This window comes from Talpa europaea (assembly GCF_964194135.1).
Source record: "Talpa europaea genome assembly, chromosome: 14".
In the NCBI taxonomy this organism is placed as follows: Eukaryota; Metazoa; Chordata; class Mammalia; order Eulipotyphla; family Talpidae; genus Talpa; species Talpa europaea.
Genome location: NC_140082.1, coordinates 90361278 through 90496690, shown reverse-complemented (window position 1 = coordinate 90496690; position 135413 = coordinate 90361278). Strand labels below are relative to the sequence as shown.

The following is a 135413-nucleotide window of genomic DNA, read 5'->3' as shown; positions in this document are numbered from 1 at the left end:
GGGAGGGTGAGAGAATTCACCAGAGCCAGAGCGGGGAGCAGAGCAGGCAGAAGGACCCAAGCACACTGCTGAGGGGAGCAGCAGCGGCAGGAGAGGTCTGCGTGCCATGTGGGACCCTCCTCCGGTGGCCGGGGAGCAGCCGGGGATCGAACCGGCACCACAGAGGCCGCAGGCAGCTTCGCAACCCAGTGCTCAACCGCTGCACCACCGGGGAGGCCCCACATATATTTTTCATAGATGGTCAAGACACGAGTTGGTATACATTATACACCAGTGGGAACAGAGTATCATCAATATTCTTATGAGAATTTGAAAAACCTACTTGAGGGCCTCCCTGGTGGCGCAAGGGGATAAACACCGCACTATGAAGCAATCCGAAGCCTCTGCAGCAAGAGTTCGATCCTTGGCCCTCCAGGGAGCAACCCACATGGTGCAGCAGACCTCTCCTGTCTTACCGGCTGCTCCCCTCAGCAGTGTATTTCAGTTAGTCTGCCTGTTCTGTTCCCCACTCTGTCTAGTGAATCCTCTTACCCCTCACATCTCTGGCCTGTGCCCCAGCTCTTGTATACATAAATAAATAAATCTTAAAAAAAGAAAAAAGAAAAAAAAAACCTACTTGGGAAAAGTGAGTAAATAGCCTGCGGTAGACAGTTCCTATGGGGGAGTGGGGAGTAGAAAGGCTAGAAAGGCCTAAAGGTGACGTTCTCACAGGCTGAGAACACGCTGTGCAAGGTCTTAAACACCAGGTTACGGAATCTACTTGTAACTAACAGAGCACCCAAAATTTTTGGCGCAAAAGACAATCTGAAATAGTATTCGAGGAAAGTGAACCTGGCATGAATGTGTAGATGAAAGTGGGGAGGGATTAAGGAAAAGGAGCAGAGGCTAGACCTAATGGGAGCCACTGTAGTGGTGGTGAATGTGAGAAAAGAAAGGAGGCCAACAGTATCAGACTGAAGCAGGCTTTATTTAATGGATGCCTGTGAGGTGCACTCTCGGCTGCCGCAGAGTGAGAATCATGCCCGCAGACTGGAAAATGGGTCTTTATAGTGTTAGATTACTGTAGGGAATTTTTGGCGAGTGAGTGAGGGGTCTTCACTGTGGGAGGGGGTCTGCTGAAATTCTTTACTGCTGTCAGCTTATCTCCGGTGCCTCAGGTGCTGGGCAGTGAGGGTTTTACGAGTGGCCTGGGTGTGCTCTCCTCAGTAATAAAATTCTGTACTAGGGTGGTGACTCGAGAGAGTGGAAAGGAAGAGATGCAATGGAGTCACGTTAGGCAGACAGGATTTAGTAAGCAGCTATGGGAGTAAAGGGAGAAATGCAGATTGGTAGAAAACCTGCCCAGAAAATTAAAAAATCACTTCCCCAAAGAGGAAATGCAAATGGCCAATAGGCATATGAAAAAAAAGCTCAACATCACTAATTATCAGGGAAAAGCAAATCAAAACCACAATGAGATAGCACTTGACACCAGTGAGAATGGTCCACATTAAATAAAAGCAGAAACAAAAGCTGGCCAGGATGTGGCGATAAAGGAGCCCTCTTCTTACAGGGCTGGTGGCAAGGCAAACCCAGGTCCAGCCACTAGGGAAAGCCTGCGGAGGACCCTCACCACACTAAAAATGGCACTACCATATGACCCAGAGATTCCACTCCCAGGAATCTACCCAAAGGTCACAAAAACACCGATTTGAAAGGAAACCTACACTCCTATGTTTACTGCATCACTATTTGCAATAGCTAAATTATGGAAACAATCAAAATGCCCCAAAATAGGCCTCCCTCGTGGCGCAGGCATTAAAACAGCGCTATCAACCTGTTTCCAGCTACTACCACACAAGTTCGATCCCCAGTCGGCCAGGGAGCTGACCCACATGGCACAGATCTCTCCTGTCGTCCCGTTGCTCCCCCTCAGCAGTGTATTTCAGTAGATCTGCCTGTTCTGCTCCCCACTCTGGTGAATCCTCTCACCCCCTGCACCTCTGGCTTACACTCCAGTTCTTGTATGCATAAATAAATCTTTAATATATATATATATATATATGATTAGATTAAGAACTTCATCTCTCACTGAACTAGTTAAAACCTCCATGTCAGGGCCACCTCTGGTTTTACCAATGATTGCCCAGCACTTAGCACAGATAATTAACCCCTAATAGACAGCCAATCAAAATGAGTTGAACAAAGGAATTGTCGAAGCCCTGCAATGGGCCAGCCCTCCACCGTGGTCAATCTGATCCTCACTCCAATAATCCTCTGAGGGGCGGTGTTATTAGCCCCAATTTAGATGAAGAACTTTTGGGGTTCGGAGACTAAGGACTCTGCCCCAGGTCAGCTAAAGGCTGATGCCAGGAATGAGGAAGCCCACATAGAAAAAAACAAGATGGCCCTGACACCAGGACCCTTGACAAACAGGGGAAAAACAACCCTGCTCTATGAAAAACACCTTTGTTCTGCCTAAACCTGTTTCCCCCCTGCCAACCCAGTTTTCCAGCCTAACCTCTCCTCACCCTATAAAAGGACATCTCTCCCCACAATGGGCGCGGCTTCAAAGGTGACCCCCACCTTGGGTCCGTGAGGTTTGCCTGCGGCACAATAAATTTTCCCTTCCGAAATGCAAATCAAAACTACAATGAGATACCCTCTCACACCAGTGACAATGGCACATATTAAAAAAACAAGCAACAACAAATGTTGGTGAGGTTGTGGAGAAAAAGGAACTCTCCTGCACTGCTGGTGGGAGTGCACACCCAGGCAACCACTATGGAGAGCTGTGTGATATCTTGACCTATTAAACATAGAGGTTCCATATGATCCAGCAATTCCACTCCTAGGTATTTACCCAAAGGACACAGAAACATCAATTCCAAAGAACACCTGCACCCCTATGTTTATAGCAGCACTATTTACAATAGCTAAGCTTTGGAAACAGCCCAAATGCCCAAAAATAGATGACTGGATCAAGAAGATGTGGTCCATATACACCATGGAATATTACTCAGCATTCAAAAAAGATAAACACATGCAGTTTGCAGCATCATGGATGGCGCTGGAAGGGATCATGCTCAGCGAACTAAGCCAGAAAGTAAAGGAAGGGCCTCCCAGGTGGCGCAGCGGTTGAGTGCTGGGTTGCGAAGCTGCCCGCAGCCTCTGCAGCGCCGGTTTGATCCCCGGCTTGCTCCCGGGCCGCCTGCGAGGTTCCCACATGGCGCGTAGACCTCTCCTGCCACCGGCTGCTCCCCTCAGCAGTGTCCTTCGGTCCTTCTGCCTGCTCTGCTTCCCGCTCTGGCTCCGGTGAATTCTCTCACCCTCCCGCGCTTCTGACTGTACCCAGTGCTTGCATAAATAAATAAAAATGAATCTTAACAAAAAAAAAAAAAAAGGAAAAATACGGGATGGTCTCACACATATCAGGAATTTAGAAAACGACTAATACAAAGTAAAAATCAATATCAACAACCAACTATAAACCAGAGACACACCACGGGGTGGGGGGAGGAAAGGGAAGGGAAGAGGAAGGACTAGGGTCAAAATAAGGGGGGGTGCAATTGTATGCGGAATATAACCAAAATGATAATGCATACATTGTGCAGAAATGAAAAATGATGTAAGAATTATATAAAATAAAATATTAATTTAAAAATTGAATATAAAAAATTTTTTCCTTTCTTTGAGAAATTTAGCCTGGCTCTCCTTTTCTTTACCGCGCCGAACCTTTCAGTCAGGAGGCCAGAAAGAGCTGAACTCGGAGCCTGACCCCAGACGCCAAGGTTCTGCCTCCTTCCCAACCCCCCGCCGCCGTCAGGGCCTGGGGGGCGGAGGACAGGGAACCCGCGGGCCCAGCGCAAGGAGCCCGGTGCAGGGGGATGAGCCGAGCCCGACTTCCGCCTGTCTCGGCGGGCACAGGCGCTCGGAGGCGGGCGCGCGGCAGCTCCCGGCAGCTCCCCTGCGCTCAAGGAGGCACCAGCCGGGCGAGACAAGCAGGTGGAGCGGGGCTCGGGGGGGCCCCTGGACGGGAGGCGCTGACCGGTTGGAGGGGCGGCCCGGGCAGCCCCCCGAGAGGAGGGCGGCGCGCAGCCGGGGGGCGCGGGGGAGCGCCGGCCCCGGGAGACACCAGAGCGCCCCTGCGGCCGGGAGCCCCGGTCCTCTCACGCCCGCCCCGGGGCAGGTCCCGCGGCGCCGTCCCCTCGGACTCACCGCAGCCGCCGCCGCCGACTTCCAAAACTCCCGCGCAGACGAACGCCAGCGCACTTCCGGCGCTCACGCCGCACGTCCCGCCCCCGCACTTCCGGCGCCCCTCCCGCCGCAGGCCACGCCCCCGCCGCCCACTTCCGCCGGCGGCGCCTCGGGCGGGACGCGAGCCCCATTGAGCATGCGCGGGCTGTGCAGCGATGGGTGTGTGTGTGTGTGTGTGTGTCTCTTGCAAATGCAGTGTCTGGGCCTCCCTGGTGGAGCAAGAGGTTGAGTCTCAGCGCCATGAAACTCTCACCAGCCACTGCGGCCTGAGTTCTAGCCCCGCCAGGGAGCTACCCACACGGCGCAGCAGACCTCTCCTCTCTCCCCGCTGCCCCCTCAACAGTGTATTTCAGTACGTCCGCCTGTTCTGCTCCCCACTCTCTCTGGTGAATCCTCTCACCCTTCCCTCATATGTTTCCTTCCTTTGTTCGTGGGACTATTTCAGACGTGTCCATCACCCCCTCTATTTCCGGCAGACGACTTCCAGGTCCCCTAAGCACCCCCACACCCCACACCCGCCACACAGGAACTTGGTGGGGGACACACTTTACTCAGGGAACCCAAGCACCCTGCTCATGAGCCGCCAGCATCGCATCAGAACAACATCAGTCAACACTGACTGAGCATTTGCCTTCACGACTGTGGGGCACTTGCAGTCCACTTCACAGCACCAAGCCCGGAGCTGAGCACCACCACATCCCCACTTAACAGGGACCCGATTCTGGGGTGGGTAGGCGAGGAGCTGGGGTGCCCCAAGCTGCTCCTGTCGCTGGCCTTTCTGGCTGGAAGGCGGCGGGTTTACCCTGCCCAGCTCCTCCTTAATCAGCTCCCATCTCCACTGGTATCCCTCAGTGGGTGACAGGCCTGGGTTCCCTCCAGTTAGCTGGCACAGCTTAGGGGGAGGGAGAGGAAGCTGTAGTCCCAGGACTGTACTGCCTCCCAAACGAAGGGCAAATCAGCAAAAACTTGATGAGAAAAGAAAAAAGAAACATAGATAATTAAAAATGAAACAAACTCTCCCTCTGGATCTTGCATGTCCCACCCTGGGGGGCTTTGTCAGACCCTGTGGGGAGGTGGAGAGCAGGCAGCAGAGGGAAAGGGCCCCAGAGGCCCCCCCTCTTGCTTCCACATGGCTGAGCAGGACCTTGAGCCAGCAGCAGCCCCACACAAAGGAGGGCTTTGAGGCGGCCCAGTCAGGCCCTGCTGAGCCCCTTTCCCCTGTGCTTGCCTGCCCCAACCTGGGCCTCCCTGTGAGCCTGACTTAACAGGGGAACTGTGAGCAGTTCCTTGTGACATGGTAATCCAGACCTGCTGACTGACACGCCCCCCCAACAGAGGCAACATCTGGGTCCTCAGGACTCGGGCACCAGGTGGCCCCAAGGAGGAGCTGCTGACCTGGGGGTAAGTCAGTATCAGGGCTCAGCCTGACCAGGAAGTCCAGGACTGGGGTGAGGAGTCCGGGGTGGGGAGACCACAACCCAGACTGCCCCTAAAACAGAAACCAACAGGCCATACTCCAGGGTGAGGGGGACCAACCTGGTGGTGGGTTTAGCAGATGAAAACAAGATGCCCAGGTCAGTGTGATTTTCAGGTGAACAGCAAGTATAAGTATACCCCAAATATTGAAGGGGACATACTTACACATCAAAGAGATTTTCTGGTGATCTGACACTCACCTGTAAATGAGTATTTGGTATTTTATCTGAACCTTAGGAGGCAGGGAACAGCCTTCACGTGGAGGGAGGGGGGTATGTTTTCCTTGTGTATACTTCGTAAGTCAGCTATATTATAGCCCATAATTAGCTTGGCTATATTTAGAAAAGTGTTACTGCACTGACTCTGCCTATTTCTGAGATGGAAGATCTTATCTTGATGGCTTGCGTAACTGGCTGGGGTGTCTGCCTGGTCTCCTGGCTGAGCTCCTGAGGCGGTTCCATTCCTGTTGCAGCAAAATCTGAAGTGAGAGCACAGACTTCAGACTGCTTGTCCTCTGCCCACGTATTTGGAAGTTCTCCTCCAGAGAGAGGGCTTGGGTGGGTTCCTGCTGGAGCAGTACAGCTCCCAGGACTTCCCTGCCTCTGGAGTTGTGGCATGAGAGAGGCGGACATGGAGAGCCTTCAGATCCTCCAAGTGTCCCAGTGCAAGTTGGGGTGATGGTCAGAATGATGCTGTGAAAGGGGAGATAACTGCCTTAGAGCAACACCTAGTGTCTGGTCTTCATTACAACTCTGGGCGGTGTCATTATTACCCCCAAGTTGCAGATGAGGAAACAGGCTCAGAAAGGCCCATTAACTTGCTGACGGTCACAGAGCAGTAAATGACAAAGCCAGATTCAAACCCAGTGTCTCTGACCCTAAGGGGTTTTCACCCTTCACCCACCATCCCAGTGAGTTTGCCTGGAGATGTCTTGGCTCCAAGTATCAAAGGTAGATGGTCTCAAGTTCCACCTGTGCCAACAGGTGACAGAATCGACCAATAGGAACCTGGTCAGAGGCACCTTGAAGGCACTTGGGGATGCTTTGAGGCAGAAAACAAAAAATCTGGAAACAGGAGCATTACCTCCCAAAATCCTCAGTGGGCGAGCAGGTGTAGTCCATGGGTGATGGCTGGGATTTGTTTGGGTGGCCAAGTCCTGCTTATGTTTAGGTTACTGAATGAAATCGTCATAATTACAGCAGGCAGGACTCAGGTTAAAACACAAAACTTGCAGCTGGAAAGAGGCTGATTGCAATCCAGGTCCAATTTCTGCCACCCAGGACTTCCTCCCGCTGAGGAGAGGTGAAGTCAGAACCTGGGCATGAATCCTAATCCCTGACTAGTTTCTGACCGTGTGACCTTGGACAAGTCACTTATTCTCCAGGGTCTGTTTCTTGCTCGGTTAAATGGTAATAATCATGCCAGTCCCAGCTTGAGAGAATGGATTTGAATATGCTTAGTGCACCCCAAAGCACAGTGCATGCACCCAGCATGATGAGAGGTCGCCATGCCTCCTGAGGTCAGGGTCACCCTCTGGGGTGGGAGGTTTCTGAGGTCCCTCTTTGGGTGGAGGAGGGTCCGGACCAGAGGAGGGACCCAAAGATCCTGTGGCTGAGAAAGAAGGCCAACTCAAGGGTTTTCCTGGCTGGGTCGACTCATCTGGAAGAACTGAGGTAAGAGGTACAGCTGACCCTTGACAACACTGGGATTAGGGCCGTGATCCCCACACGATGGAAAATTTGAGTATAACATTTGACTTCCCCCAAACGAAGAAGCTGCTGTTGACCCAAGCCTTACTGAAAATGAAAGCGGTCGATGAACACACATTTTTTCTGCTTTATGTACTATATGCTATATTCTTACACTAAGTAGAGGAAAAGTGTTAATTAGAAAATTCTAAGGAGGGCCTCCCTGGTGGCACAGGGGTTAAGTCTCAGCACTGTGAAGCTGTCCGCAGCAACTGCAGCATGGGTTCGATCCCTGGCCAGGGAGGTGACTTACATGGCACAGCAGACCTCTCCTGACTCCCTGCTGCTCCCCTCAGCAGTGTATTTCAGAAGATCTGCCTGTTCTGCTCCCCACTCTGTCTCTGGTGAATCCTCTCGCCCTTGCACCTCTGGCCTACACCCCAGGTCTTGCATGCAAAAATAAATAAATCTTTAAAAAAAATCCTAAGGAGGAACAAGACATTTACATATTTATGGAAAAAAGTCTGCAGTTCAAATCTGTTGTTCAAGGGTCAACTGTATTTGTGTTTGTGTTTGCCCTCAAAGGAGTTTCACAAGGGGGAGCATCTGTGGTCATCTGGGGGGCTACTTCAAAGTGTGGTTTTCTGGACGCCAGCCCAGACTTCCTGGGTAAGAATCACAGGTGCTGGGGCCCAGGCACCTGCATTTCTACCAAGTGTGACTGAGGCCCTGGTTCTGAGACCATCACAGAACCGTGCCTGTGACCTCAGCACGGCCAACCTCCTCTCCCAGGGAGCCCACCTGCAGAAACTGGGGTGGAGGACACAGGCCCTTCCTCTGCCAGGGACTCCAGGTCTTCCAGAGCAGCATGTCAGAGGAGGTGGGTACCCCTACACCTTGGGGCTCCTCTTTGCCCTCCCCTCCTTCCCTCAATCCCTCCCTGCTTCCCCAACATCTGGTCTGCTCAGGGGTACCAGGCATACGGGCACTCACCCCACAACCTCCCTGCAGTCCCCATCCAAAGGGAGGGGCAAAGGCACTGACCTAGGATGTGAGCAGCCCTTGCAGCTGTCAGCCCCCCACTAATGGGGCCTGCTCCTGCTTTGTCCTAACTCCCTAGGCGGGCACGTACCGCATGGTCTCTGAAGAGGAACAGGCGCTCCGAGCCCAGCTGGACCGGCTTACCACCAAGGACCACGGGCCTGTCTTTGGCCCATGCAGCCAGCTGCCCCCCCACACCTTGCAGAAGGTGAGGTGGCCCTGGGTGCTGGGAGGGGCACTCTGGGGAGGCAACAAGTTTGGAATGTGACCGGTGCTACCGTAGAAGTCAGGGCCCTGGCAGCAACAGGTCAGCCTGATCCGAACCACAGCACCCACAGTGAGCCCTGGCAGCAGTGCCCGAGCCTAGGGCCCCTGGACCAGGCTCATCCTGGATTTGTAGGTTCGAGGCACCAATTTGCCCAGCTACTGCCCTCTGGACAGGCAAGAGGCCTGAGTCCTGGGATCACACCTACCTCCAGCGGGACTGGCTTTCCCTCCTGGGCCTGGCCTTCTGTGCCTGTGGAGGACGCTGCTGGAGCTGCCCAGACAGGACCAGACTGCCCTGGGGGGTTAGGGGGAGACCGGGCTGCTTCTGCTTCCTCTCTGCTTCCCTGAGCACCTCCAGGGAATGGTGCCGATAGCCGCCCCCCCCCCAAGGGCCGACTCCCCCTCTTGTGTGGAGGAGAGTTGGCTGGCAAGTGCTGCGGTCCTCTAGGGCCAGCGCTGCGGGGAGGGCGGGGGAGGCAGGCTGCCCCCTGCCGGCCATCTTTGGTTTTGCAAAGATGGGAATGAAGCCCGAGGGGCAGAGCTGGGCTTTGAGAAGTCCAGGCTGAGTCCAGTTCCAATCGTCTGCTCAGGTGGCCTCAGGCAAGGCTAGCTTGCCTCCGTGAACCCCAGGGCGCGCCTTTGAGAGAAGGGGATAAGCTTGCTCTCCCTACTGTGGGAGGTTGTGCAAGGATTTAAACATACAGTGCATTGAAAGCTTGGCGTGAAGGGCGCCAGTAAGTGCAGGCTGGGACTGCTGGAAACGTTTAATCTGGGGGTTTCTCCAGCGAACGAGCCCAGGAGGAACAGCTTGGCCTCATTTTCTCCAAACAGAACTGGTAGCCGAGGGCGGGGGCAGGTGCTGCCGAAGGCCGTGCGCTGTCCGTGGGTCCGGCCCCGGGGGGAGACTCCTGTGGGCTCCTTTTGCGCTTTGCTCCAGGCCAAGGACGAGCTGAATGAACGGGAGGAGAGCCGGGAGGAGGCTGTGCGAGAGCTGCGGGAGCTGGTGCGGGAGCAGGCGGCCTCGGGGCAGGCGCTGGCCCTGGCGGTGGCCGAGAGGGCGCAGGGATGGGACAGCGCCTTCTTTCTGCGCTTCATCCGTGCGCGCAAGTTCCACGTGGAGCGCGCCTACGACTTGCTGCAGGGTGAGACGGTGGGGCCGGGGTGGCAACCGGGAGGGGTGGCCCTAAGCTGGGGTGGTCCTTCCCCAGAGGAGACCCGCCCCTCCACTTGGCAGCCGTTCCCTCCCTGGCCAGCCAAGCCCTCTGAGCCTCCTTATCCTACCTGTAAACGGGGGTGAGTGTGAAGTGATCCCCCCAGGATCCTGGCCAGCTCCGACTGGAAATGCAAGCGTGAGTGAGCGGCAGAGGCCTCTAGGTCTGGCTCCTCTCCCCCCCTTCCAGGCCTTGGAACTCACTGGGTAGGATGGAGTCACCCAAATTGGGTGCCCAAGGAGGGAGGAGTCCCCCTCCCCCAGCTCAGCGGGACCCCCTTGGCTCATGCTCCCCATCCCCCTCTGGGCCTGGCAGCTGCAGGGCTGGGCACCTGTTCAGGACAGGTCAGGATGGGCTTGTGGGTGGCACAGCTCCGCTGGGATCATAAAGCGCCTCTGCACCCTACTTGGGGCTTGAATTTTGTCTGCGGGTCTCCCTCCACCCCACGCTGTGTCCACCTGTGGCTCTGCCCGTGGGAGAGAGAAATACAAGTCACATCTGGCCTCAGATATCAGATCACACGTCACGTTTGTATAGTTTACAAGCTGGTCAGGCCCAGAATCTGCCTTATCACCAACGGTCTGGCCCAGGCCGATAGCGCCCTTCAGCCTATTTTTTGGAGAAGAAAAATGAGGCTCAGAAAGGTTGAACACACCCTCCACCCCCCGCCTCCCCCGACACACAGGATGTCGGAGGAGCCAGGCAGGGGCCAGGTCTCTGGGCACCCCCCCCCCGGACGGGATGCCTCCCTAAGGGGGTTCTCTGCCCCCCTCCACCAGGCTATGTGAGCTTCCGGCTGCAGTACCCCGAGCTCTTTGACAGCCTGTCCCTGGAGGCCGTCCGCCGCACTGTGGAGGCTGGCTTCCCTGGGGTCCTCTCCAGCCGGGACAGGTATGGCCGGGTGGTCTTGCTCTTCAACATCGAGGACTGGGACTGCGAGGAGGTCACCTTCGACGAGGTCAGCGGGGACTCCCAGGCTCCCTCCCAGCTCCTGGGCTGTGTCCCCTCCCTGACCTTGCCCTCTCTGGGGCCCTGACTCCTGGCTCCCTGGGAGGTGTGGTGTGGCCAGTAGCCGCCAGGCAGGAGGAGAATGGCTCGGATGTGCCAACTTCAAAATCCAGCAGCCTGCGAGCGGGGCTACTGCCCCCTCCAGCCCCCCCACACCATACCCCGCCCAGTGAGATGACCGCTGTGGGCCAGCAGCTGGGTCGGCCCTGCCAAACGCCGATAGCTGGCAGCCACACAGAGGATAGGGGCTCCCGGACCATGGGCTGGGGGAGAGTCCAGAAAGCACGGTTTCCGAGCATTTGGCAGCCTGAGATCTCTGCATTTATAGCCATGCGATTTCTCTTGTTAGGCCCTTGAGAGAGCTGCCCTGGGTGGGGAGTTAGGGTTTGTCTTGGGAGCATGTCACTGGGCCTTAAAAAGAAAAAAGGGGGCCTCTCTGGTGGTGCAGGCAGTTGAGCGTCACACTGTGAAGCTGTCCGCAGCCTCTGCAGCGTGGGTTCGATCCCAGCCGGCCAGGGAGCTACCCACATGGCGTGGCAGACCTCTCCTGTCTCCCTGCTTCTCCCCTCAGCAGTGTATTTCATCCGTCTGCCTGTTCTGCTCCCTGCTCGGTCTCTGGTGTATCCTCTCACCCTCCCGCGCATCTGGCCTGTACCCTGGTTCTTGGATAAATAAATCTTTAAAGAAAAAAGGGACACATTCATCTTAAACAGATCCTGACACCATGTATTTTGAAGTCCATCTTTTCCCACAATAACTTGAGATGCCCCCGTGATCATAGCCTCTATTTTCATATGCACTCGGGTCTACTTCTGAACTTTCTATTCTTTTCTATCAGTTTCTGTCTGTTTGGGCCCCAGTATCACTGTTTTCATCATAACTTGTATAGCTCACTTAACATCTGTTGGGGATAGCTTTTCTCAGGGTCTTTCTGGCTTTTCTTGCGTATTTCCCCTATGAACTTTAAGTTAATGAGCTCCAGGAGAAACATCACATTTCTGCTGTTACAGGAGCATATGGACAAACACTTGGGCATCCAGCCATGGACATGGGGCTCCAGGTTATTTTCTGGGGTTCACACACTCACAGAGGTGGACCGTCCCAGCTCGAGCCTGGGACAGATCTCCTTCAGAAAGGATAGCCCAGTTTTTGCTCCCCGGCAGGCTGGGCTTTTAGAGCCAGTCCATTCTGCACCCCAGATCCTGCAGGCCTATTGCTTTATCCTGGAGAAGCTACTGGAGAACGAGGAGACGCAGATCAACGGCTTCTGCATCGTTGAGAACTTCAAGGGCTTCACTGTGCAGCAGGCTGCTGGGCTGCGGCCTTCCGACCTCAGGAAGATGGTGAACATGCTCCAGGTGTGCCCGGGCCTGTCCCGCAGGGCCTTTTGCAGGCTGGAGGGGGTCTGTGGCCCGTGTGGCGGTGCCAGCAGGGCTTTAGAGGTCGACCGCACGCACCATGAATAGCCCTGACTGGCGCAACCCCCACCCCAACTGTCTGCAGTTCCGATCCCGGGTGGAGCCAAGGCTCCCCAGTCACTAGGGGGGCTGTCCTCAGGGCAACCTGTGATGAGAGGAGTGTGTGCTGGTGCCGGGGGTCAAGGCGGTGGGCGGGTGAGTGGGCCCTAGGTCTATGAGGTCTTTGGGGTGCTCTCTCTCTCGCAGGACTCCTTCCCAGCCCGGTTCAAAGCCGTCCACTTCATCCACCAGCCGTGGTACTTCACCACCACCTTCAGCGTGGTCAGGCCCTTCCTCAAGGGCAAGCTGCTCCAGCGGGTGCGCCAGCCCGTGGGGGCGGGGGGTGGAGGTCTGCTGGGGGGCAGGGCACAGGCCACAGCACAAGAGGGGTGGGGCCCCCCAAGATGCTGTCCCACAGCCCGGGCAGACGTGGCACCCTGTGCCCCTGTCCCGCCGACCCTCCACGCTTCTCCCCCAGCCCTGACACCGCCCTCAGCTGCGTGTCCTCTGCTCCCTGCAGGTCTTCGTCCACGGCGACGACCTCTCCGGCTTCTTCCAGGATATTGACAAGGACATCCTGCCCGCCGACTTCGGGGGCACACTGCCCAAGTACGACGGCAAGCTTGTCGCCGAGTGGCTCTTCGGCCCTCGGGCCCAGGAGGACACAGCCTTCTGAGCGCGGCCGCTGGCAGCCTCTGCAGCAGTCAGCGCCGGCCGTCCTGACCCCAGGGCTGGGGAAAGTGCTCCCTGGAGGGCTTGGGTCCCAGGAAGCTGGGGCGAACTAGATGCCAAGTTAGGGGACGTTACAATAGCGGGAGTTCCCCGGAACCAGCGGAGCTGGGAGCAGCGACATCCTATCGCCTCTGCAGCTTGAGGGCAGTGCCTTGGGTGGGCTGAATTTCGAAGAGTCTGGCGGCATCTCTGGTGGTTCCTTTGTACCGGAGTTTTGCTCTCAGGGTCTGTGGACACAGGCAGGAGAGCTGGTTTAACCCCCCCTCCCCTCCCCAACAACCAATAAAAAGATTATGAGCGAGGACTGCGCACTAATCATCCTGCCCCTGGAGCCGTTCAACAGCTGCCGGCAAGAGGGGATTTTCCACTCAACTCGGGGGAAGCACCCACTTTGGGGTGGCCTGGTCCCCTCGCAGACACAAGCACCCATATATGTGCATAGATTTCTTACATCTGTTCTTGCATTTCTGGGACTTGCCAGCTCATCACCCAAGACATTTCCTTCTTTATAATGTTCAGTCGACAGTCCAGGCTCGTGATCAGTGTTTACCCTGGACTAGCGAGCCGGAAGGAGAATAATAGCAATTTATGGTGGGTGGAAGGGTGGGGGCGGGGGGACGCTGGCTGGATTTCCCCTAAACCCTTCAGACCCTTGTAAAAACTGAGGCACCATGTATCCAAATCAAATCTCAGATGGAATTCCAGCCTTTAAAAAAGGGGTCTCACCAGCATGAGCAGGAGGGACCTCCAAGAACATCAGCCGCTAAGGGTGTAATCACCTCAAGTTGTCAACACAGCTGTGCCCCCAATCCGAGGCAGGCAGTGGTGGCTCCCTCCTGGATGGCTGCCTCCTTCCCTGGCCCTCCTTGTGGGCTGGGGTCTGATTTGTGGGGTCTCTAATTTAAGCATGAGATCAGGGGACGAGGAAAGCAGCAGGCAAATGCCCTCCAGGAGGTCCCCGGGGCAGCTTTTGTTTTCTTTCAAGCCCAAATGGGGTGCTGGGGTCCCCCTTAAAGCCAGCAGTGCAAGGCCTCACTTAGGCAGGGGGTCTGCCAGGAAGCCCATGGTCTTGGTGAGGCCCAAGGCCCAGGGTGTGGACCCAGCAAGTGGGTGCCGACGGCGGGCTGACAGCGCCCCCTGCTGGTCTCACCGCGGCACTGCCTGCCAGCACAGGGACCAGCTCGCCAGATGACCCCCAAGGTGCCGCCCTTGGGAAGACCTCACAAAGTCCCAGCAGCCTATGCGCTCCGATCCTGCAGTGCTACTACCCCACATTAATGAGAGGAAGGGGGACGACAAAACGTCGAAGCCACCAAATGCGGACACTTCCTTTCTGGGGGTGTCTGGGACCAGGCAGGGATTCCGCCTCATACCAGTGATTTGAACAGGAATGTTGGGCTCACTTGCCCCAGGGGAGCTTGGCCCCTTAGCAGATGCAGTCAGTTGGCCAAGGTGCAGGCAAAGGCCGGGCTCTCAGCAGGGAAAGGGCCACCAGCCTGGGGGGGACACGTTCCTACTAGCAGGACTAGCAGGAAGGGGCCTGCTGATGAAAGATAAAATGACAAATACGGGGGCCCTCCTGGGACAGTGAGGGATTGGGGGCCACAGCATCGCCTCAGGGAAGCTGAATTGTGCACTGGCCGGTGCCAGGTGACCGCGTGGCAGGCTGCTTGACTCCCGGGTCTGAAAGCTCTTGTGAGTTGGTTTTCGTGGATCAGCAAAGACTATTATGATTTTTTACTTTTCAAAAGGACAGATTACTAGGAAAAGGAGAAGGGGAAAAAAGAGAGGCGGCTGCATAGTCACACTGCTGGTCTGGCCACTTTGGGCGTGGGGCTGGGCCTGTGGGAGGAGGCTGGCTCACCTGCGAGGCACACCTGCACTCCGACATCTGATATCGGTCCTGTGATGGTCCGTCCTTCATACCCTCCCCCCCATCCCCTGCTGTTGCCCAGTCGGGGGAGGCAGCTCTGAGTGCAAAGCTGCCCCGTGGCCCTCTCCTGGCTGGACCCAACCCTGACCCCCAGGGACCCTCCGCTTGGATTCAGGCAGGTCCAAAGTAGAAGCAAACACCACCGCCGCTCAGCTAGTTCAGGTGACCTTGACTCAGGGAAGCCAGCGTTGTCAGAGAAGCATCTAGATCACGGTGGCCACGTAGCTGCGTCCCACCGGCCCGCGTCCACGAGCTTCGCTTACAGAGCAAAGGGGCTAAATGCCGGCGTCTTGCTTAGCCCAGGCCTCGGCTCTCTGGCCTGGGGACTACGGGCTGGTCAGCTCCCTGGTGAGGCTGGTCGTTCTTTGGTGGTGGTGGCAAGTTTGGGTGGAGATCAGTTGTGATGAGAACTTGGTGCTGAGCCCCTTACCTTCAAGCTCACGCTCTGGGGAAGACAGAGCGACTCCTCCCGAGAAAACCCCCTCACCCAAGGACACACAGCCATGCCACATTTTAAAATCTTTATTTTTTTAAGTAAAGAAATTCCATTGAATCAAAGATAACAAAATTACAGTTTTTGTTGAAATGATCTTTGCTTACCACCACTCAGAATCAAAATAGAACCAAAAGTAAGATGAGAACATAAAATGGTCAAGGACACAGTTGTTTAGTGTAATTTCTTAATAAAGGTAAATATCCTCATATTTAGAAAAAATTGCATTGCTAGTTGCAAATCTTAAACACCTCGGTGCTGGAGGGTCCTGTATTTCCCCCAAACCCGGCAGCACAGAGGTTTTCAGGACACAAACTCAAAAATACATTATTTCCAGGGCAGCATTTTAAGTTTCAGAAAATCTAAATAAAACACAGAAAATCAAACAAAACAAACGAAAATTAGGAATGTGAAAGTGATGGTTCTCAAAAATCAATCTGGAAGCAGATCTGCCAACAGAAGAATGTGGTTGACTGGAGGATAGCCAAGAAAAGGGGGGCCCGCGGGCCCCCGCCCGCCCGCCCCTGGGTGTGCTAAGGCAGCCGCAGCGGCGGAAGTCAGAGCTCAGGTACAGTGAAGGTCTTCCTGAGGCAGTGGGAGGGGCCGGATCATCCAGACCTGGTGCGGAGGTGCCCGGAGGCCACGTGGGCTTGTGCTTTAGGTAACTGACCTAAAGCCCCCAAGAGAAACCCACTCCTCCACCCAAGGGTTTGGTCCGCCCACGGGAACAGCCAGGGAGGGGCGCGGCTGGCAGCACTGGCATCAGGGGGTCAGCAGCCACTCCGGGCGACTGCTGGCTGCTCCGTGTGGGTGTCTGGAAGGAGAATGCCCATCGAGTGAAAGGTATTTCTGTAGGTGCTATCAGGGGACTGTCCCCCACTTATGGCAATAGCAGATTTCTTGGCTAGTGGGAACCAGAAGCGGGCAGAGGCAGGGGATCGAGTTCACTACTGATTGACAGGAGTCCTGTTAAAAGTCTTAATCCACCGGTTAGACATTAACGTCAGCTTACTCGTTAGCGGAACGTGAAAGCTTGAACCAGGTACATGCTAGGAAAAACAGTCCAGAAAACAGGGAGGGGGGTGACTCTTCCAAAGGGGTCAGCTGCCTACTGGCCGGGGGTCTGAGAGTGGCCAGCCTACTGGCCAGAGGTCTCAGCAGCTGCTTCTAAAAGCCGCGGCAGCGTCCGAAGCAGGGACAGCAGCTGGCCCGGCAGCCAGAAGCGGCTCTTGGGTTGGGTGGGATTCCAGGTCTCACTGCCAGCAGGGGCCAGGCACCCTCCCGTCAGTTTCAGATACAGTTTAGCAAAAGCAATCCTAGTTGACTAGGAGAGGGGACTTCACTCTGCTCTGCTCAGGGATAAGGCAGGGAGGAGAAAAGCTTTCCTTCAATTGCCAGGTCTTGAAATGTGCGTAGGGGCTGGAAGAGCCTCTGGTTTTGCTGTGGTTTGGCTTCAAAATCCCACAGCAGAATCATTCAAATTCCAATGCCACAATACCGTTGTCACACCAGGGAATATTCTAGAGGCAAGTTAAGGCTTTCTGGACAAAGGAAACAATTCGGGATGACAGTGTGAGAGGAGGCTGCAGTGAACGTTTCCCAAATTCCCCTGTCCCGCCTCAAGCTCCGAGGCCCAGGTTCTCTGAACTCGGTGGTGGTTAAATGATCTTGAGCTCCAGGAAGAGAAAAGCCTCTCACATCTCGCCAGCTGCCTGTCTGGCAAAGACAAACAGGCACACAACGCAGTGTTTGCCGGAGCTGGCGAGAGGGATGGAAGCCGCTGAGCTACAAAGCGGGCTCTCATTGGGATGCCGGGCAGAGGAGCCAGCTCAGCTGTGATGGGACCAGGCTTCCAGAAGCAACGAAGGGGTGCCCTGGGATGTCAATGCTGGGTCTGAGCCCGACTGGGCACATCCGTTTCCACGGGCCAGGGCTGCGGAAGCCAAGAGGGGAGGCCCAGGCAGAGGATGTGGAAAGAGATGAGGAGGACTAAGAGATGTGGCCGCCGCCTAAGGTGACCGGGACTCACGGACTCTGGGGCGCACGCACACCGGGTGGAGAAGGGAGCACCCTGCTCTCTCTGGCCCAGGGTGCCCTGGGGCGAGGCTGGAAGAACACGAGGCTCCTCCCTTCTGCTCTGCAGAGTGGGGCTGACCGCAGGGAGAGCAGCGGCTTTTCCCAAGTCAGCTGTACTCCCTCCTACCTCAGTGCAGCAAGGACTCGCTCTCCAAGTTGGCTAATCCTGACTTGACCTTGATGGGGATCAGCTTCCCAGGAGGCAGCCAGACCCCCGGGGCGGGGGCGAGGGGCAGGGGGGGTGTAGGGGTGGGGGGGGCCCGCAGGTGCTTCCTTCCTAGATTTGGAAGGTGTTATTCCTGCAACAGGTTGTGGAGGGCTGTGCGATTTACACCCTTAATCTGATTTTTAAAACTTTTCTCCTTCCATCGGGTCCAAAGGCTCTTTGAGAATCCTGCCTTGTTCTTGCCCACACAAGACCTTCCCAGAGGCGCGCTCGCGGGCGGCAGAAAGGCCGCGGGAACCGGAGGAAGGAAAGAGCTGCCGCACAGGTTCTTAAGCAGGTTTGCAAATTCAGAGCCTCTGTGCTTCCATTCAGGGACAAACAAGTGGTTTCTTGTGAGGCACCCAGTCCCGCTGCCACTGCCGAGCCCGAGAGCTGCGGCGGGAACAAAGGGCTCCAGTGCGTGTCCTGAGAGCCAAGCCGCGGAAGTGCCCTTCGGAGCTGCGGGACGAGCGTTCAGCTGGACCCGGGCCACGGCCTGGGGCGATTCCCGGTGTGTGGTGACAGAGGCTGTGGCCCAGCCCCCGCCCCCCATGGGGCCACCAGGACTGCCTCCTGGCCCAAGCACCAAGGATTTCTGGGGTCCCTGCAACATGTGCTGACAACTTGGCGGTCCTGTCTCCTCCCCAGTGGAGCTGGTACCTGGTCCCCACTCTGTCCCAATAGGTCAAGGGATGTGACCTCAGGCAAAGAAAAGGAGAAGGAGGCTCTCCGCTCCCCGGGATGGAGGCCCAGCCCTTAAGCTATTGCTTCAGTTCCCTAAAGTCACAGTCTTGCCAAGCGAAGGCAGTAGCAGGAAATCTGACCGTGAATCTTCTAGATCAGGGCCAAGGCCGGGTGGAGGGGAAGTAACAGAGGAGAGGGGAGTAGCTTCCAGGTTGGGGGGCAGATGATAAAGTGCCGATGTGTGCTGGAACAGGGGCAGGAAGCGCAGGGGAGAACCACCGGGAACCCCAAGGGACTGCGGCAGTGCTGCGCGCAAAGCCGAGACGGCGGAAATCCCGACCATCAGGCAACGGCTGTCTGGGATGTCTCTAGTGGGGATGACCTGGGGATTGTCAGAAAACAGCATCTGGGGGCTACAGACAGTTCGGGGTCACCTGGACCAAGGCCCAAGCCACGTCCACCCTCGGCACCCAGGCCCGGGTGGCTGCCCGCCCCTCAAACATGCGCACAGGCCCCCGAGTTCTGCGACTGCTGTCCTGGGCCAAGGAGATGATGCAGGGACTTTTTTTAAAAGTATTCAGGCAATTTCACTCATAGCTCTGTCTCGCTCCAGAGAACCACGCTGATGCTTCCAAGTGCAGGGTGTTTAGAGACTCAAGTACCACAGGATGGGAGGAAGGAGTACTTGAAACCTCGAGTGACATTTTTGTTGGAGAAGACACACTCTGGAAAGATCTATCCGACAGACTACAAACAGAGGCTATTTAAAAAAAAAATCTGGTTTCAAAATAACCCCCTTCTGGGGTTGGAAAGATCATTCTCTAACTTTTGAATTATTTGGTATCAAAAGCCAGAGTTAGAGAGACCTGGGTTAAAAAAATAAAATGACCATTGAGTGCTTTGAAAAACAGACAAACAAGCAACAAACAAACGCTTCTTCCTATGAAACGAGGGGCCATGAAATAAGGAAAAAAGGCAAACGACAGCGTGGGCTTCCGTGTGGACAGGAGAGCCCGCCCGGCCCCCCAGGGATGTTCTCTCAAACCTCAGGACACTGAGTTTGTCATTGAACGTCAGGACTGGTGGTGCTCTCGGCTGGCGACCTGCTGCGGCCCCCCCTTATGGGAGAAGACACGAAGTTCAAGGGGACGTTTCCAGGGTCACATGGCCAACGGGGGGGGGGGGCAGAGTCTGACGCAGCCCAGCTCCTTGCACCCTACCCAGGCCCCTTCCCAGACCTCACCCTGTGGTCACCCTGGGGTGGCCTCACTGCTCAGGTGGCTCCCGGAGGCTGAGACACCTCTGGCCACGCATTTCAACACGGGAGGCCGCCGTGCTTCGAGGGAAGGCCCCGCAGGGCGGCGTTTCCCTGCACTGGCCCTGTGATGAGAATCACCTGGGGCACTTGTCAAAAATTAAAATCCCCAGGCTCCCTCCCAACCGCGGGGCCAGCTTCTCTAAGGGGAGACACCTGGGAGGCTGAATTTTTAACTAGCGCCCCAGGTAACTCTCATCACGGGCAAAGTGGGGGAAACTTCGAGCTTCGCGAGGGTGGAACACTCGGGCGGGAGGCGCAGGTCCTCAGGCTCCCAGCTGGGCGGCCTCGTGAGCAGGGGCTGGGCCCACGTCAGGGCTCAAAACCATCACCACGGGGAACATACATCCTCACTGTCTCGGAGAAGCCTTTTGATTGGCAGAGCAAAACGGCTGTTCAGACATTTTTAATAGGGAAACTAGATGTGATTGGCTTAAAAGCAATCAGACGCTGAGACTGGACAGGGCGGGTGAGACCCCGAGGCCTGTCACCTTGGCTAACAAGGCAATGGAGAAAACCAATAACTAAGCACAAAAATAGCCCGGAGTTCCTGGGGACGGCTGCCTATTCTGAGACAGGTGTCCCGGGGCCACCGGTGGTTTGAGGTCCGAGCCAAGTCACTAAGGGAGACAGGACCTGAAACGGCCGGGGGGAGCGGTTCTGGGGTGCCGCTGGGGCGCACCAGAGTCCGGCCTCACTCCGCGTCCGCCTCCACCTGCTCGGTGTCGGAGCACTGCCACTTGTTGCGCTCCCACTGGCAAATGGCGTTGGCGTACTCCACCACCAGCTTGTCCATCCACGTCAGGGGCTCGGGGAACAGCACGGAGCCCTCGAAGAAGCCCAGGTGGCCCCCGTGCAGTGGCAGCACGAACATGACGTTCTCCCGTTTCTCTGCAGGGGCAAAGCAGCGGATGAGTCCCCGTCCCTGCTCAGCGTCAGCGTCGGGTGGAGGTGGGAGAGTGAGTCAGCCTGTTTGCTCTGCCTGGTCCACTGGAGTGGGAGGGACGGTGAGGGGGACAGGCGAGACAGTGCCATCTAGCAGGTCAGGACAGCGGCCTGGCCCTGGCACCAGCCTTAAGAAACACTGGGATCTCTGGGACGTGCCTGCAGAGGAGACTCACCCAGTCTTTAGAGACCCCACCCCCAAGACTTCCCTGGCGTCACCCAGAACGACTGAAGCAGAATTCTTCAAGTGTGTATGAGACGGGGTGCCCAGGCGTGGGGTCCCCAACTGCTTTGATTGCACAGACAAGTGGCTCCCACCTCTGTGTACCCCATCACCTGGGACGTCGCCTTAGAATGCAGACTCTGATTTGACGGGCGAGGGTACGAGGGTCTGCATTTCGGACAATGCTAGTGCTTTGGGGGAGGCCAGATGTGGAGCAGGTTCGCAGCAATAATCTCTCCTTTATGGAGGACCAGGTGGACTCAGGGGTGCCCTGCTTTTTCCCTAAGGCATGTTAAAGGCTAGATCGTGACCTGAAGCTGCAAGTCGTGTGAAAGGATGCCCGGGCTCTCGGCACACGTGAAACGGTGCGCTGATGGTGGCTGACCTGGAGCCTGACACTGCGAACCCACGTTTGGGTCAGGCCCAAGGTGGGGTGGGGAGGAAAGGACATCAGTGAAGGTGTGTGCAGCAGGAGGGGCAGCCAGGTAGGCCAGATACCTGAGGAGACCTGTCTTCCCCAGGAATGACTGTCCCGGCTCCCGGGGGGTGGCTCCGGGCCTCTAGGGCTCTTCCCTGTATTCGTGCCTCTGGCTCTGCGGAGCCCTTTTCTTGGGGGCCCCTTTGCGCTTTCTTTGCCGTGGCCACTTCACAAAGCCCCAAGTGGTCACTTAGACCGGTGCACCAGGCCCCACATGCACAGGAGGAAACAAGTCGCTTTCCCACGGCCGCACGTGTGGGCTCCTTCTGTGCAGCCCGTGGTCTGGGGGCTGACGGGAGCATCTGTCACAGCCCTCCCACAATGGCAGCGCATGCCAGGCAGCACTCCTGGGCTCTGGGGGCAGCTCCCCCCGCCTATATCTTTTAGTCTCCCTAGTTTGGGGCCGGAGAAAACCAGTCTCCCTCTTTCTGCAGGTGAATGGATGTTTACAGGGAGGGGTGGGGCGTCCGGGCCTGGATTCCACGCACAATAACTTAGGGGCCCAATGTTTGCGTCGGCCCCTCTCCCCAGCTTCTCTAATTTCTGCCCAGCGCAGAGGGAGACTGTGAGGAGCCGGAAGCAAAGACACGCCCCGTGGGTGCCGTCCTTGGCTTGTCAGTCGTGTCCTCAAAGCAGGCGAGAGGCTGCCTGTCACAGGGGTCGCAGACTTGTTTTGCTTTCAGGGTAAGTTTTTTAAGTCTAAAGATGTCCCTTTAAGTAAAACTCTCAAGCATGACAGATCATGACCTCGCACAACAACTACGCAGACACCAGCAGACACCAGCGGGCTCCCCCAAGCCCCTCCTGGCGCTGGCGAGAGATGACAGTCCTGCCACCCCTACCCTGGGGGACGGCCAGGCTGACCTCCCCAGGAGCTGGCCAGCTTGGGGACAGCGACAGTGTGCGGCGAGGCTGAGCAGGGCCAGCAGAAAGGACACTCACCTGAGAGAGACTTTGGGATGGTGAGAAGACTCTCGTGCACCAAGGGGTCATCAGCTGCGTTCACCAGCATGAGAGGCACGTAAATCTGCGCAAGAAAATAAAGCGGAATGAAACGATCCACTACCTTCCTTAGACCACATTGATAAATTCTCGACCACACGTGTCACAAGTGCCTCTGTGATGGCGGTGCTGGCTGGTGGGGGCAAAGCGACCCCCTGCAGTGATGAAGCATTGTGCCCACTGGCACAATGATGCCAATGTTTTCCACGAGCTCTGGATTAGCCATTCCTTCCAGAAAGATGAATTTACCAAGAGTTAAGTCCCCAGTCCCTCATTCACACTGTGGACGGGGATAAATGGAGCTCGTGCCACTCCAGACAACAGAACCTTCCAGAAGAATCTGAAGGGTGGAAAGGAGAAAGCTGGGGGATTTTGGGATGGGTCAAGAAGACTCAGGCAGGAATGGCTGTCTGGTCACTTTAAGGGTTCCTTGGGGGAACAAGGTCACAGAGGGACAGTCTGGTTTGGCACCAGGAGCCAGATTCTGGCTGCGCCTCCAGTGGAGTGGAGGAGAAGGAGGAAGCCCACTCCAACCCGCCCTGGCCCGCCCCCCCACTCACCCTGTGCAGGTACCGCAGGCAGCTCTCCTCCTCGTAGTACTCCTTCAGGGAGGTGTAGCCGTGGAACTTCCTGCAACACACAACAGGCAGAGGGAAGGAGACTCGTCAGAGACAGGACGGGAGTTCAGGGCTCACTTGATTGCTGCTCAGATCCCCGCCACGGGCCGCCAGATCAGTAGAACATCCAGTAGTAGAGTTAGGGTTTAGGAACACGGGGTTTGGTATCTGGGTTCAAATCCTGGCTCTCAGACTTATTGGCTGTGTGCCCTCAGGCAGAGGGCATAACCTGGCTGTGTGCCCTCAGGCAGAGGGCACAACCTCTCTGAGCAAGTACATAAAATGGAGCCAAGGACAGGACCTCCCACCACGACACCGAGAGTTGTGACAGGAAGCGCCCCCTAGTCAGGGCGGCCCGCAGCGGTTACTCAGGACTTGGTCTACAGTCACTACCAGCAGGCATCACATCTTTTGAAGTGACACAGAACCGGATCTCACCATAGATTCTAAGAAACTGAAATTCAAAGACATTTTCCAGAACAACCTATTGGATGAACACTAGCTTGCTTTCGACCATGTTCAAAGTATCAAATGACCATTTAAGGGGTGATTTTTAAAGAATACGTCGAGATCAGAGATCAGTTGACCTTAGCTGTATCCTTGATCGGATACTCTGGCACCTGCAGGTTGTACTCAGGTGCCTGGAGGGGTCTCGGGTGGGATTTAAGGGCAAAGTGGGTGGGGGCTGAAATTACATTCAGGGGAGGGTCTTCACGCCCCTAAGAAAGTGGGTCTGCCCTTTTCTTTTTTTGGTGACACAATCCTCTTACTCTGTTTTTACTTTTTTTTTTTTTTTAAAGATTTATTTATTTATTTATACAAGCACTGGCTACAGTCAGAAGCGCGGGAGGGTGAGAGAATTCACCAGCGCCAGAGCAGGGAGCAGAGCAGGCAGAAGGACCGAAGTACACTGCTGAGGGGAGCAGCGGGTGGCAGGAGAGGTCTGCGCGCCATGTGGGACCCTCCTCTGGTGGCCGGGGAGCAGCCGGGGATCGAACCAGAGCAGTAGAGGTTGAGGGCAGCCTTGCAACCCAGCGCTCAACCGCTGCGCCACCGGGGAGGCCCATGTTTTTAATTTACTGTTGCCAGAGAAACAGACACGCACAAGAACTATTTCCTTATGCTTTTACTCCCTGGCGAATGCAGATGGTGTGCCCTAAGGTACACGGGGCGGGGCAGGGACCACCAGGTGGGTGCACCCCAGCCCCCCAGTCCCTGCCTGGCAGGAACACAGAGCCAGGGGCTGGAGAGAACTCAGAGACACCAGACATTTGGACTTTTTCTGTCAAAGTTTCAATTATTAGACCCGGACATATATTCAAAGGGAAAAAACAGTCCTGACCCCAATGGGGCCTGAGGAAGCCCCAGTTTGGGGCAGCCCCGCCTCCCGCCAGCGCCCGCCGCGCGACATCACCTCATTACGTTGTCGTCGATCTGCATCAGGGACGTGGCTGTGTAGAGGCGGCTCAGGTCTGTGTCCTCCAGGCTCTGCGGCTTCTTAACGTGGTCTCCAAAAAGAGCTTGCCTAGGAAGAGACACGACGCAGATGAGATGAGACAGCGGGTGATGAGCCGGAGCACCACGCTGTGCACTGGAGTATCTTCCAGTTTTATTTGTCAACTACACCTTGATAAAGCTGAAAAAAGTTTTTTTTTTAATCTCAAAAAGCAGATGATAAACACCCCCAGTGGAGCCTGCTTCCTCGCTCAGAGGCAGCCAGAAGAGCAGAGCATCTGTGGAAAGTCAGAAATAGCCCCTTTGGCCTTCAGAATGTTCCAGAGGGTGAGCTCGCACTGCTGACTGGGGACCGTGGCAGAAAGATGCACTTTCATTTCAGGGGCAGTGAGACAAACTAAGGGTTGGGTTTGAGCTCAGGAGAGTGTAACCCAACTGTCCCCACAGGGTGGGCTGTGCAGGAGTGCTGGGCAGTCAGCCAAACAGTCGGGGACCTCAGTCTAAAGCCGGGGGCCCTGTCTTTACGCTAGTGTTGGCAGGACCTGGCCCTTTGAGGAGCTGTTGCACTGCTACCAAGGAAGACAGGCAGTCTGGCTGGCATTTGGGCAAGTCTATGCTCCCCAGTGTGTAGGCTAAGAAGCTAATGTCTATTCAGAAGAGTAATTGTCTCTACTTCTCGGGAGTGGACAATGGAGGTGGAGGTCAGGCGCACACAGGCTGGCCTCCGCCTTGGCTGGGGCTCCCGGCCCATGGTGAAGGAGGCCCAGGGTCTCCTGAGGCCTGGGAAAGCGTCATCATGGAAACGACACGTAGCCCCACACAACCTCTCCCGAAGCAACAGCAGATTTCCCTAGCGTTAATTGTTTTCAAAAGATAGTTGGGAAGATTCTATACCTGTGGACAGAACCCCCAACTTAAAGTATCCCTGACATTTCTAAAGGTTTGATTTTCTGTTTTAAACCCACTTAGAGCACATCCAAAGATCTGTCCCAGTGGATTAAGAATTTCATGGTGAACCGTTGGGACTAATTAATCAGCGCCAAGAGCGGGCCCTGGGATGACACAAACGTTCCCCGGAGAGTCACTTTCCATATCGGGGGTGCAGAGAGGCAGACGGAGGCCTAGGACTTGGTGTCGAAGGCGTGGCTTCACCCCTTCTGCATCCAGACCTCAGCTGAGCCACACCCGACTTGGGGCCCAGCCACAACTGGTGCCCGACATCAGAGCCCAGTGGGCAGCTGTGCCCAGCCTGCCTGGGGAGCATGAGCCCTCCCCACCAAAACCCCCCACCCCAGGATGGGGTACAAATTGTACTCTGGGTGCCCATTATGTGCCAAGGAATGAAAATATGCCTCAGCGCTTCACAGCTTTACAGCTGCATTAAGGGCACAGGACTCATACCCAGAAGCAACAGCAGCACCATCTGGGGTGGAGGGTGGGCTGCCTGGAAGAGGAGGGCTGAGGTGCACCTGACAGGGGACTGGGTTTTGACAGCAGAGATGTTGGGATGGTATTTGCAAAGGTAAATATGGCGTGGGACAGGCCGGAGGCTGGAGAGGCCGGGAGGTGTGGGGAGGGGCAGACCACACCGATGGGCACAACCACCGGGATGAAGCTGTCGCCAGCCTGTAAGTAATCACCAGGGAGAAGGCCTCACTAGCAGTGAATGCGACCCTAAGGATATGTCAGTGTCACCCAGGTGGGGCTCTGAGCAGAGGGGCAGGACAGTTGTGGGGATACACAGTGGCACAGAGGCTGGACTCCCCTCATGCGGCTGCGTGGCAAGAGTCTTGATGCCCAAGCACGAAGCCTCCTAGGAGAAAGCTCCCCAAGCAACGGCAAGCCGCCCCCGGGACGGCCCTGCCTTGGGAAGGGACAGTGCAGACGTGGCTCCTCCTCGGGGTTTACTGGGATTTAGGAGGAGAAAGCCACTTGGGGAGCCTGATAGCTCCTGTCCAGGTCGTAAGGCTGTTGGCCACCGGTCACCGCCTCTGCCTTCTTATCTCCTTCCAAGAGGGACAGGAGCTGTGGCTCTTAGGGACACGCCACGCACTCGGGCGGGAGCTGTCCCCAGCACGCGGGGCGCACCTGTGCGACAGGATGATCTTCTTCATGTTGTCGGCCATGAGGAAGTTGTAGAAGCGCCGGCACTGGTCCCACTGCATGAAGGTCTCCTGCGCCCTGGAAGAAGCACAGGCCGTGAAGAGGCCTGCGGGAGCGCGGCCGCGGGGAGGGGCGGGCACGGGTGCCGCGGAACCCGAGACACGAGAGAAACCCTTGAGGGCAGCAGCTTTGGGGTGACACTTCAACCCCCTCTTCCAGCAATGCGGCTCCCCTTAGCCATGGAACCCCCAGTACCAAAGCCTCCACTGCCCCTGGGCCTCTACCCCAGGAGCAAGCTTTCCTGAGCTGACAATGAGGGTGGAAGGGGAGCGGCTGTGCAGAGGGACAGTTTGGGAAAGGGACCCTGTGTGCTACTCAGAACAAGGTCAGCTCTCAGGGGGAGAAGCGGAAAAGCACCACGTGGCGAGAAAACAGAGCCAGGTTGAGCCCCAAGTCCCAGGTGGAAACGGTGCGGAGAACGTTTGTGGGGAGGGTTAGCTTTCCCATCACAAAATGGGCGCCAAAGCCAAGGGGCTTCGGCTCTCTGGGCACAGAGCAGAGTGGGGAGAGGAGGAGCCGGGGGAGAAAGCGTCTAATACCCACACGGATCCAAATCTCCTGGCTCAACCAAGCTGCGGCTCAGGGCAGGGGGGCCCCAAGACCAGGTAGCTTTTCTGTGCTCTTTGAGAATAATGGAGGGTGAGAATGAGTCGGGGGTGGGGAGCGGGCAGAGAAAGAGAGAAACAGAGAGGGAGGGAAGGCAGGGGCGCTGCAGGTTCAGCCTGGTGAAGAATTTCTGGGGTGTGGAACTAGGACATAGCCGGTTTCCTTCACGAGGCCGTGGGAGGCTCCAAGGACACTTTCCCGGAAGGTGTCCACCACGCCGGCCCGAGGACTGTGTTCATCTGGGGAGGCAGGGGGTTCCCTGCAGACTCTGTCCATCGTAATCATTTAACAAAATTGTTGAAAAAACCACCCCCATATCATAAAATGCACCCCCGGAACCATTTTCAAATGAAGTGCTCCCTGTTATACAGCAACCCTCCTTCACGTCTGCCTGGCTGGGCTTGGGCAGCGAGGGGCACCCCGTGGCTGGAGAGGCTACCTCCGCCCCTTCCACCCACCAGAGCATTTTCCCTGAGGCGGTGCTTGCATGGGGGTGGGACTGCGGGGCCGACAGGCAACCTGGACACCCACATTTCTCTACTAAAGAAATTCACAACAAGATCCCCAGGACAAGCCCCCAGGGCAGCTCAACAACCCACTGTGGGAGAGCCAGGCTGTTTCCAAGGCCGGTATCCCGCCCACAGTTTTGTCTAAACGTAGCAGCCTTTTGCCCTAGCTGGAGGCCGACGCGGGTGGACTGGCCAGTCCCCGGCCAGTCCCCAACACAGCTGCAGGCCCAGCCTGCCGAAGGCGCCACCATGGGAGGGAGCTAGGAACCGTGAGGCTCTCTTGTCTTAAAGGCCTTCCAAGTCCGGAGTTGGCCCATTGAAAGTAAAAAGAGAGGAAATCTACACCGCTTGGCACGGAACATGGACCTGGTTCTTTCATGCTAGAAGAGACATGCGGGCCGAGAGGCTGAGGCGTGCGACGCACACCCCCCACCCCCAGGTGAGGGCTGGGCCTCTGGGAGCAGCATGCTGGTTTGTTGCTCTGTCAGTGGCTCAGCTGCCATGGGGGTCTGCGAGGTCCTGGGGCACGGCCTGTCTCCCACACCTGGCCACCTGCATTTTAGGGTTTCCTCAGGAACGAAGGCCCGATTTTCCTGACCCCACAAAGCAGCCCTTGCCTTTTGACTGGGCGAGGTCATGGGACCGTCTGCCCGCTTGCGGGAGCATCCTCATCCCTGGCAGGATGTGTAGCTGACAGAAGCAACGACCAGCGAGTGAATGAACCTGGGGGGGATCGTCTGGCACACCCACCCCTCCCTTGTTTGCCCTGTCTGGTCATGAGTCATTGCATGAAAGGCTACTCAAGGGCCTCCTCCATCAAGGTGACTGGAGGATGGGGGTGGAGGGAGGCCGGGTCTGACCACACACGTTGCCAGGGCAGCTGCCCATGTGAAGGGAACAGGTCTGCTGGCTGTGGGGTCACTTGGGGGCAAGGGTAGCCCCCGGCAGCGGCTCAGCACACAGTGACCTGGGAGCTGGTTCAGCAGCAACTAGCTTCACTAATGGCCAGCGGGCACCTGCGTCACTGGCCACCGGTGTCAGAGCCAGCTGGCTCTGGCTGGAGGGGAGTCCCCGGGGCTGGGAGTCTAGGGGGAGGGGCTGGTCAGACAGGTGGGTCTCTAGACTCATCTAGGAGGGATTTACCGGCAGGGTCCTGTGTAGCCCTGCAGGGCAGCCAGGCCCCTCATGCTCCAGATGGGGCTGCCAGTGTCCCTGTGCTGAAAAGACCCATCGCCCTTAAGCTGGTGGAAAGAGAAAGGTGACACTGGTTTAGAGTAAACTGCCCTCCAGTGAGTGGTCTTGTTAAAATGTGAGGGGTCCCGACCCCCGGGAAGCTCTGTGCCCACGTGCAAAGGAACCTCCCTGACTGCATCCTCCCAGGAGTGGGGCCCACAGGGTCTCAGTGAGCCCATGTTGTCACGGTCGTTAGAGATGGGAGGTGTCTGGGGCCTCCAGGGGGCTATGCAGACTGTCACTGCACCTCCCAGATTCGAGCTCCTGGAATCTTCTTTTTGCTTAGTTCTGACACCCTAGTTTGCCAACTGTGCCAATCATGAGTTCTTGCCAACAGCAGAGGGCGCTATGGCAGTGGAGTGAAATGAAGCTGCTGTCATTTAAGATTTGGGGTATTGCGAAAAACCCCAACTTGTTCCACGACCTGCTGCTTGTCCACTCCAGGGTGCTCACAGCATTTCACAGTGCCTGGTGCAGGGAGGGACTCGAGCAGTGTTCATGGGACAGCTGACAGGCTGCTAAGAACAGGAGGTGCCCCGGCCGGGCTCCTCCCTGCCTGCCTACTGTCTAGGACGGGGCAGGGTAGGAGCTGGCTGAGTATGGTTTCATGATGGCTGTGAACCGGGAGTTGAATAATTCCAGGCAAGCCAAGGTAACGGGAGCAGAAGACGATGCCCGGGTGAGGATGAGGGCTGTAACCGAGTCCTGCCACTCGAGAGCTGGAGACCACTGAGGGCCCCGGCTAACCATGGCGAACATGCTGGCCTGGCTGACTCATGCTGGGGGCTGCAGGTAGGAGACCCAGGAGAGACCGCCTTTCCTCGAGGCCCACATGGATGGCCGCTGGCAGGTGAGGACACGGGGCCTCCCGGCCCACAGAGGCAGCCCTCCCGTAGGGAGGAGCTCACTGGGGTCCCAGGCCCAGTTCTCAGGTCCTGGTTTGGAGCAACCTGTGCTCTTTCAGGACCCCAAGGTTCTGCAAACTCCAGGGAGACCACCTCAAAGAGACAGCTCGTGCGGGGGACTTTGGGCTTATTTGGTATGGGGCTGAACCCCAAATGCAGATGCATGTCCCAGACTGAGGAGGCTGAGAAGCCAAACAGGTGAAGCCAAGGCCGAGAAGCGTCTGCTTGGCCAGCCTCTGCATGCCCTGGCCTGCCTGGACCAGCGGGGGCCTCGCATGAGCACAGTCGGGGGACCAGGTGGTAGGGTGTAGGGGGGAGGAAGGGGGGGCAGGGTCACTCACCTCAGGGCGCTGTACCCCTGGCACACGCTGACACAGCACAGGACCTTCTCTTGGTTGGCCTGAGTCTCCCCCAAGTATTTACACACGATGTTACCCCCAAGGCTGAAGCCCACGACCACGAGCTGGGTCAGGGGGTACGTCCTCTTGATGTAGTTGACCATGGCTCCAAATTCCCAGGTGCAGCCTGTGGGCAGAGGCAGGGTTGCTCAGTCATTTATTTTTTTATTTTGATGTTTCATAAAATCCATTTATTAAAAGCAAAAATGCATGCGCTAAAAAATCCACAGGTTTGCGTATATTCGAGGTAGGACGTATGCTTGATCATCTTTAGTGCTACAGGATTGGAGAACATTCGAGATGGAGAGTTACTAAGTGGATGGGGAGAGAGAGAGAGAGAGAGATGTGTATGTGAGACAGACAGACACTTCTCTGTGGCTACCTGGAAAGAAGTGCCCCTTGGTATCAGATGGAGCACCTGAGGTGCCTACATTTTAGGTGGTTGTGGGCAGCCCTAACCCTCTTGGACATGAGAACAGCCGTTCAGGGGGTGTGGGAGCGCAGATGTGCTCACAGCTGTGAACCAAGGCAGGTGCCCCCTTGGGGTTCGCTTCTCAGGCTGCAACCTGGATAATGGCTGCAACGTGTACAATGGCTCCTGGTGTTAAGACAGGATGGAGTGTTGCTATTTACAGGCTCTTGTCAGCATGGGGGAGGGAAGGAAAGACACACGTCAGACCACGGGGACAGCCTCGACCCTCTGTGGGGTTAAAGTGATAGGATAAATATCCTCGATGATGTAAGAACAGGGCGCTGAGGGAGGCAGGCCCATTCAGGAACACACAGAGGAGACCTCGAAAGGGAGGGGGTGTTTGGGCCCCACTTCCCTGGGGGGGTGATCTCAGTTGAGTCTCCTGGGGAAGATGGTGAAGTCATGTCTCTGCAGCTCTGCTAACGGAGAGGGCTAGCAGCCCCGAGGGTGAAACCCCGCATCCTCCCAAGCATCAACCCTAAGCCCTGGGGGAGCCTCATTGGATCTAGTGGAGACAGTGAGGGACGTGGGCAAGAGGCTCACCATGGACAGACCAGCATGAGGAGAGGAAGGATCTAGAATGGAATACAAGGGCCTCCTGGGCGCCCCACCCCCCCAGAAGCTGAAGATCGGGACCAGGCCCAGGAATCTGCATTAAACTTTTTTTTTTGACAGGCAATTTACACATGTGGCACCAAATCCACACAAGGTAATGACGTGGTAAACGGTAACTTCCTGCATTCTCTTGTGAGACCAGTGGTGGCAGACATACTGTTCAGTATCTTTTGTTTCGACGACGTGTCCTGCAAACCAAGGTACCCTCTTTTCAGAGAGCGCCCAGGCGATGAATTTACATGCATGTCCACCCTTGTGCCGTCACCCAGCTCAAGATGTGAAACAATCCTGACACCCCTGCCTCTTCCTGAAAACATCCCTCACTGTGACAGGGATGGACACCCGGGCAAAGGATGCTGAGACCAAGGGGGAGATTGGGGTTCGGGAGGGGAGTCTGGGCAAACCCTGAGAAGGAAGCGAGCTGTGATCCCCACTTTTCTCCCTCCTGAGCGGGCCAGGATGCAGGCCTCCCACCAGGGCTGGTGCAGAGAGGGTGGGGCTGGGGGCTCCAGAGGAGGTAGGCTGGTCCCCCTTGGGCTCCTCCCATTGGAATTTGAAGGCAGATTGTTGTCCTCACCCGGCACCTCATCCAAGCGTGTCTTTTCACAGAGGTAGCAACAGAAGGACAGGGCAGCTCCGGGGAGCACTGGGTCTAGAAGGGGGGCTGTGCTGGAGGAAGGAGGGCTTCACACACCCTCAGCTGCCCTCACAGCTGCACAGCCACTCCACAAAGGAAACATTTAGAAATCCTGAGCTGTCTGTTCACCTCCCACAGACCAGAGGAGAGAGGGGGCCCTGGGGGCAGACTGCAGGGCCCACCCTCAGGGGTCTCAGATGCTCCCACCATTCCTCCAAGTTCTAGTTTTGTAAGAAAAAAGCCCTGAGGTGGGTAGCTCAACAATGGGGGTGCACTTGACACAGCTGAACGTACACTCAGCACTTGAAGCGGCCAATCTAGATTTCTAGATTTTTCTCTAACGCAGCAGTAGCGTTCATCAATCTGAGTACAATTTAGAGTCACCTGGTGTCTGGGCCTGCCCCAGCATCACTAAGCTGGTGCCTGGGGTGGGAGCGGCCGGGTGCTCTCTCACAGGCATGCGCATGACTGCAGTGTGCTTGCCGGGGCTGGCACCCCCAGTGAGGAACAGGGCCTTCCATCCACCAGGTTAAGAAAGCCTCATCCAGGCCCCCCGGCTTCAAGATTCCTTCCCTGTCCAGTGCAGTAAGCAACCTTCACACGTGGGGGTGCTGTGCTCACTTCTGGAAGCTTCTGAAGACAGCCACTTCCCGAAGATGTCCTCAAAGCCAGGTTTCTTCCCCATGCAGGCAGTGCTTCCGCCATGTCCATCAAACACAGAACCCAGCAGCCCTCAGAGCCTGCACACAGCGAGCCCTGCTGGGCGCTCCCGTGAGGCCGAGCTTGGCTGCACCAGCTTGCTGTCCAAGGTCCTCAGACGTGATCTTGGCCCAGCAGCACCAGCACTGCTGGGGGTGTGTTCAGAATGCGGGGTCTGGAGTCCCACCCCACCTCTGGAATTTCTTGATTTGGGAGGAGAGGTGGGGAGCCAGAATGTGCCTCTCTAACAGATTCCATGAGGTGCTGTTTCTGCTGGTCCAGGGCCCCCTGAGACCAATGTCCAGGGGAGACCAGTGTCCTCACTGTCAGGAGGGGTGGCTGGCACCCATTTTCTGTTTCCTTCTTGAAAAGATGCTTCACGTCACTCACAGTCACAAACATGCAACTTACAGGCACCAAGAAACTGTCTTCACCGCCCATGTTAGAGTCCACAGTGGGCAGGACCCTGAGCCTGCCCACCCCAATGCCCTGCGGGGCAGCCTTCAGAGCCACATGCTCACACCTATCAATGTTTTTGAAAAACACATCCCTTTGGTTCAGAAATTCTACTTTGGGGACTTCCCACCACCGATGTGTGCAGACACGCGTGCAAGTGAAGGGTGCCCCCGGCCTAGCCAGTGCAGAGCAGAGCAGAGGACCAGCCATCCACATGCCCAAGGAGAGAGGGCGTCACACTAGGCTCCAGACGCTCCATGCGCTCCCTGTGCCTGTGTCCAGGCGGCCTCTCTCTCTCTCTCCTTTTTCTTTTTTCCTTAATAAACTTGCCGAGTGCAAGGACAAGAAGACAAAACCAGTGCTGACAAAGAGCGGGCGGAGTTCCACCTGCTGTCGTGCAGTGGCGTGGAGTGACCAGCTCCATCCCCTGAGGGGCAGAGCCCGGGTGGGGGCCTCTCCTGAGCACCTGGCCTTGGAGGGAGTGTGTGTCACACACGCCTGATGGAAAACTTGCCGCCACACTAGTGGATGTCGATGTTTGGGGAGGGGCTCAGGGTCGGGGGAGATGGAACTTTACTCATTGGACGTAGACTTTTCCGCATTTGAATGTTTTTTACCATCTCTACACATGACATTTTCAGCACAGACCCAGCCAGTTAGGAAAGAATAATTAAAAAAAAAAAAAAAAGCACACCCCTCAGACCCGTGCTGGAGAAGCCAGCTGACCCCAGGGTGGACCGGGGCTCATGCTGGGGACTTTTGGGGGCTGCTGAAGAAAAGCTCCCGGGGACTTCTCTTAAACTGTTTCTACTACCTTCACTCTGCTCCCATTTTCTCAGGGTCCTGCCCACTGGGCTTTGTTCTAACACTGAGTGAGTGTCTGCTTGGCGGCGACTCCATACAGCAGACGCTCTTGGTCTGGTCCTCTGCTGTGTGGGCCCAGTGCTCAGCGTGCACTGGGGACCTACAGGCCCTCACTAGGCGCTCCGGCGGGGAGGAAGCGGATCTACGGGGATGACGTGACTTGCCCAGACCTCACACAGTGAGTGGGTGTGCAGGGCTCTGGACTGCCTCTAGCCCCAGAGTCCAAGTCCCTTCAGAGGCACACCGCGGCGCTGCAGGAGGTGAGAGTGGTCACAGCCTCGCCTTCCGTCCCTGGGCCCATCTGGACTCAGGGCTGATGAGTGGCGTTGGAGCAGATGTCGGGGAGTCTGGGGAGGTGAGGACCGAGCTGCCACATCGCTGAGTGGAGCAATGTGGGAGCCTTGGTTTCCTTGAATGCAAACACATCCCATCTGGGTAAGGGGCTGGCCCTGCCTGATGCCAGATAAGCTGTGGGTGCTTCGGGAAAGGCGGCCATCTCTGGGGCAAGGTGAACATAAGGACCGGTGCTGGCTCCAGGAGCAGACTTGGGCAGCCACTGGGCCCTTCTGAGGTCAGCCTGCTGTCGGTCAGCAAACAGCCTTGGGGTCTGCCTCCCCCAACCCCCAGTCAGGCGTGACAATTTTTTTTTTTAATATGAGGGCAATTTTAATGAGGTTCTAGGTATTTAAATCCTCCTGGGATTAACACCACTAATGAGATCTAGGCACCTAATCTTGCTGCATCTTTTTAAAGACAAGATGAAACACGAGACATTGGCCCGGCCTGAGCGCTAAGGGCACTGCAGAGCCAGCTTGGAGAGGCCAGGCCTGCCCCCTCCGCCCCTCTGCCCTGCAGACAGCTATGACCACGACTGCCTCAGCACTGTGGCAGGTGGTCCTTGGCCCTCGGAACTTCGTCCTTCAGTGACCGGCACGTGGTTCAGTGATGGCCATGAGGGCTTCTTCCTCATCCAGTCCTAACCAAACGCCAGTGAGCGGAATGACCTTATTGGAAGGCCAGCTGTGTTTCAAAGGCCATTTTCCCCAAGGTGCTGCCATGACTAAGCCCTCAAATGCAGGGCTCTGGCATTCCTGGGGACGCACACTGAGTCATGGGTGCAGCCTGCAGCCAGCCGGGGCCCGGGCCCCGGCTGTGGGTGGGACCCTGGTGGGTGGGAAGGGCTCGAATCAGGCAGAACCAGCACAGGCACGTGGTCCCACTCAGCACCAAGCGCAGGGGTGGGAGAGAAGCACCTGGAGATCTTTCCCACTGACATTAATTCCAGAGGCTGATCTGGCCTGGCGAATGTGAGCTCAGGGGTTGGCACCCATAGCCCCAGCCCCTCTCATGTTGGTGACAGAGGCACGTGAGTCACTTCTGAGCTGTGGGAGGCTGTTGCATGGTGAGTCACTCGGGAAGAAAGGGCTGAAGGGACAGCCGGAGCCCCTGTGGGCGTGGTGTTGGCCGGCCTTGGCCTCATCCGGGAACAGCTGCTCCCCAGCTGCCTAGCACACCTACGGGAGCAGGCCCTCTTCCGGCTGAAGGCTGAACATTCAGTCCCTCTGCCCCCCAGCTCCCCTCGGCTTCTGCTGTCCCAGTGCTGCTGCCTCTCAGCAGAGGGTCCATGGAAGTGTCTGCACCCGACACCGACGCCTGCAGGTCCACACCTTGCTTCCACATTCCCCCCCACCCCTCGCTGTGACCTCCTGCCCATAATCGTCACACCCTGGACACAGGGACCACACGACCCAGGGGCGTCCGCCTGGCAGCACGAGCACAATAAAATAGGAGTCTGTATCAATTCAAAAGGTGGATGCGAGATGCCTGCAGAAACCCTGAGAGTATCTTCAGACAGAGCAGACACGAAAACAAGTTCCTTAAAACAAGTCACTGTCCACAGCTCCTCAGTGAGAGGTCTGGGGCCACGGGGGTCCCACAGTGCCCGAGGTGGGGTGCCCGAGTGAGCCCTGGGTCTGTTACTCTGACACAGTCACAGCGGGCTACCTCACTTACAAAGCGGACCCAGCTGGTCCTCAGGCCCAGGCTACTAAGACCGAACTGTGGCTCTCTAAGGAGGCAGATTTCTAGTCTTGCAGTGAGTTTCAAGTGTTAGTGCAAAAAACAAACAAAAATCCATATTAATCTCAGTTGGAAGCTCAGGAGTGCCTCCCCAGGCAGCAGAAGCAGAGTGGGGATTTGGGGACCTCCCCTTAGCTTGGCCTCTGCCACCAGAAAGTCAAGTGCCTGAAAATAAGGGAAGGCCCCTGCTGTTTAAGCTCATGGAAAAAGGCCACTTAAATCCTTGAGACCGTTTCCGATGCCCACGTGGGCCAACGTGGTGTTTGGCCAGAGGTGGGGACATCCTTCTTGGCCGCTCATGGTCCCGAGGGGCTCAGTCACCTCCAGGGGCCAGGCCAGGTTGCTATTCCTGCCCCTCTCACCCGACACAGATGGAAGAGCCCCGTGCCACTGGCCGCCAGCTTTCTGATGGCAAAGCCGAATCGGAGGCCAGCCTGGCCACGCGGGTACTTCTGGCTCTCAGTTCATCCCCTTGGCGGGTAGACTCAACCCAGCAATGCTTGCTCTGCAGAGAACCCCACTGAGCGCTGGGACCAGGCAGTTGGCCAGGCAGAAAGGGGAACAGGACGTGTGCCCTGAGTTTATGGGCCTCCTACAGCAGCCATAATGGAAATGCTCATATTCCAAACATTACCTGGTTAGAAAATCAATTCTGCCTAAGAAGAGAGAGCCAACCAGGGTGATGCTGCAGAGCCCTCTGAACCGCCAGGCTCCCACAGGAGCACACGTCAGAGACCCTCCAGGGTGCCTGCCTCTCCCTCAGGCCAGGTGTGTCCACCATCTGAGCCACACCTCAGGGCTGTTCCTGGCCTGGTCCAGACAGAACCCGATTTCAACAAGAAATAGAAAGGACCGATCAGTGGCTTTTGCCAGTCACCCCAATTCCACATTTTGTTTCTGGTCAGATCAGCTAATGTCCCTTAGATTACTCCATCAAGAATGAAAGTCATTGATAGAGAGTTAAAAGACAGCTCACAGAGCAGCTGCGACAATGAAGACAAAAGGCCAGAAGTGACCTCTGAGCCGACTGAACGTGAGGCCTTTCACTGTGCGTCAGAGCCGTGGCCTGGCCCCGTCAGACTGGACTAGAGTCCCGCTGAAGGTTGTGCAGACAGAGAGCTAGCACCACCTTCTTCAAAATAACCTCCGGGGTCTGGCCGTCCCGTAAACAGAGTTGTAATTCAGACCAAGTTCAAAAAAGAAAAGGGAGAGGATGTTATGCTTAACAAGCATAGCTTCTCCAGTAGGTTCTGGGGAAGTTCACGCCTGGTCAACTGTACGAAAGCTGGTGAGAGCAAGGCCGCTCAGCTGTTCAAGGCACCTTTGGCGTTCTCTCCGCCAGGCTGCCTCATAAGAGATGCAAAGAGCGAGAGAGGAATAAAGCCAGAGTCACTGCCATTTACTGGTATTTGTTGAATTCCAGGCCACACATTTTTAGATTAATGTTTGCATCCTCAACAGCCTTTGTGACTGAGGCGTCCAGACCCGACCTGTCTGTGTTGCTTCCTCCTCAACGGCCAGCTGCCCCCCTCGATGGTGAGCTGTCCCCCAGGTGAACTGTCCCCCCCTTGACGGCGAGCTGTCCCCCAGGTGGGCTGTCCCCCAGGGTGAGCTGTTTCTCTCTAGCTGGGGGCCTCCTGGAGGCTGGACGCGCACCGGGGGGCTGTTCCACAAATGGCTGCCGGATGGGAGACGAATGAAGGGCCAGAGCTCAAACCCTCCAGGCCCGTCTCCATGGCCCTGAGAAGCAACTGGATGCTCCTTTTCCCTGAGCCTACGAAGCACCTGACTGGAACGCTCTTGTTACCCCTGGACGCCTTGGCCAGACCAGTCTTCTCCACGGAGAGGCAAGGGGTATGGGCTTTAGGAGCAGACCACCCAGGCTGGAACCTGGGCCTACTTGTCAGCCTTGTGATCTGGGGCAAGTTATTCAGTCTTGTGGGGCCTCAGTTTCCTCATCTGCACATGGGGGGAGGGTGGACTTAATACACCCTATAAAGTTAGGGAAGCGCCTGGCACATGACCAGTGCTGCGTCCATGGCTATTAAGAAAAAGAGTCAAGGGCCTCCCCTGGTGGCGCAGTGCTTGAGCGCTGGGTTGCGAGGCTGCCCACAGCCTCTGCAGCGCCAGTTCGGTCCCCGGCCACTGGCGAGGGTACCACCGAAAAAAAAAAGAGAAAAGAAAGAAAGAAAAAGAGTCAAGCCTGCTACCCAGTACGGGATGAGTCTGGATGCCTGAGACCTCCCTGCTCCTCTAGAATGGATGAGAGCCCCACGAGGAAATGGACCCACCTTTTGGAGGTGGCACTCACGGGTTCTCCTCTGTAAATTTCTCTTTCAAAGGCAGCGCGAGGATGGTGGGTCACGAGAACGCAGTTATCCATTTAGGAAATTCTTGTTCTCACCAATTTCTAATCCCATCAGCAAAGAGGAGTGTTGACGGGGTTTAGAACAATGAGTTTGTTAAGTTGTAATTTTCTCAGAAAGAGATCGGAAGGTGGGGTTCACAGGGCTGCATGTGGACACCGCACCTGTGCTGCCTGGGCCGAGGCCAGGGATCAGAAAGGTCATGTACCCAAAGGGTGTCCCAAAGCATGACAAACTGGAAACTCTAGGAATTCACTTGTCAAGTTCTGATGAAACCAACCGCAACAACAGCAGAAGGAAATACTTCAATTACTTTGAGAAATCTGGGGCTGAGCTGGCCCTACAGAGGCCCCACTCGCCCTTGGGGTGTCCTGGCTTGGATTCAGCCTGCAGCCCAGGTGCCAGGCTCCCAAAATACAGCGGTGCTCGCTGCTCCTCACCCCCAGAAGCTCTCCCTCCCCCCATTAATGGTCCTCCTAGAGACTCCACCCTCCCCTCCTGCCTTCCTTCCCTCCCTCCTTCCTGCCTTCCACAGCATGGCTCCTGGCCTCAGCCTCCCAGGACAGCTGTTTTTGCCAACTGCCGCCTCGCCAGGCCCTCCGTTGGTGCAATGGGCACACATCACACTGCAAGGCAATTATCTATTGATCTGTCTTGGTAATAAATCATCATGTATTGATTATCCCTCTTTATCTTGCCCACGCTGTGTGTGGCTGACCCTTGCCAGCAGGAACGTATCTGCAGTATTGGGGTAAGTGTAAACCGAGCATTTAATAAACAGTTAGGTGGTCAATGACCTGCTGGATTCCTAGTGACCCATGTTTGCAGTCCAAGAATCTGGAGCGGAGGTTAGCAAACTGCTCAAGGTCGCACGGATTGCCAGTGGTGGGCGGGGCTCCCTCTCTATGACCACATCCCCCTGCCGACTTGGTTTGAAGGCCTCCCAATTCCTGCCCCTCCCAACAGCCCCAGGACAGTGCTAAGGGGGTGGGCCTGGACCCATAGACCCAGACTTGCCCTGACATCTGAGGCCACTTTGCTAATTGTTTCTTGGGTGGCTGTGGAGATGAGGGGGCTCTGCCATGTGGCACGCTGCTGGGCCAGGTGAGGTGTCCCTGACGGCCACTGCGGTCAGCTGGTGCTCTCTGGTCTCTGTCTTGGGCCCGAGGGCCAGACTTGTTTCCTCCTCCTTGACTCAGAGGATTTTATAGCCCTTTGTTGTTGCCCTTTTGCTATTCTGCCTGTTTCTGCTGTGGGGTCCAGCCTGCCTCTCTCTACGCCCCATCTGCCTGTGTTACCTGAATATCTGGATCGTTACCCACATCCTCAAGCCACCAACTACAGAGCAGAATAGTCTGTAAAACGGGTGCCTCAGGCGTGGGCTGATGCAGAGGAGGGGGACACAGGGCTCTGGGAGTAGGTGGCCAGCCTCACGATGGGCCACCTTGCGGGAGCACAGTCTGGCCATCTGTGCAAATGTGACTAAAATGTCGACTCGAAATACCGACCCCTGAGAATTTGCCAAAGGAGTCAAAGAGAAGGAGAAAAATTCTACGTGCAAGATATTTATAGCATCATTTATAAAAACAAAATGTTAAACAAGCGAGGTGGTCTCCAAAGAGGAATGGTTAGCAAAATCCTAACAGAGCGAAACCAGTGGTGTCGCTCTGAGAGAAGATGGACTGTGATGACCACGCACCTCTCTGTCAGTGTATAAAGTTGGTAAATCACTGTAGATCATGGACCCTGACTGCACCTAAGTAAGACCACGGATGCACAGATGAAGGCAGCACGGCACGGGAGGAGGAAGAAACAGGAAATAACAGGAAACAACCAATCCAGTTGTTTCTCATTAAAACACATTGTAAATTGTTTGGTCATCGACATCCCAAATGTTTACACCCAGGCAGATGTGTGTTGATTCACGTGTGGATTATGCACATGTATGTGTGCATGTGCGTGCATGCGTGTGTGTGTGTGTGTGTGTATGTGTAACATGAAGAAGAGTTAAGTGAGAATCCAGAGGGAGTGGAGAGAGCAGCCTGAGAGAGCATGGCCCTCTCAGGAAAGGAGAGAAGGCTTTGTCTAAACATGAGATAGGTTCCTGTCCTCAAGGAACTTGACATCCAATGGCTTCATGTGCCAGGACCCCTCCTGCCATCCCCCTGCAGTCCAAGAGCCCTGCGGTGGTGGTGAAGGTGATGAGGTGCTGGGTCCCGGCCCTGCTCTGAGACTTACCCTCAGGGGGCCTGTTGAGACCGACCCCTGGAGCTTTGGTTTCTGCCTCTGGGGAAAAGGCGAGCAGGCTGGGGCGGTGCGGAGCACGGGTAGGTTCCCGGCCTGGCCTCACAGAGGCCGTGCGAGTTGACTGCTGTTACAGTCGCGTGCCCCACCATCTCTCACCAGGGGCCTTAACTTTGGAACTCAGAGCCACTGGTGTTGGTGAGGAGGGGCAGGCACACACGTGAGAACGGAGAGAGGGGCTGCCGCGTCAGCTGCGCACTTACCGTAGGTGAACATGCGCGGGGAGGTGAGCTCGATGTTGGGCAGGGCGCCCAGGTGGTTCAGCACGGCGCAGCGGTAGCCGTTTTTCTGGGCATAGTCGACAAAGGTGCGGATGTACTGCTTCTCACTGTGGTTGGCGATCCCGGGGCAAATGACCATGGTGACGTCATCTGCAGGACCAGAAAGACACCCAGTGTGACTGCGGAGCAGTGAGGGCCGTGGCCACGGCCACTCTGCACTGGTCAAGTGTGGGCGGGACGTAACTGCATCTTCTCCCCCTGAAAGTCTCCCTTTAGCCTCAGCTGTCTAGACCAGGGCTTCCCTAACCACAGATGGTGAAGGGCCAGTTTTTAAAAATTCCCAGCGTGGGCCTCCCTGGTGGCCCAGGGGTTGAGTCTTAGCACCATCACTGCCAAGGCCTGAGTTCGATTCCCTGCCAGGAAACTGACCCACAAGGCACAGCAGACCTCTCCTGTCTCCCCACTGCTCCCCTCAGCAGTGTATTTCAGTAGATCTCCCTGTTCTGCTCCCTACTCTGTCTCTGGTGAATCCTCTTACCCCCCTGCACCTCTGGGCTGTACCCCAGTTCTTGTATGTATAAATAAATAAATAAAATCTTAAAAAAAAATTCCCAATCCATCATGGATAGGCCACTCTTGAAAAATACAATAGGATGGAGCCTCCCCAGTGGCGTAGGGGTTGAGCGCTGGGTTGCGAAGCTGCCCGCAGCCTCTGCGGTGCTGGTTCGATCCCCGGCTGCTCCCCGGCTACTGGAGGAGGGTCCCACAGGGCGCGCAGACCTCTCCTGCCGCCCGCTGCTCCCCTCAGCAGTGTACTTCGGTCCTTCTGCCTGCTCTGCTCCCCACTCTGGCTCTGGTGAATTCTCTCACCCTCCCGCGCTTCTGACTGTACCCAGTGCTTGTATAAATAAATGAATAAATCTTAAAAAAAGAAAAAAGAAAAAAGAAAAGAAGCTTCATTCAATCCTTTAAAAAAATAAAAAAGATATAATTCTCAACTGTTTATTACAGTCAATAAATATAAAGTTACGGTCAAACTGCTCTTCAAGTTTCTGAACACCACTCTTAATTTCTGGATGAAATCCTACGGGAGGAGTGAACAAATGCATGAGTGGAAAAATAAAAAACAGCGTTGGCACAGACCTCTCTGGCCCAGCAGTTTGACTTCCAGGCATTTCTCAGATAGGTGTACACAGGCAAGACAATAGAGGTGCAGTGAAGATTATAGTGGCAAAATACTGACTTATTAAGTCATCATCAATTATTAAATAACTAGCAGTATTTTATTTATATTACTTGATTATATTAATTAATGATCACTGAATTATTGAATTATTGTTGACTTATTAATTATATTATCCCACATCCAAGTGGTGAGATAAGATGTAGCCCTGAAAAGCAATGAGGCATCTTTACACCCTGAGGGGCAAGCTCTCCCAGGGATGTGAGGATGAAGATGTTTATGTTATAAGGGCATCCACTGGCCCAGGTGCCCACGCAGGCCTTCAGGGTCTGGGGGGAGACCCACCCTCCTGAGCAGCCTCCAGTCCCTTTGGAATGATCTGTCACAAGCACAAATTACCTCCTTGAAAGCATGAATATGGATTTTTCTTTACAAGAAAAGAGGTGCTTAGGTTATGAAATCTTAACCTAAATTTTCCTTTCGAGGGTTAAGCTAAAAAAGCTATTTGGAAACTCTTAATATGTATAAAGAACCCGAGGGATGGATTCTTGAACTGCCCAATGAGGAGGTCAGAGCCGGGACGTGGCGCGGACACTGTCCCCAGCTGACCGGCACTCAACCCGCTCACCTCCAACACAGTGCTCCGCCAGGGGCTCGAAGAGGTCGAAGGTGGACGTGGCTCCATCCGACATGGTGATGAACTTGCGTTGCCCGTAGGGGTGGGGCGACCTCACCCTGCCCATCTTCCCATACAAGGCTGTCTGGATGTGGCCACTTTTCCCCCAGATCAACGGTGGAATGTATCTAGAAAGGAAGAAGGAGAGCTCAGTTTCTCCAGGTTCCTTCAAAAGGGCTCAGAAACACCTTTGAGCAAAGCCGTTCAGGTTCTTTCCTGACACAGTCTATAGTCAGGGTGGATTTGAGGACCCCCTCCGGCCCCCACCTGACAGCCACGCCGTGATTTGGCCCTGTTCTCCATTTACTTATTCATCCTTCATCAGATCAGCTTCCTACATCAGATCAGCTTCAGAACTCAGGACGAGCTTGTACAGACAGGATTTCAAACTCGGGGTGTTAAGTAATTCCGTGTGTTATTTCCACGATGTAGAATAAAAGAAATCGAGTAATACATGGTGACACATGCTGCTTGCCAGGGCTCGGGCCTCCTGGGAGTGGATGTGCACAGAATAGCCAGCGCTGCGCCCAGGCTCCTGTGTGCACCTTCCTGTGCTTCTTCAGGACAGGCTGCCAAGCAGGTATTCCGGGAAGCAAACCCGTGGCTCTCTGGCACCCTGGGGAGGGCTGCAAACCCTTCTAAGAACCTGTAAGTGCCTTGTGTGTACGTGTTCTCTCTCTCTGTGTGTGTGTGCGTGTGTGTGTGTGTGCGTGTATGTGTTCTCTGTGTGTGTGTGTGTGTGTGTGATGCATGGTGCGGAGGAGGGAGGTGCCTGACACGCCGGGGAGGATGTGCCGGAAGGGCAGAGCAATGTAAATATTTGCTGGATTAATGAAGGACAGAGGCTTGTTTGCCAAAGCCAGGCATGAGGTCGCCCTAACAACTACCCCTTGTGAACTCACAAATGACTCTGGTCCTTGGTAGGAAATGCGACACCCACAAAGCAGGTAATTACTGGGACTCAGCGGGCTCCAAGGCCCCATGAAGAGCTGGTTCCTCCACAGCCAGGGCAGGGTGAGCCCTTCCCGACGCTGCTGCTGAGCTTCCTTCCGTGACTCTGGGCCAAGCCTGAGCTGACAGGGCCCTTGTTCTCTCGAAACCAGAGTCAAAGTTCAGATGTTAGGGACACCGTCACCCCATATTAGCTCACGGGGTTTGCTTAACCTATCTGCCGATCACTCCCATCTTTATATCAGACGAGGCGATCCAAGGAGCCCTTCTTAGAGGAAACCAGCTCCTTAGTAGCTCGCAGGCCTACACAAATTCAAGGGAACGGAAGCTATCGCCTGAAGCAAGCTGGTTCCCACACGAGCTTCCTCCTGGGGGCAGGCGGGTATTTTAGGACCTAAGAACATGGAGCCACTTGCGAGCCCAGCACCCCAGGTGCAGAGACATGGTGTCTGGAAACGATCGAAGGGACAAGTGACAAGGGAGGGGCTTATAAACAGGCCAGCTGGACACCCGCGCTCCGCACAAGGTGTAGATCTGGAATTGAGGAAGGATTTCAGGCTACCAAGTTGGACCCCAAATTGTGTGTGGAAGAACCCTGATCCCCACTGCTTTTGGAGGAAAGTTGGAAGAAAATTCTATTTAGCGTATAAATTAAAAATAGGAATGTGCTGAGGTTAAAACTGTCAGTGGGGGGAAGGGGTGGGGGGGTTGACACTTCATATCGGATCTTCTGATCTTGTTCAGAACGCAATGTAGTCTTAGAGAACGTGACAAAAGAATAAAATTACACTCCTTTGGATTTATTCACAGATTTCCCACACGACAATGACACGTATTCATCCTGAGATCATGTTCTCAGTTCAAGGGCTTGTCAAATCCTCTGAATCTTAGCAACAGCCCCTCTAAGAAGCCCCCACCCCCAGCTTCTCATCTGCTCCCCACCTACTCCGGCACCCGCCTGCCATGGCCGCACCCCCTGCAGGGGCCTGGCTGGTTTTGGACCCACCACACCCTGGTGCCTGCTTCCTTCATTCTGCCTCAGTGCCCGCAAACCTGCCCCTCCAGCCTGGCTCCAGCCAAACAGGCACGCCCATACTAGGCTACTTTTATCCCAAGAGCCTTTCCTCCGCCTGGCACCACCTCTCCTTTCCTTTCACAGCCGGTGCTTCTCCAGACCAGCTCTTTCCTGTCCAACAAGACTAGCTCCCAGTCAAGCTGCTGGAGGGGCTGCCCTTTCTCTGTGCTCCCCGCCTCCCGGGGCACCCCAGGCTAGCACTGCACACTCAGGGGACTCCACTCACCTCACCCCCCCTTTTCAAGCACACCCCCCCACCACCATGGAGCCAGGTTCCCTCGCTCGAGGGTCTCCCTGGGCACAGGCCACGCTGACTGGGAGGACTCAGTGAAGGAGCAGAGCACTGGCCTCTGGGCAAGCCCGGGAGATGGGGCGCGCATGACAGTGATGGCCCTGATGGAGGGCCCGACTAGCACAGTCGTATCTGGCTGCCTTTCTCTTTCCTGGCTCTCAGAGCCTTTTCAGACTGGGCTGCGAGGGCATTCTCAAGGCGTGTGCATGCGTGAGCCAGCAGAGCCTCAGTCCCCAGGGCTCCCTCAGTTGGGTGGATGGTCAGTTATGCTCCGGAGAAGTTTTTTGCCAGGGGCGTCTGAACCTTCTAGAACCACCAAATGACCTCCCCAAAGACACACTAATTTGCATTCCCACCAGTAATACCTGGAGTCCCCGCCTTCCTCACCCTTATCAGTCAGGCATTGTCTTCTACATTTTGGTCCGCTAGATGGGCACAAAATGGGTCTTTCATCTTAAGATTGATTCAATCTGCGGCACAAACAGGTCCTGAGTTTGCATTTCCCTGATTTATATGTTCAGTATTTGTCATTTGTATTCTCTGCTGCGAAGTGTCTGTTCATATCCTTTGTTTTTCCATATTTTTGTCTTTTACCTGCTGATCCGTAGCTACTGTCATTGTATACGTGGCAAAGGTTTTCTCCCAGCCTACTGTATATTATAGTTTTATCTTATATGGCTTTTGTATTTTGTGATTGGGTGTTTTCCCCATTAAAGCCTTTGTGTTTTGTCTTTTGTTTTAAAAAGAGTCATTCTAACACTTCATTATAAGTATAATCCCCATTGTTTCCTTCCACTACTCCTATTGCTTTAAAAATGTATTCCCCTTAGGGCCTCCTCTGGTGGTGCAGTGGTTGAGCACTGGGCTGCCACGCTGCCCGCAGCCTCTGCAGCACCGGTTCGATCCCCGGCCACCAGCGATGATCCCACATGGCGTGACAGACCTCCCCTACCGCACCCGCTGCTCCCCTCAGCAGTGTATTTCATCAGTCTGCCTGTTCTGCTCCCTGCTCTGGCTCTGGTGAATCCTCTCACCCTCCCGCGCTTCTGACTGTACCCAGTGCTTGTATAAATAAATAAATAAATCTTAAAAAAAATGTATCCCCCTTAAATCCACTTGCCATTGTAAGTGGTTCAAAGCAAAGACTGGCTCGTTTCCCCTAAGACTTTGCTCCTTGCTCTTGCACCCATGACGGTCTACCCTCTCCCAGCTGATCGCAGCTGTCACTGTTAATGTACAACAAGTTCCCCATCAAATATTTAGTTTTTCTATATTGTTATTCTGGTTTCTTGATATATTGGCACACAAAACTTGTATATTACTTTGGGGACCCGGGGACATCTTTTTAATATTGATTCGTCCCATTCAAATCGCATGACAATCTGCCATTATGTATGTCCGACAGTGAAACTTTATACTTGCTTCATACATCATAGAAAGCTCACTTTTTACTATGCTAATTTGCATGCATTTTTACATTTCTTTCTTTTTCTTTTTTTTTTTTTTTTTGCAGCTATTCTTAGAGTTGAAGCTCTCGGGTGTGACTTACTCCCAGCTCCCTGAGAGCAGAGGCCCTGTCTTCCTCTTTTACTGACCCATGTCGTTCTTCATCCAGTGCTGTGCTGTGACCAGTGGCTAGTAAATGTCTGTTATTTTTTTAAATTTTTTTTTAAAGATTGCTTTATTTATGCATGCAAGAGCTGGGGTACAGGCCAGAGGTGGGGGCCTAAGAGGATTCACCAGAGACAGAGTGGGGAACAGAACAGGCAGACTTGATGAAACACACTGCTGAGGGGAGCAGTGGGCGAGTCAGGAGAGGTCTGCTGCGCCATGTAGGTAGCTCCCTGGCTGGGGATCGAACTCATACTGCAGAGGCTGCGGATTGCTTCATAGTGTGGTGTTTAACCCTTGTGCCACCAGGGAGGCCCTAAATGTCTGTTATTAAGAAAGGAGCTAGACCACAACAAAATGTAGAGGCTGTCCTGTCCTTATCCTCCGAACCTATTTATCATCAACGTCTGGCTCCACTAACAGAATTGGCCAGTGGGAAAGCCTGCAAGGGAAAATGGGCCTCCCTCCCTCCCTTCACACACACACACACACACACACACACACACACACACACACACACACACAGCCGACGGGCAGATGGAGTTCACATCAAGGACAGATGGTTGCCGAGCTGTTTATAAGTTAGAAAAAAAGTTGACATTGCTCATCTTTGCCCTAAGTCTGTGGGTGACCAATTCCTCTTAGAGGACCCAGGTCCCTTGGCCGTGGATCAAACTACTTTAGAGCTATTGATCCCAGATGGGCTGTTATACCTTTTAGTCTCTCCAGTACATCTCTACCAGCCAGGGGAGAGGGGAGATACTCGGGGTGTGCTGTCTGAGACTGAGCTCCTTCTAGCAAATGCACCAGACAGGATGCTATGGTTAAAGTGACGGAACCCAATTTCAGCTCATCTAAGGGGATGTAGGAGGCAGGCTGAGTGCTCGCCCACTGGACAAGGGGGCGGTGAACGAGGCTCAGAGAGGGCAGGATACTGGAAAAACCAGGGGTCTGCTGCAGGGGTATGCTCATTACAGTTAGCACCTTGCCCCTCCCCCAGTATTCCACGTCAGGAGAGGGGCTTCTGGAAGAAGGGAATTTCAGAGTGGGTGGGCAGGGCCCCCTGATTTACCACCTGCATGCAAGGGGAGACAAGCACCTCCCCAAAGCAAACCTGTGTGACCCTGGAGAGGAAGAATGCATGCTGGGTGGTCCCTGACAAGCTTGGGGCTGGACTTGCCTTCGGTTTAAAACACATCTTCAGTGTCATGGAACCCCAAAGCCCCCATCAAATCATCAAATTCCTATCTAGTTCCTCCAAAGGCCTCTTTCTTTCTGTCTCTGTTTCCAACTCAGCATTTCACATACTTTTCAAATGCATTTGGGTATTTAGTTGAGCTTGAATTCATTTATTCATTCATTGATAATTACCTATTTACTTTGAAGAATCTGCTTCACCTATAAAAGAACAGGCTAACTACTTGCTCAAGTATTTTTTCTCATACAACCATTTTCCAAAAGTGAATTTTATCTCACAAAAGAATCTGTGATGTTTTCTTCAAAGGAGAAATCTAGGAAGTTAGAGTTTTTATGAGTTTTGGTCAATAATCTCTACTAGTCTTAAAACAATATATTTTGTGAAACCTACCACTTTGCCACCACCGTATTTTTAAAGCTAAATTCACATAGTGTGATATTAAAGGATTTAATTCAGTGGCAGTTAGGATTTAATTCCAATTTAATTCCAATTTAATGCCAATATTAGTGGCATTCACAATATTGTGTAAACATCACCTCTATCTAGTTCCAGAGCATTTCCTCTCTCCAAAGTGAAAGTCTGTGGGGGCTGAGCAAATACCCTACCTTATCCCCTCCCTCATAGCCCCTGACAACCACCAAGCTGCTTTCCAATCTCTATAGATTGATATATTCTAGATATTTCACATAAATGGAATCAGACAATATGTGACTTTGTCTCGTTTTCAAAGTTAATCCTATGTTAGAACGTGTATCAGTATATCGTCCCTTTTTATGGCAGAATAATATTCCATCGTATGGGTGTGTCACATTTCGTTTATCCATTTATCTCACAGTGGACACATTTAGGCTGTTTTCACCTTCAGCTACTGTAATATTTAGGTAGTACCAGCTTTTGCTTGTTGCCTGTTTCAGTTCTGTTGGAGTGGCATTTCTGGGATGTGGCAATTCTATGCATGGCTATTTGAAGAATAACCTCCAAACTGTTTTCCACAGCAGCTTCAGGATTTCATATCCCACCAGCAGTGTATACAAGGATTCCAATGTTGCCACATCCTCACCAACACTTGTTTTCCATTGAGAAAACATTTGTCACAGCCTCCCTCGTGGGTCCTGTGGTTCCTACTTGCATGTCTCTAGAGATTCGTAACCCTGAACATCTCTACTATCTGACTCTAGGCTATTTTCTTTTGTTCTCTCCCCATTTCCACCTCTATCTCTATATTAATCATTATTTTTTAATGAACGAGTTGATACAAACAGTCTCCATCTCTTGTACATTTCACAATGGCTATTTACTCTAGAAAGAATAGAATCAGAGTAAAGTCGCTAACAGTTAAAAGTACAAGTGATAGAATTTAGTACTGTCAAAAAATGGACAAGAAATTCAATTTTCATAAAAGCACTCAGACTTCAAAATTTAGGCTGGAGCATCGGGCTTGGCAGACACAATAGCTGCAAGAAAATTTGCTGCAGAAGACCTGGTCAGTACCATGCAATATGGAGAAAGTGACTCCAGCCCTGTAGCAAAGTTTAAATGGAAAACAAACCTGATGAAGGTGGAATTTAACTGTATTATATCAAAGAATTTATCATGGAATCAAATGGGCTCAGTAGAATATGTTCTAATAGATATTTTCCCAAGGAAAACGAATGAAACTATCTGCATCTAAAACACTGATGAGGGCCTCCTGGTGGCGCAAGGGGTTGAGATGCAACCTATGAAGCTGTCTGCAGCCACTGCAGCACGAGTTCGATCCCCCAGCTGGCCAGGGAGCTACCCACATGGCGCAGCAGACCTCTCCTATGTACTGTGTTCCCCTCAGCAGTGTACTTCCGTCAGTCTGCCTGTTCTGTTCCCCACTCTGTCTCTGGTGAATCCTCTCACCCCCCATGCCTCTGGCCTGTACCCCAGCTCTTGTATGCCTAAATAAGTAAATATTTATATATAAAAAAAATGCTGGTGAAATGGCTGATTCTAGAATAAGCTTGGGTTCAGCCTCTCCTCAGGGGAGAGGGAGTGTGGGTGATGGGCGTGCGCCCCCTCCTGGATGCTCCTTCTTCCCACCCCGACAAGAGGGCAGGGGCCACAGCAGGAGGGTAGCTGAGCAGAAATGTCAGGAACTGGGTCAGGGAGAAGGTCCCCAATGCAGGGGCCACCAGAGGCCGCCCCTGGTGGAGACGTCCAGGGGGACAGGGAGTGGGGGGACACCTGCTGCCATGTGTGCTCCCGTCTCTTCCAGGCTCTGCCCGGTGGTCCGCAAAGACCTCGGAAAGTGAGAACTTACCTACCAGGAAGACGGGGAAATTGTGGGGAAATAGGAAAAGCTTGGGGCTGAGCTGAGCAAGCAGAGGGGCTCTGGGATCAGGCCACCAAAGCAGGGGTCGGTGTGGAGAAGAGAAAAATACCCTGACCGGTGCCCGATGACTGCCCGCGGGGCTGTCTGTGCCCCTCCATCAAGGTTTTGTGGCTCAAGCGCCATGGCCTGTGTTACGGCACAGACTCATAAAGCGATTTTAAACTTGACCTTTCTGCCCAAATTAGTGATATTTCAGAACCCTTTTTCAAAGAATAAAATCCTAACCATGCTTGGAAAAAAGAAAAGAGCGGGTGGCCGTGGAGGGGGTGAGGGCAGCCCACGGCTCCGGGCTCCGAGGAGGTCACTGGGTGTTCTTGCTTCTCTGCCGCGACAAGGAAGTAAAAGGGCTCGTGGTTTCCTGGGACAAGATCTCACGCAGAGACCCTTGCCTGGACGTTTCGGTCAACAGCGGGTCCATTGGATGGGAATCCTCTAACTGATACCAGATGGTTTAGCCGTCCAGGGGCCTAGAATTACCCTTTGTGACTTTCACACGACGATGAAGTCACTAAGGAGCCTTCCTCAGCTCGCGTGCCCTGCTCCTGACCCGTGGTAAGCAGCACATGACAGCACAGCAAAGTAGTGCCTGGAGTGAGACACGGGGGCCCTCCTTAGTGAGGGAAGGTACACTAGGATGCCCCCCCCACAAGCCCTTTGGCGAAGCAGTCAGGGTATTTCAGGCCCAGGTCCGGGTTCTAGCACCACAGATTTATTTACCTGCTTTGAACGCAGAGGATGACATATAAATAAATAAAACTGCCATTTTATTTCTCTATAGCACTTCAGTGTTTTCCTAAGTCCTTTTTGTTTACGATCTCATTTTGCCTTGGAGAACAAGTTCATGAGATGGGCAGACGTGGTTAACCCCATTTTCCCTGGGGCCCCTGTGGCCCCAGCGTGAGTCACTTGCTAATCACGGGCAAGCTAAGACTTCAAGCGAGGCCTTGACCACCATGTGCTTATTTGGATGATACATTGGCGTCATGCGGACAAACAGATGCTTTCATTCCAGAGCCTTCTACAACTGTTAGTCATCCTTTTAAACAATAGAGTGACCTAGAACCAATGTAAATGGGGCCTGGGCATAGAAATCATTAACAGCCTGCCTCAAGCTTTAAAAATATGCCACATTAGCATATGCACCTGCTGGTGTTGGTATTTTCAAAGCTGCTGCCAACCAGGGCCTTCTTGACTCCCTGGAGGCTCTGGCAGTTACTCCTGAGGTAGATCCTCTTAATGAGGACCGGGTGACCAGGGCTTCTGAGCCAGAGGCTGGCAATAAGGCTTCAAACTGAGTTCTGGGGCCCAGCAAGGACAAGATGACAAGAGTCTTGAGAAAAGGCGTTGCCTGGATTGCCCCCTTCTCCCACTTTAATGCTCGCTCCCATCCTCACAGCTCACCCATGCTTGGTCCTCAGGTGAGAAGGAAGACTCACTGTCTGGTAGCCCGGCCGTCCCCAGGGCGGAGCATGAGTCCCGGCCCAGGCAGCTGGCGCCCTGGGACCCGGCAGATGGCTGGGGCTGCGCTAGACTAGATGGAGGTGGGAGGGTGTTGAGGTTGGGCTGTGGTGTGAAAAAGAGGAACGTGTCTCTAAACGCACTGCTGGAGAAGGTCAGGGCTGGGTTCTGGAACAGAAAACCCACATCTTTCAATGCGAGGATAGGGTGAGAGACTCATGGGCGGCACTGGGGTGGGGCGTGAGGCTCCCTGCTCACCCGCTGTGGGTTGCCAAGGGTGAGGGGAGCAGCTGCTGAAGGGCCCACACAGACGATGTGTGTGAATGTGAGTGAGAGGGTGGAGGTGCTCGTGTGCGCTTCTTGCTGGTTCCAGGGGCTAAGAGTTGAATCTGCTTAAGCGTGAGGTCCTCACGATGCACTGCCATTGTACTCTAGCAAGGAATTCATCTGGAGGCTGCCCCTGCCTGAACACCAAGGCCCTGGGCAGGAGGAATGCCCGATAGTGAGCGACCTGGAAGGTTTCAGGTGGCCACAAGAACCTGCATTCTCAAGATTTTAAATGTCATCGGAGAAGGGGTGGCCATCTTCTCAAGGGTTTGTGACTTTTAAATGTTAGCAAGATCCACTATTTACAGGATTCAGGTCACAGATACCTCAGAGCCCAACGACAGTGGTGTGGATGAAGAAGTGGCACAGCACACAGTGGAATACTACCCGGCTATAAAAAAGACGAGTGTGTGTGCCCACGGGCAGGAGAGGAGGCAGGAAAGCGGAGGTAGCCTTCAGAGCTCAGGAGAAAGTTCTGTAGACCCTCATCTTGGATCCTGAATGACCAGAGCTCCCCTGCACGGGCTGGAACCCGGGGTTCCTGCCGCTCCCTTCACAAACTCTGCCCCCCAGCCCAGCTGACCTGAAGCCAGAGGGACAACAGCAGGTCTTCTTGAGCCGAGCCACCCTGCTAGGCTTTTCACCAGGACACAGCCCCTGGCCACCCTGGGTCGCAGGGGCCTAGATGTAGCCCAGACCACGTCACACATGTCCTGCTGGGAGGCGGGGTTTTGGAAGCCAACATCTTGGGCCGTTATCTCGAAATGGCATGTGGCACACTCAGCTTCCCGAATGCAGCCCCTGCACGCACTTCTGCATAGCCATGCCCAGCACGTCTCCCCGCCTCACTCGCTTTCTGTTCCTGAACTGCAGGATCAGGCACAGGAAGGTTCCAACGCAGGCTATTTCTGCCTGAAATGATCCAAAGTGGCCCAAGAAAGCAGAGGGACACCATCTTCTGCTCCCAGCCTCCAGGATGGAGGCCACCAGATGACCCACTCCATCCCTGGTGTGAGACAGAACAGGCATCCGCGTTTCCATAAAAGCCACTCAGAAACCACGCGTTTTGGCTCCGATGAAAAATAAGCTCAACTTTAAAGTTCAAAGAAACCATTGAGCCCCTCATGGCTGTAGTTACATGTTCGCAGTGGCTGCTCCCATCGCTCCCTGGCCACCAATAGCACCAAGGCCGGGCATCGGTGGAGCCACAGCCCTCATCCTGCAGCGCTGGGGCCCCGCAAGGACACTGGCTTTCCAGCTCAGAGGTGGTGAAGAGTCCCCAGGTCTCTCGGAGCAGCGGCACCCACTCAAGAGCAGTCCCCAGAGATGCCAAGTGGCGGTGCACATCACCTCCTGAGTCCCCCCTCCCGGCAACCCAGATTCACTCTGTTTGCCCCGACTGTGCTCAGAAAACAGGCCCCTCCTCTCCTTCTTACTGCTAAGCTAGGGCTCTGCCAACACTGCCCACCCCGACCAAACCGGACTCACGCCGCCTCAAGGTGCAGAGCCCCTGCGTGGTCCCCCATCTGGAGGACATGTGCACAGATGTCAGCCCCACAGGACCCTGCCTCTTGGCTGCTTCTCAGCCCAGGGCCCCTCCATGTCGAGCCAGGGAGGGAGAGAGAAGGCGAAGCTGGAAAAGCATATGGGGCTTGCCGCTATTCCTAGTGGGGGGCACTGGACCCCCTACACATGAGTTCCTGGCCCCGCCACGGACGGGGTGGGTGACCCGCACTCAAATGTCGACATTCAACACCTGCTCACATCTTGCCTTTCCCAGACAGGCAGAAAACTGCACAAGTGGCAAGCTCAGACGTTGGAGGAAAGATGGGTTCTTAGAAGCTTTGATAAAAACATGCTTCTTTTGTCAGGAATCAGATTTATCATTACGACCGACCCAACTCAAACCTGACTCACTGCCGGGGACTTCACTGTCCTGAGAAGGGTGAAGGGAACCCAAGAAGGTGCTTTAGAACTCAATGAACTTGAACACGAGAACCTGCCCTGGAAGACTCAGCGTCGCCAGCACGTCGATTCTCCCCCAATTATCTACCAACGACATGGTGAAAGCAACACCAGGATTTTCACGTGTGGCATTAAATAAGCCATCGAAAGCTCACTGGAAAAACCAGCTACACTAGCCAAGGAAATTGAAAAAGAGTAGAGGTGCTAGCACTGCCCCCCCAACACTGCATATTGTAAAACGTATTAAAAAACCCACACATCTGCTAATGGTACACATCAATATATTCAGGATTAGCAACAACAGATTGGAAATATGCCTAAATACACACAAGCAACTCGGTAGAAGGGAAAGGTGGCATTTCCACAAAGGGGGTGAAGGTGAACTGTTCCCTGAATGATGCCGGACAAGGAAAGGGCAGCCGTGGACCGAGAATGAAGTGGAGCAGCATCTCCCGCCAGGATAAATTGTGGAGGGGCCAAAGATTTCAACATAGGAAATGGAATTATACAGGGATTGGGAGAAAGTATGGATTTTTTTTTTTTAAAATAATTCTACAGTGAAGAGGACCCTTCTCTGGAAAATTGAAACCCTAGAAGCCTAAAAGAAGCGATGGGAGAATTTGACTATGCGAGTATTAAAAGAAATTCTGCAAGGCCAACAGCTCCACGGGCAAAGTCAAACGACAAATAACCGAGAACAAGGATTTGCAACTCCTTCCACAAAGGGCTGATTTCCCTAGGACACAGAGTTCTCCAGATGATTAGGAAAAAGACCGGTGACAATGAGAAAGTGGGCAGCTCAGAGAAAAGGATATAAAAATAGATCTTAAATTGCAAAAAAGATGTACAGCCTCTTTCATAAGAGAACTGCAACTCAAAACCACACTGAGAAGACACTTCTTGCCCACCAGATTGGCAAACATCGAAAAGTAGGAGAACCTCTTTTGTGGGGAAGGTTTGGGGAAACAGATGGGGCGCTGGTGGGGAGAGGCTGGGGGCCTTAGCTAACAGGCGGGCCCTGCACCGGCGTTTAGCCTGCACTGGCACACGGGCATCACGGGTAAACATGGGATTGTTCACGGCAGCGTCGGGAGAGCACAAGGCCGACACCAGCGGAAACTCCCGCCCAGAAACTGGTGAAACAGGAGGGTCCACGATGGAACAAAACTCTCCTCCCAAACGAAGTGGAAGCATCTCCCACTGACACTTCGCCGAGAAAACCCAGGGGTGGAACAGAATGTGGAAAACTGCTATTTGTGCAGCAAAATTATTCACATATGATTAATTGTCATTTCGCATGTATATGTGTGCCTTTCCTTTACTTATATATTTTATTTTATTTTATTTTTTTATTTTTTTTTTTAAAGAGTCACGTATTTTTATTTATTTATTTATTTGTTTATTTGTTTGTTTGTTTATACATGCACTGGGTACAGTCAGAAGCGTGGGAGGGTGAGAGAATTCACCAGAGCCAGAGCGGGGAGCAAAGCAGGCAGAAGGACCCAAGTACACTGCTGAGGGGAGCAGCGGGCGGCAGGAGAGGTCTGCGCACCATGTGGGACCCTCCTCCGGTGGCCGGGGAGCAGCCGGGGATCGAACCGGCGCCGCAGAGGCCGCGGGGAGCTTCACAACCCAGCGCTCAACCGCTGCGCCACCGGGGAGGCCCTACTTATATATTTTAAACATTTAGATATAAATAGTGGCTGTTTTGCAGAGATACATGCATCTTCTTATTTATTAAATGTCTGGAAAAAATAAGACAGTGGACACATTGGTTGAAGGGAGATGGATGACGGCAGGGAGTCTTTTTGTGGCAACATTAGTACCTTGTTTTAAAAATAACCAAAAGCTAGAAAGGAGTTAGGGGTGTTTAGACATGAGAAACTGCTAGAAATTTTCCACTGATGGAGAGAACAAGGTGGTCGAGTATCCGGGTCAACGAGCCGACTCCTCTGGAGCAGGGAGCGCCTCTCCTGTGCAGAGCTCAGCAGGAAGGAAATGATACACTGCCCTGAAGCTGGCAACAAGGGGACCAAGGTTCCAAAATGCTGAAAGAAACCACTGTTGACGGCTGTGGTTTAGCCCTGTTGAAATAGCAGCCTCTTCTCTTGCATGAGAACAGAGAAAAACATTTCCTTCAGCAGTCGACAACTCCACCCTCTCGAAACTCATGGCAACTCAGGCACTGACCCTTCCTTCTTGTCCTCACAAGAGAGCATCACAGAACCAAACTGAGATGTTCTTGAAAGATCTGCTTGAGCAAAGCCCAGCTCGCCTTACACATGAAGGACAAATGCCAGGACAGCGGCTGGTGTCACCGCATATACTTAGATTAACAGTGAACTACACACAACTTTCAGAACTAGGAGGGACAGAATGTATACCCAGAGTCCTCTTACTTTTATTTCCGATCAATTTGAAACCGCTAGAAGAAATCAAAAGTTTAAAAATCACCCATCGCCTTACAACACCTACAAAACTTTTGATTTTATTTCCTTTTCATCTGTATCTATTTGAATATGGAGTATTTATTTACATAGTAATAGTAAGAGTTTCGTGTTCTGCCTTTTGCACTTCCTCCTCTTTTAATGCAGTTATTATACAAAGTTCTGGACGACTGCACAAAATTCCAACCCGTTTTTTAGCTTCAGTTGAGACAACAAACATTTATCTGGCCCCTTCTATGAGAATGTGATTTGGCATGATGTGTGATTCAGGCCTTCCCCCCAACACACAAGGTGCTCCACTAGCCACGGACACCTCCAGATTCCACCACGGAAGGCCTCCCTCTCCCAACATCCACCAGGGTTCTCAGGGTCCAGTTTGGGTGCCCTGAACACCCCTTGCCCGGACCCAGGGCGTGGGCCTCTTGTTGCACCGCATGGTGGCTGGGAGCTGGCAGGGAGCAGGTATGGAGGCCAGGCCAGAAAGCAAAGGGCAGACAGAGTGGCAGGTTCAAAGGCCAGTGGCGAGACATGGCTGTGGGGTCAGGGCAAAGTGATCACACGGAACGGGCCTTCTAGCCCAGGCAGGCTGGCTGGACGGGGCAAAGGGACAGGCGTGGGGGGTGGAGAGCAGAGTCAGTTATCTGCCGGAAGTCCAGCTTATACGGCCGTTCTCGCTCACCTCATGCCAACCTCTGCACCTCTCACCCGGCCCACCAACCACATTCGGACGGCTCCCCCTTCTCCAAACTCCGTTGTCAGGTATCTGAATTTCTCTTCTGACACGCCATCTCATGGGCTTCTTCCAAAAGCATGTAGAGACATCGGTGCACACTGACCCAGGGCTGAGCTGCAGCCTCGGAGAAGACCGGCAATGTCAGGGGGTCACTGTCCCTAAGTGTCTCAGAAAACACACACACACTCACAGAAGGATGGTTTACAGCTCTGTGGCTTGGCGGCAGGCAAAGGGCCTGGGAGGATCAGAGTCACAGGAGGAGCTGGGACATGAGGCCATGGCGAGGGGTGGGGAGGATTTTGCAGGACACAAAAGGTGGGAATGAGTGCAAGGAATGTGGGGGGTGGCATGCAGTGAGCAGACTGGAAGAGCAGGTTGCCAAATACTAATTGGTGGACTTAAAAATATGTATCTCTATTACTTATTCACAGAAGAAGACGCTCCCTTTCCCGAAACACGGAGGGAGGAAAAGCCGCACTGCTTCGGCATGGCAGATTTCACTATTTTATTTTTTAAAGATTTATTTATTTATTTATGAATACAAGAACTGGGGTGTAAGCCAGAGGTGCAGGGGGTGAGAGGATTCATCAGAGAGAGTGGGGAGCAAAACAGGCAGATCTACTGAAACACACTGCTGAGGGAAGTAGCTGGTGAGACAGGAGAGGTCTGCTGCGCCCTGTGGGTCAGCTTCCTGGCAGCTGGGGATCGAATTCATGCTGCAATGGGTGGTGACAACCTGATTGGCTGTCTTTAACCCCTGTGCCACCAGGGAGACCCGTGGCTGACTTCAAATCGAAAACACAGCCAGAGCTACCAACGCCACAGCCTCAGGCGTCCTGGCCTCGCACTCGGGACCTGGCTGCACCCCTGGTCCCGGGCAGGTCTCCAGGGCAGGAGTGGAGCACCTGTCTGGCAGGACAGTCGGGCTGGCACTGCAGTGGCCTTAGTGTCCGGCGGGGACAGGGACAAATGTATTGCCTTTGGCTTCTCAGGGGCCTCTCCTTTGCTTGGGGGTCATAGATGGTTCTGGATCAACCCCTGGCCTCCAGGCAAGGAAGTTTCCTGAATAGTCTGGATTGGACGCCGCTTTAATGGCACCCGGAGCCTGCCCTGTGTGATTGGGACCCACTTGGGGGGAGGCTGAGGGCACCCTGCCTCGGGCAGAGGAAGGCATGCAACCCTTGGTCGGGGCTCCACTCGGCCCAACCATCAGTCACCTGGGCAGCAACAGGGATGGCATCTTGCCCGTCACGCGAAAAACCAACTCGCCAAGGACCACAGCTTTCTGTCTGAGTCAGCACTTCACTTGCTGGAAGTCTGTGGAGGGGCAGATTTTCTCACAAATGCAGGCAAAGGCTTTTCCTTGAGTAGATTCTGGCTGCAGAGGCTGATTGGGGGATGCTTCTTGCCTCTGCAGACCCTTCACATGGAAGCCCACCCTTGCTTCCACACCGGCTGGGGCCTCAGCCAAAGCCCCACATAGACTGTGGTCAGGAATCCCTAACTTCCCAGCGCAGAGCCCAATGGCACCAAGAGCTTAGAATTGGCACTTCCAGGGCCTCCCTGGTGGTGCAGAGGTTAAGTCTCAGTGCTATCAAGCTATCGCTAGCCACTGGCACGAGTTCGATCCCCAGCCAGGAAGCTGACCCACATAGCGCAGCAGACCTTTCCTGTCTCCCCGCTGCTCCCCTCAGCAGTGTATTTCAGTATATCTGCCTGCTCTGCTCCCCACTCTGCTTCTAGAGAATCCTCTCACCTCCTGCACCTCTGGCCCAGCTCTTCTATGCAAAAAAAAAAAAAAAAAAAATCTAGAAAAGAAAGAAATGGCACTTCCAAGCAGACTTACAGTCTGGATTACACTTTGCCAATAAAAGACCTGGTGTTTTGTGTCACAGAGTGTCCCATCCATCAGAGGGAAGGGGTCAGGCTGAGGGGCTGGCAGAGGAAAAGAACAGTTTGAGATTGAAATTGGTGATCACTGCACTGACGCTGATAAAGGGCGGCTTAAACCCGGAACTTCAGACTTTTTAGAAAACAAGGTCCATTTCTTGCACTCAACCGCCTGTTGAGAAGGACCACAAGAGAGGATCTGATCCCGGGCAAGAAACTGGAGTTAAGTAGTTTAAGTCAAATTAAGTCAAGTTAAGGAGGATGGAGACCAAAAGGGACCCCGGAGGCTGGTGTGGGCGAGACCGGAGAGGGTGACTCAGCCAAGCCTCGGCTGGCACGGTGGACATGTGGCTGTGACGGGATCATTGGCAGCAGGTGCTGCTTTGGCTTTTTTGAGGACCTGGGAAAGCCCCCAAGAATGAACTCAGGCACAGCGAACAGGGCAGTAAATGTCACAAATGTTTGGAACCTGGAGCTGACTGCCCTGGAGGTGGGAGCGGAGCCTCCTTCTATCTGAACCAACTCAAGGGTCCTGGATGCTTTGTATTCTAGCTCTTTTAGATCCTTCAGCAATTTTCACAAGAAGGCATGGAGTCTCCAGAAGTTACCATCCGCACTAAGTTTAGAAAGTGGGGGAATTTCACCAGACTCAACTTGGTCATTTGGATTTAATGTAGGAGGCCTCAAAGATGGCAGCCTTGTCCTTCCTGGCTGGGCTGGTGTCCTGAGGGTAAGTGACCTGCTGGCGCAGTGTGGGTGGTGGCACCCAAGAGTTAGGTGACCATCTAAAGCTGACCACTGGCAGCCAAAGGCACAGCCACCGGCAGAAGCCACCCTGTGTGGTGGCAGAGGTGGGGAGCGGGTGACCCACTCTTCTGGGCTCGTCTGGGATGTCCTCAGGGTCAGCACCGAAAAGCCCAAATTCAGGGAACCGCATCAGTGCTGGGAAAACCAGGTTTGTTCAGGAGGACAGCGTTATGGCTTTAGGCGATTCAACCTTCACACCTTGTCCACAGGGTTGGGCCATTTCATCAGAAACACAAGCAATTTCAAGAGAAAGTTGCCTGGAAAGTGACCTGGCGATGCTAACCCAATCTCAGTACATTCATTTTAAGTCTTTGAGACCCTCCTGCAACGAGAAGGTGCAGGGCAGGTTTCAGGGACGTGTGCCCGAAGCCTGGAGCCCCTGTGACGCGGGCACCGAACCCCGCAGCCCAGCTGGACAGAGACGCTCGTCACCACGGCACCGAGGCGACATCTGTACAGTTCCTACAATGGGTGAAAGCAGGTCAGTGGAATCAGGCTTGGCAATTCGGAGTCTACTCTGCAGAAAGGACAAAGCTTCAGCATTCAGCCGAGGAGGAAGCCAGCTAAATCTGATCTGGAAGGACTCTGTGAGCAGGAGGGTATTAGGAGAAATTTAAGCCCAAGATAATGAAATTCTTTGGAAATTCAACTCATTATAAATAAATTCCAGGATTTCTGGCCAGGAGGGGCCCAGGGGTGACAATCCGACTGGAAGGGGGTATACGAGGCTGCTTTTGCACAGTGTTTATTTAAGACGGAGGAAATGCAAATTGTCTTTCACCCTCGCTTCCCCTTTGTCAGTGTCATTGCAAAATATTTGCCATATAACCCAGGGCAGGGGTTTATATGCTCAGTCCCGTGTCCTTTAGATCTGGAAACTAACTTCCTAAATTATCAGAGAGATGGGAATTAGTGCTTTTGTTGAGTATGTCTCATCATTTCAGACTTCCTTGGTGTACTAGACAGGCGTACTATCCTGCACATCTGGGACAGATGCAGTCCTCAGAGAGAGAACGGGCTTTTATTTAAGGCAGATTAAAGAAAATGAATATTTACTGTGAGAGGTGAATACCTGCAGCAGCGATAGAGAAGGGGCCGCTATTGTTTGAGAGAAAAACCAAAGTAGCCTGGTCCTGCCTTATCAGAGATAATTAGGAGCTGAGTTGTGCAGAAACCCATTAAAAAAGGTCCCACAACTTTTCCACAATGAGAACAGCTTTTTAAAAGATCCTTTTAAAAAATCCTATCCCCCGACCCCCAGATTCAGAGAGGCAGATCCCCAAATGTCCATTAACTGACACTCGTGGAGAGCAAGAGCTGTGGACTGGCCCTGGGGGCACCTCCCCACGGGGCTCCTGCTTGTACTCAGCGAGCGAGAAGGAAGGGAAGCCACAGAAGTGGGGTCCACTGCGTGACCAAAGGCAGGGGGTGTCTGCTGCTCTCCTCTGAAAGGAGCGTGTGGGGCTTGGGGCTGGAGGGTTGTAGCCCTCAGCCCCCAGAGGCCAGTATGACCTCCAGCTCCTATGAGCACAAGTGGCTGCTGATGCAGAAGGACGCGACTACATTTTGGTCTCAAGGGAAGAAGGCCCCACGAACACGGGACTGTGGTTTCAACACGCTGCTTCCCTTTTCTGCACCCTGCAAGGACTTCCAGATGTCACCTCCATCCCATAAAAACGTGGCGGTGTCTGTTTCTAGTCTAGCCTCCTGGCTGAGCACTCCATCACACTTCTCGCTGCCTTCATCCCTGCCACACCACGACCCGCGCCGACAGGCCTGCTAATGAGGGGCAAGCCTGCCTCCCCACGGGGAACGTCGCCATCTCAACAGCAGGCACCCAGAGACCAGCACCTGCTGCCTGTCTCCACTTTCTCTCCTGGACCTGGGGATGGAAACTCCAGCCAGCACCAGGGAAGCCAGGGCTGCAGATGCCTGGGTCGTGTCCCAAAGGCCCCCCCAAGACCTCAGTGGGTGCCCAAAACCACCAGCAGCCCTGCACCCTGCACGCTAGGTTTCCCCCCATCTATACATCCCTCTGATTACATTTAATTCATAAATTAGGCACAGCAACAGAATAACAACAACTAACACTAAAATAGGATGACAGTAATGCTAAACCGTAACAGCAGCACCTTGAGTGTGGCTTCTCGCTCTCCAATACCGTGAGGCACAGCCCGTGTCTGGACCAGGCTGTCTGTGGAGCAGGGACATGGAAAGTGAAACCTGGGGCCAGGGCCTGCTGCATGCGGGCTGCCCTCACTTAGCTGAAGATGGGAAACACTACCCATCTCTCCAGAGATGTGGTGTTAGCTCCCAAGAAACAAAGGTGCCAGAGCCAAGGGGCAGCCAGCCCTCTCAGCCAGGTGCTGGGGACACACGTATACTTGTCCAGTGTCTGTCTGTGGAACCGAGGGGGTCCACTGCAGCACGAGTTCGATCCCTGGCCAGGGAGCTGACCCACACAGCGCAGCAGACCTCTCCTGTCTCCCCGCTGCTCCCCTCAGCAGTGCATTTCAGTGAATCCACCTGTTCTGCTCCCCACTCGGTCTCTGGTGAATCCTCTCACCCCAGCACCTCTGGCCCGTACCCCAGCTCTTGTATGCATAAATAAAATAAATCTTAAAAAAAAATTGAGCATTAGGCAGATGTCCATTTCAAACTGAGTGTTAAGGTCACACAAGCTCCTTAAACCCTGATTTGGGGCAGGGGAAGTGCCTGGGGGAGAAAACCCCCTGGGGATGACCAGCTGAGAATCTCTAAGGAGAATTATGGAGGGTCGCTGTGGACTTTGCCCAGTTTCCCTTTTCAAAAGGAGTATATTATGCCTTTCACATTTTAATACAGAAAAAAAAAAAAAAAGGGAGACTTGTGCCATCAGCTCGATTGCCTCATAATTCTAAACTGAACTTTGGTCGGCTGGTCTCACTGAAAGCAGACACTTTTGGGGAACAGCAACAAAAAAGAATCGGGGGGCAAATATTGATCTGTCGCTAAGTGAACAGAAGGCATCGCCCCATGGAAGTAAAGTTCCCTCCACATGTCAGGAAGTCATTCCTGGTGTATCTTTGTGCAGATCAAGGCAACACAGGCTTAAGTACTGATGTCAATACAGGGATGGGGTCGCAGTCCTCAAGCAGCCTCCATGCTCCCCTTTCATCTCCTTTGTCCCGCCGGTCGCAGTGGGGTCTGTCCTGGCCGGCTGCCCAGGTAGGGTTCCTGAGTAACACCGTTGCTGGTTGTTGAGTCCCTGAACTGGACATTCTAGCCTAGACAACTGTTTATGAAGGCTGCAGACAGTCTTCCTCTAGGAAAAAAGCTTCAAAGTCCCAGGAGAAGCACTTTCACCCCCCCCCCCCCCCCGACAAGGCTCCTGCCCTCGGCTTCAACTCCACGGGAGGCTGTTACAGAAACACAGCAGAGAAAGCATCACAGGCGGTGGCTTCCCAGGCGATTAAAATAGAAAGAGGTCATCGGGGAGCTGATGGCACAGTCCTGCTGAGGGGCTGGCCATGACCGCAGGTCTGCACTCTCTCCCTGCACCTTCAGGAGTCTCTGTCCACCCCTTGACAAGAAGCTCTGGAGCCTCAGACTCAGGCTGCATTTCCCTCCATGCAACTCCCCATTTCCTCATCCTTAAAACGAGAGGGGAAATGAACCTGACCTCGGGGTTGTCCAGGGGATTACCTGGTACTGTGTTGAGGAGATACTGAGCAAATTTTTTTTTAAAAGATTTAATTACTTATTTATTTATTTATACAAGCACTGGGTACAGTCAGAAGCGCGGGAGGGTGAGAGAATTCACCAGAGCCAGAGCAGGGAGCAGAACAGGCAGACTGACGAAGTACACTGCTGAGGGGAGCAGCGGGCGGCAGGAGAGGTCTGCGCGCCATGCGGGACCCTCCTCCGGTGGCCGGGGAGCAGCCAGGGATCGAACTGGCACCGCAGAGGCCGTGGGCAGCTTCGCAACCCGGCGCTCAACCGCTGCGCCACCGGGGAGGCCTGATACTGAACAAATTTAAAACGCAGTAATGAAGACAAAAGGGTAATTTCAAACACTTCGACGGAACGCTGCAAGAGCGTGGGATGTTGGGTCATTCCTAAAACTACAATCAAAATTAGAGTCAAAGTAAAAATTAAGAGTTAAAACATTGGAGGGGAAAAAAAGGCAAATCTTTCTGCCCTTTCATCATTTGTCAAGTTCAAGTCACAGGGCTAGGAATTTAGCTGCTGAAGCCAAGTTGCAACATGCTTGAAGGGGCTGGAGGGGCTTTCGAAGGCAAAGGTCTTGGAGGGAATGGTTTCTGGGGAACTTATCCCTTCATATCACCTTCAAACAGGCCAAGTCCTGAACCCCACGGCTCTGCCTTGCCCCTAAGCTAACCTCCCTGCCTCCCTGCTCCGGGCTTCCCCGGGAGAGAACAGGGCAGCTGGCTAAAGGTGGGGGGTGCTGGGAGGGGCAGAGACACCAGGTCCAAGGAGACCTGGTGACCAGGGACGCATGTCCATGGAGGTGACAGGAGACCCAGTCAGCACCAGGGCAGCTTCCTGGAGAAAAAGCACAGCAAGGGGGACGAGCGACGAGAACCCGTGGGGCTTAGTATCTCTGCACTATTTTTTTTGGCAAGGAAAACAAGAAAGCGGTAAAAAAAAAAAATCTGCCTTTGACAGCTTCCTTTTTTCTTATGCTTTGAGCCATTAGTATGGCATCGAACCCTCTGTGATATTTTCCGGAGACTGGACAATAGCAGCTTTCCTGGGGCGTCTTCCCATTACTCGGGGCCAGTGCTGGCTGGGAATCTGCTCACTGCATCGAATCTTGTAGGGTTTTTAATACCCTTGGTTTTCAGATGCTCTCTAGAAATGAGAGGGCTGAGGGAGGGGGTCTAGCCGGGTGCCCTCAAGCTGGAGGTGGGTGCAAAGTTGACTTGCCAGTCTGGACTGGCCAGTCATCTAGATGTATTGAAGAAAAATGCTGGGCAATTTGGAAAACGTACATCAGGAGCATGGGCACTCCCCTCAGAGAGGAGATGGCTCCCAGCCCACTCTGCTTGAGAAGAGTGTCCGGCCTTGTCCTCAGGCCCCTGGGCAGAGTCCCAGCAGGGGCCAAGGCGGGTGCCCCCAGCACCAGGCAGCACTGCAGGCTGACATGTCTCTCCCAAATTGATAGCAAGTTTTCTGGGGTCACGGCTTCCCTGTTACAACTATGAGAAAGCTGCAATAAATCACTCCCCACCACCAAGCCCACAGCGGCAGCTCTGCACCCTGGGCTCTCCGCAGCCAAAAGTGAACAGACAACCAAAGAACACCAGCAAGCACCTGAGCCCCCCCACCCACGCGCAGCCATTTGCTTGTTGTTGTTGGAGACTCGCTTGCCCAATGCGACTGACCCCAGAGGGGCGAGGAGGCACCCCTACCCCAGGGGAGGCCCCACTACCCCACACTGAATGTTAGCGCAGAGGCTTTAAGCCGAGTTATTCAGAAGACATCAACAGGGAAAATCTGGCAACGCATCTCTTGAAAACAAGAGATTCCCTTCATCAGCGCGGGCTTCTCTTAGCTGTGATCAGCACACTTCTCAGTGCAGTGGGCAGAGGGGCCAGCGAGGACGCTGTGCGTGCTGCTTACTAATGGCCTTGGCTGAGGGTGGACTCTGCCCCACAACCGACAACAGAGCATTTTTGTTCCATAATGTTCAGTCAGAAACTGCACTGAGCCAATTTTCTGCTATGCTCCTTAGTTTACAGTGGAATGTGGATTCCAGAAAGGCCCTTTCTCGGGCTGGGAGTTTGCAGAGAACACAATGGTCAAGCATTGTCTGCAGGGTGGTGAGGCCTGGGGGGTTGTCTAAGTAGGTGGGGGGCACAGCTGTGCTAGTCCTGGCGTGAGATGAGTATGGGTTCTGGCCTAGACAGGCGTGGGTTCTCAGAGAAGGAGCCACAGCGCCACCAGCATCTTCCTCATGCATCACCATGTCTATGACCTGGAACCCCTCACCACTGTTAACCCTTGTGTGCAGATTCCTTCTCTGCAGCTGTGAGACTAGGCAGACCCCCAGCGAGCACTGAGGGCTCGTCATCTAAACGTGCCCTGGGGACTCAGAACCAGAGCCTGTTGGTTAAGAAACTGCCTGGTAGGTCATGCTTCCCAGAGCTTTTTCCTTAGATGCCAGACCTGACAAGGCCGTGGCCACGTCGACCCCGATGACCCTGTATTACGCGGAAGCGCGCGGACACCACGCGAGGAGGGCCCACTCCGAACCCCCCCAGCGCAACAGGCCCGCAGGCTGGGCTGCAGTGGGCCCCTGGTGCACTCACTCTTTGGTCAGAAGAGGACAGGACTTGAGCAGAAAGCGTGAGAGCCCCGAGTCCTGGAAGTAGAGGTCAGGCGGGGCCGTGGGGCTCTTCAGGTTCAAGCACCGGACGATCACGTAGAGGGCAGCGGCCACGGCTGCCAGCTTCACCCCGTCAAACACGGCCGGCAGCTCGGGGGTCTCCAGCATGGCGTTCATCTTGATCTGGGGAGCAGAGGCACAGGTCAGGGTTCGGAAGCCCAGTGAGAAGGGGTGGACCCTACCACCCGAGAGACAGCCTGAGAGGACGTCACCCGCAGGCTGTGTCCAGGCAGGTTCCCACAGCGCCTTGTGGCGGCTGAACTAACAAGAGCCCAAACCTCAAGCACACAATCCTGACATCGATCCTGACACCGATCCTGACACCGAGTCCTGAGCACACAGAAAACCAGTTACAAGGTGTGTCGTTTCCTTTCTTTTTTTTAACTGGATGGACATTTCTAAAGATAAGTCAATTGGAAAACGCTAAGAGTGTCCTTTCAAGAGTGGGAGAGAGTCCAGTCTGAAAAGGCAGGCCCAGCACGACGTCAAGCCGTGGGCAGCCGCACTCAGTCTGCACCTGGTGCTGCTGGTGTCCTGGGGCGTGGCTGTGCTCGGCAGGGCTATTTGCACAACTCGAGGAGATAAAGCAGCCTGATCTCACTGGACCATCTGCTCCGCGGGAGGCAGCCCCCAGGGGCCAGAGACAAGTTCAGACACAGCCCAGGCGGAGGGTACTTGTTCTTGGGGGTGTCAGGCAGGGTGACATGGAGCTTGGCCAACCCTCTCCACCCCCGTCTCTGCTGAAGGCAGCTGGTTAGTCCAAAATCAGGCTAGAAGTGGACCAATTTCAACCACTAGGCCAAATTAAGAACTGGACTATGAAAAACGTGGCTTTACCCAAGCTCTCCTAGTAACACACCTTTTAAGGCAGCTTTACCTACTTACAGCACAGGTGCACACGAGTGTACACACACGCACGTGCACACACACACATGCACCCCTCCAAACACATACAACCAAAAGTCAACAGCAACAAAAATTCAGCCTTTTCCTTGCTGCTCTGCAAAAAAGCAGAACATCTGCTGTTACCTTAAAAATCAGGAAACCACAAGCAAACAGAAAGGAGAGAATGGTAACTCTCAGCCAAGGTAGCTATGGCAACAGCTTCCCGGGAAGGGTTTCCAGTAGCCTTTGCTAAAAACAGCCAGCATGAGGCTGCTGTGGCCAATGGTGCAGGCAACCAGGCAGGACGAGAAAGATCTGTGGAAATCGTGCCAGTGAACAAACTCTCGGGGCCTGGGGCTGGGCCAGAGAGGGCTCAGGAACCCTTTTCTACAATCAAGGTGACTTTGGCAAATACGGGAACAAAACGCACAGCAGACAGTGCCTGGGCAGGGGTCCCAGCTCAGTGAGGAAAGGCAAGAGCTCACACCCTCGACCAGCCTGCCAGCATTCAAAATAAAGTCAAGGAACACATCCAGCCCAGAATATTCTTCCAGCTGCATCAACCTTTGAACTTCTTCATGTGTTCACAGTTCCCTTAAAACTAAACTTTAGGGCCATGTCCCCTCACTCCTAGGGCCATGTCCCCTCAAGCTGGCCCCATAACAAGGTTTCTTCACTAGGGACCCCCGAGGGGGACTGGGCTCCAGGACCCCCCGAGATGCTAGACAGAAGTCTGTGTGTACCTACAGCTTTCTGGGGGCGAGGGGTGGAATTTCATCAGACTCCAAGGGGTTCTGGGGCCCGAGAAGGATGGGTTCAGCTTGGGGCTCTCGATCCTCTCCTTAGCCAGCCCTGCTGCCAGTGCCAAGCAAACCCACGAGAATACCCAGGTGAGCAGCCCCATCACGAGGCTGTTAGGACTTGTGAGGGAAGCGCCAAACACACGGTCTGGCAGGAATTCCAGGGCTTCTCTGACAAGATGCTGGTGACCTGGAACCAAGACCCAGGTCGCCCTGTCTCTGTGCCCAGTTTCCTTGCTGGTCTAGAGGAAGCCCACTGCACTAGAAAGATTAAGTCAGTCACCCCCTTGGCTATCCCTCCTGCTCACCAGGGGACTCAAGGTGGAAGGCCACACGCACCTGTGTCACCTCTTCCTCTACTGCAAAAATGACTTCCCTCGACGAGGCGGCTGTGCAGCCGGGCCGGACAGCTTGGGTCTCTTACTCAGATTAACCTAAAAGCTGAAAAAGAAGACACGGTTTAAAGGACGAGAAAGGGCACTATCTAAGCTTCTCTGCATTTAAAGTCTTCGGGTGAGAGGCAGGCTCTGGCATTAGCCTGCGCCCCCACACTCTGGGCAGCGGATGGAGCCCGCCGGGAAGTGAGGGGCTGCAGGCTGCGGGCCGGTGTGGGTCTCCGGTCATGCCCTGGCTGTGTTCAGAGCCGTGGCCAAAGCCTAGGCACGCAGCTGATCCTTTACTTCGGAAGGCACTTTCATTTATTTATTTTTTTTTGTGGGACCCTCGCCGGCGGCTGGGGAATGAACCGGCACTGCAGAGGCTGAGGGCAGCCGCGCAGCCCAGCGCTCAACTGCTGCGCCACCAGGGGAGACCCTGGAAGGCACTCTTTAGAAGCCCCCAACAGGCATGTCCCCCCCACCCCAAGTAACCAACGAAATGGCTGAGCGGCCTTTGACTCCCGCCTCTCTCCTGAATACACCACAGTGGCAGAAGCAAGAAGCCACCAAAGGAAAAGGGCACAGATGGACCCACACGCCGTTCCAGAAACAGAACAGGACTGAACGTTGGGTGGGCAGCCGCCTCTCCCACGGGTGCAGGCTGGCTGGGGGTTGGGGGTTACCACCCGGAGCTACAGGGGCTCACCCTGAGATGGGGACCAATGTCAGACCCCTGAGCCCAAGATCTAAAGCAGCAGAACAAGGAAAACCAGGAAGGCCGGATGGGGTGGGGCTGGCCACGGTCAGCGCCCGGTTCATGTCAGCGCCGACTTAGGGCCCAGCTTGGGCCTCCCACGTGACACACGCAGCACGCCCTGGACAGCGCCTCTTGTCCATACTTCTCATCGGCTGAGAAAATGACACAGGCCTCAGGCGACGGCGCTGTGAGTCCACACCCATCATCAAGCTTGACCCATGAGGAGGCTGAGACGCAGAGGCCACGAAGAACTGGGCCCCAGTCACAGGGGGAGCAGGCTGAGAGAGCAGGTCCTCCTCACCAGCACACTGAGCCGCTTGAGGGAAGGTACGTCCAGAGAGAGAATCAGGCAAGTAAGAAAACGGGGGTCCAGAAAACACACAGGTGACCCCAGAAGCCCAGCCAAAGCCAGGAGGCTGTGAGACAGCAGGTTGGGATTCGAGCTGGCTGCCTTTTGTTTTACCAAAATAATTCATAGAAAAAACAAAAGCCAGCTGAGGGGGGACTGGCTGACCTTCTAAGCAGCCTTGTGGATTGTCAGGATTTCTTCACAGCTGGAGGCCATCCCCGCCCCAGAAGCCTGGGCTTTGTTGAGGCCTAAAGGGCAAAGTCAGGGCCACATCACAAGCCCAGGCCTCTCCAGGTTGGACGGCCAGCAAGGGGTAGGGTGCCGGGGACAGTGCTGCCCTTGTGGGCATTTAAAAATTGCCTGGTATTAACTGCCAGCTTAGGAGATTTCAGATAAATATCTGGAGTTTTGGTTTCTTTTGCGACAAAACCATCAGAAGATGTGGGAACAATGAGCAGTCTCGTGTTGCAGGAACAATCAGCGCTGGGTGGCCCAAGTCCCCACTGCTCCCCAGCACTGCACCACGCAGCCCCCACTGAATCCCGTGAAGAGCCTGAATGGTCCCCAGGAGGGGGGGCACCCAAATATGCAAGCCTTGGAGAAACCTGTCTAAGGTCCCCTCTGGCCCTGAATATTCAAAACCTGCGCTGCCAGTATCCCTGCCAACAGCCCACCCATAGAGAAAATTATGGGAGGCAGAGGGGCAAAGAACAAGATGTAGGGGATTTCACTCATTGATATTTACAGTGACTCCCCTCCATCCCTGGCCCCCTCAATATTTAAGACATGGGGCTCGTTCAACAAGACAGAGGGCAGATCCCTACAGAGAAAAAAAGGGGAAATGTGACAGGCAGCCAAATCTATCCAATGTTTCTCTTCCTTGTAAAAAAGACCCTGGAAAATGTGCCCCATTGGAACAAACCTCAGACCCCAGTCCCTTGCAGGTGACTGAACTCTGGTCACTTCTGGGGCACGGGGAGGTCTGATTTCTGGGGAGGCTCTTTAAAAGGCAGTAAATGAAGGCTTCTTCTGCCCTCCCTGTGTCTCTGGACTGCAGACAAGACGGCTGGAGCCCAGCAATCACTGTGTGCCATGAGGTGACCTTGGGGTCACTCCAGGAGCCAGATTAAGAGGACACAGGGTAGGGCGTCCCCAGTGTGCAACGGGTTGAGTGCCGCTCTGTGAAGCTGTCCGTAGCCTCTGCAGCGCGGGTTCTATTCCTGGCCAGCCAGGGAGATTCCCACATGGCGCAGCAGACCTCTCCTGTCTCACTCGCTGCTCCCCTCAGCAGTGCTTTGGGTCTGTCTGCCTGTTCTGCTCCCCACTCTGTCTCTGGTGAATTCTCTCACCCTCCCACGCCTCTGGTCTGTACCCCAGTTCTTGTATAAAGAAATAAATCTTAAAAAAAAAAAAAAAGGAGGACACAGGGTAGAGAGATGGACGCCTGATGAACTCACGGGCCATGGCATCAGACCACTGACCTCGGAGTTTCTTGCGTGCAAGCGTAGACTCTTGTGACCCCTGTTGCTTCTAGACTCTTTAATTGGCCCTTGCCGATACTGACAGAAGGAAACGCTGCACACGCCAGCCTCAGCGGATGCTACAGCCCTGGGCTATCATTCCAGTATAGGCGATTTTTCTTTCTTTTTCAAAATTCATAATGACTACAAATATTTATATTAGGAGTAAAAGCTTTAAGATAGCAACTAACAAAATCAAAGAATTAAAAAAGCCCGAGCAAGGCAAACACCCAGGTCCACAAACACAGCGACTCTGCCTGTGGTCAGGCCTGGAACCCACCTGAGCTGTCTGACCCCATGTGGGCAAGTTTCTCCAGCGTGAACGGTGAGCCCACGGTCCCGGGTCTCGCCCCAGCAAGCAGACCAGACCCTCAGGGGAAGCAGGGCTTTTCTGGCATGGAGTTATTTTAAAAGAATCTGCGAGACTTTATATAAGGGGATCTTGAGTGACATGACAGGCGGTGTCCTCCTACCACATTTTTTTAATAGCAAACGCTGTAGAGAATTCACTTTCTCAACCCCTGGAAAGTGACAACAGTTTAAAATTGAATTCAGCTCAGTGCAGGCGACCCTAGAAGAGGCCTGAAGTGAGGCCCAACTGTGCAGCCCTGAACCAAGGTTTGGACTTGAGGGCTTCCTGGGGCAGGGCGGTCATACCTGCTCGCCCTGGGGTGTCATGGGCCGACCTACTGTGTGCCTGGGACTGTGCCACGTCAGCATGGAGCTCAATAGGAGTCCCATTTTAACTGGGGAGAAAAGAAGTTGATGTTAAGGCTACAAGTACTTCAGGGACGTGGGGGCAAGAAGAACTCGTCCAGAGACGATTCACCGGCATGGGCCTGAAGGAGCTGGCAGATCTGGGGCTGGGCCTTAGTGAAGAACAGGACTTAGGAATGTGAAAGTGTGTGACTGTGTGCAGAGTATGTTATGTACACATTGCACACACACACTGCCAGAAGTCAACTGGCCATTTTAGAACAAAGCTCTAGTTGTTCCTCTTAACTTTATCTCGCTGCAGCGACTTTTCCGGTGCTTGTTCTCAAGTTCTACCTGCCACAGGATACTCTGAATCTGGCCTGGACATCACAGACTTCACTTCACAATTGTGGGGACCCCTCTCCTATTTCCAGGTGGGTGCAGTCCAGCTAAAGTGACCACCCAGCAGTGCAGATGGGGAAGCCACACAAAGCAGTGTTGAGGAGTGGGGGCGGAAGGGAGAAGCATCTCCCCTCTCCACCCCATCTGTCCCCAGAGGGCTGCGCCAATGTGAACGTTGAGCCCACGGGTCCCGGGTCCTCGTCCCAGCAAGCAGGGCAGTTCCTCAGCCATCCTCGGAGTGGGGAATGGAGGGTAAGTGACAGTCTCCTCATGAACAAAGGACCTCAAGGTACTGCCAAAGGCCTGGTGTGCGGAAAACGGCCAGCACCACCCCAGCCAGAGGACACGCCTGACTGGTATTTCCACCGTGCCAGGGCCTGCTTCCCACTGCTCACCCAGGGTTCCCTCAGGGGTTCTGAGACTTGGGGTCCAGGGTCTGCACCTTCCTGGCTGGTGATCTTGAACAAGTCACTGAAACTTTCTGGACCCAAAGATCCAGAAGATTAGAAGTAGATGATGCCAGAGGTTTCTTTTGGCTTAAAATTTCTGAGCTCCTTGGGGCAGGATGGCAAATCTCAGGCTGTGAAGAGAGCACAGGCCCTACCCTCTGCCCTGTCCCAGGATGACCGCACCATAGAATTCACAAGAACTAGCCCCCCTGGGAGTTGTGCTCACCCTCCAAACAAAACTAGTGGTTATATATTTTCAGCTGTGCCTTTTATGCCAATAATTTCATCATATTCCGGAATCCTGCGTGCGTGGGTGGGGGGGCGACGTCAGCCTCGCAATGCTGAGGCTTGCTGACAACAGGGAACTAGCTACTGTGGAGAAAGAAGGTAAAACTGAGCCAGGACCTCAAACATAGATAACTCGTGTCCTGGTGCAGTGGGGTGAACTCATGCCCCGGGACCCACAAAAGGGCCCTGTTGGAAAGACACCCCCTGTAGGGGTCATGAGGTGAAGGCCTGCTGTCTTGGCCACAGTGAGCCTGTCCCAGAACTGCTGTTCTTGCAGGAAGAGGGTGACTGGGACACACAGAGGAGGAGGCCACACGAAGAGGGACAGGGAGACTAGAGCAAGCTACCTCCAAGCCAGGGTGCGCCAGAACAGAAATGGAGCACAGTATTCCGCACACACCCCGTCCCCGCCCCAGCCCTCAGGAGGAAACCACCCTGCCACACCTTGACCTCACCTCCAACCACAAAAAAATAGGCCCTCCTGCCACACCGTTCCTTAGAAGCTGGCGAGACCCTCCCCTCCTCCTTCTGACACAGACCCATGTTACCCAGACCCGTCCTGACCCCCCCCACCGCCCCCCGGCCGCCTGACACCACCATACACAGTGTTCTGTGTACAGACACTTGCGGCCTGGCCTTGGCCTCTGTGATTCAGGGGTCAGGCATCCTTTCCTGTCCAGTTAGTGTCACAAAGTGAGGGGCCCCAGACATAGAGATATTTGTGGGGGTGGGGATGGGGCTCTCAACCCCCCCAAACCCAAAATGACCTACAAACAAGCTTCGGTGCTTACGCAGGCCCTGTGGCAAACTCAAGGACAACTAAAGCAAACCTGTGATGAATTCTCTCTTGCAAGTCCAGTCTGGGGGAAGTCGGGGGCGGGGGGGGGGGGCGGGGGGGGGTTTGTGCAGATTCAGGCCCTGGAGCAAGATAGTCCAGGGTCAAATTCTGGCCCCACCTGTTCGGCTGTTAGTCTTTAGACAAGTTTCCTAATCCCTTGGGGCTTCTTCGGCAATAAAAACACTCGATGGCCTACAGAGCATAGGGCTCCACGTGTTAACCCCACTATCACCTCTGCCTCCATTTATCATGCTGAGTACCCCAACCCCAAAGACCCATAGTCCTCAGTGACGCAGAGGTCCCCCAACAACACAATCAGGCCTCCTCCAATAGGTTTAAAATTACTCCCAGGACACACTTTTCTTGCGTCTCTCAAAGCAGGACCATGTGGACTCACTAAGTCCCTTTGACAGTCCCAGCGAGCAGTGCTGGCTTCTGAGTTACAAAGGGCCTGGCAGGCAGCGGGGGCCCTCCCTGGGACATGCACTTCCCTCTCCCTGTGAGGGGCCCCCTTCCTTTGTGGGAGCCCTGGTTCCCACGCCTGCCCCCTTCTTGCTGGTAGAACCAGCAAGCCTGGTCAGGATGTCCAACCCTAGGCCGGCATGTGGAGCCCTGGCAGGCCCGTCCTCAACCACCCTGGGAGCAGGGTCAGAGGACGCAGAGGGTCATGGCCCTGCAACAAAGAAGGGCCTGTCCCCCACCCCCCAATCTGTCAGCCCTTCGTTGACAACTTAGTTAAAAGGAGTCAGCACTATGTAGGCAACACGATGCCAGGGCGGGGCCAGGGCCTCCAGCCTTTGTCCACCACTTAGCTGGAGAAGGCAGCACTGTCACAGAGAGAAGAGCTACCAGCGGGGGCCTCCCTGGTGTCCCAGGGATTAAAGACTGCGCTATTAAGCTATTGCGAGCCACTGCAGTAGTATGATCCCCGGCCAGCCAGGGAGCAATCCACACAACGCAGCAGACCTCTCCTCTCTCCCCGCTGCTCCCCTCAGCAGTGCATTTCAGTAGATCTCCCTGTTCTGCTTTCCACTCTCTCTGGTGAATCCTCTCACCCCCTGTACCCCTGGCTTATACCCCAGTTCTTGTATGCATAAATAAATAAATCTTTAAAAAAAAAGAAAAAGAAAAAGAAATGCCACCAGCAAGGGAAGAAACCTCTGCTGGGAAGAGGTTTGCACCCTGAGACGCTTCTTTGCCCTAGGTCACCCACAGAACTGGGGTTGGGACAGGGGCTTTCCAGCCGGTTCCGGGAGGCCTTGTCCTTCTCCGCCCCGGCCGTGCTCGCCTCACAGTGAGGCGCCAACTGAGTCAGGGTCACAGAACCACCTCTCGGCATCGCCAGGCATTGCCTCTGAGGACAGCGCTGCAGATGAGCCTTCAGGGTAGCGGGTCTTGGGAAGCCCCCTCACCAACACCACTTCATGCCCAAGGCCAAAATGATGGGGGACCTGTTTACCAAAGACACCTAGAGACAGTCATTCATCCATTCGTCCATTCAGAACGTGAAGCGCTGAGTTCCCAGACCTTCCCCTGGGCAGGGTGCCGCAGGGGCAGCCTGGGAGGGGGCCTGGGGCAGGGTGCTGGGCCGTGGAGGTGGAAGGCAGCCAGAAGGGGAGGTCCCACCGGATGCAGGGATAGTGTGAGTAGAGAGAAGGGGAAGAGTTTACAGATTATCAAATACATTTATGTCCACTTTGTTCTCAGTTGTGGCCAAAACGAAGATGCTGAAGTTGTCTTTTTGTGCAAGCTCACTCCCGGGACGGTTGTTCTGTTTAACTCCCTTCTTCCATAAAGTCAGTAGGCCACACAATCAACCTGTTGAAGGTTCAGAGAGGGTCCTACAAGTTCCCAGCGAGGAAAGTTCTCCTCGGAGAGAAAATGGGAACCTCACATTTAAATGTCAGGAATGGCTACTAACCCACGAGCTTCCACAAAAGAAAGTCACTACACTAAAAATAGCTAGGACTGAGTCACCAGCTAAGCAGGCATATTTAATTGAGCACTCATATGTATCCGTCCCGAAATTCGGAAAGGGAGCAGGCCTCGCCCATTGCAAATACCCTGAGGAAAGAGTAGAACGTTCCACAAGAGGACAGATGGGTAAAGGCTTTAATGGAATCGCAAGAAAACCGGTTTTCTCCACCACCACCAGAAACCATTCAACCTGAGAACAAACCAATAATCATAAGCCCAGGTGTTTTCTGTATGGAGAGCCTAGAATTTTCTAAGAGAACAGGCACTTCCATGGAGAGATTTGCTGGCTCTAAACATTGGATTATAAAGCTTATACTGTCATTAAATTCTGTGATGTCGAAGCAAAGTCTCAGTTTATAAGAACTCAACAAACCCAACATCCCAGTTTGGGGCTGGGGTTTTTAAGAGCAGGTTACAACTGAAGGGACAAGCATCTCCAGATAACTGCAAAAAAGAAACTTCCCGGACATGTCCTGGGCAGGGGGTCCTGCCCAGTCTCTGGGGTCTGCAAATAAGCTTCTGGAGGGGGCAGTGGGTGGTGAGTTGGGAGGCGAGGCTCAGTTGCTAGTGCAGCAGCCCTTGGCTGGCCACTGGCCCATGGAACTCACCAAGACAAAGATATTTCACCCAGAGATGCAACAGAAAGGGCTGGCAGCTTGCCTTGGTTAATGAGAAAAAAAAACAATCTGGAGTCCCTACTCCTGAGCCCTCTGCCACCCAAGGGCCTGGGGCCAGTGCAGGGTTGGTACTCGGCTCCTAGGCCTGCCTGGGGCCTGCAGGGACAGCATTGTAACTCCACGCTAGCCTCTACCAGGGCAGGTGTCAGAAAGTGTGAGGAGACAGCAGGCCAGGCCCCTGGTCCCTCTCCAAGGGAGAGACGCCCACTTGCTGCCCACACTGCCGGCTGGGAAGGGCTAAGTCAGCCTCTCTTGGGCTCTCTCAGCTCCCGGCTCCCTGAGGAGGAACCTAGCCGGCTCTGGGGCAGCAGCGCCCCTCAGGCCTGGCCACCAGACACTTGAGCCCAGGCCTAGAAAGTAGGAGAGGCTCTGGGCTCCTCGCCCTTCCGAGGCTGAGAGAAGGTTCTGGGCCAGGGTAGAAACAGTGTGTGCCACCTGCTAAGGCCAGGTAAGGCACGCTTTCCTTCTCTGTTTAGGAAATTCCGGGCACTGTGAGCAGAACAGGAGGCTGCCAGCACACAACAGCAGGCTCTGGGGTCACAGATCCCTGAAGGCAGGTGCCTGTATCTCAGAAGATCAACTCCATCAGCTAAACGCAGGTCCCTTTCAGGGGCTGGTTTGTGCCTGGCCCTTGGCTAGTATGAAAGTGAAGGTTGTAAGAGAGTCACCCAGTGGGGTGTCAAGTCAGCCCAACCCTGCCCACCGCTGGGGAGCCCCTACCCAGCCTCTGTGACGAGGTCCTGCTGAGTCTGAGAGCCTCGCCCCAGGCCCTAGGTCTCAGTCCAAGTGGAAGGAGCCCTGTGTGGATCCTGGATGTCAGAAAAGGCAGTGGGCCCCGTTCGTGTCCCCCTGCTACTGCTTCCAGTGGCTTCTGGGGCTCCTCGCCCCTCTGAGCATGCTGTGCTGTGCAGCCCGTCTTTCATGGGTTACTTCCACAGGTTACTTGCTGTCTCTGGGGATCCCAAAGCCCACACTACAAGCCCATGTGGCATAACTGACCGACACAGATTTCGGAATCAGAGGACCTGAATCGGGCTCTGCAAAGTCAACCTGGTGAATTAATCTAAAACTTATGAATGTTTGCTTTTGCATTTACACACCAGGGGAAGGGCAGAAACCTTACAGGCTTGTGGGAAAGAAGGTGAGTGACAAGGAACTCTCCATACTGCTGGTGGGAGTGCAAACTGGTCCAACAACTATGGAAAGTCGAGTGGAGCTTCCTCAAGCTACTAAAAATGGAACTCCCCTATGACCCAGCCATTCCACTTTTAGGAATCTACCCAAAGGACACAAAAACATTAATTCAAAAGGACACCTGCACTTCTATCTTCACTACAGCACTCTTCACAATAGGTAAGATATGGAAACAACCCAAATGCCCAAAAATAGATGATTGGATCAAGATGTGGTACATATACACAATGGAATACTATTTGGCAATCAAAAAAGATAAACTCATGCCATTCGCAACAACATGGATGGAGCTGGAAGGGATCATGCTCAGCAAAATAAGCCAGAAGGAAAAAGAAAAATATTGGATGGTTTCACTTATAGGAGGAATGTAGGGGAACCAAATAAGGGACCAGGAGAGAAAAAATTATAATAAATCAAAAAACAAAATTAACAGGCAACTATTAATCAGAGACACTCTGCAGGGAGGGGGAAAGAGAGGGATCAGAACAAGGGAGGAAATGTAATGGGTTCTTACACAAGGGACGATGGTGATGGTGCACGGGTGAGTTGGTGATGGGAACTTTGCAGGGACTACACCTGAGAGGAGAAAGCAGGCATTGCACAAAAAGGAAAAGCTATGTAAACTATACATAAAATAAAATAAAAAATAGTAATAAAATTAATTTCACCTCTAAAAAAATTTATAATCTTATAATGCTAAAAAAAAAGGAGAGTGAAATTACCAAAGGCCTTAAAATTATAAAATGCCCACAGATACATTCAACATACAGCTAGTAAAACGCTTTGAGCTCTTTTGAGGAGACCTGACTTATTAAATATTTGAAGATTAGAGAAATGTTGGTTTAAAGCAATAGCGGGAGATTTACCACAGGAAGAGCAGGGCCTGGGGCCGCTGAGCCTGGTTTTCTCCGGTGTCCCAACGAGGACACGGAAGAGCCGGAAAGACAAAATTTCCAAAGCTCTACAGTGGGGCAGCAGCCTCCGGGTGCCATGTCCTGGCGCCTTAGCTAGAGAGACTGCTTTGCCGAGTAAAGGGACAGCTGTAAGGTCAAGGTTGCTGTCTCCCCATGCGCCCTCAAGGTTGCTGTCTCCCCATGCGCCCAACCCAAGTTTGGTCCATTGCTGAGGCCTGGCTCGCTCGCCTCCCACAGTGGAAGTGAGTTTGCTCAGTTTTCTTTAAAGCCGGGATAAGTCCCAGCTGCCTGAGCAGCCTGCCAGCCTCCTCCTCCTATGTTTTTGGTTCAAACATTGCTGGTAGCAGGCAGGCCTTTGGCGGGTCACCCCGGGGATCCCTCCACCTCGCGCAGGAGGACTCACTACACCCTCCATCCTTGGGTAGGTGCGCCCACCAAAGCAAGACGCGGCCACCCGCTCACTTTACAGGAGCTGCTCTGGGCGGAGTTTTCTAGATGATTCAGTGGCACCAGTCACTAGCTCCCAGGCCCCTTCGAGGAAGGTGGCTTCATCAGCGTGGGGCCTGCCGCTCCACAACTGGGAGAGAAAGGGATTCCACTTCATGAAAACTGATTTACCTACAAAACTGGGGGTGCCCTCGTGGATAAATGACTTTGTAAATGAAGAAAGCAGAACCCATTTAAGAAGTATGTTAATATCACTGGGTGGGGGGAGGGGTTTGCAAAAGGACACCTTCCTTCTGACGTTCCATCCTGCCCCCATGGGCACCAAGTGCCTCCGCTTCCTCCCAAGCCGGCACAGCACCCGTGAAATAACCAGAAAGCGGTGTAGATCCTGCGGCACCAACACGGAAAGCCGAGGTGCCAGCTACCCACGCTTGGGGGGGCAGAAGGCGGAGGAGGCAGAAGTGCTGGGGACCCAGGGGAAGAAAGGAAAGGGGGCCGGGCAGGAGGGGTTCACCAACCCTGGAGGGTGGGCCGGGCCGTGGGGAGGTGGCACCCAGGGCAAGAGGGACAGGGCTGGAAGGTCAGCGGGAGTGACCGCCGTGCAATGACGCTTCAGGCTTGGCTGATGAGGGACATCCCGGATGCCAGCTTGCCAGGCGGGGCGCCTGCGTGTGGCCCCTGCATGGGCCACACCGAGGGGCCGGGGGAGAGGGAGGTGAGCGAGCGCTGCTCTGGCGACACGTGGCCTGACCTGGGCTGGGGGACGAGCACTGTCCTCCATCTGCACTGTCCTCCCACGAGCCCTCGTTGGCTGGCGGCTCTACTCGAACTGCCGCAGCACACCCGGATCTTCACCGGGGCCGCCCCTCCTGGCCCTAAATATCACACGGCTCCCCACCTTCCGTCTGTAACACCCTCGGGTAGCAACAACGTTGGCCAGTCTCATCTCTCCACAAAAGTGATGATTCACAGCCTTTTCTCTCTCTTGGAGGCTCTGGCCTACCTCCTTCCACTTCAGGCCTCGGACCCGAATCCTACACAAGTTTAGGTTCGTGGCGTTGAGAACGCGGTGGGCGCTCTGTGAACACTTGTTAACTGGCAGTGTCCGTGGGAAGGCCTAGCGTTCTGGTCCCCTGGGCAGAGTGTTCTTACGACGAGGTGACCAGCTCAGGCTGACAGGGAGTAATGGCCACAGGGCCGGGTCAGGTAGGAAAGCTCAGGGTCCCCCAGGCAGCCGGCGGCCTCTGGACATTTTCAAGAATGTCTCGAAGTTCAGGCAAATGCTGACATTCTCAGAAGTCCCATTTCTTTGACCCTTCTCCCCTTTGTCTACAGCACACCTTACTGGGTTTAAAGACATAATCTACTGCAGAAACTGCTCACAAATAAAGGAGAATTCAAAGCACCACAGCGGCTCTAGAACAAGGAAGGAAAGGCTCCCACAGAGAGGCCGCAGGAACCTCCCCTCCGACGGCCAGCTCCAGGGGGCTGGTGCCCACGCCTCACCCACACAGCCGAAGGGACAGGCCGTCTGTGCTGAATGACCCGAGCATGTGCGTCCCAGAAATATAAAGCCGAACACAATGACTCCCGGGTAACCTAGATGGAGATGGTGGTAGAATAATAAAGTGGGGCCTTTCGAAAGTGTCAGGAAAAAGGGAAAGGCCTTCCTCAAACATCTGCGGGATCCGAAGCAGGTGTGTGTGTGTGGAGACAGGGTGCGCGACTGGTATTGTGGGCACTCGGGCTCTGCTGAGAAGCTTCCGGGGGTGTGCCTGGCGGTCTGCCGTGAGCCCCGCAGCTGCAGGGGGTACTTCATGGTCTCGGGCAGCACATCAGCCTGGGCCCCAACTGGACCACTTACTGGTCAAGAGACTTTGGGCAAGTTTCTAGGCCTATTTGTGCCTATTTACCTGAAAACAAAGGGGACGAGAGCGCCCCACTTCACAGTTCAGATTAAAAGCGCCAACACAGTGCCCACCGGGGCAGGTGAGGGAGGGGGCGCTTTACCCAGGGGCCAGCGGAGCCCAGTCCAGAGCTGACACCTGGTCTGCAGGCCTGGTCAGTCCAGTTCCCCCCCAAGCCTGGGAGCCAACATCACCAACCCCAATTCAACCACCTTCTCTGGGGGACTAGAGCATCACCACACACGTCCCTGCCCATTCCAGAGCACTGGTGCCGCTCAGCCACCCCAGAAATATGCTCACCCCAGCTCTCCAGATGATGCTAACCAGTAAGCCACCTGACCTTTCAAACGAAGGAACAGAACTGGATGATAATAAAAGTTCCTGCTTGTGTAGCTCGACAGTTTATCAAATGCTTGTGATTTAAATACATTATCTCAGTTCCTCCTCAGACGAGTCACGAAATGCACTGGTGTTTTGACAGAGGAGACCAATGATGTAATTTAGTTTGCAAAGCGCATCCTCAGACATTACCTCACTGGGGACAGTTCTGTGTGCTGTCACTAATGCAAGAGAGGAACCTGAGGCCTAGGGAGGCCTCAGGAGGCCTGTGCAGAGCTGGGTGGCCCGACCTCTTCAGCCCCCGGAGGGGTAGAGGCCTGTAAGGCCTCTTCCATCCAAGACAGCCCTAAAGAAATCTGCATTCCTCTGTTAAGCTCTTTGGGGTTCTAGTCAAGGCTTCTCTTGCAATCTCAGTGCAACATCCAGTTTTCTAGGCACAGTCAACAAATAGACAGATGGGTGATGATGATGACAGGCCGAGGGAGAGGACTATATTTTCTAAATGGGGAAAATCTCCACCGCTGTAATCCTTGGCATTTTCCTCCCCATCACTTACTGGCTTCATGTCCCTGGCAGGGGTGAGTGAGCACTTTATTTACAGGATCAGAGTAAGGAAGGGAATCGCAGCCAGGGAATTTGGAATCTGAGAAGCTAAAGGCTATAGTGAGAATACAGAGCAAGCCACACCGAGCTGCGAGGGGCCGGGAGCTCAGCGGGCACACACGGAGCGCGGGCTCTGGGCCAGGTGGGGCCCAGGTGGGGCAGAGGGTGCCCGGGGCTCAGGGATGATCTGGTCAGCAGGGGCCCAGCAGAGAGAGGGCTCCAGAGATGTTTTCTGATCAGATCAAAGACTCCGGCGCAATCACCTAATTCCAGAAATACTGTTTTCGCTCAGTTTTCAGGAAAGAGCAATGTCATAAGGAAAAGAAAAAAGATGCACAAACATGCACACGGAAACGTGCTAAAATGCATCATTCCAAGTTCAGTGAACAAAGCAGGACAGAACAGCGCGGACAGGAGGCAGCCTGTTATATAAAAAAGATGAAGGACAGAGATACACATGTGCATAAAACGCCTGAAAAAACACACAACCCAACACCAGTAACACGCACTGCTTCTGGGGAGGCAAGCGTTTTATTGTTTGCCAAATGTCATACCTTTTGTATTTCCTGCCTGAAAATAAATAAATGTCTCTGCAGGACAAATCACACAGCTTCTCCAACAATTTGCAGAGAAAAGAAAGAAAAGAGGAAATGGATGTGCAGCTTGAAAGAGCCCTGAGAGGCTGAGTGAACAAACACAGGTCTGAACCTTTGATTCCAAAAAAAGTAAACTTAAGAAAAGTACTTCTGACATTTTTAAACAATTGGAAATTTGAATGGGGACTGAGGTCCACGACATCAAAGAATGACTGTTAACCCTGATAGGGTAATTGCATCGCTGTTCTGCTTAATAAAGGAAACTTTAAAGAGGAAATATTTACAACGGCATCAACATGCTGTTAGGGATCTACTGCTGGGATCTCTGTTAAAAACAGTGCGGGCTGGGGAGGTGGCTGGGGGAGAGAGGAGAGAGACCAGGACCTGCTGCAGGTGAAGGGCGTTCCCGGCAGGAGTCCTGCTTCTGTGTGTTTACAGCTCGGGTGATAACAGCTAAGAGGTGAACGGATGGTCATTCAGCCGCCAGCAGCCTCAGCAGTCACGGAGGCGGGTTCACACCCAGTGCTCGGCTGCACTCAAGCCTCCAGGTCCCTGGGCTGATGAGTCACTGGAAGCAAACAAGCTAAGAGCTGCTTCCAGCCTGGCCCTTCTGCGAGGAGTGCAGGTCACGCAGCCTCACGCTAAGGCCAACATTCAACAAAAGTCACTCTTGGAGGACCTTTCCCGAGTGTGGTGTGCACAGGACAACAGCCTGCCGTGAAGAACGCAGCCTCGCAAGTGAGATCTCTGTTTCAACTCGAACAACATTCCTGAGACGTTCCGTGCCTGGAAAGGCACCACGAGGACAGGGATCTGCCGGGAAGCTTGGCTCCTGAGGTCAGAGTTCCCCAGAGCTGTGCACTCCAGTGACAGCGGCCCCATGGAAACTACAAGTCCTGCCGGCTTCCTTGAGGGCATCTGATTAGATTTGAACTACTCAATCAACGGTTCATCGCAAAATTTCTAAAAACACACAAACATCGAACGGGACATAAACTTCTTTTGGAACTTTTACAATGAGAGAGAGCAAAATAACTCAAAATAAAATAGAGACAAGTGTGATCACCCACGCAGCGATGTGCAGGTTAACCACCTGCACGCCACGAGGCTGGGCCGTGTCTTGGGCCTGGCGCCCCAGGACAACATCAGTCCAGCCCATCCCTCCTGGGCAGGTCCTGAGAGCCAGGCATGGCCTGCCCTCGGCATGCGACCACCACGGGTCGCCTCCACCTGGCGGGTTCTGTGCCACCTCCTTTCTTCCCTGGACTCCCTCTTACCTCCCCCATGCTGAGTCCACCACGGCAGTTTTCTCTGTGGCAGGTTTACCTGGCGCCAACTCATTACACCTAAGGGAGACGCTGGCCCAGGCAAAGTTCCATTGCCCCAGCGATCTGGGGCAGGCTTCCTAGATATTTCCAGTTGTCGTTAACTCGACACCCCCTATCTGAGTGTTCCTTGCCAACAAGAACTCAAGGCCTCAGCTGGGCCTCGACTGGGCAGTACCAGCCCATCAGATGGAATGTGGCAGGGCCCTGAGGAAGAGTCACTCTCACAATGACGAGGGCCTCACTGGCCAAGGCGCAGAGGGCCCGCCCCAGCCTCGCATCCTCAGTCCTTCAGAAGGACAACTGCAGACGTGAACCAATCAGACCCCACAGAGTCCAAGACCAAGACCAAGGTCAGCTCACACGCTGCAGTCGCCAAGGCTGGGTCAACACAGCACAGGCCATGCCCACTGCAAAACCGGCCCGAGACCAGGGGCTGCACAGCTAGGTCGGGGGCATAGTGGCCTGGTTCCCAGGAGAGAACGGCGGTCACTGTTTAGGGAAATGGGAAAGAGGAACCCCACTTGAGCAGGAGCCTCCTCTCGGGCCTCTCAAACACCGCAACTCCCTGAAGTCTCTCGCATTCTACCCCTCCTATTCAGAGGGGTGTGCTTTCTTCTGGGGTGCTGGCCTTCTCATTTTTTTGGTGTTAAAATGTCTTTTCTTAACGGATGGCAGTGAAGGGTTGGATGACAGGACTTCTTTACTGCTTTATCTGAGAAGCTAAAAGCTGGCAATCCTACGGCACGCTCGCCTAAGCCGCCAGCAGCAGACGGCGCATGCCAGAGTGACCGTGAACAAACAGGGTGCCCTTTCCTTCCTCTTCCACCCTAGGGCGACAGGAAGAAGCAAGCAGGAGCAGGCCACCCCACGCCCTGTGGTTGGCGATGTTGTTGTCTCTGCCCGGCCAGAGCAGAGACCAGAAAGAGGGGCTCTGGGTGAGGCCCACTGTCCCGCACCTCAAAAGACTCCATCGACTTTGAAGTGGCACTGGGTTAGACCAGGAAGTAAATAAAACAAAGTGAAGATGAAGGTGCATTAAAAAAAAAAAAGAGAATAAACAACAACAGGGAAGGTCTGGGAGCTGCAGAAGCCGCGGGGTCAGAGAAAACAGACGTGCTCACAGCAGGTTCAGGCAAGAAGACCCCTGAGAAACTTGTCCTAATGTCGTGGTGGTGGGCGCACAGGCCGGGCTGTGTCAGGTCCTGACCTCAGAAATGATAAAGTGATCTCGGGGGAGAAACACCCCCAGAGAGCAACAAGTACAAGGCTCCCAGATGCTGGTGGGAAATGCTTCACAGAGGGGCAGGTGTGAGCTGCCTTCTCCTGGGGGGAGAGGGAGGCGGGATGGGGTTTGGAAGAAAGCCACCTTTCCAAACAGGAAGTCCTGGGAGGGAGGGCAGGGTTCCCCGCTGATGCCCAAGGGCGGGCACCTTAGTGCCAGTGACGGGCGATGCTGGGCACCGGCACCGGGCAGACTGGGAGCCTTCTCTGGAGACCAGAGAAAACACAGCCAACTTTCGCTGGCAATTCCAGCACATTCTGCCCAGAGGGCAAGGCAAAGGCCTGAGTCCCATGCAGTTTTAGGGCGCCCTCCAGGAGACGCCCTCCACCGCGCCCACCTCTCCTCAGGCTTGGAGCTGCAGGAGGGAGAGAGGACAGGTATTTGCCCCCAAATAGCTACAGACTGCTTTAGGATCTCCGTGCCAAGCAGCTGCCTAAGCAAGACTGGGCCTCACGGCTGCCTCAGGTAACAGCCTCCCTGGCAAGCGATGCCAGCACCCCTTCCACACTGCTGGGTACAACAAGTGAAAAAAGGCCAGGTTCCAACAGAGCGTGCACTGGCCACGGTGGGCGTAAAAGGGAAGTGGCGAGCTGATGCGTCTCGGGAGTGCCTCCAGAGCATGAAGAGGTTGTTCAGAGGCGCAAGCCAGGAGGCGGGTGGACAGAGAGGTATGCACTGCCTGCTCTTTTGTGTCTTCCCAATATTTGCCTTCAGGGTGTGGCTGCATCACTTATTTTTAAAAAATAAAATCTGAGCTGAAATCATTATAATTTCCAAAATCTAACACACAAAGCAGCCCTTCCGCACCCAACCGCAGGCCTTCTCTGGACCCAGGAGCTCCTGGCCGCAGCCCCGCTCTGGTGGCTGACCTTAATGAACTTCCACTTAACGTCGGTGAGGAAGAGGCAGCAAGCGGGTGAGCCCAAGGGCACCAATGCGCCAGCTCCCTAACGAGCTCTTCACCAGCCTGCTACTGAACTACTGGAAGAGATCAGAGAGTCAGGCCTTGGGTAACGAGGGCCAACAGGGCCCCAACGGGGCCGGGGCACAAACTCCAGGGGAACAACGGCCCAGCCGTCCACACCAGCCATTTTATAAACAGAAAATGTGTCATCCGAAAAGCCAAGACCACAGAACTAAATGTGCAGTGTGAAAATGCTCCCGAGGGGAGATAAGGTGAGCGCTGTCTCAGCACAGAAACAGCGGCGGGGCTGTGATGCCCTAACCCCAGCGGGCCAGGCAGGCTCCCACGCCAGAAGCCATGACAGAGCCCTCACACCAGGCCACGCGAAGAGGCTGCCTGGCCGTCCGGTGCTTGCTCCTAAGGGGGTTCAGCCTGAGGTTAAACAGGAAGGCTTAAAAACACCTCTGCGCCAGCCACTTCCACGCTTAAACTGGCCATGGAGCACTCAGAACCCACACTGCAAAACAAATCAGAATGTCGTAAGCATCCGGAGTAGCAGAGACTGCCACACGCAATCCCACGAGGCTGGAGGTCTCTCTCTGAGGGGCTTTTCAGAGTGGGGTCTCAGACAGAAAACAGGGTCGTGTCTTCCGCAGGACGGGAAGATTTGTGCTTTGGACAGAAGCTCTCAGCCAGGCCCACGGAGGTCACTACACCTTCTTAGGGCTGCCAGAGGTGGTCAGAGATGAGATGGACAAGGAGGGCCAGCAAGTGAGAGGCCCTTTCACCAACACACCATGACCAAAAAGAGCAAGAGAGGGAGAAATGGGACCTGTTCACACACAGCAATGAAACTAAGACAGTTATTCTAAATTGGCTGAGCTCTAGAATGTCCTAAGAGAAAAATGAAAAACTCAGACCAACTTGTAAGACAGTACCGGTCAATGAACTGTGATCGGCTTAGGTCCATTTTCGAAAATCCATAAAAACAGAGAAAGGAAGAGCAACAGGGACTAGGTTTCTGCGGGAAATAAAGGTGACGGGTGTCTTCCGGCTCACAGGGAACTGGCAAACGGGGAGAAGCTCCCCAAACCGTGAAGGTGGCCAAGGAGATGCAGGGGAAAGTATAAAGGAAAGAAAGGGACTCCCCCAACACCCACAAGCGGAAGAGACCATCCCATGACACTTACCATCTGGTTCCCCTCAAGCTCAAGAAAAGCAATGAACGAACCAGGTTATCAGGCAGAATCAGTCACACCCTTGGGCTTCTCCCCCACCCCAGTGACTAAGTAACTTGCTTCAATGCATTTGACACATGATCCTTGAACTTCCGAAAAGCACTTAATACAGTGGCTCATGAAATCTTAATCTAAAAATGTTCGTCCATTTATAATCAAGCTGCATGCATCACGCTGACAACTGGGAGGGGAACAGGGAATGCACTTTGGGAGGCTGCCCTGGAGACTCGCACCATCGGGGTCTTGTAGATCTCTTTGGGGGGGGGCAGGGAGAGAAGAAAAAAAAAAGAATAAAAGTGATTTGGGGTCTAAAAAGGGTGTTGATTACAAGGGGGGGGACTACCCAAGAAGCTGAATGACGTAACTCAATAGAAGACAGAAAGAAATAAGAAATAAGCGCAGGCCCCCGGAGAGCCCATGGCCTCTGTGCTCCAGGAAATCCAGGATATGTTTAATGAATTGAGGGGGAGGATTTTTTGCTGGGGGCAAAATCAGCCCCTGATAGAAAATATTGGGGGGGGGGGTGTAGATATGAAGGAAAAAAAAAACATCTAAGAAGGCAACAGAACATGGGACTCAGCAAATCTGAATTGGTCATTATGTGCCAGGCCCTGTTCAAAATGCTCCAGACCGAGAAACTCAAACAACCTCCTATACAAGTCCAGTATTCCTGTTTGACAGGTGAACAAACAGAAGAGGTTATAGAACTCGCCCAAGGATACAGCTGGTAAAAGATAGGGCAAATTCAGGCACGCCAGCACCAAAATCTGCGCTTCTAACCTCTTTGGACTCTCCTAGAATTTAAACCCTAAGAGTGAGATACCTGGGCTGGGAGTGAAATTACAAGTCAGACATTGGCTGGATCCAAAGTCAACAGATCCTCCCTGAGTCACATCTCTGTAACTCTCCAGACCTGAGTTTCCTCATCTGTGCCCTGAGAAAATGGATTGGATGACTATCTCAGGTGTTTTCAACTCTAAAATGCCGAAAGGTCAAGCTGCCCATGGGCAGGATAAGGACTAGTCTCCTACCTGCTGTTATTCAAAGGTTAATTTAATTCATTCTGAAACTGGGGGGCTGGGTTGGGGAAGGTGGGCAAGTTGTGTTAAGGTTCTTTCTCTGCCTCTTGACCTTCAGAAGATTATCATGACCTCTCTATTCAGGCAAATACAGAGGGCAAGCGAAGGGGGTCAGGATGTTTTCTCTTTTGGACCTGAACACGGCTTGTATGAACCGGCCCTGAACAGGCACTGGGCGTGGGTCATAACGGCCAAACCTGCAGTCTTCCCAGCCCCTCTCGGGAGCCCGTTCTTGGAACCTGCTTTTGGATCCAGTTACTGGAAAGCTCCACTTGAGGTGGGGCAACCGAAACAGAGGTACCAGGAACATTAAGAGAGGCAGACCACAGGGTTGTTAAGCTAAATAAGGCATTTCATGCTGGCTACGTAGACCTTATCTTCATGGTGTGGTATATATATCTCACACCCACTCTGGAGAGCTGAGACTCGAATTCGTTAGGGTGAATTCAACACCCACCTTAACCTAATGGACCCCCAGAAGTATATCCTTCACCAACTAGGCACTAAAGGTCACCTGGAGCGCCTCTGTGGGTGGAGACGGGCCTCCCAGTGGGCCATCCAGCCCTTCGTGGGGTGTTTTTCTAAGCGCCCCTGACAGGTGGCTATCACCGGGCCTCTGCCTGGCCTCCTCCAAGGTCGAGGCGCTGCTTGGGCTGCTGGACAGTTCTTTTGTGGGGAAAGCCCACCCATCTCCAAGAACAGTGCAGGACTCGGGCCCAGCTCAGTAAGTGCGCCTCCAAAAGGGTCAAAAGCAGCCTCCCTACAACTTGAACCCCTCGGTTCCAGGGGCGCCCCTGGAGCCCAGAGATGCAGAGGCCCCGAGGATCTCCGGGGCTGTCACCAGGCCCCTTGCCCCTCGCCTTCCAGCTGTGAGTTTCGGACCTCCATCACCAAGCCTGGGCCGGCAGCCTCTCCCCGGGCCGGCTGGGTCCCCAGAGTGCGCACCGATGGGGCGATGGCCGGCAGGGAGGCCGCGGGGGGCGGGGGTGCTCCCAACCTCGGTACCCGGGCAGGAGGGACAAAGGGCTTTGAGGAAGGCGTATCCCACCCGCTGCGGTCCCGGCTGCCCCCGCCCCGCCACTGGGCGAGCCGGCCCTCGGAGCCCCGCGGCGCCGGGTGACAGGCCCCCACGAACCCAGAGGATCCGGGGCGCGCAGGCTGCGGCGCGATGGGCCGAGCCACGACGGCGACCGCGCGGCTCAGGGATCTGGCCCGACGGATCGGGGCGATCCCGGCTCGACGCGGCTCCTCGGCGGCGGTTTACCTGCGCGTGGTGGACTACGGCGCCCCAGCTCGCCCCCGGCCGGTCCCCGCAGCTCCGCGGCTGCCGGCGGCGCTCATGGAAATGCAGCCGGAACCCCTGGCCAGAGCAGCTCCCGCCGCTCCCGGCCCCGCCCAAGCAACTGCCGCCACGCCCCTGACGACCGCTTCTGCCACGCCCCCAACTGTGGGAACTCGCCCGTTCATTGGACAGCCGGGCCGCTGCTCTACAAGCCCCGCGCGCTCCTAGGGCCCGAGGGTTAGTCTATTGGTCAGCGGAGCTGCTCCTCAGGGCGGAGGCGGAGCCCGAAGAGGAGAGTCCCTCGACTATTGGCTACTTTTGACGTCTCTAGCCCATGGACCAAGATGCTATTGGATAGACCTGCCCGGAGGGGGCGGGGAAAGGGAGGAGGGCTAGAAGATGGGTCGTGTTTGAGTTGATGGGGCTGGGGATGGGGGCGGGGGCGGGGGCGGACAGGGCGGCGATGGTGACTGCGGGGTGCTCTGGGGGTGGTTTTGGACGGGCGGCATCCCGTGTCTTCTGGGCTTGGGAGGAGGGAGGCCGGCGGGTAGCCCAGCTGCGGGGTTCTGGTGGCTCCAGGCCGACCTACGACTCACCTGTAGCCCGGGAGGTGAAGTGCCGGGTAGGGAGGAGGAAGAGGGAGGACTGCTCGGTGGGTCCAGGCCGCAGGGAGGGCACGGGGCACGCAGGCAGAGCCTCTGGCCCCTGACAGCCAGGCAGGGCTGTGGGGGCTGCTGGAGAGTGTGGACCGCAGTTACCGTCCCGGTGTCCTGCAGCGCTTCAGGCGACCCTGGCCCGTGGATGTGTGGCCTTGGGAATCCCACCAGGAACCGAGCCCCGGTGGGCCTGGTCAGGTGGCGGGCCTGGAGCTAGTCTGCCTTCTGCCTACACCCTGACTTCTCCATTTGGCCACTGGGAGTACCAACACTGGTTGACGGGAAGCTTAAATGACTCTGGTAAACAGTCCCAGGGCCTGGCACTCAGTGGGCACTCAATCAAGACTGGCTCCCCACCCACTCACCCCATCCGGCCTTGGAACTAGGCCCAGTGCTAAACTTCCATGAGCCTGGAACTACTTTTGCGGTGGCCTGTGCTTTACCAAGAAGGGAACTTGATTGGCTTGAAAGGCAAGCTCTTCAGGGTGGATAGGGCCACCCCACGGAGGGGCGCAGTAGGGCTGCGTGGGACACAGGGCCGGGAAGACCGAGGCAGTTGGAGAAGGGAAGTGGCATTGGTAGCAATGTTAGATTTCCCCACACACATTTCTGCATCAGGACAAGGGCACCTGGAAACTCCTCTCTCTTGTTCACCCAGCTGGAGTCAGATGGTGCAAGTGAAGATGGCATGCCAGGCTCTGAAACCACTTCATAGATGGTGGGGGCCTCTGAGCCCATGCCCCATCCTGTGGTGTGTACAGAAATGGCTTCCCAGGCCTGAATTTAGCCCCAGGCCAGGTGGTCCCCACTCCCATCCAGGCCACATGGATCCTGGAAGGAGGGAACAGGATCCCTTTGTATTTTCCACTCAGTTATCACGTTACCTTAAAAAAGTTCCATCTCTACACCCCAGTTCTTGTATGCATAAATAAATCTTTTTTTTAAAGATTTATTTATTTATTTATTTATTTATTTATTTATTTATTTATTTATACAAGCACTGGGTACAGTCAGAAGCGCTGGAGGGTGAGAGAACTCACCGGAGCCAGAGGGGGGAGCAGAGCAGGCAGAAGGACTGAAGCACACTGCTGAGGGGAGCAGGGGGCAGCAGGAGAGGTCTGCGTGTCATGTGGGACCCTCCTCCGGTGGCTGGGGAACAGCCCGGGATCGAGCCAGCGCTGCAAAGGCTGCGAGCAGCTTCGCAACCCAGCGCTCAACCGCTGTGCCACCGGGGAGGCCCAATAAATAAATCTTAAAAAAAAATAGTTTTATCTCAACATTTTTTATTCTTCTACATCTATTCCATCTTGGGATAAAAAATTCCAGGTTGGGCCTCCCTAGTGGTGCAGGGGTTAAAGACATAGCGCTATCAAGATATCTCCAGCCACTGCGGTCTGAGTTTGATCTTTGGCCAGGGAGCTGACCCACAGGGAGCAGCAGACCTCTCCTGTCTCCCCGCTGCTCCCCTCAGCAGTGTATTTCTGTTCTGCTCCTCACTCTCTCTGTTGAGTCCTCGTACCACACTCCACATCTCTGGCCTGTACCCCAGTTCTTGTATGCATAAATAAATAAATGTTAAAAAAAAAAAAAAAGTAAATTCAAGGTTTCCACAGCAAAGGATTGTACTGAGGGGTCCTTGTCATTCTGCCTCTTGGCATTAAAAGTTTGGACTTTTGGCTTTAGCCATTTGGATGTGCATTGTGAGGGGGCACACTTTTCTCCCCAATTTTGCAGTTCTTGTGCCTTTAGTCTTTGAATACAGCCTGGCCAATGCAGGTTTGCTCCCACTTGCATGTGCTCGAGGAAGCGGAGATGGTTTGTCGGGCGCAGCATGGCTCCGAGACCTGGGAAGCTTCTCCAGGTGAGTGGGGGCCCAGCCAGCAGCTGCAGGACCTTGCTGGCACCAGGTGCATCCATGGTGGTCATGGGCCAAGCTAAGAACCTTTCTGTCAGGTGCTAACTTCTTTTCTGATTATTTCAGGGAGGTGGTCACAGGTTCAGGAATTTATTTATTTATTTATTTATTTATTTATTTTTTATTTATTTATTTATTTTTTTATTTTTTTGAAGATTTATTTATTTATTTATTTATACAAGCACTGGGTACAGTCAGAGGTGCGGGAGGGTGAGAGGATTCACCAGAGCCAGAGCGGGGAGCAGAGCAGGCAGAAGGACCGAAGGACACTGCTGAGGGGAGCAGCAGGCAGCAGGAGAGGTCTGCGCGCCATGCGGGACCCTCCTCTGGGTGGCCGGGGAGCAGCCGGGGATCGAACCGGCGCTGCAGAGGCTGCGTGCGGGCAGCTTCGCAACCCAGCGCTCAACCGCTGCGCCACCAGGGGAGGCCCTATTTTTGATTTATTTATACAAGCACTTGGGTACAGGCCAGAGGCACAGGAGGGTGAGCGGATTCATCAGAGACAGAGCAGGGAGCAAAACAGGCAGAAGGGCCGAAATACACTGCTGAGGGGAGCAGCAGGCGAGACAGGAGAGGTCTGCCCCGCCATGTGGGAATCTCCCTGACCGGCCGGGATCGAACCAACACTGCAGAGGCTGCGGACAGCTTCACAGCACTGCGCTCAACCTGCTGCACCACTGGGGAGGCCCAGGAATTTTTTTTTTTTATTATGTAGACTTTTTCGGGGGCTAAGTCTATGAACAATTTCAGATTTGCCCCACAGTTGAGCGGCAAGTTCCCATTTATTCATCTCTGCCCACCCCCCTGACCCCCGCCCTGGACTTTTTTTCTAGCAATTTCTCTCACCCATGAAAGAAACTTCCCTTTGGGATACGCTTCCCAAAAAGGAGTTCAGGCGACCGAGTTAGGATTCCTCAGACTAGGCATCCTCAGCGTTATCACCACTGGGGACGAAGGGAGGACATGACTGCTGGCTGGTACTACCCGCTAAGGCCTCAGCGTGCCTGCCACCAACCCAAAGATCCGAGATGGCACAGGCCCCAAGGAATGCAGTCTTGTCCCTTTATTGTCACTGCAGTGCTGCCTGTGTGCCGAGTCCAGGCAGCGAGTTCAGATGACCTGTGGCCAGGCCCCGAGGCAGCTTCTTATGGGTCAAGGAGGTGAAGTTTGTGCAGAAGTTTGAAGTCCTGGCTGCAGTAGTTCTGCGAGCACCAGGCGGGCGGAATGGAAGGGTGGGGCTCTGCTTGTGGGGGAGAGCTTCCTGCTGGCTGGTCCAGACCATGATGAGTGACACCCTGTGATTTGGGCTGCTTCCTTAAACACCCATGTGAAGTTGTCTATAATAAAGTCACAGGGGGCTTTATACCCCAGACTGTCTTGGTTTATGCTTGTGGTCCTGGCAAATGCCTAGGACTGAGACCCTTCAGTCTCAAATGGTTTCAGTTTGGGTGATTAACTATATGGTAAATTCACACTTATATATTTAGGACCCAGCACTGAAAATGGGCATGAAACACACACACACACACACACACACACACACACGCGTGCACACGTGCGTGCGCACACACAGGCGAAAAGCTGTGCCAGCCTTATAATCAGATACATACAGGGCGTCAAACAGGTGGTTGGTTAAAAATGTCTTCTTAGTCACCACGCATTCCTCTTTTTGACGTCATCCTTAATTACAGTAATAAAAATCGAGTTCTTCATGTCATTAACTCAAAAGGAGTCAATAAAACTCATGCATTAATAATCACATCACATACTGTTTCCTATGTAATTTCATGTTATTGTGCTATTTTAAAGCTGTTTACGTCCTGCCATAGATCCCCTCATTGTCTCACCCTATACTTGAATGAACTAACAAGACAGTAAATATTTCTACTGAGCAAAACTTCCGGTGAGAGAGAGAGAGAGAGAGAGAGAGAGAGAGAGAGAGAGAGAGAGAGAGAACCATAGAGCAAAGTCCAGTCCTTACCTAGAGCAAAGGGGAAATACTCGAAGCGATAAGTAAAAGGGCTGAGCCAGAAGCCCCAGCCTGAAATCAATGACATGGACAATTAATTAATCAGAGGCGGGACCAGTTTCTTCTGATTCAGTTTCCTGAGGATTTGAACTGGCACTTAAAGTTCTTTGGGGCTGAGGTGAGGGTGGGACCGGCATGACATTGTGAGGGGCTGGGGGGGTGGGGCAGGGAACAACAGGAGTACAGGCCTCTAAGCCGAGAGGGCAAGCTGGCTTGTCTACCACAGAGTCAAGCGGAAAGCTGGTAGGACAGAGATGACAGGGTCAGCAGGTCCAGCGACAGACCAGCGAGTGGCCTCTAAGCATCCTAAGCTCCCATATCTGCATATCCGCTTCATAATTTGACCCATCTCTTACTTACCTGCTTATTATTTACTCAATAGTTTCATTAAGTTGGCTGTGCTGGAGACTGAGGGAGGGCTGCTGGCTTCAAGAGGGCAGAGGCAGCTGATGCGCTAACCATCTGCCTCCTGGACACAGGCTGCCCACAAATCCCCCCAGCAAAACTCGCCAGCCCCAGCTCTAGCAGGTTGGGAAATTTGCTGACCTCAGCAGTGACATGGTGATATTACAGGTCCAGGGGCTGTGTGTTACCCATCTCCTGGCCCAGATCTAGAGTCATTTCATAACTATTCAATTTAAAAATGTTCTTCCCTGGAGGCCTCCCTGGTGACCTAGGGGTTAGATCTCAGGCTACCACCACAAAAGCTCACCATAGTGTCCTGGGTTCAATCCCCGGCCAGGGAGCTGACCCACATGGCGCAGCAGACCTCTCCTGTCTCCCCGCTGCTCCTCTCAGCAGTGGATTTCAGTCAGTCTGCCTGTTCTGCTCCCCACTGTGTCTCTGGTGAGTCCTCTTATGCCCCCACTCCTCTGGTCTGTACCCCAGTTCTTGTATGCATAAATAAATCTTTACTAAATAAATAAATAAAACTAGCTGCAAGCGTTCATGTTATGTTACGTGTGTTTTACTACCAAAGCTAGGTTTTCACATCGAAATCCACTCTGGAAAACAGGAGGCTTATTGTAGATTGTCGATGGTGTGTGTTAAATAAAATGGGAAGCAATGAATCTTATCTCCTAAGTCAGGAGAAGCAATCTAAGACCATGCGCTTTAGAAGCAGAAAGATCTACATTTAAATCTAGGCCGTGGCATTTATGATTTGTGTTTTCTTGGGCGAGTGAACTAAGACATTTCGTTCAAGACTTGTTTTTTTTTTTTTCAACTATAACATAGTTGAAATAATGTTGGAAAATGAGATCATATGCAAAATAGATAATATAGTCCCCCCAAAATAGCCAATGCTGTCTAAATGACAGCTGTTGTTATCACCATTTTAAAACAACCCTGTTAGGTCTCCCTGGTGGCGCATGGTTAAAGTCTCAGCTATGAAGCTATCGCCAGCCACTGTGGCCTGAGTTCGATCCCCGGCCAGGGAGGTGACCCACGTGGCACAACAGACCTCTCCTGACTCCCCGCTGCTCCCCTCAGCAGTGTATTTCAGTGGATCTGCCTGTTCTGCTCCCCACTCTTTTTCTGGTGAATCCTCTCACCCCTGCCCACACCTCTGGCCTACATCCCAGTTCTACACAAAAATAAATAAAATAAATCTTCAAAAAAAAAAAATAAAGCAACCCTGTTGAGATATAATCTGCATACCACACAAGTCACTCACTTGAAGTGTACCATTCAGTGGATTTTAGTGCATTCCCAGTGTGCAACCACCCCTGCAATCAATTCTAGAACATTTTATCTCCCCCAAGTAGAACACTTCACCCATTAGAAGTTGCTCCCTATTTCCCCCAAACATCCCCCAGCCCCCAGCTTTCGGCAGCCACAGATCTATGGATCTAGGAATCTATGGATTCCCCTATTCCTGACATGTCACGTAAATGGAAAAGTATAATATGTTGTTTTTCAGCTGTCCTTTCACTTCAAATGTTTTCAAGATGCATCCATATTGTAGTATGTGTAAGTACTTCATTCCCTTTCATTATCGAGTTGTAAGTTTTCTCTGTTCTATCTCTTATGATATACGTGATTTGCATATTTTCTACCATTTTGTGAGTTTCTCCCATTTTGTCTTTTTGTATTCTTAATAGTGTCCTTTGAAACACAAAAAATATTTCATTTGGTGAAGATCAATGTATCTATTTTTGCTGATGCTTTTAGTATGTGCTTAAGAAGGCTTTGCTTAACCCAAGAGCCTTGAAGATTTATTTCTCTGTTTTCTGCTGGGAGTTTTATAGTTTAAGCTCTTACATTTAGGTCTGTGATCTATTTTGAGCACATTTTTATGTATGATGTGAAGATGCTGTACTTCACTTTTGCATGTGACTATCTAGTTATTTCACCCCATTTGTTGAAAAAAATATTCTTTTTCCCTTGAATGTGACCCTTGTCAAAAATCAATTGACCAGAGATGTTTGGGTTTCCTCCTGAAGTCTCAGTTCTAGTTCATTTATCTACATGTCCACCCTTATGCCAGTATCACAACGTCTTGCTACGAAGCGTCATAGTGTTCCAATTATTAAGTGTGAGTCCCCCAACCTCGTTCTTTATTTTTCAAAATTGTTTTGATGTTTTTCTGGGTCCTCTGATGAATTTTTCATTTTGGTCATTGAACGCTTCGACTCGAGTTCCCACTGGTTCTTTTGTTCTAGCGTTTTTCTCTCTCACTGAGATTCTGTCTAATGAGACACTCTCACCAAACCTTCCTTTTTCTTCTAGATGCAGTTGCAGTTTCTTTTAGTTCTTTGAACATATTTATAACAATTGCTTTGAAGTCTTTGTCTGCTAAGTCTGATATCTGGACCCTCTCAAAAGCTGTTCCTGAGGACTGATTTTTTTTTTTTTATATATAATTCAGACATTCCCATTCTTTGCTTGTATCATATTTTTTTGGGTTGAAAACAGGACACTTTGGTAACGCTCTGCTCAAACTTGGCACAGGCTCCTCCCTGCTCCAGGCCTTGCTGTTGTCATTTGTTGCTTTCTGGCTTAGTGACTTGGTTGGACTCTCCCAGTGAAGTCCATTCCCCACACATGAGCAGCCTCTGATGTCGGCCTCAGAGGGTGCAGCCTTGGGCGTGTGCACAGTCACCTTAAGGTGACAGTGGTTTTAACAAGGTTCTCTTTGTCTCTGACTGATTTCCCTGTTATCTGCCTGCCGCCTGTGGTACCACATCCGGGCCTGAGCCTCCACCTCCTGCTGGCTGGCTGCCCTCTTGTTTGACACTCTGGGGCATATACTGCTCCACAGTCTTGTCCAATTAAATGTGGGCCCTTTTGTGGGGTTAGTCTTATAGGCTAATTGCCACCTTAGACTCTTCTTAGACTCCTCTGTCCTGGGTTCTCTGATACACTTCCAGTTGGTCTTCGGTTTAACCAGCTCAAGGAGGTTCCCAGGCCCCTCTTGACAGCTTACCAGCAAAATCTCCATTGCTTTTGAAAAGCACTTACACCTGAAACTACCCCACAATGTCTTCCAATAGAGGCGAGAGCTTCAGAGCTCTCTATTCTCCCGGCCTGCTTCTTCCCCTAGGTGAAAGCTGTGACACTGCTCCAGAAGGCAGGGAGCCCGGGCCTTCTTGTCTCAGAGTGACAACAATGCTTCCTACCAGTGCTGGACAAGAGCGTAGCCGCTGATCTTCCTGGCTAGCCTCTTCCAGCCTCGACTCTCTGTCCTGTGAGCAAGCTGAGGCAGAGTGATTGAGGTTCCTGTATTCTTGGGCCACCGTGCCTGGGCAAGAGGGTTGGGTTTTGCAGTGAGCCCTACACCTCTCAGCGGATCTTCCTTGGATTAGCGCTTTCACAACATGGAGCCGCAGGGGATGAGAAATGCTGGCAGCCCGCCCCACCCAGGGAGACGCTACTAAGAGCTGAGGAAAGAGGAAGCTTGTGTTCTTGGCTCACCTGCCTGGAATGGATCCTCCATCCGCTGAGCTGGGAGGGGAGGAAGGGAGAGGGCTGAGGCTCAGATGTCACTGACTCAAGCTGTTCTCACCCAGATGTAAGTTTTCTTGAATAAAGCCTTCCTAATCGTCTGTGTGCTTTTAAGACAATTTCCAGAGCTTTAAATTGCTGTGTTTTGGGTTTTCTTTTTTTTTTTTTTTTAAGAGTTTTACTGGTTACAGTTGTTTCACTGGGGAGAACGTTCCCAGAACTCCTTGCAGAAAGATTCATGAGGGCTTTTTGCAGATAAATTTGTGGTGCAGGAGAGAGGGAAGGGTCAGAGAAGATTCAAGGAGCTTCGACTACAGAAGAGCGGGTCTGATTTGGCTCAGCTGAGATTGTGTGACAGACAGGCCAAGAATGTGGGGCTGAAATAAGGTGGGCCGTGGGTTGGCCATTGTTGAAGGTGGAAAGACCCACCTACCTGGGTTTGCTTGGACTGTTTTCTCTATTGGTGTATATGTTGGAACGTTAAGAAGAAAACCAACATTCCGTATGTCTGCAAAGGAATTATTTCCATTGGCTTCATGTTCTTAAATTCGGTTTTCCTTTGAAAGAGTACGAAAAGAGCTAGCACAAGGTCGCAGCTGCCAAGGTCTTGGTGCCCTTTGCTGCAGATTTCTGCCTCTGTCCCAATGCTGCATGCGATGGCTAAGTCACATGACCCCCACTCACAGCCACATCCAGCAGTTGGCCTTCAGTCCCCCGGGGACTCTGGTGGCAGACACCCTTCTTTTCCCTGCCTCACCCATGGCGTGGGCTGCAGGCCCTTCTTCTGGGTCTGATCCTGCTGCCGTGGATTCTGTCCACTGTCCTCTGCTCTTCCCCCATCCAGTCTTCCCAGGGATTTCACCCTATCTTAGTCACCTAAGCTGCCACCAGGCTGTCTTTCTAGAATCTCCTTGTTGAAACCCAGGATCAGCTTCCTATGGCCCAAATCCCAAACGCTAATGCCGAGACGGTTCGAGGCTCAGCAGGTCCCTGGCTCTCTTTGCACCTCCACCTCCTTCTCACCGCCCCGTCCAGCCTTCCCTCCTGCTGTGCCCCGTCATGCCTTCCAGTTGGCTGGTCATATCACCAGCATTTCTGGAATGTTCCTGCTGTCTCTTGCTCCATACCTTTGACTCCATCTGGCATGCCTATCTCCATTTCTCCACCTAAAAAGCCTGATTCACCCTCCAGGACTCTGCTGCAAGAGCGCTTCATCTGTGAAGCCTTTCCCCCTGCCCTGCGGAGTCTCTAGCCCCTCAGACCAGGCATCAGTCATTCACGCAGAGGGTAAGTGTGTGCGCAGCCTGTGCTGAGGCCAGGAGCCACGTCGTTCACGCTTGACTGGACTGCTCTTTTTTTTTTTTTTTTTAAATAAATTTTATTGTTATATTCCCCATACAATTGCAGCCCCCCCATTCTGACCCCAATCCCTCCCCTCCCTCCCCCGCCCCCCTAAAAGTGTCTCTGGTTCATAGTTTTTTGTTGATTTTGATTTTCACTTTCTTATAGTTATTCATTTTCCTGGTCCCTTATTTAAGTTTTCTAGATTCCTGCTATGAGTGAGACCATCCGGTATTTTTCTTTTTCTTTCTGGCTTATTTCGCTGAGCATGATCCCTTCCAGTGTCATCCATGTTGCTGCAAATTGCATGTGTTTATCTTTTTTGAATGCTGAGTAATATTCCATGGTATATATGTACCACATCTTCTTGATCCAGTCATCTATTTTTGGGCATTTGGGTTGTTTCCAAAGCTTAGCTATTGTAAATAGTGCTGCTGTAAACATAGGGGTGCAGGTGCTCTTTGGAATTGATGTTTCTGTGTCCTTTGGGTAAATACCTAGGAGTGGAATTGCTGGATCATATGGAAGCTCTATGTTTAGTAGGTCCAGAAATCTCCATACAGCTTTCCACAGTGGTTGGACCATTGACTGGACTGCTCTTATCTCGCCAATAGCTTTGATGTATTTATGGGGTAGCCGCTCCCACATCCCATCCCTTGAAGCCAAGGATGATGACTTATTCATCTTTGTACCATGGTGATCATTGGCACTGAAATGTGTTTGTTTGATTGAATTGAAGACAAATACTGAGAAAACGCCCTTGGCAAACTCTCGCTAATCCTTGCTGTCTGCATGGTAAGATGGGGTCAGGGTTAGAGGAGATTAGGGGAATGTAGAGGTGGGCACCATTGCTTGAGAAGATGCAGAGAGGATGGTGCAAGACTGAGTGACGGGGTGAGTGAGGGAGAGGGGTATTTGGAAAGGCGTGGAGGTGACATGGGGTAGCGGGGGCCCCTGGTGGGAGGAGGCAAATGACAAAGGGACTGGGTTTTCTCAGGGGAGCAGGGTTGGGTGTGCCTTGGCCTGGCTGGGAGACAACTCCTCGAGGCAGAGGAAAGGAAGGAGGCGGATAGGAAAGGCAAGGAGGAGCAACAGCAGGCCCCTGGAAGCACCTCCCCTGCGCTCACCTTCCTTGGTCTCGCCCGGCCTGCGTTTTGGGGTGGGGGTGGCTCAGAGTGGGTCTGTGGCTCTATACTTGAGGAACTCTTAAAATCCTGGCTCTGGGCCCCCCAGCTCTACTTATTGGATGTGACCTGGGGTAGGACAGTGGCATCCCAAGGTTTGAAGTGCTTCCGCTGGTTCTAACGAGGGTGGAGGAGCAGCGTAGGGGTTAGTGGCATGGCGTGAACTCTGGTGGGCCTGACTCCAAGGCTCACACCTGTCTCCTGAGATCAGTGGTTCTCAGGTGGGGCCCCCAGAACCCTTCTGGCAAGTGGGGACCCCACTTACTTGTGAACCTACATCATCAGAAACTCTGGGTGGCCCCGCAGTCTGGTTTAACAAGCCCTCCAGGTGCCTGTGATGCCCGCTGAGTTTGAGAAAAACTGAAGTGCTCCTTCAGCTCTGACCCCCTTGTGAAGACCCAGGATCGGCTTCCCAGTGCCTGAATCCCAATCCCAGTACCCTGCTCCCTGGAGAAAATCAGTCACCTCCTACCAGCGGCCCCCGCTACCCCACGCCTTTCCAAATACCCCTCTCCCTCCCTCACCCCCTCACTCAGTCTTGCGCCATCCTCTCTGCCTCTTCTCAAGCAATGGTGCCCACCCCTAGGTTCCCCCAATCTCCTCCCATATGGGAACCTCAGGCTGGGGCCAGCCTTGAGCCCGGCTTGCTCCGTTCCAGGCGCTGAGCCCTGGGAACCAGTGTCTGAGCAGCTCCGCCTCTGACCAGGCTTCCTGAAGGGCCCAGAACCCAGAACTCACTGGGGTGTGGGGAGGGGGTGTGACAGGTTCTCTGGGCCTCCCACCTACATCTCTGATTTACTGGGTCTAAGGCCACATTCAGTCCCTTTCTTAGATCCCTCCGGAAGTCTGGTGATCAGCTGTGATTAAGACCAGGCCTCTCCACGCACCTCTCAGCAGAAGGAATTTCAGAGCACAGGCCTTGTCCCAGCCCCTCCGGAGGTATTTCCCTTACAACCAGGGTTGCCAGATTTAGCAAATGAAAATACAGATTACCCGTTTCAGTGTGAGTTTCAGGTAAACAGCAGTGATTTTTTTTTTTTTACTATAAGTACATACTAAATAATCTTCATGATAAACTATTAAAATAAGCTAAATAGTAAAAAATGAATTCGGTAATTTTACTAGTAAAAAAAAAGCAAGTTTAGTGCCTTTGGTCAATTTAAATTTAGCAAACAGTGGCTTAAAGTTGACTCATTGTTCATCAGAAATTCAAATTGAATGTGTGTTCTGTACTTTATCGGGCAGCCCGACCCACCGCCTGCCGGGGCCTCAAGGAGAAGTTGGCCATAAGCTTTGGGGGGAGGAAGGCAGAGCTTGCCAGGACATCAGCAAGGAATAAGAACGAGCAGGTGAGTCTCAGAAGTGCTCTGCTGAGCTGTGTGCTCAGTTTGGGCTAAGTTCTGCCTGAGGCCAGCCAGAGACAGTCCTCAGGTTGCCGTGGGGCAGAACCATGGAGCCTTAGTTCTTGCTGGCGTGGATGTCCAGCGCACCCCCTGCATCCTCCATGTTCTGAAACTAAGACTTGTGGAGGACAGTCCACTTCCAGGATGCTATCCCAAGGAAATGCTCTAAGCGGATGGACAGGATTTGTGCAGAAATAGAAACCATACAGGGCCTCCCTGGTGGCCTAGGGGTTGAGTCTCAGTACTATCGCTATCACGCTATCACCACTGTGGCCTGAGTTTGATCCCCAGCCAGGGAGCTGACCCACATGACACAGCAGACCTCTCTCCTGTCTCCCCGCTGCTCCTCTCAGCAGTGTATCTCAGTGGATCCGCTTGTTATGCTCCCCACTCTGTTTCTGGTGAATCCTCTCACTCCTTGCACCTCTGGCGTGCATTCCAGTTCTTCTATGCAAAATTAAATAAAATAGTGGGGTCTCCCTGGTGGCATAAATAAATTAATCTTTAAAAAAGATTAAATAAAATATTTAAAAACTAAAGCAATTTGCAAAAAGTATAGAATTCTTTTTTAAAAATTTAAAAAAAAAGAAGAAAGAAATAGGAACCACGCAATGAAGGAGCAACACAACAGAATAATCTAGACATTCAAGAGCAGGGGCTGTCTCACAAGTCAGGCCCTCGTCCAGGACAGCGGCGCAGCCTCGGGTCTCTGAGGTTCTTGATGCCAGGGCAGGACTCTCCACCCAAGGGGAGACAAAGGTGGAAGCGAAACAGCTCAACCTTAATAATTTGCCTCTTGGTAGGAAAATGATAGTTACTTCTCCTTGCTCTGTCTTTACACTTTTTCAAGTTTTCCCCTTGCGCAATCAGGAGGGCAGGGAGGGCAAACCCTAATAGGCGAGGAGTGATTGCAGTGGCACATTGAATGAAGGGGTTTAGTGCTCTTGCGTGCACAGTGAGGCGCCCTCTTGGCTGGAGGGTGGGGCGGGGGTGGTGATGGCTCTGTGGGATGGAGAACTCAGAGGGAGGAAATGGAGAAGCAAACCCCTTGGGGTTCAGGGTTGAGAAACAGGCCAGGGAGGGGGGTTGGGGCACGAGGGACAGGGCGGCTCTTGCATAAGAGGCAAAGGCTGTGCAGATGCCTGAAAGAACCAGGACCCAAGAGCCCAGGGTGGGAGCGGGACAGCTCCGCTCAGCAGGAAGATGCTCTCCTCTGAGGATCCCCGGCCCAGTGTGGGTGCAGATTCTCCTCCAGCCTGGACCAGCGGACCCTGTGGCCGCCGGACACCAGCACCCCAGTTTCCACTGACACCCGGGCTGATGGTCTTTGCAGCAGCTTTCCCTGTGAGGGCAGCCTGTCCTCCTGCCCAATTTCTGGGTGTCAGCTACCACCCCGGTGCTCAGTGTGCCTGGAAAAGCACCCGCAATTCTTCTGCCATTTTGCTTATAACATATAAGGTAAAGCCACCCCCACATTAGAGTCAAATCCTCCAGCTCCTAAGGGGGGAGGACCCCTCCTGGAGACGGGGTCCCGGCGCTTCCCCTACGTGGCAGCTCCGGCCATCTGAACGGCCACATGGGTTTTGATGCCTTTGGTAGGTTAGGGAACTGGAACAGGAAGTAATGTGCAGGGATCCTCCTCGGACAGATAATTGCCAGTTTGGGGCTCCTCCAGGTTAGGGGTGGCAGGTAGCCAGGCCCTTGCCAGCTGGCCCTAGCAGCAGCGTGTTTGATGAGGTTGCTGGTGAGTGTCTGGTCTGGGTAAGGAGAGGGGCCCCTCTTCCTGCATGCCCAGCGCCTGGCCAGAGGCCCCTGGGCTGAAGAGCCATGAGCAGCCATCTAGAGCAGAGCAGGGAACCCCACTGGACCAGAGGGGAGCATGGAGGGAGGCACCAGAGAGGAGAGAAAATTTCCATTTGGCTTTGCGAGCTCCTGGCCATGTCCCCAGAGCACAGCGGCTTGGCGGCAGCGGAAGCGAGCGCCCAGTCCCTGGTCAGCCCATGAATTATTCATGGCAGGCAAAGAGGCCTTATCTCCTGGCCAGCCTCAGGAGCCTGCATTCCCATCAGCTGGACGCTGGGCAGACAAGAAGTTGCATTAGGGCAGGGATGACTTGTCCCTTGAGACAGGAAGGGCACTCTGTGCTCTTGAAGGGAAGCTCCTCCCAACCTCCAGCTCCTCTGCACACCAGCTGTGGATTTTATTGAGACACTGTCAGGGCTCAGAGAGAAAGGCCCTGCGACAATGGCTGTGGCCTGGCCCTCCTGGTGCCAATCGAGGGGGGTTCATAGCAGAAAAGAGGAGTCAAGGAAGGGCTGGGCAGCCCAAGATGCAGGTGTCCAGAAGCCCGGTGCCAGGGGGCTAAGGATGTCATCTCTCACTGCCCCCTGCCAGGGCCGCTCCACAGGAGACACAGCTGAATCCTATGCCCCCAAAGCTAGACTGGAAGCCTGGCCACGGGTGCCACAGAATGTGACGGTATTCGGAAAGGGTGGCGGTAGATGTGTTTGGTTAACAGGAGGCACAGAGGGCCAGGCCGCAAGAAGCACACAGAGCAGCCACGCCAGGCCCCGGGGCGGGGTGGGGGGCGGAGGGGGCAGTGAGCCATGGGAAACAGGGAGAAGTGAAGGGAGAGTCTCCCCTGTAGCTTTCAGGGGGAGTGTGGCCCTGGGGACGCCTTGATTTTGAACTTCTAACCTCCAGATCTGTGAGACAATACATTTCTGTTGTTTTGAGTCATCCAGTTCGGGGAACTTTGTTACATTCGCCCTAGGAACTCATACCCCCAGAGTAGACTTTGGGTGCCAAGACCCCAGAATCCCACCGCTGGCACCAAACCCTCTCCTGGCACCAGCACAGGCCTCGTCGCTGGGGTGCTCAGGGTGGGCCTCACCCCTGGTGTCATCTCCTGCTCCAGAGCAGCCAAGCACAGGCTCCCATCAGGCGCAGTCGGGGTGGTGGCCACGGTGGGGCTGGAGCAGCCACACAGGCACCTGCTCACAGTGCAGGGGGTGGGTGTCCAGGGCCTGGGGGCAGCCAGGGTCAGTTTCCCAAGCTACTCATTCTGGTATGGATCAAGGAGTCTAAATCCTGCATTGGAACCTGGTCTCTAGGTTGTTTTGAAGGGTTATAAATATTAAATGGGCTTAGCAGGTCGTTAGCTTGATTTAATGGCTTAAAAATATTTGGACAGGGTCTTCCCTGGTGGCACAAGGGGTTAAACATTGCACTATGAAGCAATCTGTAGCCTCTGCAGCTCGAGTTCGATCACCGGCCGGCCAGGGAGCAACCCACATGACGCAGCAGACCTCTCCTGACTCTCCTGCTGCTCCCCTCAGCAGTGTACTTTGGTCAATCTGCCTGTCTGTTCCCCACTGTCTCTGGTGAGTCCTCTCACCCCACGCATCTCTGGCCTGTACCCAGCTCTTGTATGCATAAATAAATAAATCTTTAAAAAAAAATATTTGGACATAGAGTTGACAAGTGTCCACTTGTGCTGTTGCTTAGGGCCCCACACGTACCTGGGCCTAAAATTGGAGCGGGGGACCTCAGGTGTCCTAGTGTAGGGTCCCTGGTGGACAAGAGGACTGAGCCTTGGGTAGCAGGCAGCGGTTTACCGTGTGGTGCCCCTGGGTATATTTTTGTTTTGTTATCCCTCACCTTTAGCTCAGTCTTGGAAAATTCCAGCTGGTTTTACAGCTCAGCAGCAGGGCAGCAGGCAGGGGCCTTCCTTGGAGAGGGAACAGTGCCACCCTGAGGCCAGGGTGGGAATGGCAGCAGGAGGCACAGTGAGGCTCCAGCTGGCCAGGCTGGTCCCTCCCTGTCCGACTTTGTTTTCTTACCAAAAATAGCATTTTCCTCATAGACGCTCCCGGGGAACTGAATTGTCTGCTTATGATGAAAATCTGTCTTCAGGCTCCCAAGGAATGCAGCCTCCGACTTCCCCAGGGCCCTTGGGTAAACCCGCTTCTTCCTGTCCCCACAAATCCCCACCAGGTGCCAAGTGCCCCTGTCTGGCGCCATAGACACAAGTGAAAGAGCTGTCCCGAGGGGCTTCCTCTCCAGCAGAGGTCATGTGCTCACCCAGGGGGAGAAAGAGCGTTTCCCCCTTTCACTGAACACTATCTGGAACTGTGCCGATGGTAGTTGTGTTATAGAGCAACCCCGATATTAAACGGGTTCCTGGCTGTGGGTCCTCACCCGCGCGCTTTAAAGGGACTTATGAATACTCTACTACAGACACACGCAAAAGGGTTAATAAAAGGTTTATTTACGAGAGAAAAAGAAATAAGGAAAATGTACAACTCAGGGAGAAAATAGGGAAATAAAGTCTTTAATGCGTCCTACCCGATCCGACGACCTGGAAACCCCAAAGTCACTCTCAGAGCTGACCGGACGCTGCTGCTGGCCAAGAGCCCAAAATGGAGAGAGCCCCCAAAGCCCACGTGTCTGCCTTTTGTATCCACCTGGCTGCTTAACCCCACCCTCAGGTCCCAGCCACCTTCCCTTTGGTGGTGATGGGATTTGGAGTTCCCAGTGTCTTTGGCTTTGACCTGGGGTGGGGGTGGAGTCCACAAAGCCTGTATGGAATTTGCTTTGGGACCGCCTTTTCCCCCTAACAGTTGGACCCAGATTAGCGGTGTGAACAAAGCTGTAATGTCGACCTCCCATCCTCGCTGGACTAGCCTCCCCTCACCCTGCAGGCAGCGACGGTTATTGTCCCCATTCTACAGGCACGGAAACTGAGGCCCATTGACCGAGGAGTTTCAGCCTCCCTCAGACAACTTAGTTAGAGACCCCGACTCTGCTGTAATAGGTCGGGGGAGGGATCAGGCATGACCTGTCAGTTATCTATTTCTATCAGAATGGCTGATGTCCTTTCCCGGGGCTGCCAGGACAAAGGACCTCCAAACTTAAATACAGAAATGCATGGTTCTATAGTCCTACAGCCTGAGGTCTGAGGTAAGGTGGCACTGGCCCCAGCTGAGCGCTCTCCCTCCCCCTCCGTCCCCCGCTTTGGTGGCCTGCTGGCTCTTTCCAGAGCTCCCTGACTGATGCCATCTTCTCAGGAGAAATGCCCAAACCCAGATTGGGAATCAGGGACCCTCTATAGCAAATAGAACTCCTGGGAACTTCTAAGACAAGCCTACCAGATGATATGATGGCAATTTATTTTTTTTAAAGACTTATTTATTTATGTGTAGAAGAATCTGGGGTGTGGGCCTGAAGTACAGGAAAGGACTCACCAGAGACAGAGCGGGGAGCAGAGCAGGCAGATATACTGAAACACACTGCTGAGGGGAGCAGTGGGGAGTCAGGAGAGGTCTGCTGCACCATGTGGGTCAGCTCCCTGGCCTGGATCAAATTCAGGCTGCAGCGTCATAGTGTGATAGTGCTGAGACTTAACTCTTACACCACCAGGGAGGCCTTGATGGTAATTTAGAACTGACTCATCTGTGCCTCCTGCAAACTGATTATCCCTTGAATGTCAGCTGATAGCTTGCTTTGTCATTAAACACAATTGTAACTGGTCTCAGGATTTCTCAAGTTTCACGTCCTAAATCCAACCAACCCTAAGCAAAATCCCTTGGCCAGGGCAGGCTCAGACCCCTAGCAAGGAGTGATGCCACGGGGCGCCCGATCACTATGAGCAATCTAACTGAACAGCATTGTGGGGAAAATCCCCTTCTATTCTTGGCCTAGGGGCCTGGCCTCTGTCCAAGGCATTGTTCCTATGGGAAATGCATTCCAGACTCCAGACCAGCAGGAACTCCTCTGGAGGTTAGGGCCCAGGAATGTGCCCTCCTAGCCCAGGCTTCCCCCAGCAAGCAGCCCACAAGCCCCTCCCAGCCCCTGATCACCTCCTACCCTCAGGGCCTCTGGCCTCTAGCCCAGCCTCATCCCTCTCTTCCCTCTCCCTCCCTGGAGCCCCTGGGCCTCAAACTTTGGGCCTGGGCTACAGGGCTCCCCATCCTGCCAGGTCACAGAGGGCTGTGCCCCAGCTCTGCACCAGGGTAAACCTCTCAGAGGAATTGTAAGCCCTTGAGTGTGAAACTGCCTTTTCTCCATCTTTGTTCCATAGGGAAGGAGAGGAAGTGCCTGTGGGGCATCTCTGGCGCTGTGGGGTCACATCAAAACAGGCAGATCAGGGGGAGAAAGGGACACATTTCATTACCTTCCAATGGCGAATCCACATGGATGAAGATTCTAAGGAAAGTGAGGCCAAAGGGGGCTTTGTCCCCAGCTGAGGACTGGGATGGGGGCCTGGGGCTTCAAGGAGGGGGGCCCCACAACGAGGTCTGCACCGGCCTTTGCTTTGAATGGAGATGGGCTTCTCCGAGGGAAGGGATGTTTCTGGTTGTAACCCGAGTTCTGGGTTATTCCCCCAAATTTCACTCTTCCAGTAGTGAAGGGGGGATAAGAGTTTCTCTTGAGCCAGAAGGGCCTCAAGTGACCTCAGCTCCAAATTATCCACATGCCAAAGTGACACCTCTTAGGAAGGCCAGTTCTGGCTGTCTTGGGGAGACCTGTCTGAACATCTTGGGAAGCTTCCACAGCACCTTGGAGAGACCTGTCCCTCTGCATGCCCCAGGAAGAGTCTGAGGGCGCAGCATGCATGGGGCACCTCTGGGAGCCGCTGCTGAGGCAGCCGCACCTGCCCCTAGCGCCCAGCTCAGCACCTTGCACACGTCACTGGCTGGAGCGAAGTGGCTTGGAAACACCCGGCTGAGGCAGCCTTTCTGTGTGGCTCCTGGCCCTCGGGGCTCTCCACGGCCTGCCCTGCCCTGCCTGTTAATCATGTGACCCCTCCTCCCTCTGGCTGTGGGAGGTGGGCAGGGGGCAGCATCGGCTCCCTGGCCTGCCGGGAAGCCAGGCCAGATCTGGCCAAGGGGGGACCCAGGATCTCCCCACTCCAAGTCCAGAGTCTGAGGGGAAGAGCATGCCCAGCTCTTGTCACCCTTCTTCGAGACATTTTGTCTCCTCCAGAAATCCCCTCTTCTGGAGAAAGTCCAGAAAGGGAGCTAGCACTTTGTTTTCTCCTGGCCACAGCCCCACCAGAGGTGATGTGTGTGGGGCCTCCCCAGAGAACACGCGGGTGGGTCCCTATGAGCTGGCTCCTCCTGCCACTCATGGGCAGCTGTGATGTATTTGCCATCTGCACATCCCAGCAGAGCATCCCTCGGCCACCTCCGGAGTGTGGCTCGTATCACGAGGCAGGCCGGGGATGCCTAGGCCTCTGGTGACGTGATGATGTGACTGTCTCCATGGCGGTCCCGGCATGTCGCTGCCTGTGATAACATCAGATACTTTGCTGACACAAATATCTCTCTCTTTTTTTTTTTTATAGAGGCATGTTTTATTTATTTATTTGTTTGTTTGTTTGTTTTGTTTATACAAGCACTGGGTACAGTCAGAAGCGCGGGAGGGTGAGAGAATTCACCAGAGCCAGAGCGGGGAGCAGAGCAGGCAGAAGGACCTAAGTACACTGCTGAGGGGAGCAGCGGGCAGCAGGAGAGGTCTGCGCGCCATGTGGGACCCTCCTCCGGTGGCCGGGGAGCAGCCGGGGATCGAACCGGCGCCGCAGAGGCTGCGGGCAGCTTCGCAACCCAGCGCTCAACTGCTGCGCCACCGGGGAGGCCCCCACAAATGTCTCTTGACGCAGGGTCACGATGTCTCCTTGCCTGTCCCTTGTGAAACTTTGCCCCCCATTCCTATCCCACCCTCCAGACCTTATTCCTCACGCCACTGTCACATGATGGGCTTTCACCGGCCGTGTGCTTTCAACGAGTGGCACAAGAACTTCTGCTCAAGTAGCAGAGTCTCGCCTTGCAGACCTGCTCCACAACCATGTTCCCACGGCACGACCACGTTCCCATGCACGACCACGTTCCCATGGCAAAGCAGCAACAAAGTTCCCGTTGCAACACCAGAGGATGGAAGAGCCCCCAAGACAGATACACCAAAGCAGCCACCCCAGCTGGAGGCGGCGGCAGTAGAGTGCGACTGTGAGCTTGCCAAGATCTCCGTGCACGCCGCTGCTGCTGCCCGGCCCCTCACCCCAGTCCTTGCCCCTCCTTGGCCGCTGATTGCAGAGCCAGTGGTAGGCACAGGCCAAGCTGCTGATCGGTCAAGTGCTGAAATAAGAGTTGGAGAGGGGCCTCCCTGGTGGCGCAAGGGGTTGCACTATGAAGCAATTTGAAGCCTCTGCAGCATGAGTTTGGTTCCCGGCCAGCCAGGGAGCACGGCTGCAGCAGACCTCTCCTGACTCACCTGCTGCTCCCCTCAGCAGTGTATTTCAGTCACTCTGCCTGTTCTGTTCCCCCCTCTGTCTCAGTGGATCCTCTCACCCCCCGCATCTCTGGCCTGTACCCCGGCTCTTGTATGCATAAATAAATAAATTAAAAAAAAAAAAAGAGTTGGAGGGAACTGTGAGTCCCGGCAAGTCAAGAAATAAGGGTGTGTCTCCAGGAAGAGGTGACTTCAGGGGTTTACTTTCTGGATTGATCAGAATAGGTTAGGGTTATGCTGCAGTAACAAGCACCCCCGAATCCCAGAAGCTTGAAACACCAAAAGTCTACTTCTCATGAAGCCAGCCTGTCGGGTGCAGGCTGGTGGGTGGGCTGGGAGGCTCAGCCCCCGGTACTCACTCAGGAGCCCAGGACAGTGGGCGTTTTCCTCTCAGCTTGCTCCTTCATGATTTTTTGCAGTTGGGCCCAGAGCCTTGGATGATGGTACGTGGGGCTTCACCCGCTCTGGCCTGGAACTGGCCCCCACGACCTCTGCTCTTGAGACAGAACCAGTCCCGTGACCCCGCCCAGCTATAGTGTGGAGGTAGGAGAGACGTGCGGTCTTCCCACGTGCTTGGCAGAAAAGAGGAGAGCCTGTGCGTGCGTTCGACGCCTCCCAGACACTGCTCCAGCTCACCCCCTCTCTTGGGCCCCTCTCCTGCCCCGTAAGGCGTCCTCCTCCTGCATCTGTGAGTGTCCCTCGACTCCACATGTCCTTGGAAAATGCCCAGTGCTGTTCTGTGGGCATCTGCTTTTCTTTTTTGCGCAGCAGAACTGGGGCATAGGACAGAGATGCGGGTGTATGTGTATGTGAGAGGATTCCCCAGAGACAGAGTGGGGAGCAAAACAGGTGGATCCATGGAAATCCACAGCTGAGGGGAGCAGCAGGGAGACAAGAGAGGTCTGCTGTGCCATGTGGGTCAGCTCCCTGGCCGACTGGGGTTCGAACTCACGCTACAGTGGCTGGCAACAGCTTGATGGCTCTGTGTCTTTAACCCCTGAGCCACCAGGGAGGCCCCAAGACTTAGTATCTTAAAACAACAGATGTTGATCACCCCCAGCTTCTGTGGGTCAGAATTTAAGAGTGGCTTTGTTGGGTGGTTCTGGCTGATAATGTCTCACGAGGTTACCTTGAGGATGTCAGCCAGGGCTCCCACGATCCTCAGGGACCGGAGGCTCTGCTTGTCACCTCACAGCTGTGGGCTGTGGGGAGGGGCTGAGGTCCCTGAAGGGCCCTCAGGACATGGGGGCTGCTTTCCCCAAGAGCTCAAGAGTGCTCCCCAAGAGTACTCCAAGAGCATGAAGCCAGGAAGAAGCCACAACGCCTGTGCTGACCTGGTCCGGGAGGTCACTCACTGTCACGTAATTAGAAGTGAGACTGCTAATTAGAAGTGAGTGGGGGCTTCATGGCCCCTGCAGGAGCAGACTGTCAATTAAACCACCCCTCCCACTACTGTCCTCTCTCAACTCTTTGAAGATTCTTAGTTTAAATTCTAATTAATTTTGCTTCATGTGACACTCTGCTTCCTTTTTCCGAGCGTTCCGCTTACAATGGGCTCATAGCTCGGGAATCTGGGACTTTGTCCTGCGAGCAGTGTTTCTGAGAGGGACCAATTCTGTCTTTTGGGATGTTCCTGGCCTAGTCTGTGTCTCTGACGAGTTTAAGGAGAGGGGCTTGGATGAAGCCAGACACGGAGAGCCAGGCACCCACAGTCTCCGCCCCCAGATTGTTCCGGGCTTCCCTGGGATTCACCCTCAGGTCCCAGAAAGGAGTGGTGCTATAAGGAAGACGCTTCTTCTGGGGACCCCACGTGCCTGGGGCGGGATGGAGAAGTGGGGAGAAATGAATGTGTGGGCGGGGAAGCTTGTCCTACTCTCACCAGCTTCTCCCCCAGACCCCCAGCAGCCCACTATCACCCCAACACCCGGAACCTGAATGATAGCTCCCGACTCTGTCACAGAGATGGAGCATGAGGGCCCTGGTCGTTGAGGGGAAGAAGTCGGACAAAGATCACTAAGGTCTCTTCCCACTGTCCTCACACTGATGCTCCTCCTCACCCCCCAGAATGATGCCCAGCGCCCTCCTCCCTAAGCAACACCGAACACATGCACACTCATGTGAATTCACACAGCTCAGTCTTCTGAGAAACTCTGGCTGCTTTCAGATTTGCTCCTCAGATCCAAATTTCTCTTTGCTTCTCCACAGCCGACTTTGTGGACAGGCACTTGTAGCCCTTGCCAGATTGCCATCTCGTAAGGAATCATAGTGCTGCCCCTTCTTTCTGTCCTCTGAATGAGTCTCTATAAAATACTGGGGGTAGATTCGATCAGAGGCACATACTCATATGCCTGCTGGAGCTAATTGGATGTCACTGTGGAGTGAAAGTGGCTATGGGTGAGGCAACAGGGAGTAGTGGGGCCTGAGGAAAATTATAATATGTACATACATGCTTTCTCCTCTGAGGACAGTAATGCCCGTTGCCAGCCAGAAAAGTGGGCCCATGTCATCAGATAGCAAGAATAGAAGATTTGATGGGAAATTTCCTCATTTATTTAAAATGTCTGAAGGTTGAATTCAGCTAAGAGTAGTGTGTTTTTTAGTCCCTAAATTTCTTTTCAGAAGTACATGAGGGTCTGATCACAATAGTGGTAGCAATTGCATAGTCTTGCACATGGTACAGGATTATTAGAGTCTAGGGTATCCTCCCTTACAACCCTTCTCCCCACATCCACTCCCACATCCCCCCAACCCCCACCCCAGGAATCTGCCAGGGTAAGAACTTTCTCAATGAAAGTGAGGCCTGTCTGGCACAACCCATTCTTAACAAGCCCAAACTGAGCACTGTCCATTTCACCCGCCTGCTTTTATTAGAATCTGCTTTTTCCTCTTTTTTTTTTTTTCTTTAAGATTTATTTATGTATGCGTACATGAGCTGGGGCACAGGTCAGAGACGTGGGAGGTAAGAGGACTCACCAAAGACAGAGTAGGGAAAAGAACAGGTAGATTGACTGAAATACACTGCTGAGGGGAGCAGCGGGCGAGACAGGAGAGGTCTGCTGCGCCATGTGGGTTGCTCCCTGGCCGGCAGGGGATCGAACTCGTGCTTCAGAGGCTGCGGATTGGTTCATAGTGTAGTGCTCAACCCCTTGCGCCACCAGGAAGGCCCTGCTTTTTCCTCTTTTGGAAAATAAGAATAACATCTGCCCATTTCCGGTCAGGTGGAGCATTGCCTATTCTTAAAAAATTCCTCAAAGATGACAAGCATTGGCTAGCATTGGAATGTAACCAAAGCTGTGGAGTAAAAGTGGTTATGGGTGAGGTTGCATTCTTGTTGACTTACTAGGGTTTAAAAAATTTTTTTACTTTCAAAAACTCAGCATCAGTCCTTGTTCTATGCTTGATCCCATTCCCCCCGGGGCTCCTATCACAGGTTTTCAGAGTCCAGTCTGGATTCTAAACTTGAGGTCCAGTTTCAACTCTGTTCTTGCTTATCTTCTTCCCCAAACTCCATCAAATCAACATAGGATTTCATCAAAGTTGTGGGGTCTTAGGCAAATCACCCAATCTCTATGCACCCCAGTGCTCCCTTTTATCAAATGGGGGGCATGGAGCAGGTGGTCAACAGCCCACTGCTAGTGCTGAGTCTGGGGCCAGGGGTCCCTCAACAATTAGTTAAAATCATGAGCCTTTGTTCCAGAAAAAACTATCACAAGCTCTGTACTGGTTTCCTTTGCTTTGTCATCAAGACCACCATTCCCCTCCCACAACCTTCTTTTGGGGAACATTTCTTCCCCACTCCAACTATTTGCACTCCAATTATTTGCACTCCAACTATTTGCACCACACCCATGATAAGGATAACCCAACCAGCAGTCAAGTGCTTTTCTGGTTGTTTTTCTTCCCTTGAATGGTCCCCGAGGGAAGATGTCTTTTCCCCTCTGGTCAAGAGCCAAGGGTGAGTTCAGATCTGCCTGGGGCCATTTTCTTGTGTGTGTGTGTTTTTTTTTTTAAGATTTATTTATTTATGCATACAAGATCTGGGGTACAGGCCAGAGGTGTGGGGGGTGAGAGGATTCACCAGAGACAGAGTGGGGAACAGAACAGTCAGAATGACTGAAATACACTGCTGAGGGGAACAGCAGGTGAGACAGGAGAGGTCTGCTGCACCATGTGTGTTGCTCCCTGGCTAGCCGGGGATGGAACTCGTGCTGCAGAGGCTGCAGATTGCTTCATAGTGTGGTACTTAACCCCTTGCACCACCAGGGAAACCCTGAAGATTTATTTTTTATTTATACAAGTGCTGTGGTACAGGCCAGATGCATGGGAGGGTGAGGATTCACCAGAGACAGGGCGGGGAACAGAACAGGCAGACTGATGAAATACACTGCTGAGGGGAGCAGCGGGGAGACAGGAGAGGTCTACCGTGCCATGTGGGTTGCCCCACAGCCAATGGGGATCGAACCGGCACTGCAGAGGCTGAGGACAGCTTCACAGTGCGGCGCTCAACTGCCTGCGCCACAAGGGAGGCCCACCCTCCTTTGTCCCCTGGAACCTTTTGTTTTAATATTGTCCCATCCTTCATTCTGATCGTCCCCACCCCCACCAGGTCTATCCAGGCTGATTGAAGGCAGCTGCTTACATGGCCCACCTTGTGGTGGGGGGTGTGTGCGTGACAAGAGTCATAGCTGAAATCATTTGTGGAGTTGATGAGTTTGGAGCGTTGGGGCCCTTGGGTTCAGTCTGGGAAAGGTTTCACCAGAGCTCCCCTCTCAGCAGCACTGGCGAGTTTCCCCACAACACTGAGGTATGAGTTATATCCAAAAGGGTGGGCTTATTAGAAAAGGGACAGGAGAGTAGGAGACACTTGCATAGACACCAGTGTGCAGAGAGGCCTGACCCAGAAGGGACAGGTTTACTGAGAGAGGCCTGCGTCGTCGCAGGCGGGGGCTTTGAGGAGAGCCGCCTCTGCTGGGGGACGCCAGTGCAGAGAAGCCCCGGCAGGGGACAGGTCACGGGCAGGCGGGCCGAAGGCCTGCTGTCCCATGCCAGGCCCAAGAGTGCCCTGTTAGAGTCTTGTCTGTGGAGTGGCCTGTTTGCTGTTGATTTTGGGTGACCATGTAGAATTTGAAAGGGACCGGAGAGGCCACAGTGGCCTCCATCTCCACATCTTTACCTCTGCCCTGGACACTAACAGCATCTGACACTTTGCTTAGGTCTGTGCCTGGAACCGAAGTGTTTCTAGTTCCCAGAGCTGGTTTCATGGCTAAGTGAATCCCTCCTACCCCCACCTCAGCTGCCGGCAGCTGTGAGCCAGGGTTCTGGTCTTGTGGCGCCTCCTTCCCAACTCTCCTATCCTATCCTCCATCACAGCTATTTTTGCCCAGGAACTTGTGTCCTCACCCCTAGACCTCACGTATTGAGAGGACAATTGTTGGGGTTCAGAAGATGAGGTTTGGAGGTGGGGTTCTTGGGTCCCTCTGAGGAAGAATTAGCAGATGGTCCCGTTCATCAGCACAGGGCAAGTTTATTGAGGAAAAGGAGAAAGGAAAGAGAGAGAGGCCAGCAGGCGCGGCCGGGCAAGAGAGTCTTTTATAGTGTTATTTGTTGAAATTGTTGTGGAAGTGATAGCTGTGGGGTCAGGGCGGGTAGCTCTTCTGTGACTGATGATCCTCTCTGCCCCACCTCTGGCTGGTCACTTTTTCTGACCCCACCTCAGATTCTGGAAGGTTCTGTTTAAAGCTTCATCAGTCGCCACCATCCCCACCTCTGGCGTGTGTCCTTGTGAGACCTTCCATCCTAAATTTTTCTACTCTCAGCTTCCATCCCAAGGATGCTGTCTTCCTCTTTTTTTTTTTTTTTTACAAGTCCCTAAAATGTGTGGGGCACGCAGTTAGAGCCCCCAAAAGTCTGGGGATTCTCACGGTGGCGATGGCCTCATCCTGTGAGGAGCCCACAGAATTCCTGCCCTGGCATGGGGGAGACCGAGTCATGGGGTGATGGGCCCACAAGGCAACAGAGACCCTCCTGCTGCGAGTCCTGGGGTCCATCCTGCAGACTGAGGCTCCCCACAGCCGCCCTCTCCCCTGGGAGTTTTCATCAGCCTGACCAAGTTGGACAGCGGCTTGCAACTCCCCTGTGAATGGAGCACTGGGCAGCAAGTGCCCAAACCCACGCCAGGGCCAGAGTGGACTAGCGGGGCTGGGGGGGGTTCCCTGTCCAGGGTATTGGGAAGTTCCTGAAATTATAATTAGGAGGCTGGGCACACGCGTGTGCACACACACACACACAAACACACACACACTGTGGACGATGCCAGCAGGCAGACAACATGCTTTATTTGCGTGTACCTGGAGAAATACGCGGGGGTGGATTGCGAGGCTGTGGCACCACCAGGGAGGGTCCTGCCGACAGAGCCTGGTCAGGGCGTCCAGGAGAGTCCAGGACGCAACGGTGCCGTCCGCCACCAGAGGGCGCAGGGGAGCAGGTTGTGGAAGTTTGGGGGCTGATGTCACACCATGTCCTTGTCTGCGCTTTGCAGTGAAGAGGTGGGAGCAAAAAAGGCACCACCCAGTCTTGTGCTGGGGCACTTCACAGCATCCACTACTAGGAATGGCCAGGAACTTCTGCCTCTGTGGTTAAGCCCCAGCAGCCAAGGGATGGATGTTTCCTCGCCTCAGGACAATTCTAAATTGGGCCTCTTTGTCCTAGATGGTTCCATGCCCTGAAGCCAAGTCTCCTTTCCTTCCTGCTCACTCAAGGTTGGTGGGGGGAGGATCGTTCCCCCAGGCAGTGAGGGGGTTAGGGAAATTGGGTTGGGGAAGGCGCCTGAAGGCAGCCCTTTCTACTTACAATGGGCTGCTTGTCTCTCCTGTAGGGCCAGGGCAATCTCACTTTTTCCAGGTGAGTGGGTGTCCAGGATGTGCCCAGGAGTTGCCTCCAGGAGCATGAGTCACTTATAGGGAAGATGGCAAAAGAATTTATTTGCCAAGACCCAAAAGACGGTTTTACCAAGGACCTGCTGGAGCTGCTGCTCTGAGGTCCACTGGGAGGGGAGCTTGCAGGGAAGGCATCCTGCTCCTTCAGATGCCTCTAGGCACCATACCTCGGGGAAGGTTCACACACTAAACGTGCTCCCCTGTGATGGGAAGGTCAATGGACACTTTTCCCTTTCGCCCTTGACTTCAACCCCTCTAAATCAGCAATGTATTTCAATGTCCACATGTTCTGCTCCCCACTCTGTCTCTGGTGAGTCCTCTCAACCCCCTCGACACCGCTGGCCTGCACCCCAGTTCTTGTATGCAAAAAAAAAAAAAAAAAAAAAGCACTTCAATGCACTGTCCCAAGCTCACAGGAAAATTTTCTGTCTTCTCCTCTTCCCGAAGAGCTGAGACAGAGGGAGAATGTTCAGCCCATGTCATCTGGAAGGATGATGAAGTTCAGGTTAAGTGAGGACACTACAAAGGGCAGCAAACTGGCAGAGTGGCCCAGGTTTCCAGGAAGAAATGCGTCCCCTTCATGGACCTGTGCAGCAGGAGAGGCGAGTAGCACCACTGTCCAAGTGGACGTCCACCCCAGCAAGGGGCCATCACTGGGCTAAAACTGGACAAAATAGCAAAAAGATCCTAGAATGTAAAGTCAACACTCACCAAGAAAGGTAAAGGGCAAATGCAAGGAAGAAACAGTTGGGAAGATGCCGGAACAAAGTCATCTTGTCTCTATACAACTTTTGTTAAAAACTGCTAATATTGGTTGTCCGGTGGTAGGAGCTATTTTTATAGTCCAGATATTAGCCCTTTATCAGATATGTGAGCCTTTCTCCCATTCTGTGCATTGTCCACGTTTTTCAAAGTGCCCTTTCATCAGGGGAGAGAATGTCCTGAGCTAATTCCATACAGGCTTTGTGGACCCCACCCCCACTCCAGACCAAAGCCATGAAGACACTGGGAAAGACAAATCCCATCACCACCAAAGGGAGGGTGGCTGGGACCTGAGGGTGGAGTTAAGCAGCCAGGTTTAGTATAAAACCAGACACGTGGGCCTTGGGGGCTCTCTCTTGGCTTCAGGGCTCTTGGTTCACCGCCAGCTCTCAGCGTGCCATTGGGATTCCAGGTTGGCGGAACAGGTAGGACGCATTTAAAAAGACTTTATTTCCCTCTTTTCTCCCTGAGTTGTACATGTCCTCATTTCCCCTTCCCTTGTAAATAAACCTTTTATTAACCTTTTGTGTGTGCCTGCAGTGGAGTATTAATAAGTCCCTTTTTAAGCGCGCGGGCGAGGACCCACAGTCCATTTTATCTTGGGGTTGCCCTGTAACACTTTGAAATACAAGTGTTTGGTTTTGATAAATTCCGGTTTGTCTGTTTTCTTTTGAGGCTTCTGCTTTACATGCTATCTATGAGAAACCATGGCTGAACACAAATTCTCAAAGATTTACTGTTCTAAGAGTTTTATAACTTTAGCTCTTACATTTAGATTGTGCTTTATTTTGACGTAAGTTCTGTGTATACATGAGGCAGGGGTCCGGCTTCCTTGTTTTGCATGTGGGCACCAACTTGTCCCAGCACTAACTTTGAAAAGCATCTCTTTCTCCACCAAATGGTCTTGACACCCTTGTCAAAAATCAATTGGGCCTCCCTGCTGGTGCAAGGGGTTAAGTTGCAGCACTGTGAAGCTACCACCAGCCACTGCAGCACGAGTTCCATCCCCAGCCAGGGAGGTGACCCATATGGTACAGCAGCCCTCTCCTGTCTCCCCGCTGCTCCCCTCAGCAGTATATTCCAGTAGATCTGCCTGTTCTGCTCCCCATTCTGTCTCTGGTGGGTCTTTTCACCCCGACACCTCTGGCCTGTACCCCAGTTCTTGTATGCATAAATAAATCTTAAAAATCAATTGCCATAGGGCCTTCCTGGTGGCACAGGGGTTAAATCTCAGCACTATCAAGCTATTGCCAGCCGCTGCAACATGAGGTCGATCCCCAGCCAGGGAGCAACCCACATGGCACAGCAGACCTCTCCTGTCTCACCCGCTGCTCCCCTCAGCAGTGTATTTCAGTCAATCTACCTGTTCTGTTCCCCATTCTGTCTCTGGTGAATCCTTTCATCCTCTGCACCCCAGTTCTTCTACACACGAAAAAACAAAACCTTTTTTTAAAATAAATAAATAAAATGACTTGTGTTGCTGACATTGTATATTGTATTTCTTTTTTTTTTTTAAAGATTTATTTATTTATGCATACAAGAGCTGGGGCACAGAGCCAGAGATGCAGGGGGTGAGAGGATTCACCAGAGACAGAGTGGGGAACTGAACAGGCAGATGGACTGAAATACACTGCTGAGGGGAGCAGCAGGGAGACAGGAGAGGTCTGCTGCACCATGTGGGTTGCTCCCTGGCCGGCTGGGGATAGAAATCGTGCTCCAGAGGCTTCAGATTGCTTCATAGTGTGGTGCTTAACTCCTTGCACCACCAGGGAGGCCCTGTGTATTGTATTTCTACTGCAAACGCTGGTCTAGATGTTTTAAACACTGAAGAATGTTGTGGGCTGGATTGTGGCTTCCTGATAGCACATCCATGTCCTGTGAATGTGTCCCGATTTGGGGAAAGGGCCTTTCTAGACAAATATGTTCAGGATCTCATGATGAAGAGACTCTTCCACACTATCTGGGCGAGCCCTGTTTGCCATGACACGCGTCCTCACATGAACCACAGAGAGGAGAAGACACAGGAGGGAAGGGAAAAACAGGGCCGAGAGGCAGAAATTGGAGTGGTGCAGCCACAAGCGAAGGGGACCCTGAAGCTGAAAGAGACCGGAGAGATTCTCCTCTAGAGCCTCAGGGGACACGGTAGCCTTGCCAACACCTGAATTCAGCGATCTGGACTCCAGAACCGTGAGAGCACAAATTTCCGTTGTCGTAAATCCCCAGGTTTGTGGTACTTTGCTACAGCTGTGGGAAGCTGATCCACCAGTAAATGACAGTCATAATATTAGGGTTAGAATTGTGACCAGATTGATAAAAAAGTAAACGCAGCTCTTTCCACTACACTCACGCTGCTTGAAGAAGTTCCGAGAATCGAGGTGAAGTGGCCTGTTGTGTAATATGGGCCTCTGTTTCTCACAGTGACCTTGTTTCTATCGGTGTTTGTTTTGAGGAAGAGACATGAGGGAATTTTCTACATTACTGGAAACGCTCTTCATCTTAATAATGGTGTGACTGACGTGATAACAGTGGTAACTGAGTGCAGGTGGTAACTAACACGCAAGGTTAACTGAGTGGGCCTCTTCAGTGCTCACATTTTTTCAGATGTACATTAGTCCTCAGTTCACCACAACGGCTTGCTTCAGGGATCATGACTTTTTTAGCCAACTTAATGTTTTTTTTCCTAGAGGTTTTCTATTACTCTTCTCTTTCTTTATTGACCGAGCGATAAAGATCATTCTTTCACAAACATTATCTGATTGGAATCCACTTTCTCCTTGAAAACGTTCCTCATGTAACTCCCTCTTTAAGCTGAGTCTCTAATTAATTGCCTGATCTGTGAACAAGCTCTTCCTGGGGATTTTTTTTTTTAAAGATTTATTTATTTATACATATAAGAATTGTGGTACAGGGCCTCCCCTGGTTGCGCAGCGGTTGAGCGCTGGGCTGCAAAGCTGCCCGCAGCCTCTGCAGCGCCTGTTCGATCCCAGGCCACCAGCGAGGGTCCCACACAGCACGACAGACCTCTCCTGCCGTGTCCGCTGCTCCCCTCAGCAGGTTATTTTGTCAGTCTGCCTATTCTGTTCCCCGCTCTGGCTCTGGTGAATTCTCTCACCCTCCCGCGCTACTGGCTGTACCCACTGCTTGTATTAATAAATAAATAAATATTTCAAAAAATAAACAAATAAAACATTCTTAAAAAAAAGAATTGGGGTACAGGCCAGCATTGTGGGGGGGAGGGTGAGAGGATTCACCAGACACAGAATGGGGAGCAGAACAGGCGATCCACTGAAATACACTGCTGAGGGAAGCAGCGGGCAAGTGAGGAGAGGTCTGCTGCACCATGTGGGTAGCTCCTTGGCCAGGGATTGAACTCGTGCTGCAGTGGCTGCAGATAGCTTCATAGGTTGCGTCTTAACCCCTTGTGCCACCAGGGAGCTTCCTGTTCTTGGGGATCCCCCCAACCCCGCCCCGCTGCATTGTGCTCCTGAGTTGTTTTCACCATTTCTTTCCCCTGAATTCCCTTTGTATGTTTGCTAGACTATGACCTGGATTTTTTTTTTTTTAATCAGAAAAATCACATGGGAAGACAATGTTCTGAGACCTTACATATTTGAATTTTTTTTTTATCTGATCTTTCGGTGGGACATGAATAGTAAGATACAAAGGGTATTCCCCGAGAACTTGGAGGCACTGTTTGAGTATCTTTTAGGCTCCTATATTGCCTTTGAGAAATTTGAAGTTAGTTGGATATTTTGTCTTTTGTTTCTTCCTCTACAGAAACACAGGCTTTCACAATCCTTAGGTGCTACAATAGCATCAGGCTCTCCAGGAGTTTGCTTTTGTTGTTTATCTTGCTTGACACTTGAGCCCTTTGAGTTGAGATTCTTGCCTTTCTTCATTTAACTGATATTTTCTTCTATTATTTCCATACTGTATTTCTCTCCTTCCTTTCTTTTCTTCCTCTGAAACCTCCACATGGACCTCTGCTCCTTTTGCTTATTCCTCTCTGTCTTGGCCCTCTGTTATCTGCTCATCCTCTAAGTGCTGGAAATGCCCCCGCTGAGAGTCAGTAGTCTCTTGTCACCCTCCACTTTCTCCCAGAATGGTTACATCTGCTCCTGCCTCTACATCACCCTGCTATATATATTTTTTAAAGATTTATTTGTTTAGGCATACAAGAACTGGGGTACAGGCCAAAGGTGTGTGGGGGTGAGAGGATCCACCAGAGACAGAATGGGGAACAGAACAGGCAGATCTACTGAAATACACTGCTGAGGGGAACAGTGGGCCAGTCAGGAGAGGTCTGCTGCGCCATGTGGGTAGCTCCCTGGCCAGGGATGGAATTCGTGCTGCAGAGGCTGCAGATAGCTTCATAGTGTTGTGTTTAACCCCGTGTGCCACCAAGGAGGCCCTGAAGTTCCACCTTTCTAATCACAGGGTGGTTTTTCTGGCAAAAGCACCCATCCTTAGGGGCTTTCCAAAAGTAACCCCATTAATACTGACTTTGATGTAGTTGAAAGTGACTTCTTGTGAATAACAAAGGTATGTTTATCACTCAGATCACTTCGGAAATTCCAAAGGGTTTAGGAGTTTGTGGGAGACCAAATATGTGTAACACTATCATTCTATAATCATGGCATCACACCCCTCACTCCATGGTCCCTGTGTCAGTACCTGGCTTCACCTCCCCTCCTGCCCCTCAGACACGCTGGGACCTGGTTCCTTCCTCTGGGGCATCTCCTACACCGCTGCGAAATCTCCCTGTCATGGGACCCGCTTTGGCTCCGCCCTTATTCTTTTTGTTGCAATGACATTTTTTAACTTCCAAAGTCATAAAATGTGGGGAGTACAGCTTCACCCCCCGATGTGTTATGCTCCACTCTGCCTCCACCAAAGTTCTCAGGCCGGTCCACCATCGGGGCCCCCAGCCCTCACTCCCTTCCCTTTGGCAAATTTTCAAAGTCTCCCCATTAGTTTTCTGGTTTGCCAGTTTGTTTTCTCTGGTTGTTTATATCCCACCGATGAGTGACAACCTTCCAGCAATTGTCTTTCACATTCTTGTTCCAGGGCAGCTCCAACCTGAAATGGGGTGGCCTGACAGTCTCACCCGCGCACTTAAAGCGACTTATAATGAGACTCAACTTCAGGCACACACAAAAGGTTAACAAAGGGTTTATTTTTGAAAAAGAGAAATGGGGAGAGGAATAACCTGGAGAGGAAGAGAGAGAGATAAACTGGTGACTGTGTCCTACCAGTTCCGCTGAGCTGGGACCCCAATTGTGTGCTGAAGGCTGGTGAAAAACCAGCAGCCCCCAGGCCCACACGTCTGGCTATACACCAAGCCTGGCTGCTCACTCCTCCCTCAGCTCCCAGAAACCCCCCTTAGGTGGTGACGACCTTATGGGATTTGCAGTGCTCCTGCCTAGATCTCCTGGGCCTGAGGGGCGGGGGCTGGGGGTATGGGGGGTGGGGGTGGGGGGCATAAAGCCCGAGTTTGTGCAGTTGGTCAGGACGTCCTCTCCCCAGCGTTCTGACTTACTTCACTCAGCACGGTCACCTCAAGTTCCAGCTGTAACAGGGCAACCCTGATATAAAACGGGGTGCCTGACTGAGGGTCCTCACTCGCACGCTTAAAAGGGACTTATCAATACTCCGCTGCAGGCCCACACAAAGGTTAATAAAAGGTTTATTCACAAGGGAAGGGGAAATGAGGAAATGTACAAATCAGGGAGAAAAGAGGGAGATAAAGTCTTAAATGCGTCCTACCCATCTCCGTTAACCTGGAATCCTAGTGGCACGCTGAGAGCTGGAGGAGAGCCAAAAGCCATGGAGCCAAGAGACACCCCCAAGGCCCACGTGTCTGGTTTTATACCAAATTTGGCTGCTGAACTCCACCCTCAGGTCCCAGCCACCCTCCCTTTGGTGGTGACGGGATTTGTCTTTCCCAGTGTCCTGATGGCTTTGGCCTGGAGTGGGGGTGGCGTCCACAAAGCCTGTATGGGATTCGCTCAGGACATCCTCTCCGCCTGACACACCCAGGCTGCAAAGGCACAGTACACCTTGGCTAATAGCTGAGCGCATTTAATGGTGTATATGCCACAGCTGCTGCTTTGTATTAACTGAGGTAAAATGTACCGAACATATAAAGCTTACAAGTAAAATTGAAAGTATGAAGGGGCCTGCGAGCACCGTGAGTGAAAGTAGCTGAGGCCACATACTGAGTGTTAAAGACTGATAAAGCAGATGGTGCCTGAGCCTAAGCCTAATAAAAAAGGTATCAGTCCTTTTATAAAGGAGGCGCTATCTGAAGCAGACTCAGAGCAGTCCTAAAAACTGACTTGGAGCAAAGGACTTGCTGGAGGCTATTCTTCTGGAGTCCAGCTCGCTGCCTCTCTTTGGACACAGACTTGCTCTCCAACTGAAACTGTTATAGGACAGGGAGAGGGGCAGCCCAAACCCCGCAAACCTGCCTATTCTAAATGGGTTCTGCCATCCGCCGCATCAACACAAAACATAGGAGACTTTAATGGGAAGGAACTTTAATAAAAACTAGGAAACAATACAGGTAAGGCAAAGAGTCTAGTTTCTAAATGAAGCACCCAAAGTGACCCGTCCCCTCGTGGGTAAAACTCCATCCATATGGGATCGGCCCAGAGCAAGGCCCCAAAGCCTGCCACAAGTCTAAAGCATCTTCCAGTGGGGACCCACAGAAAAGGGTCAGAAACAACCAGACAAGCCCGGAAGGAAAAGAGCAAAATCAACATCAAGATAAAAGCTGCCATTGTCACCTCCCCATGGGTCTCACCCACATCTGTGTCACCCCATCCACCACCAAAAGACAAGCACAGCTTCTTCACGTGTCTCTAGGCTCCATGTGCCTCCTCCAGGTCTCCTGGCTCCATCCTGCTTCCTTCCTCAGTCTCTTCTTCTGCTTCTCCTCTTCCTGCTCAGCTCCACCCTCCCTTGGGTGGGGCAGGGAACCTCCCCCTTTCCTGGGGACCACCCTGTTACAAAACCTCTCCTTGCCCTGCTCCCTGGTTCGGCCCACCGTGAACCAATCTGCGCTTCCCGGCTCTGCTCCCCGGCGGCCTGCTTCCTGACAGTGGCACAAGCTGCCTATCAGCTCAACACCCTGCTTGACCATTCACACCGCAGGCCCTCGAGCCTAGAGACTTCCGCGGCCAGAGGGCTTCCACCTAGGTGGAAGGCCCAGCTAAGACACTTCTCGTCTGGGCTACTGTCTTCAGTCAAAGGTACTTTGGGAACTTGGGGTTGGCTTGCCTGCATGAACTTAAGTGTGTGTGTGACCAATATAGGAATAAAATTCGCTTTGAGAGCCAACTTCCGACTGAAGCTAATCTATCATGCTTGTGACATAAAGGTTTACATGGTTGTTCTACCACAGCTTCTTCATCCAGCTGTCTGCTGAAGGTGTCATGCGACCCATGTTTGGCTGCTGTGAATGACGCTGAGAGTGTTATAGGGCAGGGAGAGGGGCAGCCCAAACCCCGTAAACCTGCCTATTCTAAATGGGTTCTGCCATCCGCCGCATCAACACAAAACATAGGAGACTTTAATGGGAAGGAACTTGAATAAAACTAGGAAACAATACAGGTAAGGCAAAGAGTCTAGTTTCTAAATGAAGCACCCAAAGTGACCCGTCCCCTCGTGGGTAAAAGTCCATCCAAATGGGATTGGCCCAGAGCAAGGCCCCAAAGCCTGCCATGAGTCTAAAGCACCTTCCAGTGGGGACCCACAGAAAAGGGTCAGAAACAATCAGACAAGCCCAGAAGGAAAAGAGCAAAATCAACATCAAGATAAAAGCTGCCATGGTCACCTCCCCACGGGTCTCACCCACATCTGTGTCACCCAGTCCACGACCAAAAGACAAGCGCAGTTTCTTCACGTGTCTCTAGGCTCCATGCGCCTCCTCCAGGTCTCCTTCTGGCTCCATCCTGCTTCCTTCCTCAGTCTCTTCTTCAGCTTCTCCTCTTCCTGCTCAGCTCCACCCTCCCTTGGGTGGGGCAGGGAACCTCCCCCTTTCCTGGGGACCACCCTGTTACAAGAGTGCCCTGAGTTAGCACTCCGTGTCCCGTCACAAACCTGGGATGTGTTCTGGCCATGTGGTGTGTCCTGCCTATATTCTTTTTTTTTTTTTTTTAAGATTTTATTTGTTTATACAAGAACCGGAGTCCAGGCCAGATGCGCAGGAAGGTGAGAGGATTCACCAGAGACAGAGCGGGGAACAGAACAGGCAGACTGACAAAATACACTGCTGAGGGGAGCAGCGGGAGCAACAAGAGAGATCTGCTGCGCCATGTGGGACCCTGGCCAGCTGGCCGGGATCGAACTGGTGCTGCAGAGGCTGAGGACAGCTTCACAGCACTGCGCTCAACCACCTGAGCCACCAGGGGAGGCCCTTCTTTTTTATTTTTTAAAAATATTTATTTATTTATGCATACAAGAGTTGGGGTACAGATGTGGGGGGTGAGAGGACTCACCAGAGACAGAGTGGGGAACAGAACAGGCAGACTGACTGAAATACACTGCTGAGGGGAGCAGCGGGGAGACAGGAGAGGTCTGCTGCGCCATGTGGGTTGCTCCCTGGCTGGGGATCGAACTTGTGCTGCAGAAGCTGTGGATTGCTTCATAGTGCGGTGCTTAAGCCCTTGCGCCACCAGGGAGGTCCAATGCCCGTATTCTTTAGCCTCCTCTCAGCTTGTCTCCTTCCTAGGCTTCACAATGTCCTCACTTATGGCAATGAGAGAAAAGATGGGGAGGAAGAAGTTATATAATTTGGGGAGTACAGCCCCCCAGAGATGGGAGTGAGGGAGGGCGATGAGAGAGGGGAGCTGCCCTGTGAGTCTTGACCAACACCCTCCTTTCTGAAGAAGAGGTTGTTGGTGCCCTGAGATGGGGTATGCGGGTGGCAAAGGATGGGGACAGAGGGGGAAGTAAGGAGAGTCCCAGCTTGCTGGAGTAGGTCTCCTGTCATCCTCAGTCTATGGTCCCCCTTGAGCCCAGCGTGGACAGCACCTGCTGGTGATGGAGTTTTGTAGAGTGCGGGGTCCTTGGGTTCACTCTGGAAAAGGTTTTTACCAGAGCTCCCCTTTCAGTGGCATGCGGCGAGTTCCCCGGGTGAGTTTCTCCATGGGACAGAGACATTAGTCATATTTAAAGAACAGGTTTATTAGGAAAAGGGAAAGGGACAGGTTTTGCTAGGAGAGACCTGCATGGCTGCAGGCGGGCGGCCTTGAGGAGAGCGGCCTCTGCTGAGGGAGGTCAGTGAAGAGAAGTCCCGGCATGGTACAGGTCATGGGCAGGCAAGAGGTTGCTCTCCTGCAGAGGGAGAGAGTTAGTGAAAGGAAGCACCTGCATAGTCACAGGTGGGCACTGGGATGCTGCCCCAAGCTGGTGCAGAGACTGTACTGATATAGTCCCCTTCTCTTTGGGAGGGGTCGCTCCTCTTTGGAGTGGCTGCTTGTTGCTGATGTTGGGTAACAGGCAAAACCAGGAAGCGACCAGAGATTCCAGGGTGGGCCCAATCTCCGTTTCTTTACCCTCAGACCTGTGCTCCACTCTCTAGAGCCGCCTGATCCTGCTTGGGTCTCATGCCTCATGATACGGCACTGGTGCCTGAGGGTCACGACCTCTACAGCTGGGTTAATGGTCATGTTATTCCCCTCAACCCCCACCTCCTTGTGAGTCATGTTCTGGTCTTGAGGCACCTCCTATCCAGTCTTTCTATTCTTGTCCTCCATCACTGGGACCAGGGCCAGAAGGCCCCGGGGTAGTGAGGACAGCCAGATCCGGATATGCAGCAAAGCCTGGACTGGCTCCAGGGGCGAGGCGTGGGGGAGAGTGGGGCAAGGGAGCTTTGCCATAAGTGCTAGGCTGGTGAGTCTGAACTGGGGGTTGCTGGCAGTCTGGCCACTTGGGCAGGACTTGGTGTGTGGAATTCCCTGTCTAGGAAGCGAGGCCGGCCGTGTGGGCTCTCACAGTGCGGCCTCAGATGGGGCTAGGCCCAGTCTCAGCTGACCGTGGACGAAGGCTGCTTCTAGGGACTAGCTGCCCAGCAACAACCCGGGCTCCTGATTGATTCAGTGACTGGGGACTAGAGCCCTGTCCAGTGGCCAGGTGAGCGTGACCATCGAGGCAGGGAGGTGGGGACTCAGGAGGGGCAGCCTCCACCGAGGTACCACCTTCATGAAGTCACACACATGCCAGAGGCGCAGCTGAGTTGCTCTCCGAGGAGCCCTGGTGGTTTCACATGGCCGGTGTCCCAACCAGGGCTTGATAATGATGGGATGGGGACTTGGAGGTTATTTGGTGTTGAAATTTTAACAGGAATGAGCAGGAGAGGCAACAGGCCTGTCCCAGGCTGTCTAGGAGTCACCTGCTACCCAGCTGGCAGGTGAGGACGCTGAGACAGACAAGCCCACTCCTCCGAGCTGCATGCTGGCCTGTCTCGCACCTTTCCCAGTCAGTGTGCTGGGAGGAGGGTGATCTCCAGACTTGCAGGCCCGTGAGGCTGGGAAATAACTAACTGGACACGGGACCATTCTAAGGGAGTGATGCCTTCCCGGGAAGGACCAATACTCCTTAGTCTGAAAAGACAGAGCAAAAGGAATTTTGAACGTGATGAGGAGAAGCTGCAGGGTCATCTACATTTGCACCTAAAGCACATCCTGCAGGCCGTGGTGAGACATCTCCCTCCTCCAGCACCCGCAGGTTTGTCTCCTGTCTTTAAGGAGATAATTAGGAAAAGCACACTTTGGGACACTCCTGTCTCTCCATATTCTATTGTTACAGGGCAACCCCACTCTAAAACGGGTTGTCTTGTTACAGGACAGGGAGACGGGCAGCCCAAACCCCGCAGACCTGCCTATTCTAAATGGGTTCTGCCATCCGCTGCATCAACACAAAACATATGAGACTTTAATGGGAAGGAACTTTAATTAGGAAACAATACAGGAAAGGCAAAGAATCTAGTTTCTAAATCAAGCACCCAGAGTTACCCATCCTCTCGTGGGTAAAAATCCATCCAAATGGGATCGGCCCAGTGCAAGGCCCCAAAGCCTGCCACAAGTCTAAAGCATCTTCCAGTGGGGACCCACAGAAAAGGGTCAGAAACTACCAGACAAGCCCCGAAGGAAAAGAGCAAAATCAATATCAAGATAAAAGCTGCCATTGTCACCTCCCCACGGGTCTCACCCACATCTGTGTCACCCCGTCCACGACCAAAAGACAAGCGCAGTTTCTTCACGTGTCTCTAGGCTCCACGCGCCTCCTCCAGGTCTCCTTGCTCCATCCTGCTCCTTCCTCAGTCTCTTCTGCAGCTTCTCCTCTTCCTGCTCAGCTCCACCCTCCCTTGGGTGGGGCAGGGAACCTCCCCCTTTCCTGGGGACCACCCTGTTACAGTCTGACTGTGGGTCCTCACCCGCGTGCTTAAAGGGACTTACACTGCAAGCACACACAAACAGGTAACAAAAGGTTTATTTACAAAGGAAAGGGAAATGAGGAAATGTACAACTCAGGGAGAAAAGAGGGAGATAAATTCTTAAATGTGTCCTACCTGTTCTGCCGACCTGGAATCCCCCAAAGACTTGCTGAGACCAAAACTACCTGGCAAAGAGCAGGAGCCAAGTTCCCCACACCCCGCTAACATGGCTGGTTTTTATTTACAAACAGAGAAAATGGCTGCTTAACTCCACCCTTAGGTCCTTGCAACTTCCCTTTGGGGATCCTGGGATTTGTAGTTCCCAGTGTCTTGATGGATTGGGGGTGGCGTCCACAAAGCCTGTATGGAGTTCGCTCAGGACATCCTCTCCCCCTGACACTATCATTAAAAATAGTCAGCCTGGCGTTGAGCTGCCCGGGAGCCCAGGCAGGCATGGCCTGATGCTGGCCAGGGCGGCAATGTCCCGCTTCAGGACCTAAGTAGGAAGGGGACCCCTATCTGGAAATTGGGACCCCCAGGTCAAAAGGAGGGAGGAGATCCCAGGAAGAAGCACGCGGTCCTTAGAGCTTCTGCGGGGAGCGGCCTCTGTCCCGGCCCATTTCAGGTGCAGAACACCCCAGGGCAGCGTGACCACGGGACAGGAAGGGACTCTCCTGCCCAGGGTGGTGGGGCCAGCAGACTCCTGCAGGCAGGGCAGTGGGTCATGGGGACCACATCCTGTCTTCAGGCCTGGTCAGTTTGCATCGGGCCTTCTTAACAGCTTTATTTAAAGGAGGCAGCTGTTGGCAGAGGCCCTCAGCCCAGCAGTCCAGGAGCGCATGATAAACCCAGGCGTAGAGTGAAGGGTGGAACCGGACAGAAGATCTCCCTGCAGTTCACAGCCTTCTGGGGGGAGGGGAGGCCCAGACCCTCGGTGCTGGGATTGCCCCTTGGCCCAGGCCCTGGCTCTTGTCCTCTCTAAGGCCACAGGCTCGTCTGTCTGGGGTCTTGGTCATTGGGTTGTGTGTGTGTGTGTGTGTGTGTAATAAACAAAGAGAGGAGTGGGCAGGGATGAGCTGGCTACTCTGAAAGCCACGGAAGTGCTGTGGTTTCCATCACTGTAAACACTGGATGCGGTGGGCGTGGGCAGATGCTAAGAGCCGCTCTCCGTGACCCAGGCCCTGCTCTCTCTACCTTCCGTGTTCTGGCAAAAGGGTCAGATTATCAACAGAGTGGAATTTCAGATAAAAGAAGGAGCTAGAGGCCCACAAAGGGCAAGATTGGGAAGAGACTCTGGAAATGGTCTGGGTGCCCAGAATCCCCAGAGAACACGGTGGATGCAGTGTCCGACATCCTGGGACTGGTACATGCTGCCCGTGATGGGGAACATGGAATGACTCATCCTTGAAACCCACTCCAGGGTTTCCAGGGGGCAGGGCTCCCTGAGGGTCAAGCAGGGCAAAGGTCTTGCAGGTTGAGATTCCTTGAGTGCAGCCAGCCATGGGTGGGGGAGGGCGCAGTGCAGCAGCGGCTTTGGGACACACTTTGGGTGTCCTGTGAGCCATCTGTGGCCCACACCGAGGGGCAGATCAGGCCACATCACTCCTGGCCCCGAGTCTGGCATTTCTGCTGGAAACATTGCGGGAGCATCCCTGGTGTGATAGGCGCCGGGTTCCTGAGACTTGCTATCTTTATTTCCTTCGCCCAGGCTATTCCAAAGCCTCCAATTCAGAAGGAGGACGCACAAGCACCAAGTCAGATAAAGCAAGGGCTGTGTCAATGGTGAGGTTTGAGTCAGTGCGGGGCCCTTGGGTTCACTCTGGGAAAGGTTTCACCAGAGCTTCCCTTTCAGCGGCACAAGGCGAGTTTCTCCACGAGACAGAGACGGTCGTTTGTGTTTAAAAAGCAGGTTTATTAGGGGAAGGGTTAGAAAAGTAAAGCACACTCGCCTAGACACAAGCGGGCAGGAAGAGCTGCTCCCGGGGACAGGTTTGCTGAGAGAGGCCTGCGCGGTTGCAGGCGGGCGGCCTTGACAGGTCACGGGCAGGCAGGAGGCTGCGGCCCTGCAGAGGGAGAGGCGCCTGCGTGGTCACAGGCGGGCAGAGGGCGTGCTGCCCCAGCCTGTGCGGAGACTGCCCTGAGGGAGTCTTCATCTGCTTGGGAGGGGCCACACCTTGTGAGCTGCCAGTGGGTTGCTCCTTTTGGATAACTGTAGAATCTGAAAGGGACCGGAGAGGCTACCCTGGGCTCCATCTCCATATCTTTACCTTTGGGGTCTATTGCGCTCAATCTCCATATCTTAGGACCTCACCTAGGGATACTAGTTTCCCCAGCTGCTTGGCTGGTTATGCTAATCTCTCCTGTCCCCACTATTCTAGTCCACCATCATCAACAGTAACAAAGGCAGCCTGGGGAGCCCTCCCCACAGGGACAAAGGAACCTCAGCCCCATCCCTGACCAGGATGCCGCTCCCAGGCCCGGGAAATGGCTCCTGCGCCTGTCTGGTCAAGTTCACAGGCCAGGTGAGGGCCGCCAGGAGTCAGGGCTTGTTGATTAGCAAAAGAGCAAGAGGAGAGAGCTCTGGGGATGTTAGGGGGAAAGGATGTTCAGAGCATATTGAAAGGTTCCGCGCGGTAAAGAAAAGGAGAGCCAGGCTACATTTCTCAAAGGGAGGGAAAGTTTATTGCGCCCCGGGCGGACCTCACAGACCCAAGGCGGGGGTCCGTGGAGTTGCGCACGTTGTTAGGGGGAAGCAGGGTTTTATAGGGTGAGGGAAGGTCAGGTGGGTAGTTGGGCTGAGAAGAGACTCTTAGGGGGAGGGGGGAGGCTCACTGCCTGAATCCTCCAGGCAGGTATCCGCATTCCTGCCCCCCAGGTGGGCTTCCTGGTTGGCTCCTGCATTCTGGCCCCCTGCATGGACCTTTCACATATCCCATACAGGCTTTGTGGACTCCACCCCCCACTCCAGACCAAAGCCATCAGGACATTGGGAAAGACAAATCCCGTGGCACCACCAAAGGGAAGGTGGCTGGGACATGAGGGTGGACTTAAGCAGCCAGGTTGGGTATAAAAACCAAACACGTGGGCCTTGGGGGCTCTCGCTCTGTCGCTTGGCTCCCGGCTTCACGGCTCCAGGCTCGCAGCCTGCTCTCAGAGTGCCATTTGGGAAGAGCGCCATTTGGGATTCCTGATCCGTGTGTTAGGGTAGGACACATTTAAAAGTTTGTCTCCCACTTTTCTCCCTGAGTTGTACATTTCCTCATCTGCCCTTCCTTATAAATAAACCTTTTATTAACCTTTCGCGTGTGCCTGCAGTAGAGTATTGATAAGTCCTTTTAGTGGCGGATGAGGACCCACAGTCAGGCACCCCGTTTTGTATGGGGGCTGCCCTATAACAGTTAGACCCCTCTGGGCACAAGAGACACTGGGGAGGTGTAGGGTTAAGGGCCCATAGGTTTCAAGGCTGGGGTTTGCGAACAAAGGAAATAAACTTTATGAGCGGAAAAAGCAGGAGAGTGGATGTGGCCAAACTCCATGCTGATCGTGGGGTCATCGGTGCAGCCTGGGGGCACAAGCTAGTGATCATTGTGTGTGGGGGAGTGTCCCCTGGAGGCTGTGCCCACAGCTCCAGGTGGGCCCCTCTGGTTCAAGGTCTGTGACTCCCTTTTCCCTCGGGTCCTTTTAACTCCCTTCTCCCACAGCAGCCAACTTGATAAACGGTGGAAAGAGCTCAGCAACCACCAGGCTGGGAAACTAGTGAAAAAAACAACAAGCCAAGGAAATTTATTGCACAGGTATCTGGGCCTAAAGTCTTCAGGTTTTTAACCTCTTGTTTACCAGCCCATGGAAACAGCAAAACTCCTGCTAAACTTTGTCTGTGATTCCTGTGGCTGTCCCAGGACGCTTCCTTGTCTCACCTACTGTAACAGGGTGGTCCCCAGGAAAGAGGGAGGTTCCAGGTTCCCTGCCCCACCCAAGGGAGGGTGGAGCTGAGCAGGGAGAGAAGAAGCTGCAGAAGAGACTGAGGAAGGAAGCAGGATGGAGCCAGAAGGAGACCTGGAGGAGGCACATGGAGCCTAGAGACACGTGAAGAAACTGCACTTGCCTTTTGGTCATGGACGGGGTGACACAGATGTGGGTGAGACCCGTGGGGAGGTGACAATGGCAGCTTTTATCTTGATGTTGATTTTGCTCTTTTCCTTCCGGGCTTGCCTGGTTGTTTCTGACCCTTTTCTGTGGGTCCCCACTGGAAGATGCTTTAGACTTGGGACAGATTTTGGGGCCTTGCTCTGGGCCGATCCCATATGGATGGACTTTTACCCACGAGAGGACGGGTAACTTTGGGTGCTTCATTTAGAAGATTCTCTGCCTTTCCTGTGTTTCCTAGTTTCATTAAAGTTCCTTCCCATTAAAGTCTCATACATTTTTGTGTTGATGCGGCGGATGGCAGGTTTGCAGGGTTTGGGCTGCCCCTCTCCCTGCCCTGTAACACTATTACCAGCTGAGCACTGTTCCCAATGCACTGATTATACTTGACAAAACACCCTGAGGCAAGCACAGCTAAGAAATGTGAAGGGTCAGCAACTTGTCCAAGGTCACACAGCTAGGAAGCAGCGAGAGCTGGGATTTGAACTCAGCAGTCTGGCCTGCCCTACGCGGGTCCTAGCAAAGATCGTCACTTTTGATTGAACATTTACCTCAATCCAGAATGTTCTGAAGTAAAGGTTGCTCTAAGATACTAGCTGAGCCCCCCAGCAGTCTGCAGGGGCCTGAGGTGAGCAGTGCCCAGAGGGTTCACCCCACTCTCCACCTCCTTGTGTGTATTTGGTTTGTTTTATTTTTTAAAGATTTATTTAGTTATGCATAAAAGAACTGGGGTACAGGCCAGAGGTGCAGGGAGTGAGAGGATTCCCCAGAGACAGAGTGGGGAGCAGAACAGGCAAATGAACTGAAATCCACTGCTGATGGGAGCAGTGGGGAGACAGGAGAGGTCTGCTATACCCTGTGGGTAGCTCCCTGGCTGGCCAGGGATCAAGCTGTGGACAGATACATAGTGCTGTACTGTTTGCAAGGGGTTACCCTTGCGCCACCACGGAGGCCCTCCTTGTGTGTATTTGAAAACTGCCTTAAAAAAAGCCCCAGCTTCCCATGCTGTGTCCTCACCACTCAGCTGGTCACTATTTGTGTTCTTGATGGGCAGGGGTTGGAGGTAAGTTGGGGTGGGGAGAGTGTTAGCTTTAGGTCAGCAGAATTTCCCTAATTTTTTCAGCCATAAAATCCCTTCTGTTTTCTCTGAAGTGACTCATGAGCTGGGGTGCTGAGGGCTTGCTTGGGAAGCAGGCCTCTCGCTCTGTGAGGCGGCTCAGTCTCACCCTACTTGTGCCACTGGAGACCGGCCTTCTTGGGGTCTGCGGCTGGGATTGGCAGGATTGGAGAAGTGGGGACCAGGGCCCCAGGGAGGCAGGCCCATGAAGCCCTCCCGGCCTGTGCAGTTGCCAGGTGCCATGCTGGGCCTTCCCTTCCTGCACAGCCATACACACTATTTTCATAGCAGTCAGGGAGGTGAGTGATATGGATGTGACCCCCTGATTTTATGGGTCTGAGGGCTCAGGTGGCTTGTGGAGGTCACGTCAGGGAGAGTAGGAGGTGATCATATTAAGGGGAAAGGATGTCCTGAGGGGCTGTACTGTAACAATCACAGCCCAAGGCATCAAGGCTACCCTGTCCCCCAGCATCACCAGGGCTTGGAAACTTTAATCTAGGGGTATCTGCTCTAGAAAATGTGGGTGCAGGGGCCTCCCTGGTGGCCTAGGGGTTAAGTCTCAGCGCTATCACTGCTGTGGGCTGAATTCGATCCCTGGCCAGGGAGCTACTCACATGACACAGCCAACCTCCTGTCGCCTGCTGCTCCCCTCAGCAGTGTATTTCAGTGTATCTGACTGTTCTGCTCCCCA

At 53.5% G+C, this 135413-nt stretch overlaps 2 protein-coding genes across 2 annotated transcripts; one reads left to right on the top strand and one right to left on the bottom strand.

Moving 5' to 3' along the window:
- Positions 1–8268: 8268 nt before the first annotated feature.
- RLBP1 (retinaldehyde binding protein 1) lies at positions 8269–13060 on the top strand (the record flags this gene model as incomplete). Its single annotated transcript, XM_084254077.1, has 7 exons — positions 8269–8280; positions 8521–8649; positions 9646–9850; positions 10699–10877; positions 12127–12285; positions 12592–12702; positions 12905–13060. 7 exons carry the CDS (start codon positions 8269–8271, stop codon positions 13058–13060), a joined length of 951 nt encoding a protein of 316 aa, XP_084110203.1.
- Positions 13061–20441: 7381 nt separating this feature from the next.
- On the bottom strand, positions 20442–66549 carry ABHD2 (abhydrolase domain containing 2, acylglycerol lipase; the record flags this gene model as incomplete). The annotated part of the gene is made up of 9 exons (XM_084253572.1): positions 20442–20713; positions 22411–22495; positions 23031–23100; positions 24502–24612; positions 26631–26723; positions 30300–30483; positions 41052–41219; positions 42881–43056; positions 66356–66549. 9 exons carry the CDS (start codon positions 66547–66549, stop codon positions 20517–20519), a joined length of 1278 nt encoding a protein of 425 aa, XP_084109698.1. The 3' UTR covers positions 20442–20516.
- Positions 66550–135413: the final 68864 nt, after the last annotated feature.